Below are 144179 nucleotides of genomic sequence, written 5' to 3' on the forward strand. Positions count from 1 at the left end.
CACAGACACAAATAATTAACATCATCACAAAGGACAAAGAAAACATCATAGGGAGAAGGCAGAAACCAGACCAGTCAACACACAAGACTGTAAAGTTGCAGACATCTTCTCTCTATAAATCCCATTCCCGTTTCCCCTGTTGGGCAGTCTCAATCCCAAGTGCTGGTAAAGCTTTGGGATGGAAACAGTCTCCTGGAGGAGTTGGGAGACAACTGCGGTGAATCTACCTCGCTTCTACAGGTGTGCAAGCCCTAATATGTCAGTGCTGAGCTCTGACAGTAAGGCGGTGAATGTCTTGGGAAGAAAGGTCCTCACATGAGAGAAGCACAAAAAGTATTGGGTGTGGATGCCCAAGTCATCCCCTAAAAGTGTGTCATAAACAACTAGGATTTGACCAGCTTGGAAGTGTCCAGTAGCGATTCAGGCAGGGGCACACACCAGACCCTGGCCCGAATTTAAGAAAAGTGGCACTGCATCCAACGTAGCTCCATGTTTCTTGTGCCCCTTAGCGCACCCCCATACCACCACCATGTGTGTGCCATATTCAATAAATGATGCACCGTGGCGTAGGGAAGGGGCAATAGCATCAAAATGTTTGACGCTTATGATGTACTGTGCAGGATGAGCACCAAAATTGTGGTGCTAATCCTGCTGAGTACTTAAGGGTCCATTGAAAACAATAGTATGCCCCCTTTTAACTCCTGCTCTGTGCAGGTGTTAAAATATCAGCTAAAAATGGCACAGTGGAATATCTTAACGTGGCGCACAGGGTTACAAATTGGCACAATTCATGCATTGCGCCACTTTGGAAATATGGCATGGCAAAGTTGGCCTTGTTGGGCCACAATACCGTCATAAAAAATGACGCTTATGTGACGCAAGGAGGCGCTAGGCTCTCTTAAATCTGGGCCCTTGTGTTAACACTAGGAACATCGAGGAGCTTCATTCACAACACAAAAGTTCATCCAAGCCAAAATGAAGGCTAAACAGAAAGGTGCAAAACGGCATGAAGCCCCAAAGTATATTGAGGCAGAGGCTGGAATCACTAATGGGCAAGCTGGAAAGGACTGTGAACTGAGCTACTTTAGTTGAAGCACAGAGGTGAGCATCAGCAAGTAACATGATATCCTTAAGATGTCTCATACTAGAAGTATGGTGGACAGAAGTCCCAAGAATTACTCAGTGACATAAATGTGGGCCCACTCAACATTGGCAAAGAAGGAAAAGAGGTTGGGGTAACAGGCTCAGGTGGCCCTCAAAAGCAAGTCTGCCAAACTCTTCTAGCATTATGCAAGGCTACCTGGCTAGGTATCTGAATGGAATTTGCTCAGAGGTTTGCTTGATTAGCCCTGAAGACATGACTTCATACACCTAATGGTAAACATTCTGAGCAACAGGAAAATGTGATGATCTGGAGTGAGCTGTAGATTATATGTCAGAGGGACAAACCCAACTAATGGCCGGATTGAAAGACCTGGAATGCTAAAACATAGAGCTACAAAGCAAGAGGTTTTGAGAACTGTTTCAATCAGAAAAAAATAAGTTCAGGAAATTTCCAAAGAGAGCTGAATCAGACATCATCCAGGAATTTGTAAAGGCTGACTCTGCTTCATTTGAGATTTCCCAGAAACTTCCTAGTGTAAGGTGGACCAGACCCATAGCGTACATGCACAGAAGGCCCACAAATACACACCCCCATGTATTATAACAAGGGTGCCTTTCTTTGAAGATAAAGACCTCAACATGAAGCATGGGAGAGCAAATGATATGGTGGTTGTAGAGTCAGGCTCGCTAGGACCCTAGCCCTGCCTTCAGCCAGCTGTCATCACAGCCTAAACCAGAGGCAGGATGAGGGAAATAATTAAAGGAGGATGAAGCAGAAATAGACACAAAGAGGGACTGGACGACGTATAGCGTGTGGATACCTTGATCTGGGTAATAAAAGTGAATCAACCTTCACTCATTGTGTCGTGCCTCATTACTGCCAAGACACAATATTCCCACTGGCGATGTAGGAGGTGAGCTCACGCAGCTCTTCAGACAAACATGGTTCTTCAGGTGAGCTGACACCGTGCATCTTGTGCACATGGGGCCCTCTGGCATTGGCCAGCCCAGGGTGGCATTATAAAGTGGGTGGCCCACCCTCTGCACGGTGGCCCATCTCCCAGCTTACAGTCAGTGTGCTACACTCCAATTCTGCTGCCATGCCCGCTGCCTCCTTCAAGCCCATGCCTCACTACACCTTCAGCCTCCCTCTTCCCGGTGACCAGGAGACATGCCACTACAGACCTCTTTTCCAAGCCCCGGATGGTGTCTGCAACACTATCAAAGTACGTGGCTGTTTGAGAGAGCGTCTCAATACCTACAGAGTGGGCTGCAGCACTCATGTGTCATTGAGCATCAGCTACAAGATTTTCACCCTATTCCTAGTGCCCTGGCCCTCCAAACTGATCTTATGGCCATTTTCAATTGGGACTGCTGCCTGACTGTATTGCTTTCTGCCTGGAGGCGGCCTTCTTGGATTGAGTTGGCCCACCTCATCCTTCATTCACCCTGAACCTACCTACTGCTTGCAACCATATTAGATTGTGGCAAATCATCACCCCTCAGCCAGTACCCACCTGCTACCTGGCAACCATTTTGGATTGGGAGACTCTTCCCTCTATTACAGAGACCCCCGTCAACTGGCTACTACTCAGTGCCTGCCATCCCTGGTACTGCACTGCCCCTGGCTACTGTACCGCCTGATTGTCGGCTGCTACTCTTTCATCCTCGAGGCCCAACCTACCACTCTTGCTGCCTTACCACTACTGCTGCATCATCTTTAATCCGTCACCCACCAGCCCAGTGGCTACTATATCAGGTGAAAAACAAACATTGTCTCCTTGTTTTGGCACTGTGAATACCCAGTCCACCACACACCATCATGTCAATGAAAAGGCAACCTACATATGACGCTGCCACCTGTTTGAAGCACCGTCCTTGGACGACACGTCCAAGAAGTAAAACATAGGTGCGCAATGGGCCAACTGGATACAAAAGTTTGAAAACTTCTTTGAGGCTCTTGGTCAGTCTGATGAAACCAAAATCATTCGCTATTTTAAAATCATGATGGGGATGGTGTCAAGATAGAAGAAGCCAACACCTAACACAAACTCAAAGATGAACTAGCCAAGAAGTTTGACCCAGCCACCAATGCAGATCATGAGTGATATATGTTTGGCAAAGCTCAATAACAGCCTGGAGAGTCCATGTATGCCTTTGTGGAGCACCTGGTAACCCTCATCAAATACTGTCACTTCACAGAACATTTCAATAAAGAAGCCATGCACATCGGGCTCATTGATCGCTGTCAATCAGAAGCCTACCAGAGGAGAATGCTTCTGGAAACTCGCTCTATAGCCAAGATGTTTGCAACTTGTCATGCCGAAGAACATGCCAGAAAGCAGGCTGCAGATTTAGAATCTGGAGTGAGTAATGTGAAGTTGGTACTGGCTAACAGCAGCAACCAATGAGTGCACAAAGACAAACTCAAGACACAACAGTTGGACGCCCAGAAATCCTGCTATAGGTGCAGTCTGGCTTTTCCTGATGATGGTAAATACCCTGCTGTTGGACCAGTGTGCAAATCCCTGGCAAAGAAAATCATTTCAAATCTGTCTGCTATGCAAAGTCAAAACTCTACTCCTTTGATTGCAGCCTGTGATGTGGCAAACGGAGCAATGAGCAGTGTAGCGTCCCAAATCAGGCGACAAACCACACCATCACTTGGAAACTGTTCTCACCTCGACCAAAGGCCAGTCACCCACATTACCATCCTCCCACTCCACCATGTCAGTGACCAATGACAGCGAGAATGATGGGTATCTCACAATGATGTCAACGCAAAGATCTCCAGCCCCAGGGCCCACTGTCACCCTCTCCCTGAATGAGTGCCTCTTGAACTTCATTCTCAACAGTGGAGCCTAAATTAGCATAATCAGCAGACAGGATCTAGTCACCCTTCAAGGCTATGTTCAAGTGGATGACACTTGAAGGAGGATACATATCTGCGGAGAAGATACAACTATCCGCTGCCTGGGGAAATTCACATCCACCCTCATGATCCTTTGTAAAGTAGCGATGGCACCTTCCATGTCCCGGACTATCGAGTACCTGTCCAGAGGGCCCTCTGTCTAGGAAATCATCCACCAGGTTCACCTTCCAAACTCCTTGAGCACCTTCCCAGTGATTCACCTTCTCCTCAAGACCAAATCATATCTTTCATCACTGATAGTTGAGCATCAATCAATGTCTTGTCCTTTGATCAATTCACCACACTCGACATGGTACCACACCTCAGACACTCACCCCTTTAAAATCTACACCTGAGCCACATCCAAACCACTACACAGCTGTGGCTCCTTCATGGTAACCTTGTCCCACCGCTAGCAATACCCTATGGCCAGCATTCATGTGCTACAAGAAAAGCCATCCAGAGCTTGTCTTATCAGCTTCACCACATCAGCAGCAATGGGACTAATTTTAATCAATTTCTACCTTGAAATGGGCCCCCACATCACGTGCCAATTCCCATCCCGTTCCCCTGGTTTTGGCAAGCCCAAAAATACCTGTGTCCACTTCCAGATATTCAAGAGCGTCCACTCAGTGGTGCAGCAACACCGAAGAGTTACATTCAGCTACAGAATGCAGTGTAAAGAGAAATCAACAACCTCCTCAGCCACAAAATCACAAAAACATTGGAGGGCCCCACTCCGTGGGTGTCCCCCATAGTGGTTGTCCTGAAGAAGGACAACCCAAGGGCCGTCCACATATGTATAGATGTGCACCAACCAAATAAACCCACACAATGAGAAAGTCGTCCAGGGCCGCAAATTGCAGACATAGGCCCTCGCCCGCCAAAGTCCCGCCGTCAGGTTACCGTTCCGCGGTCGAAAGACCGCGGCGGTAATTCTGACTTTCCCGCTGGGCTGGCGGGCGGTCGCCTTCAGGCCGCCCACCAGCCCAGCGGGAAAGAGGCTTCCACGATGAAGCCGGCTCGGAATCGAGCCGGCGGAGTGGAAGCTGTGCGACGGGTGCAGTTGCACCCGTCGCGTATTTCACTGTCTGCGCAGCAGACAGTGAAATACATTTAGGGGCCCTCTTACGGGGGCCCCTGCAATGCCCATGCCAGTGGCATGGGCACTGCAGGGGCCCCCAGGGGCCCCGCGACCCCCCCTACCGCCATCCGGATCCCGGCGGTCGGACCGCCGGGATCTGGATGGCGGTAGGGGGGGTCGGAATCCCCTCGGCGGCGCAGCAAGCTGCGCCGCCTTGGAGGATTCAATGGGGCGGCGGTACACTGGCGGGAGCCCGCCAGTGGTGCCGGTCCGACCGCGGCTTTACCGCCGCGGTCGGAATCCCCATTGGAGCACCGCCGGCCTGTCGGCGGTGCTCCCGCGGTCCTCCGCCCTGGCGGTCTTTGACCGCCAGGGTCAGAATGACCGCCATAGTCTTTCTGTATGGCAAGAGGATCACCATCATCACCGACCATCAAGTTGTTCTAACTATCTTTGAGAATCCCAAAGCCAAAATGTCCCCCAGTATCAAATGTTTGGGAACACACCTCCAAGAATACGACTACACAATCACTTACAGGCCTAACAAGGAGCATAATGCAGCAGAGTACTTCTCCAGGCAAACTCAAGAATTGCCAAAAAGGCACTCATTAATGGCTGAGGTATATGTCCAATTAATTGTCTGTACATGCATTCCTGACACCCTCTCCATTCCTAAAATAGAATAAGCCACCAGGAACAATAGCACGCTAACAATTGTAATGCAACTGATCGAGCAAAACTAGTGAAAACACAGCAAGGAGTAGAGCTCTGACTCAGAGAACATCAGTGCATTCTATACTATCAGAGATGAACTGGCAGTCACTAATAATCCCCAACATACTCCGCTAACACTCCACCGATGTGGCCCACAAGGGGCACAGCAGGATAGTCGCCACCAAGCAAGCACTCCAGGACAGATTGTGGTTTCCAGGACTAGGCACCATAGTGGAGACAGAACTTTGGAAATGCCACCTTTGGATCTTCCTCACATCAGCCACATGCCCCTTGCCTCTGGAAATGTCAGATATGCCGTAGGGTGCATGGGAAAGAATAGCAATCCATTTGAATTTTTGGGGTCTTTAGAATCTGGCAAATACCTTTCAGTACATATCAACGAATACTCCAGGTTCCCATTGGTCAATACAGTCTCCTCCACCAGCAGTGTAAGGGCCAGATGTAGCAAACTTTTGCGAGTCGCAAATGGCCCGAATTGCAATTTGCGACCCCGCAAAACCGGAAACGGGATGCAAAAATCCCATTTCCGACTCGCAAAATGCGACGCGAGCCATTAACGACTCGCAAAAATAGCGACCCCATTTTGCGACCTGCAAATAGGAAGTCGCAATTTGCGAGTCGCAAACCAAATGCAATAGCGACTCGCAAATTGCGACTAGTCGCAAAAAGCCCATTTTGCACTTCCAATTTACCACTAACTCAGAGCAGGTGGTAACCAGAACCAAAGTATAAAAGGAGACCCAGAAGGCACCTGGGTTACTCAAGATGGCGGAGATATATGTGATAGCAATGAGGAGGAGAGCCCACGCCGCACAGCAGATGAGGAGGAGGAGCCAGAGACAGGAGAAGATATACAGAACCAGGCAGACACTTTTCCAACAAACTGAGGAGGAGATTTATGATAAATACAGACTTAGCAGTGCAGCAATACTAGATTTAATAGATCTACTCAATCCGCAGCTTCAACGCCAGACTGTGCGCGGCTGCGCCATCCCTACACATGTGCAAGTGCTATGCTCACTGCACCTCTTGGCCTCGGGTAGCTATCAGGGGGGTCATTGCCGTGGCAGGTGGGGTATCCTAAAGTGCCCTCTCACGGTTCTTCAGAGCATTCCTAGATGCCTTACTCACACACATGTCCAGATACATATACCTACCCAGGAATGAGGCAGAAATCAACAGCACCAAGTTGGAATTCTTCAGGATTGCCAACTTCCCCATGTCATAGGGTGTGTAGACGGGACACATATACAAAGATGCCCTCCTGCCAATCTGGAATATCTGTTCCGCAACCGAAAGAGTACCCACTCACTGAACATCCAGGTGCTATGTGACGCACATTATGTTATCACTGACATGGTTGCCAAATTTCCAGGGAGCACACATGACTCCTACATTTTCAGGCACAGTGGGATACACCAACGCCTAGAATGTGGGGAGTTTGGAGACGGATACCTCCTAGGTGTAGCTGAATACAGCTTGAAGACATACACACGGGTCAATGTGGAACCCATCAATGCTCAGCTAACATTGTACATTTTGTGCCAAACAGATGACAGTGCATATGCACTATGACCATGGATACTTACCCCGTACTTAACACCCAGCAATGAGATAGAGAGGCGATACAACAGTGCACATAGTAGGACCCGAAATATCATAGAGAGGACCTTTAGACTGCTGAAGGCAAGATTCAGATGCCTCCACAGAAGTGGAGGTGCCCTCCAGTATACCCTAATAACAGCTTTCAAGATAGTTGGCGCATGCGCTATACTGCACAACATTGCCACCAGACGTGGGCTACCTCTCACCCCAGAAGACCCAGATTCGGAGGGTGACGAGCAAGAGCTACCACATCGCCATCATGGGGATAGAAGCATTGCAAATCAAGGCAGACTGAGACGGGACCACATTGCAAACCAATACTTTGGAAGGTAAGTGCTAACTATCACCACACTCACTAATGTCACACACAAAGAGTCCAGGTGTGAAGTGGAACAAACAAGGAATTTAATAATGTGCACCAAAAAAACTATATACATAAACTAGAGTTCAGGGGCTGTAAAAGTCCACCTGGCATGAGGACACATTAACCTCATGTGCCTCTACTCCAGGACAGTGCGGAGCTCGCACTCTACGCCGGCTTTGCCCAGCATGGCTGGTTCCTGGTGTGTCAGCAGTGCCCTGCCTTGCGCTACCACTGCACAACACCCTGGTGTCACTGGCTGAGACACTGCTAATGGTGGAGCCCTTCTCGCTGTCCTGCGCCGTGTCTGCTGCGCCCCTAGCCACCTGTCGTCCCTCCATGAGAGCTACGGCGTGGCTGAGACGTCCCAGTCCACATGCCACATCACTGGCAAAGTGGCCCATGTCCACCTGGAGGCTGACGTGCGCCATGACAGGCCAGTGGTGTTCACTGCCAGCCTGGAGGCAGACATGCGGTCCAGCCGGTGCATTAGCTGCCTGTCATGGCGCCTTGCACCCTCTCTTTCAGTGATGAGTTCTGCCACCAGTTGTCTCATTGAGAGTGCAAGGTCGACAACATGGGTATTGAGTTGTTGCAGCTCTGTGTGTACCAGTTGCAGCCCACTGTTCTGGATCTGTTCCATGTGCCGCATTGCCCCTGATATGTTCCTTATCTCCTGAGTCTGTAGACGCTGACCACGTAGGAGTGCAGCCTCGGCGGCCGACATGGAGGCGTCCCCTGACTCAGCCTGCGGCACTGGTGGGACATTTAGATGCCGCCTGCGACACAGTGGAGGTTCCGTGTCCTGTACACCGGCACAGTGGCTGGGACCGGGTGCTGGCTCACTCACCAGTATGGCAACTGGTGCATCAGGAGGGGACTGTGTTTGGGTGGTGCAGGACACTGTGGTGGCTAGTCCTGAGTCCTGTGCAGGCTGGTGGCTGACCTGTGGCCCCTGGATGCTTTGGCTGGAGGTGGTGTCGTGTGGGAGACCTGTGGGACATAGGGAACACACTGTCAGTATCTACCATCTGTTATCAACTTCCTAATAAACTGTTGCCTATCAACTGCCTACTTGACTACATTGCCCATAATGCACCATGCAGGTGGTTGCTACTCTGAAATGGAGCTATTTTGGTTGTGCATGCTGCTGTGTACAAGGTGGGTGGGGGTATGGCATATATGGGTGTACATGCATGTCTTATGGTACTCACTGGTTGATGGTCCTGGCTCTGACGTGTCCAGCTCTCCCATCCCGCACACTGCCTCTGGCTCCAAGTTCTCCTCCACTCTTTCCTCCAGGGGTGTGGGTGGTGGTATAGTGGATGGTCCCCCTCCAGTGCCCCTCATCTCCCGGAGCCGCTCTGCCACCCTCTCCTTGGTCTGAGAGCGCAGGTCATACCACCGTTTCTTCAATTCTTCTATACTCCGGTGGCTCACACCCATGGAGTTGACCTTGTCCTGTATTTCGGTCCGGATCCTTTTCTTTTCCACCTCTGGCACACTGAGGGCTGCCCTCCCAAAAAGTTGTTCATGGTGCTGGCAGCATTCCTCAGTCAGCACCTCCAGTTCTTTTTCTGCAAATTTCAATTTGCGCTTTCTAGGTGTGTCTGCCATGGTAGCTGCTGTTCCTCCTGTTTGCAGTTCAGCAGTTGAAAATGAGTGTGGTCCTCCCTCCTCCCAGGTGTATTAGTAAACTTCCTGGCTGTGATGTCATCATCATGAGCCAGGAAGTGTTTTCCAGAGTGTTCTGCTGCACCTGCATTCAATTTGCAGCACAGTCGCAATTTGCGACACCCAATCGCAATTTGCGTGTTCGTTTTTAACGCGGTCGCAAACAGCGACCCCGCAAACAGCGGACTCACAATCTGCAGTGTGACTTCATTTGCGAGTCGCAAATTGAAGTCGCTTTTTCTTCTTGGATACCATTTAGCGAGTCGGAAATTGCGAGTCGCAACAACTCGCAATTTCCTACTCCCTAATTTTTTCCTACCTACATCTGGCCCCAAGCTCCTCAAAGTCTTCAATGACATCCTTGCAACCTGGGGATCACCCTTGGTTTTGAAATCAGACAATGGACCATCGTTCACCAGCAGAGAATTAAAAAACATTCTGAAGTGCCTAGATATTAGACATCAATGAACAATTCCACTTTGGCCACAAACCAATGGAATAGTGAAGTAATTCATGGGAACACTCAAACAAATGGTGTAAAGAGAAGCAGAAGACAGACTTGTGTTAGAAGATGCCCTCTGCCAGGTTCTGAGTGGATTCAGGACCACCCTGCACTAAATGATGGGAAAACATCCAGCCACGCTCAGGTTTGGGTGATAGGTGCACACCAAGTTACCACAGTGGATGCAGCCAAGATCCTAGTGACTCCTAAACCACAATCACATTGGATATGCCAGCTCTAGTTCCACTTGAAGACATCAGACTTTATAATAATGATGGGAAATGTTAAACAGGGTGTAAGGAAATGCCTTCTTGGCATGGTTACCCCCTGACTTTTTGCCTTTGCTGATGCTAAGTTTTGATTTGAAAGTGTGCTGAGGCCTGCTAACCAGGCCCCAGCACCAGTGTTCTTTCCCTAACCTGTACTTTTGTTTTTACAACTGGCACACCCTGGCATCCAGGTAAGTCCCTTGTAACTGGTACCCCTGGTACCAAGGGCCCTGATGCCAGGGAAGGTCTCTAAGGGCTGCAACATATCTTATGCCACCCTGGGGACCCCTCACTCAGCACAGACACACTGCTTGCCAGCTTGTGTGTGCTAGTGGGGATAAAACAACTAAGTCGACATGGCACTCCCCTCAGGGTGCCATGCCAACCTCACACTGCCTACAAGTATAGATAAGTCACCCCTCTAGCAGGCCTTACAGCCCTAAGGAAGGGTGCACTATACCATAGGTGAGGGCATAGGTGCATGAGCACTATGCCCCTACAGTGTCTTAGCAAAACCTTAGACATTGGAAGTGCAGGGTAGCCATAAGAGTATATGGTCTGGGAGTCTGTCATGCACGAACTCCACAGCACCATAATGGCTGCACTGAAAACTGGGAAGTTTGGTATCAAACTTCTCAGCACAATAAATGCAAACTGATGCCAGTGTACATTTCATTGTAACATACACCCCAGAGGGCACCTTAGAGGTGCCCCCTGAAACCTTAACCGACTATCCGTGTAGGCTGACTAGTTTTAGCAGCCTGCCACACACCAGACATGTTGATGGCCACATGGGGAGAGTTCCTTTGTCACTCTGTGGCTAGTAACAAAGCCTGTACTGGGTGGAAGTGCTTCACACCTCCCCCTGCAGGAACTGTAACACCTGGCGGTGAGCCTCAAAGGCTCACCCCCTTTCTTACAGCACCCCAGGGCACTCCAGCTAGTAGAGTTGCCCGCCCCCTCCGGCCACTGCCCCACTTTTGGCGGCAAGGCCGGAGGAGATAATGAGAAAAACAAGGAGGAGTCACTGGCCAGTCAGGACCGCCCCTAAGGTGTCCTGAGCTGAGGTGACTCTGACTTTTAGAAATCCTCCATCTTGCAGATGGAGGATTCCCCCAATAGGATTAGGGATGTGCCCCCCTCCCCTCAGGTAGGAGGCACAAAGAGGGTGTAGCCACCCTCAGGGCTAGTAGCCACTGGCTACTAACCCCCAGACCTAAACACCCCCCTAAATTCAGTATTTAGGGGCTCCCCAGAACCTAGGAACACAGATTCCTGCAACCTAAGAAGAAGAGGACTGCTAAGCTGAAAAACCCTGCAGAGAAGACGGAGACACCATCTGCTTTGGCCCCAGCTCTACCGGCCTGTCTCCCCACTTCTAAAGACACTGCTCCAGCGACGCTTTCCACAGGGACCAGCGACCTCTGAATCCTCAGAGGACTGCCCTGCATCTAGACGGACCAAGAACTCCCAAGGACAGCGGCTCTGTTCACCAAAGACTGCAACTTTGAAACAAAGAAGCAACTTTGAAACAACTTGCGTTTCCCGCCGGAAGCGTGAGACTTGACACTCTGCACCCGACGCCCCCGGCTCGACTTGTGGAGAACAATCACTTCAGGGAGGACTCCCCGGCGACTGCGAGACCGTGAGTAGCCAGAGTTAACCCCCCTGAGCCCCCACAGCGACGCCTGCAGAGGGAATCCCGAGGCTCCCCCTGACCGCGACTGCCTGCTTCTAAGATCCGACGCCTGGTAAAGACTCTGCACCCGCAGCCCCCAGGGCCTGAAGGATCCGACCTCCAGTACAGGAGCGACCCCCAGGTGGCCCTCTCCCTTGCCCAGGTGGTGGCTACCCCGAGGAGCCCCCCCCCTTGCCTGCCTGCATCGCTGAAGAGACCCCTTGGTCTCCCATTGCTTTCTATTACAAACCCGACGCTTGTTTGCACACTGCACCCGCCCGCCCCCGTGCCGCTGAGGGTGTACTTTCTGTGTGGACTTGTGTCCCCCCCTGTGCCCTACAAAACCCCCCGGTCTGCCCTCCGAAGACGCGGGTACTTACCTGCTGGCAGACTGGAACCGGGGCACCCCCTTCTCCATTGAAGCCTATGCGTTTTGGGCACCACTTTGACCTCTGCACCTGACCGGCACTGAGCTGTTGGTGTGGTAACTTTGGGGTTGCTCTGAACCCCCAACGGTGGGCTACCTTGGACCCAAACTTGAACCCTGAAGGTAGTTTACTTACCTGCAAAAATTAACAAACTCTTACTCCCCCCAGGAACTGTTGAAAATTGCAGTGTCTAGTTTTAAAATAGCTATATGTGATTTATGTGAAAACCGTGTATGCTATTTTGCTAATTCAAAGTTCCTAAAGTACCTACCTGCAATACCTTTCATTTGAAGTATTACATGTAAATCCTGAACCTGTGGTTCTTAAAATAAACTAAGAAAATATATTTTTCTATACAAAAACCTATTGGCCTGGAATTGTCTCTGAGTGTGTGTTCCTCATTTATTGCTTGTGTGTGTACAACAAATGCTTAACACTACTCCTTTGATAAGCCTACTGCTTGACCACACTACCACAAAATAGAGCATTAGAATTATCTCTTTTTGCCACCATCTTACCTCTAAGGGGAACCCTTGGACTCTGTGCATACTATTCCTCACTTTGAAATAGTGCATACAGAGCCAACTTCCTACATTGGTGGATCAGCGGTGGGGTACAAGACTTTGCATTTGCTGGACTACTCAGCCAATACTGATCACACAACTAAATTCCAGAAAATTGTCATTAGAAACGGATTTTTTAAATTTGAGCTATTTTTCTAAATTTTTAAAAGTCCTGCTAGGGCCTTGTGTTAGTCCCTGTTAGCATTTCTTTTAGAGTTTAAAAGTTTTGTGAAAGTTTGGATTAAGTTCTAGAGACAGTTTTAGATTCTTAAAAAGTATTCTAACTTTTAGAAACATAGGGGGTCATTCTGACCTCGGCGGTAAAAGGCTCTTACCGCCGGTCAGAAGACCGCCATTCTACCGCCGCGGCCGCGGTAAACCGCCACGGTCATTCTGACCCACAACTGCCAAGCTGCCAAAAACTCGACATCCACAGAAGGCCGCCTCATCAGCGGTCAGCGATAAACTGGAGATGACCAAACCTCCACCGTCACGCCAACACAAACACGCCCATGCCATTACGACCCACGAATCCACGCGGCGGTCTTTCAACCGCGGTATTCCATTGGCGGTACACACCGCCGCGGTCAAAATACACACCCAGCTCCAAAACACAGCCACATTGGACAATTTGAAATACACACACCTGATACACATACAAACACCACTCCCACACATCCAATCAACTATAAAACACACACCCACATCACCCACAAACCCCCACAACTAGAAATTCGGAGAGAAGGCGAGAGAGAGAGAGAGCACAGCTATCGAAAACCCCAACACACACAGGAACACAACATCATCACCCACACTACATCCACGCACAAAACACCACACACCACCACACACACCACACTCATCACCACAAACACCACCCCACACCACCCCATGGCACCCCAAAGACACCCCAGGTTCTCGGACCAAGAACTCAGGGTCATGGTGGAGGAAATAATTAGGGTAGAGCCCCAGCTATTCGGCACACAGGTGCAGCACACCACAATAGCCAGGAAGGCGGAGCTATGGCAAAGGATCGTCGACAGGGTCAACCCTGTGGGACAGCATCCCAGAAACCGGGAAGACATCCGAAAGCGCTGGAACGACCTACGGGGGAAGGTGCGGTCGATGGTGTCAAGACACAACATCGCTGTGCAGAAGACTGGCGGCGGACCCCCACCCACTCCACCCGAATTCACAGCATGGGAGCAAGAGGTCTTGAACATCCTGCATCCTGCGGGCCTCGCTGGAGTAGGCGGAGGAATGGACTCTGGTAAGTCTAATCTCAACTACCTTACCCCCCCCCAACCACCAGCATGCCAACCCACACCCCCACCCTCACCCCCAACCCCCCAGCACACATCCTCCCTGCCAATGTCTCACCAGCACAACCCACCCAACCCAACACCAATCCCTGAATGCCAACACAAACCATGGACACCCATCACCTAAGCATGACCACTGCACATACCCATCCCCCCCCACAAACCACCCTCACAACTCCTCCCACAAGGGAATGCCAGCACTGGGGGACAAGGGCACCCACAAATCGCACGCCATGGCACACACAGAAGCAATAACCATACTCTTTTACCCCTGCAGGGCCAGAACGCCAACACACCTGCCAGGAGGGTCCAGATTTGTCCATCCCGCCCCCAGAACAGGCCCCCAGTGATGACAGCAGTTCTGTCGACCTAGAACCTGATGACCAGCCCAGACCATCGGGGACCTCTGGACAGTCGGTTCCCCACACACAGACACAGGCCACAGCAGACCCAACCCCCTCTGGGAATACCAGCACAGCTCCCACCCAGCGGGCCCATGCCTCTGTCTCCAGGACACGTCAATCAGCGGTGTGTCCGCCACTACAGGGCACCCAGGCTGGCCCACCACCCCAACAACAACAGGGACCTGGGGGCAGTGGTAGTGGGCACACCGTCCAGGGGACAGAGGCCCGGGGAAACAGGGGAACTGGGAGGGCTGCAGTGCGAGAGGGGGTGGACCGGCCCAGGGAACCCACTCTCCAAGAGGCCCTCACCACCATCATGGGAGCATACCACCACTCCCAGGAGACGATGGCGACGGTACTGGCCAGGTTCCAGGAGATCCAGGCACAGCAGGAGGAACGGTACATGGGGTTCAGAGACAAACTCAGGAACATAGGTACCGCAATGGGGACCATCGCCCTGGCCCTCAACCAGATAGTCTCCACATTGCGGGACCATGTGGCACCCCAAAGGGCCCCTGTCACTAGCCCGGACCACGAACAGCCTACCACCTCCGCCGGCGCTAGTGGACAGGAGGCCCCCACACAACGACAGGCCACCAGAACCCCACCTCCTGCTGAAGATCAACCACCCCGCAAACGGAACCTGAGATCACACAAGAAGACAGAGTAGGATGCCAAGACCCCCGCCAGCAAACAATACCCCCTGATGTCATCCCACTGTCCCACATTGTCACCCTGTCCAACCTTGAACTGCCCCTGCTCCATCCTTCCACAGGCATATGGACAATGCACCTGTGCCACTGAGAACTGGACTCTGCCATGGACATTACTCCACCCCCACCCATCACCGTTTTACTATCATGGACCCATATGCAGCACTTAAAATAAATCACCAATTGCACTTCAAAAATCAGGAGTCTGTTTGTATTCTTTACAAATGTATTACACATAACGGTGCAATAATGTTCTGTCACAATGTGATTACAACATACCAATGTCTATAAGCATTAGTCCATGGGCAAACAAAGCAGCAGTCACGCTGTGGGTCATACAGCTCTGAAAAGGCAAGGGAAAGTCAAAAATCAGTTAAAAGGAACTGGGGGGAAAAACAGAAAGTAGAGATGCAGGAGGCCAGAAGTAAATGTAAAAAGGCGTGGGTGATTCTTACCTGTGTGCTACTGAAAATACTGTTGTATAACTGTGTCCCTGTTGTCCGTGTCGTCCCCGTCGTCTTCCTCCTCTTCACTCTCCACAAGCTCCACAGCTGCTACAACACCACCATCTGGACCATCCTCCTGCAGGAAAGGCACCTGGCGTCGCAATGCAAGATTGTGAAGCATACAGCAGGCCACGATGATATGACACACCTTCTTTGGTGAGTACATTAGGGATCCACCTGTCATATGCAGGCACCTAAACCTGGCCTTCAGGACCCCGAAGGTCCGTTCTATAATCCTCCTAGTTCCCCCATGTGCCTCATTGTAGCGTTCCTCTGCCCTGGTCCGGGGATTCCTCACTGGGGTCAATAGCCAAGGCAGGTTGGGGTAACCAGAGTCACCTATTAGCCACACACTGTGTCTCTGTAGCTGTTCCATCACATAAGGGATGCTGCTATTTCGCATGACATATGCGTCATGCACTGATCCAGGGAACTTGGCATTTACATGGGAGATGTACTGGTCAGCCAAACAGACCACCTGGACATTCATCGAATGGTAACTTTTTCGATTTCTGTACACCTGCTCATCGTCTTTTGGGGGTACTAAAGCCACATGGGTCCCATCAATGGCACCAATAATGTTGGGGATATGTCCAAGGGCAAAGAAATCACCCTTCACAGTGGCCAAATCACCCTCCTCAGGGAAAATAATGTATCTCCGCATGTATTTCATCAGGGCAGACAACACTCTGGACAAAACCTTAGAAAACATAGGCTGAGACATCCCTGATGACATGGCCACTGTTGTCTGAAAAGACCCACTTGCCAAAAAATGGAGTACTGACAAAACCTGCACCAGAGGGGGAATCCCTGTGGGTTGGCGGATGGGGGACATCAGGTCAGGCTCCAGCTGGGCACACAGTTCATGTATAGTGGCTCGGTCAAGTCGGTATCGAAGTATAATATGTCGTTCTTCCATTGTCGACAGGTCCACCAGCGGTCGGTACACGGGAGGATTCATCCTTCTCCTCGCAAGTCCCAGCGGACGGTGCCTAGGAAGGACAACATGGAGCACAGGGTCAAGCAACCCACAGGTACGTTCACCCAGCTTGCACAGTACACGAATCGCAATGCATCGAAAGGCTTGTATGAGTGGCAATGCAAGGCCTAGACCTGTGTGACGCAGTAGAAATTAAGCCATGTGGGCCCTTGTAATGGCGGCTGCCTGACCTGAGAAGTGTGACAGTGGGATATGAGGTCAACGCGCTGGCGTGGCACACCGTGGCGGTAGGCGGTCGAAGACCGCAGTGCGAAGGCGCATTGGTTAACATTGAACCCTATGGATCTCAGGAGCCAATAACGATGTGCGCCGCTGGTCGCGGTACGCACCGCGGCGGTACGCACCGCCGCGGGCGTGACCGCCATTTTCTATCTGCTTAACCACTCGAGACCTGACCATCCACAGGAGAGGACCTATACTGCAAGTGCTGCTGTGACCTCTGTCTGGAAGAGACAATGGCTGCTGCGACTGGGGAAAGGGCCCCTGCCTTCACTTCAGAAGAGTTGGAGAAACTTGTGGATGGGGTCCTGCCCCAGTATGCGCTACTCTACGGTCCTCCAGACCAACAGGTAAGTACACTGGGTGCACGTTGAATGGGCTATGCCTGGGTTGTGTATGGTGGCTGTAAGATGGTGGGGTGGGGAGCGAATGAGGAGTGCAAGGCATGACAGATGAGAGCATGTGCCACATGGCAGGGTTGGGGAGGGGGGGGCAATCACATCTAACATGCAGAAAAATTATGAAAATTCCTTTCCCACCCTGTACATGTCAAATAGGTCAGCGCCCATCAGAAAGTCGACATTTGGCGTGCCATCGCCAAGGAAGTCCGGGCCCTGGGGGTCCACAACAGACGGGGCACCCACTGCCAAAAGAGGTGGGAGGACATCCGCCGCGGGACCAGGAAGACCGCCGAGTCACTGCTGGGGATGGCCTCCCAATGTAGGAGGGGTGCCAGTCGTACCTTGACCCCCCTGATGTCCCGGATCCTGGCGGTGGCCTACCCCGATTTGGATGGGCGTGTGAGGACATCACAGCAGACACAAGGGGGTGAGTACCAGCACATTCTGCTATTTTTACACGCAGTGGAGGCGTCTGGGTGGGGGAGGAGGGCTGTGGGTGAGATTAGGCCAGGGCGCTTTCTGTAGTGTAGTCCCCTCCTTTAAGCATGGCCTTGTGCCCCCGCCCCCCACCTCTGTAGGGTGCCAAGTACAGCAATAGATGGTCCAGCATCACCCATGTGCGCATTTGTTGTCCATAGACCTGTTGGCCTAGTCACAAGTACTGAGTAGTGTACCCCGATTGCGCGGCGTAGTGCATGAGGCTCCTGTGTCTGTCCTCTCCGCCAACGGTGTTGACAATGCATGCACTCAACCTGTTTTTATTTCTCCCCCCACCCTTTTTCTTTATCTTCTTGTGCATGTGTGCATTAGCATCATCAGGCGGAGGAGAATTGGCATCGGAGCACGAGGGAGCTGCAACTCACAAGGCCCCGGTGGGCAATGGTACAGACACCGAGGTCACCAGTGATACGGCGAGGGCGAGGGGAGCACCACAACGGGGACCCGTGGTGACACCAGCGACACCGACACGTCCTCGGAAGGGAGCTCCCTAGCGGTGGCGGCAACATCCGGGCCCCCCGCCTTTACAGGTACAGCCGCCACCCAGCGCACCAGCTCCGCCCTCCCAGCAGCCCCTCAGCCTTCGCTCCGTGCCCGCTCGCCCAAGAAGGCGGGCATCTCCTTCGCCCCAGGCACCTCAGGCCCTGCCCCTGTTACCCCTGCTGCCCTCAGTGAGGAGGTCATTGACCTCCTACAGACCATCATTGTTGGGCAGTCTACCCTTTTGAATGCCATCCAGGGGGTAGAGAGGGAGGTGCATCGGAGCAATGCATACCTGGAGGGCATTCATTCGTGTCAGGCTGCCCATCAACGATCGTTCAATGCTCTGGCCTCAGCACTGACGGCAGCCATTGTCCCTGTTTCCAGCCTCCCTCTTCTAACTGCCTCCACCCTGTCTCTGTCTCCTGTTCCTCAGCCTATCCCATCCACACCATCAGACCAGCCTGCACACACCTCAACACCCAAGGGCAGCTCATCCAGACATAAGCACCACAGATCACACAAGCATTCACCCAAGCAACACCCAGATGCAGACATGCCAACAGTCACTACCACCTCTGTGTCCCCCTCCTCCTCGTCTCCCTCCTCCCTCCCTGTGACGTCTCCACTCACACCTGCATGCACACCACCATCAGCCAGTACTTCCATCACCACCACACCCTCCAGTACAGTCCGCACACTTGCAGTCACCACCCCCACTGCCATCTACACGTCCCCTGTGTCCTCTCCCACTGTGTCTGTCACCCCCTCTTCCAAGACACACAAACGCAGGCAGCCACCCACCCAACAGCCAACCACCTCACCACAGCCTACATCACAAGCACCTGCACCCAAAGACAGCACACCTGACTCTCCTACAACCACATCCTCTTCCTCCACTCCCATACCCACTAAACCTACCCTTTACATTGGTCCTAAAAAACTTTACCTCTCCAAACTTAACCTCTTTGACCCACCTGACCCACCCTCTCCATCTGCTAAGAGTCCCAAGAGCACCTCAGCCACCACCAGCCCTGCTTCAAGTGTCACCATTGTGCACGGGTTTTGGAGTCCACCCTTTCCCAGCACTGATACATCGGCCAGCAGCAAGGGGACAGCCAGCCCCCCCCCCTGGAAAGAGGACCCGTAAAAACAAGGGCCGCCGCGAGAGGACTGACACGGCTGCCCCCAAGGAGCAAAGTCCTGGGCCGTCACCTGCCACAACATCCAGGGGATGCAAGGGCCAGAGAGCCTCATCGAAGGAGAGCAAGGGCAGCAGGGCGGAGAAGTCAGCCAGCAGGGGCGCGGACCAGGAGGGCCCTACAAGCCCCATCCCGGGTGTGAGGGAGGACACCCACGGGCCCAGGACTCCGTCACAGAAGGGTCCAGCAACTGCACGGTCGGAGGGCGACTAAGCAGGGAGTCCTGGCCAGGTCTGGCTCCCTTGAATGACTGGACAGGCACTGCTGAAGAGGGCCCCGCCGTGCAGAAAGGCACCGCTGAAGAGGGCCCCGCCGTGCAGAAAGGCACCGCTGAAGAGGGCCCGCCGTGCAGAAAGGCACCGCTGAAGTGGGCCCCGCCGTGCAGAAAGGCACCGCTGAAGAGGGCCCCGCCGTGCAGAAAGGCACCGCTGAAGAGGGCCTCGCCGTGCAGAAAGGCACCGCTGAAGAGGGCCCCGCCGTGCAGAAAGGTACCGCTGAAGTGGGCCCCGCCGTGCAGAAAGGCACCGCTGAAGAGGGCCCCGCCGTGCAGAAAGGCACTGCTGAAGTGGGCCCCGCTGTGCAGAAAGGCACCGCTGAAGAGGGCCCCGCCGTGCAGAAAGGCACCGCTGAAGAGGGCCCCGCCGTGCAGAAAGGCACCGCTGAAGAGGGCTCCGCCGTGCAGAAAGGCACCGCTGAAGAGGGCCCTGCCGTGCAGAAAGGCACCGCTGAAGTGGGCCCTGCCGTGCAGAAAGGCACCGCTGAAGAGGGCCCCGCCGTGCAGAAAGGCACCGCTGAAGAGGGCCCCGCCGTCTCAAGCACCGCTCCGCTGGGCCCTTCATGTCAAGCACCGCTCCGCTGGGCCCTTCATGTCAAGCACCGCTCCGCTGGGCCCCGCCTTCTCAAGCACCGCTCCGCTGGGCCATTCCTGTCAAGCACCGCTCCGCTGGGCCCCACCGTCTCAAGCACCGCTCCGCTGGGCCCTTCCTGTCAAGCACCGCTCCACTGGGCCCTTCCTGTCAAGCACCGCTCCGCTGGGCCCTTCATGTCAAGCACCGCTCCGCTGGGCCCCGCCTTCTCAAGCACCGCTCCGCTGGGCCCTTCCTGTCAAGCACCGCTCCGCTGGGCCCTACCCGTCTCAAGCACCGCTCCGCTGGGCCCTTCCTGTCAAGCACCGCTCCGCTGGGCCCTTCCTGTCAAGCACCGCTCCGCTGGGCCCTTCCTGTCAAGCACCGCTTCGCTGGGCCCTTCATGTCAAGCACCGCTCTGCTGGGCCCTTCATGTCAAGCACCGCTCCGCTGGGCCCCGCCTTCTCAAGCACCGCTCCGCTGGGCCCTTCCTGTCAAGCACCGCTCCGCTGGGCCCCGCCGTCTCAAGCACCGCTCCGCTGGGCCCCGCCGTCTCAAGCACCGCTCCGCTGGGCCCTTCATGTCAAGCACCGCTCCGCTGGGCCCCGCCTTCTCAAGCACCGCTCCGCTGGGCCCTTCCTGTCAAGCACCGCTCCGCTGGGCCCCACCGTCTCAAGCACCGCTCCGCTGGGCCCTTCCTGTCAAGCACCGCTCCGCTGGGCCCTTCCTGTCAAGCACCGCTCCGCTGGGCCCTTCATGTCAAGCACCGCTGGCCCATTGACAGTGCCGGTTCTGTGTCGAGCTAGTGTTCACGCTGCACTCGGGGCACCCTGCCTCCTCCATTACCTGTGGAGTCTGTAATCCACCTGATGGCCTGTGTCTCTGCACTCCCCAGGATGGCACAGTGGGCAGACCACCCACTGTAGAGACTTGTGAGACTGTGGCTTTGCACTCCCCAGGATGGCACAGTGGGCAGACCACCCACTGTAGAGACTTGTGAGACTGTGACTTTGCACTCCCCAGGATGGCACAGTGGGCATGGTGGACCCTTCGTGGATCTGGCGTCGTGGACTCATGTGGCTGAGGTGCCCCCCCTTCCCTTCCCCCTGAGGTGCCTGTAGTTTTGTCATCTGATGCCCCAGCAGTGTTCTCTCCAACGGACTCAGGTCTTCTGTGTGGGCTTTGCCCATGTGTTGATACACTTTGGCCCACGGACAGTGGAAATTTAAGTGACTGTGCAGGACTTATTGCCTATGTTTATCGGTTTCGCAATGTTCTTACTTGATTTTTTACAATTCATATTGCTATTTTACCATGACTTCAAAGAACCTCTTTTATACATAAATTTTGTTTCTCACTTTAATTATGTCTTTGCATAATTCCGGGGGGTTTGGGTGGTGTCACTGTGACTTGGTGCTCTGCATTGGTGTGTAAATAGTTGGGGGGGGGGTCGCATATGTGTGTGCCCATAAGCTTTCCTCCTCCCCCCTCCCCTGTGTCGTAGGTGCAGTACTCACCGTTGTCGTCTGCGCCGGCGTTCGTACTCGTGGTAGATGAGCAGGTAGACAATAGCTGGTAGGATGTTTAATTCGGGTTCCATGCTGTTCTCCGTCCTCGTGGAGTGTGTATAGGTGAGCGTTTTCCCGTTCGTAGTCTGTTTCCGCCGTGTTTTTATCGGCGGGGCTCCCGCCCCGGAAAAGGTGGCGGATTGGTGAGTTGTGATAGTGTGGGCGGTACATTGTCTGCCGCCTGCCTGTTGGCGGTGACCGCCGCGCTGTTTGTGTGTCCCGCAGTGGCGGTCGGAGTGTAAAGGTGGCGGGCTGTGTTGGCGGTTCCCACCAGGGTCAGAATTCAATTTTTTGGACCGCCTGCCTGTTGGCGGGTTGGCCGCCGCTTCAACACCGACCGCCAGGGTCAGAATGACCCCCATAATGTCTAATGCATAAGACAGAGTGATGGAACTTGACCTCACACCTTACCCCCATCTTAGAAGAAGGGAGTTAAGGTCTCTCTGCAAATTAAAAAATATTAAAGCTGGCATAAACCCTACCAAACTACAGCTCCAGGAGCTGTTGGCAGAGTTTGCCAAAGCCAACCCCTCTGAGGATGACCTCCCAGAGGAGGAAGCTAGTGATTTGGAGGAGAATTCCCCCCCTCCAGTCCTAATTAGGGAGATCAGGGCCCCTCGAGCCCTGTCTCCAACTGTGATAGTCAGAGATGCTGCTTCCCTCACAGGAGGGTCCAGCACCCCTGGAGTCATTGAGGATAGCCTCAGTGAAGATGACCTCCTGCTAGCCAGGATGGCCAAAAGATTGGCTTTAGAGAGACAGCTCCTAGCCATAGAAAGGGAAAGACAAGAGATGGGTTTTGGTCCCATCCATGGTGGCAACAACATAAATAGGGCCAGAGATTCTCCTGACATGTTGAAAATCCCAAAAGGGATTGTAACTAAATATGAAGATGGTGATGACATCACCAAATGGTTCACAGCTTTTGAGAGGGCTTGTGCAACCAGAAAAGTAAACATATCTCACTGGGGTGTTCTTCTTTGGGAAATGTTCACTGGAAAGTATAGGGATAGACTCCTCACACTCTCTGGAAAAGATGCAGAATCCTATGACCTCATGAAGGCTACCCTGATTGAGGGCTTTGGATTCTCCACTGAGGAGTATAGAATTAGGTTCAGGGGGGCTCAAAAATCCTCGAGCCAGACCTGGGTTGATTTTGTTGACTACTCAGTGAAAAGACTGGATGGTTGGATTCAAGGCAGTGGTGTAAATGATTATGATGGGCTGTACAATTTATTTGTGAAAGAACACCTATTAAGTAATTGTTCAAATGATAAACTGCATCAGCATCTGGTAGACCTAGGACCAATTTCTCCCCAAGAATTGGGAAAGAAGGCGGACCATTGGGTCAAGACTAGGGTGACCAAGACTTTCACAGGGGGTGACCAAAAGAAAGGGGTCACAAAGCCTCCCCAGGGGAAGAGTATTGAGCCATCCAAAGGGAAAAATAGTAAAGAGTCTTCTGCAGTCCCCAAAAAACCTGCACAGGAGGGTGGGCCTAGAGCCTCTTCACAATCCAATTTTGGGTACAAGGGTAAAAACTTTGATCCCAAAAAGGCCTGGTGTCGTAGCTGTAATCAGCCTGGACACCAAACTGGAGACAAGGCCTGTCCCAAGAAAGGTTCCACTTCAAACTCTACTCCAGCTAACACTGGAATGGCCAGTCTCCAAGTGGGATCAACAGTGTGCCCAGAGCAAATGAGGTGTCACACTGAAGCTACATTAGTCTCTGAGGGTGGGGTGGATTTAGCCACACTGGCTGCCTGGCCCCCTAACATGCAAAAATACAGGCAGCAGCTGTTAATTAATGGGACAAGCGTAGAAGGCCTGAGGGATACAGGTGCCAGTGTCACCATGGTGACACAGAAACTGGTTTCCCCTGGTCAATACCTGGCTGGACAAACTTATCCAGTCACCAACGCTGACAATCAGACTAAAGTACATCCCATGGCTATGGTAACTTTAGAGTGGGGAGGGGTCAATGGCCTGAAACAGGTGGTGGTCTCCTCAAATATCCCTGTAGACTGTTTGCTTGGAAATAACCTGGAGTCCTCAGCATGGGCTGAGGTAGAATTGAAAACCCATGCAGCCATGCTGGGTATCCCTGAACTGGTGTGTGTCAAGACAAGGGCACAGTGCAAGGCTCAGGGTGAAAAAGTGGTGTTGGAGCCTGGAAAAAGGGCCCAACCTACCAAGAGAAAAGGAAAGACAACAGGGGAACCAGTTGCAACACAACAAGAAAAAGAGAACCTCTCTTCTCAGGAAGAAGTTCTGCCCTCTGAGGGAACTGAGCCTATGGAGTTAGGACCTTATCAGGTTGAGCTCCTAGGCCTAGGGGGACCCTCAAGGGAGCAGTTGTGTGAGGGGCAAGAAACCTGTCCCTCTCTTGAAGGCCTTAGGCAGCAAGCTGCTGAAGAGTCCAATGGAAAGAAAACAGGAACACATAGGGTCTATTGGGAAGTTGGACTCCTTTACACTGAGGCAAGAGATCCCAAACCTGGTGCCACTGGGAGAGTGGTAGTGCCTCAGGAGTTTAGGGAGTTCATACTGACCTTAGCCCATGATATTCCTCTTGCTGGGCATTTGGAACAGACCAAGACGTGGGAGAGACTAGTCAACCACTTCTATTGGACCAACATGTCCCAGAAAGTCAAGGAGTTTTGTGTCTCCTGTGCCACCTGTCAAGCCAGTGGTAAGACAGGTGGATACCCAAAGGCCCCCCTCATTCCACTTCCAGTGGTGGGGGTCCCCTTTGAAAGAATGGGTGTGGACATAGTGGGTCCACTTGAACCTCCCACAGCCTGAGGGAACCTATACATACTAGTAGTAGTGGATCATGCTACTAGATACCCTGAAGCAATTCCCCTTAGGTCGACTACTGCCCCTGCAGTAGCCAAAGCACTCATTGGTATTTTTACCAGAGTGGGTTTTCCTAAGGAGGTGGTGTCTGACAGAGGTACCAACTTTATGTCAGCATATCTGAAACACATGTGGAATGAGTGTGGGGTGACTTACAAATTCACCACACCGTACCATCCACAAACCAATGGCGTTGTTGAGAGATTCAACAAGACATTGAAAGGCATGATCATGGGGCTCCCTGAAAAACTCAAAAGGAGATGAGATGTCCTCTTGTCATGTCTGCTTTTCGCTTACAGAGAGGTGCCTCAAAAGGGAGTAGGGTTTTCACCCTTTAAACTTCTGTTTGGCCACCTTGTAAGGGGACCACTAGCTCTTGTGAAAGAAGGCTGGGAGAGACCTCTTCATGAGCCTAAGCAAGATATAGTGGACTATGTACTTGGCCTACGTTCAAGGATGGCAGAGTACATGGAAAAGGCAAGCAAAAACCTTGAGGCCAGCCAACAGCTCCAGAAGTTTTGGTATGACCAAAAGGCTGCAATGGTTGAATTTCAACCAGGGCAGAACGTCTGGGTTTTGGAGCCTGTGGCTCCCAGGGCACTTCAGGACAGATGGAGTGGCCCTTACCCAGTGCTAGAAAGAAGAGTCAGGTCACCTACTTGGTGGACCTAGGCACTAGCAGGACCCCCAAGAGGGTGATCCATGTGAACCGCCTTAAGCTCTTCCATGACAAGGTTGATGTGAATCTGTTGATGGTAACAGATGAGGACCAGGAAGCTGAGAGTGAACCTCTCCCTGATCTCCTCTCCACAGACCGTAAAGATGGCTCAGTAGATGGAGTGATGTATTCAGACACCCTCTCTGGCCAACAGCAATCTGACTGTAGGAAGGTCCTGCAACAGTTTGCTGAGCTCTTTTCCCTAACCCCTGGTCAGACACACCTGTGTAACCATGATGTGGACACAGGAGACAGCATGCCTGTCAAAAACAAAATATTCAGACAGTCTGATCAAGTTAAGGAAAGCATCAAAGTGGAAGTCCACAAGATGCTGGAATTGGGAGTCATTGAGCACTCTGACAGCCCCTGGGCTACAGAGGACTTTATTCTGTCACCAAGACAGATGCCCACCCCATTCCAAGGGCAGATGAACTCATAGACAAACTAGGTGCTGCCAAATACTTAAGTACCTTTGACTTGACAGCAGGGTACTGGCAAATCAAAATGGCACCAGGGGCAAAAGAAAATACAGCATTCTCCACACCTGATGGGCATTATCAGTTTACTGTTATGCCTTTTGGTTTAAAGAATGCCCCTGCCACCTTCCAAAGGTTGGTGAATCAAGTCCTTGCTGGCTTGGAGTCCTTTAGTGCAGCTTATCTTGACGATATTGCTGTCTTTAGCTCCAGCTGACAGGATCACCTGGTCCACCCGAAGAAGGTTTTGAAGGCTCTGCAATCAGCAGGCCTCTCTATCAAGGCATCCAAATGCCTGATAGGGAAGGGAACTGTGGTTTACTTGGGTCACCTTGTAGGTGGAGGCCAGGTTCAGCCACTCCAGCCTAAGATCCAGACTATTCTGGACTGGCAGCTCCAAAAACCCAGACTCAAGTCAGGGCATTCCTTGGTTTGACTGGGTACTACAGGAGGTTTGTGAAGGGATATGGATCCATAGTGACAGCCCTCACAGAACTTACCTCCAAGAAAATGCCCAAGAAAGTAAACTGGACTGTAGAATGCCAACAGGCCTTTGACACCCTGAAACAAGCAATGTGCACAGCACCAGTTCTAAAAGCTCCAGATTACCCCAAGCAGTTCATTGTGCAGACAGAGGCCTCTGAACATGGGATAGGGGCAGTTTTGTCCCAAACAAATGATGATGGCCTTGACCAGCCTGTTGCTTTCATTAGCAGGAGGTTACTCCCCAGGGAGCAGCGTTGGAGTGCCATTGAGAGGGAGGCCTTTGCTGTGGTTTGGTCCCTGAAGAAGCTGAGACCATACCTCTTTGGTACTCACTTTGTAGTTCAAACTGACCACAGACCTCTCAGATGGCTGATGCTAATGAAAGGTGAAAATCCAAAACTGTTGAGGTGGTCCATCTTCCTACAGGGAATGGACTTTATAGTGGAACACAGACCTGGGACTGCCCATGCCAATGCAGATGGCCTTTCCAGGTTCTTCTACTTAGAAAATGAAGACTCTCTTGGGAAAGGTTAGTCTCATCCTCTTTCGTTTGGGGGGGGGGGGTTGTGTAAGGAAATGCCTCCTTGGCATGGTTACCCCCTGACGTTTTGCCTTTGCTGATGCTAAGTTATGATTTGAAAGTGTGCCGAGGCCTGCTAACCAGGCCTCAGCACCAGTGTTCTTTCCCTAACTTGTACTTTTGTTTTTACAATTGGCACACCCTGGCATCCAGGTAAGTCCCTTATAACTGGTACCCCTGGTATCAAGGGCCCGGATGCCAGGTAAGGTCTCTAAGGGCTGCAGCATATCTTATGTCACCTGGGGACCTCTCACTCAGCACAGACACACTACTTGCCAGCATGTGTGTGCTAGTGGGGATAAAACAACTAAGTCGACATGGCACTCCCCTCAGGGTGCCATGCCAACCTCACACTGCCTACAGGTATAGATAAGTCACCCTTCTAGCAGGCCTTACAGCCCCAAGGCAGGGTGCACTATACCATAGGTGAGGGCATCGGTGCATGAGCACTATGCCACTACAATGTCTAAGCAAAACCTTAGACACTGTAAGTGCAGGGTAGCCATAAGAGTATATGGTCTGGGAGTCTGTCATGCACGAACTCCACAGCACCATAATGGCTACACTGAAAACTGTGAAGTTTGGTATCAAACTTCTCAGCACAATAAATGCACACTGATGCCAGTGTACATTTTATTGTAACATACACCCCAGAGGGCACCTTAGAGGTGCCCCCTGAAACCTTAACCGACTATCCGTGTAGGCTGACTAGTTTTAGCAGCCTGCCACACACCAGACATGTTGCTGGCCACATGGGGAGAGTGCCTTTGTCACTATGTGGCTAGTAACAAAGCCTGTACTGGGTGGAGGTGCTTCACACCTCCCCCTGCAGGAATTGTAACACCTGGCGGTGAGCCTCAAAGGCTCACCCCCTTTCTTACAGCACCCCAGGACACTACAGCTAGTGGAGTTGCCCGCCCCCCTCCGGCCATGGCCCCACTTTTGGCGGCAAGGCAGGAGGAGATAATGAGAAAAACAAGGAGGACTCACTGGCCAGTCAGGACAGCCCCTAAGGTGTCCTGAGCTGAGGTGACTCTGACTTTTAGAAATCCTCCATCTTGCAGATGAAGTATTCCCCCAATAGGATTAGGGATGTGCCCCCCTCCCCTCAGGGAGGAGGCACAAAGAGGGTGTAGCCACCCTCAGGGCTAGTAGCCATTAGCTACTAACCCCCCAGACCTAAACACACCCCTAAATTCAGTATTTAGGGGCTCCCCAGAACGTAGGAACTCAGATTCCTGCAACCTAAGAAGAAGAGGACTGCTAAGCTGAAAAACCCTGCAGAGAAGACGGAGACACCAACTGCTTTGGCCCCAGCTCTACCGGCCTGTCTCCCCACTTCTAAAGACACTGCTCCAGCGACGCTTTCCACAGGGACCAGCGACCTCTGAATCCTCAGAGGACTGCCCTGCATCTAGAAGGGCCAAGAACTCCAGAGGACAGCGGCTCTGTTCACCAAAGACTGCAACTTTGAAACAAAGAAGCAACTTTGAAACAACTTGCGTTTCCCGCCAGAAGCGTGAGACTTGACACTCTGCACCCAACGCCCCCGGCTCGACTTGTGGAGAACAATCTCTTCAGGGAGGACTCCCTGGCGACTGCGAGACCGTGAGTAGCCAGAGTTGACCCCCCCTGAGCCCCCACAGCGACGCCTGCAGAGGGAATCCCGAGGCTCCCCCTGACCGCGACTGCCTGCTTCTAAGATCTGACGCCTGGTAAAGACTCTGCACCCGCAGCCCCCAGGGCCTGAAGGATCCGACCTCCAGTGCAGGAGCGACCCCCAGGTGGCCCTCTCCCTTGCCCAGGTGGTGGCTACCCCGAGCAGCCCCCCCCCTTACCTGCCTGCATCGCTGAAGAGACCCCTTGGTCTCCCATTGCTTTCTATTACAAACCCAACGCTTGTTTGCACACTGCACCCGACCACCCCCGTGCCGCTGAGGGTGTACTTTCTATGTGGACTTGTGTCCCCCCCAGTGCCCTACAAAACCCCCCTGGTCTGCCCTCCGAAGACGCAGGTACTTACCTGCTGGCAGACTGGAACCGGGGCACCCACTTCTCAATTGAAGCCTATGCATTTTGGGCACCACTTTGACCTCTGCACCTGACCGGCCATGAGCTGCTGGTGTGGTAACTTTGGGGTTGCTCTGAACCCCCAACGGTGGGCTACCTTGGACCCAAACTTGAACCCCGTAGGTGGTTTACTTACCTGCAAAAACTAACAAACTCTTACTCCCCCCAGGTACTGTTGAAAATTGCAGTGTCTAGTTTTAAAATAGCTATATGTGATTTATGTGAAAACTGTATATGCTATTTTGCTAATTCAAAGTTCCTAAAGTACCTACCTGCAATACCTTTCATTTGAAGTATTACATGTAAATCTTGAACCTGTGGTTCTTAAAATAAACTAAGAAAATATATTGTTCTATACAAAAACCTATTGGCCTGGAATTGTCTCTGAGTGTGTGTTCCTCATTTATTGCTTGTGTGTGTACAACAAATGCTTAACACTACTCCTTTGATAAGCCTACTGCTCGACCACACTACCACAAAATAGAGCATTAGAATTATCTCTTTTTGACACTATCTTACCTCTAAGGGGAACCCTTGGACTCTGTGCATACTATTCCTCACTTTGAAATAGTGCATACAGAGCCAACTTCCTACACAGGGGGTGGTGTAAAGTTCTGCTCACTAGGACTCTGACTTTTCCTCCAACCAGATATGTTATCACAGCCTCACCCGGAAGTGGGGTGAGGAAAATAATTTAAAAAAGGGAGGTAGAGAAGAGCTGGATGAGGTATAGCATGTGCCTACCTCACTCAGGGAAATAAAAGTGTTTCAACCATCACTCCTTGTGTCGTGTCTCCTTGTGTCGTGTCTCAATACGAGACATGACAGTGGTCTTCAGAGCATCACAAAATCCAGCTTTCAAGGACCTCTTTGCCACTACTTTAGCCTCTTCGCTGCCAGGCCTTTTCCCCTTCCTGTGCCAAGCCTTTTTTTGGCTATTTGGGGCAGTTCGAGCTTAGGCCCTCATAACTTTTTGTTCACATAAGCTACCCACGCCAAATTTGTGTCCTTTTTTTCCAACATCCTAGGGATTCTAGAGGTACCCAGATTTTGTGGGTTCCCCAGAAGGAGGCCAAGAAATTAGCCAAAATACAATGAAAATTTCGTTTTTTTCAAAAAAATGGGAATGAAGAAGGCTTGTGGTTTTTTCCCTGAAAATGGCATCAACAAAGGGTTTGCGGTGCTACAATCACCAGCTTCCCAGCTTGCAGGAACAGGCAGACTTGAATCAGAAAACCCAATTTTTCAACACAATATTGGCATTTTACTGGGACATACCCCATTTTTACGATTTTTTTGTGCTGTCAGCCTCCTTCCAGTCAGTGACAGAAATGGGCATGAAACCAATGCTGGATCCTAGAAACCGAAACATCTCTGAAAAGTAGACAAAATTCTGAATTCAGTAAGGGGTAGTTTGTGTAGATCCTACAAGGGTTTCCTACAGAAAATAACAACTGAAAAAAAGAAATATTGAAATTGAGGTGAAAAATTCTGCAATTTTTCTCTAAGTTTTACTCTGTAACTTTTTGCTGCAATGTCAGATTTTTGAAAGCAATATACCGCTACGTCTGCTGGACTCTTCTGGTTGCGGGGATATATAGGGCTTGTAGGTTCATCAAGAACTCTAGGTTCCCAGAGCCAATAAATGACCTGCACCCGGCAGTGGGTTTTCATTCTATACTGGGTATACAGCAATTCATTTGCTGAAATATAAAGAGTAAAAAATAGCTATCCAGAAAACCTTTGTATTTCCAAAATGGGCACAAGATAAGGTGTTGAATGTAGAGAAAGACAAGGGGCAATCACACTTGTTTTGCTATTCTATGTTCCCCCAAGTCTCCCGATAAAAATGATACCTCACTTGTGTGGGTAGGCCTAGCGCCCGCAACAGGAAATGCCCCAAAACACAACGTGGACACATCCCATTTTTTGACAGAAAACAGAGGTGTTTTTTGCAAAGTGCTACCTGTAGATTTTGGCCCCTAGCTCAGCCGGCACCTAGGGAAACCTACCAAACCTGTGCATTTTTTAAAACTAGAGACCTAGGGGAATCCAAGATGGGTGACTTGTGGGGCTCTGACCAGGTTCTGTTACCCAGAATCCTTTGCAAACCTCAAAATTTGGCTAAAAAAACACATTTTCCTCACATTTCGGTGACAGAAAGTTCTGGAATCTGTGAGGATCCAAAAAATGTCCTTCCACCCAGCGTTCCCCCAAGTCTCCCGATAAAACTGGTACCTCACTTGTGTGGGTAGGCCTAGTGCCCACGAAAGGAAATGGCCCAAAACACAACGTGGACACATCACATTTTTTCACAGAAAACAGAGATGTTTTTTCCAAAGTGCCTACCTGTGAATTTTGGCCTCTAGCTCAGTCGGCCCCAGGGGGGGCAGAAAAGGCCTAAAATAAATTTCCCCCCCGGGGAGTGACCCTTGCCTACGGGGTCGCTCCCCTTGTGTGACGGCGCAAAAAAAAAAAGATCCCTGGTGCCTAGTGGTTTCTGACCCCCTTGGGGGAAGATTGACCTAGAATTGGCCGATCTGCCCCCAAAGCGGGTAGAAATGGCCTAAATACAATTTGCCCCTCCAGGAGAGCGACCCTTGCCTAAGGGGTCGCTCCCCATCTCTAAAAAAATAAAAATAATTAAAAAAATTAAAAAATTGCCAGGGGGGGCAGATCGGCCTAATAACAAAAGGCCGCTCTGCCCCCAGGGTGGCAGAAATCGCCTTAAATAATGTTACCCCCCCACACCCCCCCCGGGGAGCGACCCTTGCCTACAAGGTCGCTCCACTTGCGTGACGGCGCAAACAAAAAGATCCCTGGTGCCTAGTGGTTTCTGCCCCCCTTGGGGGCAGATTGACCTAAAATCTGCCAATATACCCCCAAAGCAGGCAGAAATGGCGTAAATACAACTTGCCCCTCCAGGGGAGCGACCCTTGCCTAAGGGGACGCTCCCCATCTGTAAAACAACAACAACAACAAAAATCCCCGGTGCCTAGTGGTTTCTGCCCCCCTTGGGGGCAGATCGGCCTAATTAAAATAGGCTGATCTGCCCCCCTGGGGGCAGAAATGGGCTAAAATAAATTTGCCTCCCAGGGGAACGACCCTTGCCTAAGGGGTTGCTCCCCTTACGTGAAATTCACAAAAAAAAAAAAGCTCCCTGGTGTCTAGTGGTTTCTGTCCCCCTTGGGGGCAGATTGGCCTCATAAAAATAGGCCAATATGCCCCCAAGGGGGGTGGCAGAAATGGCCTAAATATAATTTCCCCCCTATGGGAGCGACCCTTGCCTAAGGGGTCGCTCCCCACCTCTAAAACAAAAACAAAACAAAAAAAAAAATAATTATCCCTGGTCCCTGGAGGTTTCTGCCCCCGGGGGGGCAGAAAAGGCCTTAAAAAAAAATGCCCCCCCCCTGGGAGCGACTCTTGCCCAAGGGGTCGCTCCCTCATATCAGTTTCATTTTCTAAATACATCCCTGGTGTCTAGTGGGAGTTTTGACAGCCGGATTGCTTTCAATCCAGCTGCCAAAACGCAGAGAGAGACTTCAAAGGGAAGGAAATAACTTTCCTTCCCTTTGAAGCCTCTCTCAACCTCCCCCACGTGATCGGAAGAGAAATGCAAAGCATTTCTCTTCCGATCGCGCTGGAAGGAGGAGGCTCTGTGACAATCAGTGCACGCTCACGCGCTGACGTCATGGGGGGGTGGGGTGGTCGGGGTTGGAAGGGGAAGGGCTTCCCCTTCCATCCCTGCCTTGGGGGGGTGGGGAGGAACCCCACAGAGGGAGCGCTAGCCTCTGGGCTGTGTTCCCAGGACGTAATGGTTACGTCCTGGGCACAGCAGCACTGTGCCACAGGACGTAACCATTACGTCCGCGGCACAGAAGGGGTTATGGAAATGAAAAGACTTTTCCCCTGGAACAGACTTTTTTAGGGAGCAGCAAGTTCTCTACCAGCATGGCAACACATTTTGAATCTGGTTTTCATGAAAGGAAAACAAAGGGTTTTGCATTTGCTGCAAGAGACTAATGATCTAATTGTGCTAAATTAATGCAAAGAAAAGTAAATTGGTACCAACAGCCCTACTCAAGAGAAAGACATCACCCCAGTACTGCAAACTATTTGAACAAAGAAGAGGTTCTGACCCACCCCACGCCCACAATGGCTCCAGGAAAGGGAGGGGTTGCACAGCCATTACAGAAGATCAGCACTGTCAGAGACAGACCCAAGGACCTGAGAAGCCCATAGAGAATTGTAAACAAAAATGGTATAGTATCAGGACTGATGAGTCTCATAGCTGCTTCTGTGGAAATACATGGCTGGAAGGAGCAGAGAGAAGGGCAGGTAAGAATAAGAACTGACAAGGCACAGAAACCGTTAACCCTCCAAAATTAGATTCAAGCATAGTAACCAGAGGCCTTCAGTTCTAATACCTGTGTGGTTTAATATCTCAATACTGGGATTAATATCTCCCATCCAGTCAGGCTTATAGTTAAGGTGCCAGAATATTGAGTTTTACTCAGACGTAGAAGGGGTGGGTGTGGAGGGAGACTTCATCACAACCAAGTACACAGAAACACTTATCCAGTTACCATTTAAGTTTTCACCTCTTAACAGAAAAAACCTAAACTCCTCAGGTAAAAGGCAGCAAATGTGAAGTTTCATTCAGAAGCATGACTCAGATGTTATCTTTCATCTGGTGACCCATCTGATACTGCAAGATCAATTTTGTAAGTGCCAAACGCTGTACCCTAATCAAATTTAGGCAAAAAATCTGGACTTCTACCAATTTGAAAAAAGAAGGTGTACCAATCACCTGTAAACAGCATGTGGACGTGGGAATGCCCTGGGGCTAGAGAGACAGAATCTTTCTTCTTGCTGAGCTGAAGAACCTCATGGTTCGCGGACATTATGGCACAGGACAAACAGCTTTAAGCACTTTTTAAGTCCCTTTACACTAAGTGAACACAGGGTGGTGAGATCTATTTGGAGACGTGCAAGCCAACAACCATTTAAGGGGGATACTGGTACTCCCTCAAGGTACCTATAAGCACAACTCAAATTTGAGAAGCCTTAACGTAGATTCTGGCAAAACATCAGAGATGAATGGCCTAAAAGTATCTTGTTACAAAATATGTTATCACTTATTTATTTCTCAGGCTTAATTCCCACAATTTGTGAGACAGATACACCTCTAATTCCTAATACAGGCAATAACCCAGTATACTTTGCTTCATATAAAGCTATAGCACTCTTGAAAGTTGATGCAAAATATTCCAAAACAGTTCGACTTCAAAAACCTCATGCCAAGCCTTATAGACCCAGAACAGGTTGGCTTCATTAAGCATAGACAGGGATGCAGCAACATTAGTTGACTCTCAACTCTTGCTACTGTCCTTAGATGCAGAGAAAACAATAGTTCATTTAAAGCTGGACCATTCTAGAAGCTGTCCTTGGTAGGGGTAGGAGTGAGAACAAAAGGACTAGATCCTGGCAGGGTATACGTCCCAAACAGCAACCATTGGAGTGAATGGACTGAGATTCTCCAGTTTTACCCTACAGACAGGCACATAGTTGCCCGCTATCCCCCTTGCACAGTGCTGGTTGTGCCACTTCTGGTCAAAAGAATTAGGGCGCAAGCAGACATCAAAGTAATCTCCTTGACTAGAATTTGTTTTTTGGCATTAGAACTCTGTGCGCTTTACCACTGCTAACCAGTTCTAAAGTGCTTGTGCTCTCTCCTTCAAAGATGATGAAAATGGACTACACCTAATTGGCACATTTAATTTACCTTTAAGTCCCTAGTAAATGGCACTACCTATTCCCAGGGCCTCTAAATTAAATGCTAGGCATGGGCCAGCAGCATTAATTGTACCACCCACTCAGGCCTGTTACTGTAACCTGTAGTGCAGTTGTAAACAGTCATTTCAACCTGGCAAAACAAACCTTTTGCCCAGCCTAAACTTTCCTTTTTAATACTTAAGTCAACACTGAGGTGGGCCCTAAAGGCTCATAAAGCAGGGTGCATGTATTTAAAAAGTAGGACACGTGTGCTTAAGTTTTATATGTCATGGCAGTGAAAAACTCCTAAAGTCACTTTTCACTGTTGTAAGGCCTATCTCTCCCATTGACTAACACGGGATATATTATTACATTTAATAGGAGATAACTGTAGATTGGGAGCATGTAAAGTCAAATGAATTATGATTTGAAATCATCTTGAATGGTATAGCCAGATTTTAAGTCACAGGTCTGAAAATGCCACTTTTAGAACATAGACATTTTCTTGTCTGAACCATTTGTGCCTTCTGCCAGGGTCACATGAGTGAATGACTCTGCTGTTAGGATTTGTTAGGGGGCTTAGGTGTGGACAGAATGGGCCATCCTGGCAGGATGACTTATAGGGGCTGTACTCAACCCCGCATACATTTCAAAGGGCTAGGCCTCCTGCACACACAAGGGAATCTGCGACAATGCCTGTTCTGTCTTCCATCACATCTAGACAGTTTGGACCCTTGACTGGAGAAGTGGAACAACTTTAAAAAACAGATATGGAGATTGGAGAGGGAACCACACCCCCACCCCTTATGCAAAGGCTGGCAACGGGTACAAATATTGGACCTTAGAAACACTCTTCAGAACACTACCAGACCTGCAGAAGTTAGAGAAGAAGGGCTGCCCTGCCCAGCTGCTTAAAGGGCTGCCTTACTTTCTGAGAAGAAAGATTGCACCTGGTTGCCTTCATCCCAGGCAACCCAGAGTGACTCCAAGGATCACTTGGTCAGCCTGATCTTGTGACTTTCTCCCGGTCCAGGATGACCAGCTATCTTCAGTTAGCGCTTTGTGCTCTCAGACACTAGTTTCTCTAAAAACCTTTAAACTTGATTTTCTGGTTCAACTGATCAGATTTTTTGTTGTTCTGGTATAATTTTATTTATATGTACTCTATGCTAACTGGGTTTGTGTTTTTTGTGTTGTGTTTTCACTTGATTACTGTTTGTTTACTCTATGTCTTTAGACAGCCTCTAAGTTGAGTCAGACGGATTTGTGGCAAGTTACTAAAGTGTTAGGCACAGGTTAATTTATTGACTGTGATTCACCCTGACAAGATTTGCAGTTGTTCCCTGAATGGGAATTCCACCTCCCTCAACCAATAACCCAATTGTGTACATTGGTGTTCAGTGGTGTGATCTAGAATTTGTGTTTGTGCTGTACCACTCAGTGATAATGCGCAAAACTGAAAATCCCATATAAATAACTTGACATCAGATTCAGCTTCTTCTCATATTCTCCTTAGCTTGTAATTTGCCCATTTATATTTAAGACTTGCCTCACATCCTTCTTGAAACAATGGAGTTGGAGCTGAGAAATATTGACAACCTAAAAACAAACAGAGATGCATATCCTCTGCAAGGAGAGAGTGCTGAATGTGGGAAGTAGGGTTACCAAGTGGACTTCAGAATTGCCCTAAGCGCCTTTGCGGTGGACAGGAGGAGGCAGGTTTCCACAGAAGAGCAGAAGGATACCCCTGAGGATGAGGAGATAATCTTGGAGGATAAGGATGAGGACGGAAATGGCCTGGCCACAGGCCCTAATCTACAGCACCCTGCGGAGGAGGAGGACAGCTTTCCCACAGAAGTGAGGTCCTCTGCCAGGGCAGGAAACAGTGTGTCATCTCACAACTTGTTCCCTGAGAACCTGGAGGACAGTATGAGAGAAAGGGAGCTCAAGCTGCAGCTGGCCAAACTCAAAATGGAGGAGGAAGTTTCCCAGGGGGCTTTGGCGGGAAACAGACTTGCTTTGAAGGAGCAGAAAATTCTGCTGGCTCATAGGATGGGTCAGAAAGCCAAACAACACAAAAGGTCCAGCAGTATTGGTGGCAGTGATAATTCATTGTCCAGTAGAGACAAGAGCATCCACATCACCAAGGATCTGTTGTTGAACTTTGTTGAAGTGGATAACATCGATTTGGTTTGAGGCATATGAACTAACTCTACAGATGCACAGGGTCCCTGAGGAGTCCTGGGGAGCTAACCTCTGAAGGCATTTTCCTAATGAGGGGTTCACTGCAATCCATAGGGAAGGGTGGGACAATGAAGTACCTACTCATAGATCAAACACGTCTCAGCAAATATGGCATCATCCCTTAAATGTACACGTTGAAGTTTATTCACAGCCAGAAGCTTTCAGTTCAATACGAGTGGATTTCTTTGATTACTCCAAGAAGGCATTGTATTGTTGGTTGAAAGGCAGTAATGTGCATGATTATAATGACCTTATTCTTCGAGAGCTCCTCTTCAGTCATTGTTTTGCAGAGCTGCACCAACAACTTGATGATTCCAAACTGAGGAGCAGATTTAAGAAAAGTGGCGCTGCACCCAGTGCAGCGCCACTTTTCTTGTGCCCCTTAGTGCACTCCTAACGCCACCATGTGTGCGCCGTATTTAAAATACGGCGCACCATGTCACAGGGTAGAGGGCAGTAGAGTCAACATTTTTGACGCTATTGATGTACTGTTCAGGGTTAGCCCCACAATTTTGGCGCTAACCCTGATCAGTACGTAGGGACCATTTGTAACCAATGGTTAGCCCCCTTTTAACACCTGCTCTGAGCAGGCGTTTAAAATAACAGTAAAAAATGATGCAGTGGAATCTCTGAGATTCTACTGTGACATTTTTGGAGTCCCCCTAGTGGGGGATTGCCCCCTTTGCATACATTATGCATGGCGCATGTATAATGTGGCGCAAAGGATTACAAAGTGGTGCAGCGATTTTTGAAGCCTAACGCCACATTAGCATAAAAAAATGATGAATATGTGGTGCTAGTTCTTCTTAAATCTGGGCTTCAGTGTCGATGTGAGCTTCCTAAGAAAGTGGACCTGTGGATCAGTACCAGGATGCCCAAGAAGGTATTTGACTGAGATCGCCAAAAGGCCCTCAAAACAGTTCTCAGATAAAAGATTCTCAGGCCCAACCTGACTAAAAGAAAGGTAGTTATCCTGAAAATAAATCCTCTGGACAGTTTTCTCCTAAATGCTATGAGTGCTACAGGTACAGCAACTTCAAGGAGGAATCCCGACTGTCCTAAGAGAAAGAAGCTCCCCACTGGTGGGCAGACACCGGGAATGGTCAATGTAGAGCATTGGGAAGAGGTTTTCCCAGTTAACATGGGGGAAAGTGCAGAAGACACTCTAGTGTCCATGCTTGACTTAGAAATGGTGTCAAAGGCTTATAAGGCTAATAATACTAAAAGGCCAATGGGCCACCATCAATGAGCAGTGGTTGGAGCTTCTAAGAGACACCAGAGCCAGAATGAGTACTGTCAGGTGTCATCTGACACCCTCAGAGCAGGTAATCCCTAACATATGCCACCAGGCTGTAGTAGCTGACAACCACAAGAAGTACTCCTTCTGCACTTGACTCTCATGTCCAGGTTATGAAACACAGGCATGACCAGAAGGCCACTCTGATTTAGATTCAGCTTGGTCCTAAAATGTAGGTAAAGCCCTAGGCCCTGCAGGACCAGTGGTATGGGCCCTATCAGGTGAAGGAGAGCAAGAGGGCGGTCACCTACCTAGTAGACCTCAAGATCCCCAGGAACCCCTTAAGGATTCTGCAAGTCAATCGCCTCAAGCCCCACTTTGAGAGGTCAGAGAAACCATGCTACTGGTGTTGGTTGATGGGGTGGAGGAAGCAGGTGAACCTCTCCCCAACCTTCTATCTTCCAAAGGAAAGGATGGGTCATTGGAAGGTGTCATTCTCTCCCCTGACCCCTGAGAAACAGACAGACAGTTGCCACTTGCTGAGTCAGTTCCCCTGTCTCTTCTGACTAACCTTGAGGCTCACCACTTGGTGCGTCTATGTTATTAAAACTGAGGGCAGCATGCCTGTAAACAATAAAACTTACAAGCTGTGTGACAAGGTGAGGGCAAACATGATGGAAGACATGTCAGAGTTGCTGGAGTTAGGGGTGAAGGAGCACTCTGATATACCTTGTTTCAGTCCAGTGTTCTGGTACCCAATGCCACCCTACCAGGTGCCACACTCGACCTCTGGATCTATGTGGACTATAGATGCAGTCACTAAGACTGATGCTCATTCTATCCCTGTGCTGCTAATGAGCTTATTGACCAGTTAGGGCCTGCAAGCTGCTCAGCACATTGACTTAATGTCTAGGTACTGGCAGATAGAACTGCCCCTGCCACCTCCCAGAGGTTGGTCAACCGAGTCCAGGATAGGATGCAGGTTTTCACCAATCTAGAAAAAGTGTGGTTTTCTGTTCAGCTGCGAGGACCACCTGTTCCACTTCCAGGGGGTACTTCAGGCCCTGTAGAAGGCAGGCCTGACTATCAGGGGCAGTAACTTTCAGATAAGTCAGGGATTGGTGGGCTACTTGGGACAGCAAGTTGGTGGGAGAAGGTGCTGCCCCTCAAGGCTACAATTTAGGCCATCCTGGTATGGGAACCACCGGGACCCAAACTAGCGTGAGAACCTTCCAGGGCCTCACCAGCTACTACAGGAGATTCATCAAAGGGCATGGCACCATTGTTTATCCCATGACAGAACTGACTTCTGAAAAGCAGCCCAAAAATTTGACCTGGACAGAGGCATGCCAGAACCCTTTTAATACCTTGAAGGAAGAAATGTGTACAGCACCAGTACTCAAGGCCCCTAATTCCTCCAAGAAGTCATTGTCCAGAAGGACACCTCAGAGCATAACACAGGAGCTGTGCTCTCTCTGCTGAATCAAGAGGGCCTAGGCCAAACTGTAGCCCTCATTAGCAGGAGACTACTTCTTAGGGAACATTGGTCAACTGCTATACAGTGCTAAAGTTATTGTAATCTCTACTTCAAACATGCAGAATTGAACCACACCTAATTAGGACATTTTGTTTACTTTTAACTCCCTAGTAAATGGTACAACCTGTACCCAGGACCTCTAAATTAAAGGCTAATAGTGGGCCTGCAGCACTCATTGTATCATCCACTAAAGCAGCTGTCAAAACCCATTCCAGAGGGCCATGGGGCATGCATGGTCTACTGGGCCCAACTGTGGTGGTTGAGGCCATTTATTCCTAATGTCCTGGGGCTCGACTTGGTATGGATCCTGAGCAACTGGGGCAGGTACTCCTTCTGCACTTGACTTATGTTGATGAGCAGTCTAAGGCCCTCATTATGACATTGACGAAAAATTCTGAATACCGTTGTGGCGATGGCTGCCAACATACCGCCGCAGAGGCGAACATCTGTCCGCCAAATAATGACGTACACACATAAACTGACAGAAACCAGCAGCAACCACAAATCCGCCAGACCCAACGAACTTGATCAACTGTCGGAATTAGCACTCATGCCGTTATGCCAGCAAAACAACACCCTCCAAACAATGGCCCACAAATCCCCACAGCGGACATTCAACGGCAGTAAACCATTGGTGGTACACACTGCTGCTGTAGATATGGCCACCCAAAAACAAAACAAGACAGCATTGGCTAGTCTAAAAAGCCCACACCTGACACAAATACACACACTCCCACCCACCCACCAATAGCACTATAAAAAACACACCCACATCACCCCTAATCCTTTGCAAACACAAGAAGACCTCTACACCTTCCCAGGCCAAATCCCAGAGAGAACTGCACACACACACCACAACTACCCATTCATCTGTCATGCACCACACACCCCACCACATCACTCATCACCCTCTGCACAACACACACCACACAACACCCATGTCCCCACAAAGGCACCCCGTTTCAGTGATGAGGAGTGATGTGGTGATAGTGGAGGAAATAGTCAGGGTAGATCCACAGTTTTTTGGAGCACAGGTACAGCAGATCTTCATTGCCAGGAAGATTGAGCAATGGCGAAGGATCATGGAAAGGGTGAACGCTGTGTGAACAAACCCATGCACAGAGGCCGACATAAGGAAGAGGTAGAATGACCTACGGGGGAAGGTGTGTTCCATTGCAGCAAGGCACCAGCTCGCCATCAGGTGGACTAGTGGTTGACCCTTACCTCCTCCCCTACAGTGGACAGCATGGGAGGAGAAAGTATTGACAATACTGCATCCTGAGGGCCTCACTGCAGGACCCGGAGGACTGGACACTGGTGAGTCACCATTATCAACCTACCACTACTCATACCTTCAAGCCATGTCACCCCCTCACCCTGACTCCCTTCACCCCACTCAGTCCCACACAGTGCACCACCCCAATTACCACACCTAAATGCCATACCCACTGCAAGCACATCCCTCCCAGCTCTGCATGCACACCCACAAGCAATGCATGGACAGCATGTAGAACTAGCAATCCCACAATCCATCACCATATACTACCAAAGGTGGGAGGACAACACCAATATCATTGGGAAAGGTAGAAATGCGGAATATGTCACAATCACCCTAGCAAATCACTTACATCTCCACAGGTGCACCAGCCAATATCAGCGGCGAGGAGGTGCCAAATAAATCTAGTCCTCCCGCTAATTAGGACCCCAGTAGTTATGCTCTCTCCCTTAAATTATGGTAATCCAGTATTCCACCCACAATTGGCATACTGGTGCCCCTTATAAGTCCCTAGTATATGGTACTCAGGGATGCAGGGCATTGGGGTTCCCGGGGATCTCTATGGGCTGCAGCATTTCTTTTGTCACCCATAGGGAGCCCATGCAAAGGCTTCTGCAGGACTTCCATTGCAGCCTGTGTGAAATGGTGCATGCACCCTTTCACTGCCATTTACACTGCACCAGGTCACTTATAAGTCACCCATATTGCAGTCATTCCAGCCCTGAAGGCTGGGTGTAGAGTACCTGTGTGTGAGGGCACCCTTGCACCAGCAGAGGTGCCCCCACGACCTCCAGGACAATTTTTCCAGACTTCGTGAGTGTGGGGACACCATTTTACATGTACACTGGACATAGGTCACTACCTATGTACAGCTTTACAATGGTAACTCTGAATACGGCCATGTTTGGTATAAAACATGTTGGAATCATACCCAAAAGCTTTTGCAAGCATTGGTTGCATGATTACATGCACAGTACTGCCATTCCAGCCTTCTGAGGTTTTCCAGGCAGCCCCACTGCTGCCACCTCACAGACAGGTTTCTGCCCTCCTCTTGCTCAACCAGCTCAAGCCCAGGAAGGCAGAACAAAGCATTTCCTTTTGGAGAGGGGTGTTACACCCTCTCCCTTTGGAAATAGGTGTTACAGGCATGGGAGAGGTAGCCTCCCAGAGCCTCTGGAAATGCTTTGAAGGGCACAGATGGTGCCCTCCTTGCATAATCTAGTCTACACCAATTCAGGTAACCCCAGTTCCTCATGTGATAGGTGCTTACCTGTGTAGCTGACCAATCTCCCTTTCAGGGCTATTTAGGGTCTCTCTCTTGGGTAGTTCTTCAGATTCGGATTGCAAGACTCCAGCAAGAATCATCTGCATTCTTTACTTCACCTTCTTACTGAAGAAACTGCTTCTGGACCCTCCAGGAATGCTACAAACTGCAACAAAGAAGCAAATACGACTTCTGCAACATTGTATCTTGAGCTCCTGCCAGCAGCTGTTTCCAAGTCGTGCATCCTCTGAGGACTGCCTGTCCTCAGCCTGCACCAGAAGAATGAAGGAATCTCCCTTGAAGTGAAGGAGTCACTTCCCTGCTTCTGCAGGCACCCCTCTGCAGCAATGTCTGGTGGCTTGGGTCCCCTCTCCTGAAGAAGTGCGTGGATCCAGCAACATTGGTGGTAGACTGAAGTAGTTCCAACGGTCCAGATGTGCAACTGTCCAACTTTGGTGGAGGTAAGAGCTTGCCTCCCCACGCAAGACAGTACTCCTGTACACTGTGTGTTTTGCAGTTGCCAAGGCTTGTTAGCATCTTTCCACAAAGTTCTTCATGCACCGTGCAGCTCCAGACCCCAACACTCCTTCCTGCACAGCCTCCTGCGTGATTCTCCGGTGGGGTGGGATCCCTTTGTGTAGTTCTGCGTGGGCCTCCTTTTGCACCTTTTTTGTCCCCTTGCTGTGGGACTCCTGTGCATGTTGCCTGGTGCTCTCTGAGTTGCTGAGAGCCCACTCTGTCTCCCCCTTCTGGGTAGTGTCCACCAGGTCCCTCCTGGTCCCTGGCAGCGCCAATTTCTGCTAACCAAGTGCTTTGCTTGTGCCAAGGCTTGTTGGGGGAATCCAGTGACGCAAACCAGACTGTAATCATCCATCTGGTGTGGGACATCATCCGCACCAACCAGGAATCCGCATCCACCTTCTTGGGTGCAGTACTGACTGTTGTTCTTCACCAGTGGTTCTTTTGCACCTTTATCCAGGTTAGCAGGGGCTCCTGTCCCCCTAAACTCTTCAGTGCTTCTTGGACTTGGTCCCCTTCTTCCACAGGTCTTCAGGTCCAGGAATCCATTGTTGGTGTGTTGCAGCCTCTTCTGGTTCTTGTAATATCTTCTTTTTCGGTTCTTGTGTGTTCTAGGAAAGTTACTGTGATTTACTCCTGCTTTCCTGGGCTCTCGGGTAGGTTCTATTACTTACCTTTGGTGTTTTCTTATAGTCCCAGAGCCCATCTACACACTACACTTGCCTAGGTTGAAAACCGACTTTCGCTTTCCACTTTCTCAGTATATGGTTTGTGTTCCCCTACGCCCATTTCTAACTATTGTGATTTTTACTATTTGCACTGTCTTCTAACTGGTTTTATAGCTATTTCTGTATACTAGTGTATATAATTTGAGTATTACTTACCTCCTAAGGGAGTATAGTCTCTATGGTATTTTTGGCATGTGTGGCACCAAAATAAAGTATCTTTATTTTTGTAACATTGAGTATTTTCTTTCATGTGTGTGAGTACTGTGTGACTACAGTGGTATTGCATGAGCTTTGCATGTCTCCTAGTTAGGCCTTGGCTGCTTATCCACACTACCCCTAGAGATCCTGTCTTCTAGACACTGTCTACATTTCACTAATAAGGGATAACTGGACCTGGTGTAAGGTGTAAGTACCTTAGGTACCCACTACACTCCCTGGCCCATCTGGGATCCCAGGTCAGTCAGCTACAACATTCCACAGCCACTCCACCACGGGTCTCCCCTCAGACTCAAACACCATAGCAGCCAACCAATGTCGCCAAACCTCTGTCACCAGGACACGTCAATCAGTAGTGTGCCCACCTGTACAGGGACCCAAGTCTACACCACACAGGCAAGAGGATGAAGGTCCTGGTGTAAGTGGAAGTGGGCACACCGTTCGGGGGACATAGGCACAGGGGGCCAGGGAAAGTCGGAGGACAGCGGTGCGCCAGGGGGAGGCCAGGCCCAGGGAACTGACTGCCCAGGAGGCATTCACAAATGTCCTGGGGCATACCAACAATCCCAGGACAGGATGGGTCAGGTGATCACCATAATGTAGGAGAACCAGTGGCTGCAGGGGGAACATCACCAGGAGGTCATGCAACAATTGCAGGCCTTGAATACTACCTTGGCCTCCATTGCAGGGGTGCTGAATGATATGGAGAACATCATGCGTGAGTACACAACACACCAGCAGGCCACTTCCACCAGCCAGTGTACTGACCAGCCCTCCACATCTGCTACAACTAGTGGACAGGAAGCCCTGCCACAGGACTCACAGACCTCCGCACCACTCCCCCTGCAGAAGGTGAACCACCACGCAAACGTTCCCTGCAACCCAGACAGACACCACAGACAGTTGCCAAGACCAAGACCACCTCCAGGAAATGAGCCACTCCAGAATGCCCCCCTTGTGTTCCAATTATTCACCTTGTTCACTTTGGACTGCCATTGCTCCTCTACCTATGGCCCCATGGACACTGGACCTGTGCTACAAACAGACTGGTCAACTACACTGGACTTTTCCAACCTATCACCCCACTCTATTGCACTATCCATTGTTTTTCTGTAAGACAAATAAACATCCATGAACAAAACTAGAGTAATAGTGCTTTAGCAGTAAGAAATGTGCACTGGATTGAACTGTATTGATCTGCATTATCCTGTGCTAATGTCCTGTAATGTGTTAATCCATCCAACAAATGTGTTCCAGCAGTCTGTAGACATCACATCAGTACACTGTTGTGACCATATCCTCCATAAGGGAAGGCGTAGGTGACAGTCAATTGGGATGCAAAGGTAGTGACTGGCACAACACAACAGCCACTCTGCACTTCACTAAAATGGGGACATGTATAGATCAACAGTCCTACCTGAGTGTCATTGGAAGTACTGCTGAATGATATGTGTCCTGTTGCCCACATCCTCCTCTTCTTCCTCCTCACTGTCCTCAGAGTCCACTGCTGCCACAGGTGCATTGTCACACCCTCCTCCTGCAGATAGAGCACATGGCGTCTGACGTCCAAATTGTGCAGCATGCAGCAGACCACCCAATCTGGCAGACCTTCTCAGGGGAGTAGTATAGGGATCCAACTATCAAATGGAGGCACCTGAACCTGGCTTTCAGGAGACCGAAAGTGCGTTCCACAATCCTCCTGGTATGCCCAGGGCATCATTGTACCTATTTTCAGCCTCTGTTCTCAAATTCCTAACAGAGGTCAACATCCAGGACAGGTTTGGGTAGCCAAAGTCACCTGGAAGAAGTGAGGGACACACATTAGCCACGCACAATGGCATGGGGTATGACTCCAGTAGGCATACACTGACATACATTGGGTCGGAGCTCAACCTCACCTATAAACCACACTCCATGCCTCTGCAGTCGTGCCATCACCTGTGGGATGCTGCTATTCCTCAAGACATAGGCATCGTACACAGATTGAGGATACTTGGCAGTGACGTGGGAGATGTGCTGGTCAGCAAGGCACACCATCTGGACATTGAGAGAGTGGAAACTCTTCCTATTCTTGTACACCTGTTTATTTGCCCTGGGAGGGATTAAGGCAATATGGGTCCCATCAATGGCCCAATCACATCTGGTATGCATCACATTGTGTAGAATCAAGCCTTCACAGTTTGCAAATCATCAGCCTGGGGGAATGCGATGTAGCTGCTCATGTGTTTGAGCAAGGCAGCCAAAACCCTTTGAAGCACATTCAAGAACATTGGCTGTCACATTCCTGCAGCCAAGCCCATAGTCACCTGGAAAGAACCAGTTGCCAGGAAATGGAGCACTGACAGTACCTGCACAATAGGAGGTATTGCTGTGGTGCTACGGATAGCAGGTATCAGATTAGGCTCCAATTGTGCACACAGCTCTGTGATTGTGGCCCTGTCCAGACAATAGGTGAGTATGATGTGCCATTCCTCCAGTGTAGCCAAGTCCACAAGGGGTCTGTACACAGGTGCTTGCCTCCTCCTCCTATTCCTCCACAGTGGTTGGTATCTAAGTGAGCCAAACGTTAAAAGGGTTTGACAACAGGACCTATGGACACACAACATCATAGTACCCAGAACATGTTTGTATGTAGGACATCAGGTTTGTCTAGGTGTGTACAGTCGACTCCAATGACGTACATATACATTCAAATCATGAGTACCAGCAGTAGGAAATGGCAACTGCCTGTCCTGTATGCATGAACAGGTGGAAGTGACCTCACTCTGCCGGCGTTAGGCATCAGGGCGGTAGGCCGTCTACACTGCTGTGCTATTCCTCATAGGCTAACATGGGTCTCTATGGAGTAAAGGAACCAATGATGATCAACGCCGGCTGTGACGGTGTTCACCACCGTTGACGTGACCGCCATTTTCTATCTACAACTTCACTTAATTCCTGACTTTCCACAGTGATACATATCCACTGCGAGTCCTACTGTGACCTGTGTCTGGAACCTGCCACAGCCCATGCTACAGGGTAAAGGGCCCCAGCCTTCACGTCAGAGGATTTAGAAAAGCTTGTGGATGGGGTCCAACCCCTGTATGGGCAGTTGTATGGGCCTCCAGACCAACAGGTGAGGACATCATGGGTACATTGCATGCAACATGGCTGCATGTAGATGTCTGTGTGTGCTAGCAGTGGGTCATTTGGGGGTACAGCTGCAGACATTGTAAATGGAGAGGTACGGATCATGTGTGTGCTTGATGAGAGGCAAATGCAGTATGTAAACCATTTGTGTACAGGCTGGATTATTTGGCTCATGGTGTCCTTCTGTCTGTGTTTCCTCTGCAGGTTAGCACCCATCAGAAGAAGGGGTTGTGGCATGCCATCGCCAAGGACGTGCAGACCCTGGGGGTCCATAGCCAGAAGAGCACCCACTGCAGGAAACAGTGGGAGGACCTGAGACTCTGGGCCAGGAAGACCACGGAGGCCCAGCTGGGGACAGCCTTCCAACAAGAGAGAGTTGCCCGTCGGACCTTGACCCCCCCCAAAGGCCTGCGTACTGGCAGTGGCCAATCCTGAGGGGGATGGGTGCTTGAAGGCAGCAGAGCAGCCACAAGGGGGTGAGTACAGACTGTGCATGGTTCCTTTTTTGTTGCCTGGCATGGGATTTGGGTGCAAGGTTCTAGTCAGTGGATGCCCCAATATGCCAGTTTAGCCATTCCTGTGTGGTCCTGCATAGCTATGTAGAGTGGCATGCATTTTTTGTATTGCTAGGTAGCTAGCATGCCATGACAGACAGGGCTTAGTTGGTCCCAGTAGGTGTGCAGATGGTAGTGTTTGGGTTCCTTCCTGCTGTAGTACCTAGGCAATGGTTTGTAACTGTGGTCCATACTGCGCAATGTAAGTCCCAGTGAGTGATTGTGATGTGTATGCCATCTGTGCTGTTGTTGCTGTGATTGACCCTTTGCTCCCATTCTTTCTCCCCCACCCCTCTCCTTTTGTCATCCTGTCCATGTGTGCATTAGCATCATCTGGCGAAGGAGCAGGGGCACCGGCGAGAGATGGACCTGCAGCCCATGGGACCCAGGAGGCAGAGTCCACCGACGCCGAGGGGACCAGTGGGTTGGAGGGCAAGTGGAGCACCACGGGGAGACTGGAACTAATACTACTGACTCTGATTCCTCCTCTGATGGGAGCTCCCTGGTAGTGGCGGACCCCTCTGGGACCACCCCAACTACAACATCTTCCGCCACCCCCCATACCAGCACCGCCCTCCCAGTAGCCCCCCAACCAGTTGCCCGTGCCTGCTCACCCAGCAGGGTGGGCGTCTCCTTCGCCCCAGGCACCACAGGCCCTGCCCCAGTCAGCCCTCCTGCCCTCAGTGATGAGGCTATTGACCTCCTGAGATCCATCTCTGTAGGGCAGTCAACCATAGTGAATGCCATCAAGGGGCTGGCATCCCAGATGCAGCAATGCAAAGCCTTCCTGGAGGGCATTCATAGTGGCTTGGCAGTCCTACAGAGATTGTTTCATGCTCTGGCCTCCTCTCTGACGGCAGCCAGTGTCCCTGTTTCTTCCGTCCCCATCCAACTAACTCTTTCCAGTCCCTGTCTCCTCTCCCCCAACCAATCCCCCACACACATTTTGACGAGTCTGCCCCCAAAGCAACTGACAGGTCTCACACAGACAAACACAGGCACCACACTTCAGTCTACAAGCACACACAGACCCAACAACCAGATGCACACAACAATAACAGCCATTGCCTCCACTGTCTCCCCTTCCCCTCTTCCCTCAGAGTCCAATCAGCGCTCACACCTGCATACACTGCATCAACAGTCCCAGATCCTGCCACCTGTACAGCCTTGCCCAGAGTCACCACGACAGCAGACCCGCAGACATGCCCCACACGCTACATGCGCAATCACCACCACCATCACCATCACCACCTCATGTAGCACACCCACCTCACTTGCAGACACCACCACAGCATATATCCACACGTCCTATTTGTCCTCCCCCACCCTGTCTGCCCCCTCCAAAGACACATAAACGCTCCCACTGAGACACCCAAAAGCCATCCACCTCACACACGTACACTGTCCATGCACCCGCACCCATGTCCGGCACACCTTTTCCTCAACAGCTACTTTTTCTACCTCCACTCCCATTTCTCCTCGCACACCCTGCCCCACTGGTACTAAGAAGCTTTTCCTTTCCTGCCTCGACCTCTTCCCTACCCGACCCACCATCCTGCTCTTAAGAGGAAAGTTCCCTCCCGCCCAGTCCCTCCAACCTCTCATTCCACTCCTGTTCATCTCCCTAAGAGTTCCCCGCTACTAATGGGAACAAGAATGGCCCTCTGGCCCTCTGTCCCAAGGTCACTCCTCTTCCCCCTACCCAGAAGGGCAAGGACTCGCCCCTCCCAAACCCAAGCCCAAGGACCCTCCACCCAAGAAACCTCCCCCACCCACCCAGTGCCACCTGAGGTGCCTGCCTGCCGTCTTCATGATGTCCCTGCCCAGTGAAGTGCCTACGTTGTCAAGAGTTAAGTTGGGCCTTGGATGTTGCCCTGTGCCATTTGCAAAGTTTGGACTGGCCAATGGCCCTTCCTGTAAATATTTATATAACTATTTATCTGATTTTACTCTTGTTATCCATCATGATTACAGTGCTTGGATCAGAGGTACAGAGGTGTGTGTCCTAGCTTTCTTTTCTCCTGGGTTCTGTTGCTGTCGATTTACTCTGCAGATTATTCTGGGTGTATGGTGTGTGTGTTATGCGTGTGTTATGCGTGTGTGTGTGTCACTCTCCCCTCCCTCCCTTGTGTGCTAGGCGGCCGTCATCTTCGTCTGCGTTGGTGCTCCTGGAGGGCCATCGTGTGGTACAGCATCGGGAAGTTCTGTCTCCATGGCGGCCGTGGAATCCTCTGTGTCCCTGGAGGTAAGTGTATCCTTTTATATGATATGCTTCTGCAAGGCTTTTGGTGGTGGTGCTAACGCCCCGGAAACCCTGGCGGCCTGCAATGTCATAATATAGTGGGAAGATCCTTGTCTTCCGCCTGCATGTAGGTGGCTACCCCGTGGTCAGGGGTCATACCGCACTAGCGGTTGGGGTGGCACATTGGTTATCTATGGGAAGGATCACCGCCATGGTCATAATTTGGCTGTCATTACCACTAGCCTGGTGAGGATACTACTGCCATCGCCGGCGTGGTGATCACATGACCGCCAATGTCATAATGAGGGCCTAAGGCTCCATTGGTGTGAACTATAGATACAGGTAAGTGAATATGACTCATATCTCAAAATGCACACAGGAGGAACAATAAAACTATTGACAGTCAAATACTTGCTTTTATATGAAAAAGGCATATTTTATTTCTAACTAGTCAGATGCAGTAACTTACTTCCTTTGAGACCGGGGGCCCGGTTAGTTGTTAGGCAAATCCCTGTCCCACCCTCTACCTCGTAACGTGTTTGGGGTTATTCCCCATTCACTGGTGCCCACATCCAGAGAATGCATGCTAGTAGGCTGTACTCAAAATTTCCCCTTTGTCTATAGTGCAGCTGCACAGGCCCAGTTCCAGTATTGCCCGCCCTGTGGTATGGAAGTGTTCAGCGGTGCAGGCAGTTCCCTTGGGCACTCCTGAGTGCAGATCCTTCTCAGCGAAAATGGGCCATGTGCAGTTCACACAGCAGCACTCATCCAGGGCAGGCTCTTTCCTTCAAGCTCTGTTGCCAGCTCATCCAGCAGTCTGAGAATCTGAGTTACGCCCGCTCAGCCAACATGAAGTAAGCCACCCTTTATCTAAGTGGGGGGCATTCTCTGGCTCCCAGCTGAAGCCCGGGCGAGGTGAGGATGTGATGTCTTTGGTGGCATCCTAAGATCTTTTTGGGATGAAGTCAGGTGCCCTTGGTGGTTTAGACCTACTAATCACGGAAGTAATCTCCTTGTCTAGACCACGACCCGAACACTTGGCCACAGGAGTACCGGGAGCAACTTGTGACGTACAGGGTTCGCACGTGTTAAAAACTGGGTTTCTGGTTGATAGAGGTATGTACCCTGTCCAAGTAGGAACAACACTCCTAGTTAGAGTAAGTCAGATAGACATCATAAATTGACCTGTGCTCACCCTCTCGCAGCTTGGCACAGAGCAGGCAGTCTTAACTTAAAAGGCAATATTTATAGTATTTGTACAACACAACACATAGTAACACAATCAAAACACCACAGAAATACTCCCATCAGGTTAGAAAAATAGATTATGATATTATAAATGAATCAAGACCATAACAACAAAAATCCAATAAGTAGAAGTCAAGTGAAGCAATAAGCCCCAGTGAGGATAATCTGGTCACATTGGACCGGGTAAAGTCAATAGTTCAGGCTGACCGTGATGAAACACAGACCAGATACAGGAGCCATAGAGGCTCGCTAAATACAGTACCTTGATCCTTGTTGCAAAACAAGATGCAGGGTGCAGCCAAGGTGATGCATTGATTTTCTTCATTCAGTGGTGGCGATGTGTTTGTTCTGAAGACGATGTGCTGAGCTGAAATGCGTTCGTTCTGTAGGCGATGCACAGGGTTCCTTCCACACAGTCAAGGGGATGCAACAATTCTCCCACACTGCAGAGGCGGCAATGCGGTGGTTGTAATGTGTCGGTTCTTCAAGCGAAGTACTGGTTCTGAGTGCAATGCGTCGGTCCTGCAACAGCGATGATGGATCAGTTCTGCTTCCAGCAGAAAGCGATGCATCGGTTCAACTAGCCCAAGCACCTGGGTCCACTTACAATGGACTAGGCACAGGAGCAGGTGGTGAAACTTTGATATGCCTGAGCCTCAAGCAATAGGAGACAAGCCAACTAGCCCTTGGAGAACACACGAGTCCAGGTAGAGTCCAGATCTCCTTCAGCAGGGTCAGAGAGCAGCAGGCAGCAGGGCAGCACAGCAGAAAAACAGTTCTTTCAGTTCAGCAGTCCAGCAGTGTGACAGCCCTTGTTGCAGCACAGCAGTCCTTCTGACAGTGGTTCCTTACAGGTCCAAAAGTGTCTAATTTGGTGGGGTCAGAGACCTAGGCCCTCATTTGAAGTTGAATCTACCATGGTGGCCATTTGGAGAAACCTAATTTCCGCCCACTGGCGCAGTAGGGATCTCGGCCGCAACACGGGAGCCGGCTCCAAATGGAGCCTGCAGTGCTGCGGTGGTACGACGGGTGCAGTTGCACCTGTCGCACTTTTCACTGTCTGCTATGCAGACAGTGAAAAGCTCCATGGGGCTGTGGCAGGGGGCCCTGGGGCCCGCAATGCCCCTTTCCGCCAGCCTTTTCATGACGGTTCCCACCGTGGGAAGCGACCCCTTAGGCAAGGGTAGCTCCCCCAGGGGGTAAATTGTATTTAGACCATTTCTGCTGACCGATTTGTGTTAGATCAATCTGCCCCCAAGGGGGTCAGAAACCACTAGGCACCAGGGATCTTTTTTGTGCCAATTTCACGCAAGGGGAGCGACCCCTTAGGCAAGAGTCGCTCCCGGGGGGACATTTCTTTCAAGGCCTTTTCTGCCCCCCCTTAAACCTCTAGGCACCAGGGATAAAAAAATGTTTTTGTTGGTTTTTTTAGAGATGGGGAGCGACTCCTTAGGCAAGGGGCGCTCCCCTGGGGGGCAAATTGTATTTAGACCATTTCTCAGGCAGATCGGCAGATTTTTGTTAGGCCAATCTTCCCCCAAGGGTGGCAGAAACCACTTAGGCACCAGGGCTTGGTGTGTGTATGTGTGTGTTTTCTTTAGGGGTCGCTCCCATTGGGGCACATTATTGCTGGACATATCGGCCCCCCTTGGGGGCAGATGTGCCTATTTTTGGAAGGCCCATCTGCCCCCAAGGGGGGCAGAAAGCCCACCTGAGACCAGGGAAGTTTTTTTTCCAAAATAAGAGGGTGTGGGAATGACCATACCCCCACCCCAAATACATGGGGCCAAAGTTGTTCTTCCCACCAGTGGGCAGATGGGGCAATTACTCCTGATCCACACCCCGGGGGGGCAGAAAGTCTACTAGATGCCAGGAAGTATAAAAAAACAAAAAATATTGGGGTGGTGGGGGGAAACAACCTGAACAACAACGTTGGAAGAACGACTTGCCTGAACAACGAATCCTAAACACATACTAAGGGCCTGATTACAACTTTGGAGGAGGTGTTAATCCGTCCCAAAAGTGACGGTAAAGTGACAGATTTACCACCAGCCGTATTACGAGTCCATTATATCCTATGGAACTCGTAATACGGCTGGTGGTATATCCGTCACATTTGGGACGGATTAACACCTCCTCCAAAGTTGTAATCAGGCCCTAAGTGTTTTCCACGATGTACAGAACAACTACTGCCTTAACAACGATTTTGCCTTAACAACGAATGCCTGAACAAGGAATTTTAAGGGAAGTTTTTTTTTTATTGTTTTTTAGTTGTTTAGATTTTATTTTTAGGTAAGTTTTTATTTTAATTATTATGTGTTTCCATTTTCTTTATATATATATATATATATACATATATATATTTATACACATATATTTTAAATATTTATATTATTGTATATATTAATGTATAATTATTGTATATATTAATGTATACATGTATGTATACATATTTTTATATATATATATTTTAAACATATAGGATGCAGGGGTTATGTGTGGGGATGTGTATTAATACTCAAGTATTTATTTTAAGCTGCGTCGTTTTTGTGTAGGGTTTAGAAAGATGTAGCACAATTATGTGCGGTTTCTATGGGATGTTGTTTTTATGGGTGAGGAAGTGTGTTAATACTGTGGTAGTAATTTTAATGGTTGAGTATTATTTTTTTTAAGTTATGGATTTTCATTTGTGATTAAATGTTTTGGGTTTTTTGGGGGGTGTTAACATTTTTTTTTTGTTGGTTTTGAAATCTACAAGATTTTTGTAATATGTACTGAGGGGTGAGATATATGGGATGGTGACGTTATTGGTGGGGGAATGTGTTAATACTCAGGTATTATTATTTTAAATGCTTGAGTAATTTTTTTGTTAATTTTATAAATAAATGCAGCGGAATTAGGGGCAGGATGTATGGGATGCAGGGGTTATGGGTGGGGAGCTGTATTAATACTCAGGTATTAAATTATGACCGTAAGTATTTTTTTCCATTTTTTTTAAAGACATGCTTTGGATTAACGGGCGGGATATATGGAATGTAGGGGGTATGGTGGGAAAGTGTATTAATACTCGGGTATTAAATTATGACCTTGAGTATTATTATTTTATTTTTTAAAGACATGCTGTGGATTAAGGGGCGGGATATATGGGATGTAGGGGTCATGGTTGCAGAAGTGTATTAATACACTGGTACTAATTTATACACTTGGGTTCTTTTTTTTATTTTTTTTAAAAATATGCTGTGGAACTAGGGGCGGGATATATGGGATGGAGGGGTTATGGGTGGGGAAGTTTATTAATACATAGGTATTAATTTATACACTTGGGTAATTTATTTTTATTTTTTAAACATGCTGTGGAATTAGGGGTGGGAGATATGGGATGTAGGGGTTATGGGTGGGGAAGTGTATTAAGACTGAGGTATTAATTTATACACTTGGGTAATTTTTTATTCCTTTTTTTAAAACATGCTGCGGGATAAGGGGCAGAATTTATGGGATGCAGGGGTTATGGGTGGGGAAGTGTATTAATACTTAGGTATTAATTTATACACTTGGGTCATTTTTTTTCCTTTTTTAAAAACAAGCTGTGGGATAAGGGGCAGGATATATGGGATGCAGGGGTTATGGGTGAGGAAGTGTATTAATACTCAGGTATTAATTTATGAACTTTACTATATATTTTGTTCATTTTTTTGAAAGCATGCTGTGGATTAAGGAGCGGGATATATGGGATGTAGGGGTTATGGGTGGGGAAGTGTATTAATACGCAGGTACTAATTTATACACTTGGAGAATTTTTTTACTTTTTTGGAAAACATGTTGTGGAATTATGGGCGGGATATATGGGATGCAGGGGTTATGGGTGGGGACGTGTATTAATACTGAGGTATTAAATTATGACCGTAAGTATTTTTTTCCATTTTTTTTAAAGACATGCTTTGGATTAACGGGCGGGATATATGGAATGTAGGGGGTATGGTGGGAAAGTGTATTAATACTCGGGTATTAAATTATGACCTTGAGTATTATTATTTTATTTTTTAAAGACATGCTGTGGATTAAGGGGCGGGATATATGGGATGTAGGGGTCATGGTTGCAGAAGTGTATTAATACACTGGTACTAATTTATACACTTGGGTTCTTTTTTTTATTTTTTTTTTAAATATGCTGTGGAACTAGGGGCGGGATATATGGGATGGAGGGGTTATGGGTGGGGAAGTTTATTAATACATAGGTATTAATTTATACACTTGGGTAATTTATTTTTATTTTTTAAACATGCTGTGGAATTAGGGGTGGGAGATATGGGATGTAGGGGTTATGGGTGGGGAAGTGTATTAAGACTGAGGTATTAATTTATACACTTGGGTAATTTTTTATTCCTTTTTTTAAAACATGCTGCGGGATAAGGGGCAGAATTTATGGGATGCAGGGGTTATGGGTGGGGAAGTGTATTAATACTTAGGTATTAATTTATACACTTGGGTCATTTTTTTTCCTTTTTTAAAAACAAGCTGTGGGATAAGGGGCAGGATATATGGGATGCAGGGGTTATGGGTGAGGAAGTGTATTAATACTCAGGTATTAATTTATGAACTTTACTATATATTTTGTTCATTTTTTTGAAAGCATGCTGTGGATTAAGGAGCGGGATATATGGGATGTAGGGGTTATGGGTGGGGAAGTGTATTAATATGCAGGTACTAATTTATACACTTGGAGAATTTTTTTACTTTTTTGGAAAACATGTTGTGGAATTATGGGCGGGATATATGGGATGCAGGGGTTATGGGTGGGGACGTGTATTAATACTGAGGTATTAATTTATACACTTGGGTAATTTTGTATTCCTTTTTTTAAAATATGCAGCGGAATAAGGGGCGGGTTATATATGATGCAGGGGTTATGGGTGGGCAAGTATATTAATACTCAGGTATAAATTTATGACTTTGAGTATGTTTTTATTTCTTTTTACAGGCATGCTGTGGATTAAGAGGCGGGATATTTGGAATGTAGGGGTTATGGGTGGGGAAGTGTATTAATACGCAGGTATTAATTTATACACTTGGGTATTTTTTTTAAACTTTTTTTTAAAACATGCTGTGGAATTAGGGGCGGGATATATGGGATGCAGGGTTTATGGGTGGGGAAGTGTAGTAATAATTAGGTATTAATTTACAAACTGGGGTATTTTTTTATTTTTTGAAAACATGCTGTGGAATTAGGGGCGGGATACATGGGATGCAGGGGTTATGGGTGGGGAAGTATATTAATACTCAGGTATTAATGTATACACTTGGGTAATTTTGTATTCCTTTTTTAAAAACATGCAGCGGAATAAGGGGCGGGATATATAGGATGCAGCGGTTATGATATAATACAGAACTTTTATTTTTAATAGCAGTGAACTCATTTTTTTCTTTTTATTTGTTTTGCTTTTCAGTGTTAAAAATGTTTCTTTTTTCAAATTTAAAATAGTTATGTATTAATTTAATATTTACATATTTGTTATAATTGAATTTTGTGGAGTAAAATATTGATTGTTAATATGTAAAATGTTTATTATTTTCAATTAATTTTTCCATAAATGTTTGTTTAAATTCTACATTGTTTTCTTTATTTTTAAAAATGTTTAATATTGTTTTTTATTTTATTTGGGAAATGTTAGAATTTTTCTGGTAATATAAAATTAATATGAATATTTTATTTCTTTAAAATTATATTTTTAGAAGCATAATTACAATTATATATTTTATTGAAATATTATTTTTTTTTAAATTTTATTATTTAATTTAAAAATCCCAGAAAATATATATATATATATTGTTTATTCTTTTAGAGGTCAGAAATTTTTTTCACCATCAAAAACAAATTTTCATATGCGAATATCATTTTCAAAAAATATAAACACATTTTTTGTTTTTTTTAAAAATATTTATTTTTTACCTAATATAGTTTTAAAAATGCAAAAAATAATTTTTATTTATTATTTAATATTTACATATTTTTATAATTTTTTTACAAATGTATTTACATTTATTTAACCATTTTCAGTGGTATTTTCTTTTCTTTCCTATTATATCCTATGAGAGAAATAGTCTGTTTTCTATTTTCAGTGCTCTTCTCTGATTACTTTGTTTGACGTCTTCTTTTTTCAGTCGGTGCAGCGTTGCGGTCAAGACTGGATGGAAGCAGAGACCTCATTCAGGTAAGTCGAATTACAATTCTTTTTAGAGTATGTTTGAGGGTATTTTTATTGCAGATGTAGATATCGGAGGTACTTGTAAGGTAGGGAGTAGCTTTTGGATGTTTGTAATGTTTATTATGTTAAAAAAATTCTGCCCTTACAGGTTTCCATTGGATACTGGTATTGGTTAAAAAAAAATGTGTAGCAGTGTTTTAGTTTTTAAACAATCGTACTGCTTTTTTAATAAATATGAAAAAAAAAATGTTTGCCTGTAATTATTTTCTGTTAGTGGTCGACGAACTAGGCAATTGTTCGGTTTTTTAAAAAGAATATTTAGTGTATTGTAACAGCCTTCATATTTATTTATTTTTTGTATTCATAGTGTCTTTTGTTTCGTTTTCATTTCTTTTTGATGCTTATTAATTCTTTATTTAATGCTGTAGCTTTGGCCAGTATGTGATTCACATTTTTTCTTTTCTTAGGTTTGGTAAAATGTTATACTTTTTTTTTCAAGTTTTTATCGTATATAGAGATGTTTTTTCCATCATCCATTTTGTATGACCAATTAGAATTGTTTTCAGGATGATTAATTTTTTTTTTTTTTTTTTGAAGAGCAAAAAATGCTTCTTCTATATTAATGAAGAAGAAGATTTCTACAGCAACATGTTTTTGCGTAAAGACATGAAAACTTGAAAGGTAGGAACTGTTTTTGTTGGATTAATTTAGTTTAAAAATAATTTTAAAAATGTCAATTTAATTCATGTTTTTTTTTTAAACTGGCAAGTAATGGTGAGTAGGTTAGTGGTGGTTAGAAATGTACTATATATGCTAGACTGTCAAGGTAGTCTGAAGCCACCATTGAAGGAAATTCTGTATTTTTGCCAAAATTCATTCTGTCATTTCTTTGCTTTTTTGGCTTGTGCGTGGGTTCAGGCTACCTGAGAGTGACTGAGCAAGCCTCATTTCTTGGAAACTTTGCTCCTTCTTCAAAAGTTCCCTTAAATTATATAGGTTTGGATGGGGTTTTCCTATTGCTTTGTTGAAGGAGTTGTGCCATCCCTCAATGGCATTATTAGTCTTTGTACCACCTTCTAAACAGGTCTGGTAGCAGTTCCACCACTCTATTGGAAATCTTGGCTTTCTTCTGCGACCTGATCTGCTTAGGTGTCCAATCCATGTTTCTTCGAAGTAATTTAGTAATGGTGCCAATTTGTCTTCATTTACTGTATAATAGTTAGAATCTGTGATACTTGTGTAATATTTGTCTACTTTTTCAGGTGGTACATAGCATAATGCTGTTAGTTTCCTTAATTCAAATTGCAGTATGCAGTCTGAGAAATATTCTCTACTTAAGGATAATTTTTGAATTCTACGCCAATATGGCTGTGAAAAGTGGAAAAAGCATCCTTGTATTTGGGTTTCTGGATATATTTTTATTATTGTGTTTATCATTGACAATTTGAAATCAAGTATTACTTTTCTAGGTCTTTTATTCAGTGTTTGTTTTGTTTCTGATTGCTGATAAAAATTCAGTGTAAGTAGAGGAAACTTTGTCAGGCAATAATGCATACACTAGGGGGACTGTAGTGTTATTTTTTTTGCGTGTATAGTGTAAATTTGAGTGAATGGATGGGGTGTAGATTTAAATGTTCCATCCATCACCCAAATTTCACTATTCTCTAGGATTAGTAAGTTGCGGGTTGTGCTAAATATTAAAATTCTCTTTTGAGGGTTTTCACTGTCATGCATGAGAAAAGTTTCATTTGAGAAGGTAATTTTTAGTTCTGGGGGGATGTTAATGTCTTCATAGGATTGTGGTGTTACATGTTGGGGGTTACTTGCCAGTTTTTCTCGTTGAAGCATAAGGTTAGGTTTTGAAGGCATGCTGCCTGCAATCTGTACGGGAATACTTTGTACTACTTCCCTTAGAACCTGTCCGCAGGAATCATTGGAGGTGTGGCAAAATGTTTTATTTTTTATACATTTTCTCTTATCTCTATTTCCATTGCAGAGGCAGAGTGGTTGTGCTCTGTTAGTTTTTAATTGTAATTTTGTGGTGGAATTACTTGCTAAATTACTAAACTAGTTAATGTGTAGCACATGCTCTTTGTGAGTGTTCGGTGTATTTGGAATACTAAATTTGGCATTTATTGACTGTGTATCACCTGCCCTTAGGTAAGTACTTCGTGGATTTGGAATAGTAAATGTGGCCCTAGTCATTGACCAGCATGTGCTCCGAGGTAAGTATTTATTGAAGTTGTGATGGTAAATTTCATCTATGTTCACTGTCCAGCACCTGAGCTCACGTAAGTATCCAGTGGAGTTGGAATAGTAAATTTGGCATTTATTCTCTGTCTGTTACCTGCCCTGAGGTAAGTGCTTGGTGGTGTTGCATTAGTAAATGTGGCTGTATTTAGTGTTGAGCACCTACTCTATTGTAAGTAGTTGGGTTGGCTGTAATACTAAATTTCCCCTATAGTCACTGTCTGGCACCTGCTCTCACGTAAGTATGTGGTGGAGTTGGAATAGTAAATTTGGCAGCTATTCACTGTCTATCACATGCGCTGAGGTAAGTACTTGGTGGAGTTTGAATAGTAAGTTTGGCTCCATTTCGTGCTTATCATCTGCTCTATTGTAAGTACTTGGTGGAGTTGTAATAGTAGATTTTCCCTATAGTAACTGTTCAGCACCTGCCCTCACGCGAGTGTCCAGTGGAGTTGGTACAGTACATTTTGCATTTATTGACTGTATATCACCTGCCCTGAGGTAAGTACTTAGAGTACTTGCATTAGTAAATTTGCTTTATTTAGTATCCAGCACCTGCTCTTAGGTAAGTACTTGGTGGAGGTTTAATATTACATTTTACCTTATATGTAGAGTCCACACTTAGGCTGTGTTAAATTGTTGATCTATGTATAGATTACATTTATTGTATAATTTCTTTTTATTTAATATTATACTTACTTAATTTTTTTTGCTCATCTTCTTTGTTTTCAAGTTTTTTTTCAGATTTTTCACATCCTCCAGTGGTTATTTTGTTGGTTGGAGTAAAAAAAATAAATTTACGAGTGTAGTATTTAGGTTTTTTTTTTGTATTATTAATGTTCGTACTTTCAATACTTGTGATCGGGTGAGTACTCAGTGCAGTTATACTATTAATGTTTGGCCTTTAGTCACTGTTTTCCACCTGCTCTCAAGTGAGTATTAGGTGGTGTTTAAATACTTAAATTGGCATTTCGTGATTGTTTATAACCTGTCCTGGGGTAAGTACTTGGTGGAGTTGGAATTGCTAATTTGCCCCTACTCAGTGTCTAGCACTTGTACTATGGTAAGCCGTTGGTGGAGTTTTAATAGTAAATGTACTCTTTTCTCACTATCCAGCACCTGCTCTCACATAAGTATTTATGGAGTTGGAATCGTAAAATTGGCTGTTTTTGACTGTGTATCACCTGCCCTCAGGTAAGTACTTGGTGGAGTTGTAATAGTAAATTTGGCTCTATTTAGTGTCCAGAACTTGTTGTAAAGCAAGTAGTTGTTGGAGTTGTAATCGTAAATTTCCTCTGTTTTCACTGTTCTGCACCTGCCCTCACGTAAGTGTGTGGTGGAGTTGGAATAGTAACTTTGGCTTTTACTGAATGTCTATCATCTGCCCTGAGGTAAGTACTTGGTGGAGTTGGAATAGTACATTTAGTCCTATTCAGTGTCCAGCACCTGCCCTGAGGTAAGTACTTGGTGGAGTTGTAATACTACATTTCTCTTATACTCACTGTCCAGCACCTGCCCTCACGTAAGTATGCGGGGAAGTTGGAATGGTAAATTTGGCATCTACTGAATGTCTATCATCTGCCCTGAGGTAAGTACTTGGTGGACTTGGAATAGTAATTTTGGTCATATTCAGTGTCCAGCACCTGCCCTGAGGTAAGTACTTGGTGGAGTTGTAATAGTCCATTTCTCTCATACTCACTGTCCAGCACCTGCCCTCATGTAAGTATATGGGGAAGTTGGAATGGTAAATTTGGAATTTACTGAATGTCTATCATCTCCCCTGAGGTAAGTACTTGGTGGAGTTGGAATAGTAAATTTGGTCATATTCAGTGTCCAGCACCTGCCCTGAGGTAAGTACTTGGTGGAGTTGTAATAGTACATTTCTCTTATAGTCACTGTCCAGCACCTGCCCTCATGTAAGTATGCAGTGGAGTTGGAATAGTACATTTAGCATTTATTTACTGTCTTTCACCTGCTCTGAGATAAGTACTTGGTGGAGCTGGAATAGTAAATTTGGTTCTATTTAGAGTGCAGCACCTGCCCTGAGGTAAGTAGTTGGTGGAGTTGTAATAGTAAATGTTCTCTATACTCACTGTCCAGCACCTGCCCTTACGTAAGTATCCGCTGAAGTTGCAATTGTAAATTAGGCTTTTATTGAGTGTCTGTCACCTGCCCTGAGGTAAGTACTTGGTGGAGTTGCATTAGTAAATTTGTCTCTATTTAGTGTCCAGCACTTTTTCTATTGTAAGTACTTGATGGAGTTGTAATAGTAAATTTAAGTGTATTTATTGTCCAGCACCTGCTTTAAGGTAAGTACTTGGTGGCGGTTTAATAGTAAATTTTATCTTGTATGTACAATCCACACCTGGCCTGTGGTAAATTATTTATCCATGTATAGATTACAGTTATTGTAGAATTTCTTTTTCTTTAATATTATACTTACTTTATTTTTTATTTTGCTCACCTTCTTTTTTTTTCAAGTTCCTTTTTTTCAGATTTTTCACGTCCTCCAGTGGTTATTTTGTTGCTTGGAGTCTAAAAAACAAATTGTGAAGAGTGTAGCATTTAGTTTTTTTATTTTGTATTAATAATGTTCTTACTTTCAATACTTGTGATCGTGTAAGTACTAAATGCAGTTATACTATTAATTTTTGCCTTTTAGTCACTGTTTTCCATCTGCTCTCAAGTAAGTATTAGCTGGTGTTTGAATAGTTACATTTGTATTTAGTGATTGTTTATAACCTGCCCTGAGGTAAGTATCTGGTGGAGTTGAAATAGTTAATTTGCCCCTATTCAGTGTCCACCACTTGTTCTAAGGTCAGTAGTTGGTGGAGTTCGAATAGTAAATTTACTCTCTTCTCACTGTCCAGGACCTGCTCTCACATAAGTATTCTGCTGAGTTGGAATCGTAAATTTGGCTGTTTTTGCCTGTTTATCACCTGCCCTGAGGTAAGTACTTGATGGAGTTGGAATAGTAAATTTGGTCTTACTTAGTGTCTTGCACCTGCCCTGAGGTAAGTATTTGGTGGAGTTGTAATAGTAAACTTTCTCCATACTCACTGTCCAGCATCTGTCCGTACGTAAGTGTCTGGTGGAATTGGAATGGTAAACTGACTGTTTTTGACTGTGTATCACCTGCCCTGAGGTAAGTATTTGGTAGAGTTGGAATAGTAAATTTGACATTTATTTACTGTTTATCACCTGCCCTGAGGTAAGTACTTGGTGGATTTGGAATAGTAAATTTGGTTCTACTTAGTGTCCAGCACCTGTCCTAAGGTAACTGCTTGGTGGAGTTGTAATAGTAAATTTCCCTCTATGCTCATTGACCAGCACCTGCCCTCACGTAAGTATGCTTTGGATCTGGAATGGTAAATTTGGCTTTTACTGGTTGTCTATCACGTGCCGTGAGGTAAGTACTTGGTGGAGTTGGAATAGTAAATTTGGTTCTATTTAGTGTTCAGCATCTGTCCTGAGGTAAGTACCTTGTGGAGTTGTAATAGTACTTTTTTTCTATACTGCCTGTCCAGCACCAGCCTTCATGTAAGTATGCGGTGGAGTTGGAATGGTAAATTTGGCATTTACTGGCTGTGCATCACCTGCGCTGAGGTAAGTACTTAGTGGAGTTGGAATAGTAAATTTGGTTTTATTCAGTGTCAAGCACCTGCCCTGAGGTAGGTACTTGGTGGAGTTGTAATAGTACATTTTCTCTATACTCACAGTGCAGTACCTCCCTCATGTAAGTATGCAGTGGAGTTGGAATGGTAAATTTGGCATTTACTGGTTGTCTATCACCAGCCCTGAGGTAAGTACTTGGTGGAGTTGGAATAGTAACTTTGGCATTTATTTACTGTTGATCACCTGCCCTGAGGTAAGTACTTGGTGGAGTTGGAATAGTAAAGTTGGTTCTATTTAGTGTCCAGCAACTGCCCTGAGGTAAGTACTTGGTGGAGTTGTGATAGTAAATTTGGCCCTATTCTGTGTCCAGCTCCTGCTCTGCGGTAAGTACTTTGTGGAGTTGGAATAGTAAATGTTCTCTAGAGTCACTGTCTACCACCTGCTCTCACGTAAGTATCCAGTGGAGTTGGAATAGTACATTTAGCATTTACTGACTGTGTATCAGCTGTCCAGAGGTAAGTCCTTTGTGGACTTGGAATAGTACATTTCATGTTTACTCACTGGCCAGCACCTGCCCTCATGTAAGTATTCACCTTGTATGAGGTAAATTCTTAACTTCCTTTAAAGATTTATGCTACCTTCAGTTGCTATTTTGCACTTGCAGGAAGGTAAGTACTCAGTAGATTTGTATTACTAATTTCCTCCCACTTGTTCTTATTTATCATATCCTGTGAGGTAAGTACTTTTTGAAATGACACTAGTAATATTCCACAAGTTCATTTCTTCTACTTGATTCAGGTATGTACGCAGCTTAATTTAGAAACTATTTTCTTTTTTTGTATGTTTTTTCTCTAGCCTTCAATTTTGAGGTAAGTAGTATGTTGCCTATGAATTTCATTTAGTAGGTGAAATCATTTTTTTAAATTTATTCGCAGATGAATTTCATTGCATTTTAATTTTTTTACTAATGTAATCATAATCATTTTTTAACACATTTTTTAACGCTTTATTCAAACTTCTTCTAAAAATAGAAATCGTTTGCCTTTTATTGTAAAGATGTTCTATTATTTTTTGTTCACTTTCTTGAAATATATCTCTGTAATTAAAAGAGTTAAATTTAATGTATTTCTTAGTTTTTTTAGCTGCCCTATAGCTATGTATATATATTTGTATTTATTTTAAGTATATTTTACCTTCGAATGTCAATAGATGGCGCTGTTGTATGAAATATTGATGAGTCTCTTTCCGAACTGCCTCACACGTCCTTTCTATAAGCTGTTCGGTATAATACTAAACACAAAATGGAGGTCAACTCTAGATATATATCTTTTTCAGAGTAATGTTATAATTCAAAATAAAATGTGTTTTAGGCATGTATTTTTATTCTAAACATGTTTCTGACTGAATTTATATTCATTTTTAAAGTATATTAATTGCGTGCTTTGCATTTGTTTACTCTGCTAGTTGTCATTTCATGAGGAGCGGAAATACTTCCTGGGTGATGTAGAAACTGTTGTAGGACTAAGATTTTATGGAGTGTTATTTTCGTTACTGTTCTACCCTTTTTCTTATTGTTTAAAAACGATTTATATTATATTAAAATTGTGTTCACATGCTTTCGATTTCTACAGATTTTTTAAATGTTTTCTGTAAGCAAAATATTGTCGTTATCATTTTCACTGTTTTTTTAACGTACTATTGTAGTGGTTTCCGTATTCGTTTTATATGATGTCGTTGTTTAGGCATTAAGTTTGCAAAGGATTCTGGGTAACAGAACCTGATCAGAGCCCCACAAGTCACCCCATCTTAGATTCCCCTAGGTGTCTAGTTTTCAGAACTGCACTGGTTTGCTAGGTTTCCAGAGGTGCCGGCTGAGCTAGAGGCCAAAATCCACAGGTAGGCACTTTGTAAACAACAGCTCTGTTTTCGTTGTGAAAATGTGATGTGTCCACATTGTGTTTTGGGGCATTTCCTTTCGCGGGCGCCAGGCCTACCCCCACAAGTGAGGTACAATTTTTATCGGGAGACATAGGGGAACAGAGAAACAAGTGTTATTGCCCCTTGTCTTTCTCCACATTTTTTTCTTCCAAATGTAAGACAGTGTGTAAAAAAGACGTCTATTTGAGGAATGCCCTGTAATTCACATGCTAGTATGGGCACCCTGAAATTCAGAGATGTGCAAATAACCACTGCTTCTCAATACCTTATCTTGTGGCCATTTTGGAAATACAAAGGTTTTCTTGATACCTATTTTTCACTTTTTATATTTCAGAAAATGAATTGCTATATACCCGGTATAGAATGAAAACCCATTACCCATTATAAGGTGCAGCTCATTTATTGGCTCTGGGTACCTAGGGTTCTTGATGAACCTACAAGCCCTATATATCCCCACAACCAGAAGAGTCCAGCAGACGTAATAGTATATTGCTTTCAAAATTCTGACATTGAGGAATAAATTACAGAGTAAAACGTGGAGAAAAATGGCTGTTTTTTTCACCTCTATCTCAATTCTTTTTTTTCCAGCTGTTATTTTCTGTAGGAAACACTTGTAGGATCTACACAAATGACCCCTTGCTGAATTCAAAATTTTGTCTACTTTTCAGAAATGTTTAGCTTTCTGGGACCCAGCATTGGTTTCTCACCAATTTCGGCCACTAACTGGAAGGAGGCTGAAAGCACAAAAAAGAGTAAAAGTGGGGATTGTCCCAGTAAAATGTCAAAATTGTGTTGAAAATTGGGTTTTCTAAATCAAGTCTACCTGTTCCTGAAAGCTGGGAAGATGGTGATCTTACCACTGTAAACCCTTTGTTGATGCCATTTGCAGGGAAAAAACCATGGGCCACCTTCTGCAGCCCTTTTTTCCGATTTATTTTTTAAAATGAAATTTTCGCTGTATTTTGGCTAATTTCTTGGTCTCCTTCAGGGGAAATCACAAAGTCTGGGTACCTCTAGTATCCCTAGAATGTTGGAAAAAAAGGACGCAAATTTGGCTTGGATAACTTCTGTGAACAAAAAGCTATGAGGGTCTAATCGAGAACTGCCCCAAATAGCCAAAAAAAGGCTTGGCACAAGAGGGGAAAAGGCCTGGCAGCCAAAGGGTTAAAAGGGGGCATACAATTGTTTACAATGAGCCCCTTTGTACTGTTTAGGGTTAGCGCCAAAATTTTGGTGACAACCCTGGACAGTACATCAATAGCGTCAAATATGTTGACGCTATTGCCCCTTACCCTGCACCATGGCGCCATATCTTAGCTACGGCGCACACATGGAGGCAGTAGGAGGTGCTGAGGGGCACAAGGAATGTGGCGCTGCAATGGGTGCAGCACCAGTTTCCTTAAATCTGCCCCCTAAGGATTCTCCAACCCGGCAGTGTTACACAGCTGGGTTGGAGAAACTGCACAGGCACCCATGCAGTGTCTGAATGGCAGATCAAGCCACTCAGACCAATCCTGACATTGCTCTCATGCTACGTATAGCATGAGAGCAGCACCAGGATTACAGTGGGAGCTTCTGCTGGTGTCCCAGGGTCTGCTGGGACACCAGAAGAGCAGAGGAGCAAGGCGGCACACATCAGAATGGGACAGGTAAGTTTTTTTTTCTTTTTTTACCCGGCCCGCCCCCGGCCTCCCCCACCCGCTTCTCCACTTGAGCTTTTCGGAAGCTGCAGCTGTCCCAGTGTTAACCTATGAGACGAGTGGGCCTCACAGTAGTGAAAAACAAAGGAAGGTGTTTTACACTACCAGGATATGCAAAACTTAAAAGTACATATCACCAATCTTGGCGGACACAAATCAAACGCTCCTGACCCAAATCCGTTCAACGATGGACCCTTCTGGCATTGGGGCAGGTCACCTTGACGTGGCAGTGCAGGACAGGTGCTTCCCGCATTGTGCTCTTCACACATCTGAGATCACAGCAGTCCTCTCCTGACCTTCTGGGATTGCAGAACTACACCTCCACGAGGACAGTGACCCGATCCATAAACAGCCTTCTCCTCACACCTCACTCAGGAAATCCTCTCCGTAAGGCTCCTCACTGGATCTGACTTCCTCTATCTTCTCTCTCTCAGGGCCTTGGCAAGCAGGCTGGCACTTGTGCTCCAGGCTCCAGGGCAGGTGATCATGATTTTCCCTGGGTGATGTTCCCTCACACAGCAAGGAGACTAGCAGGTCTTGACCACTAGTCCTGGTCACAGACAGACGTCTTGAGGAGCTCGCCTTCTCATACAGCCACTTTGGATGCTTGGAAGGTCTCAACTTCCCCTTTTTATAGTCCTTTTCCAAGCACCACATGTGATTTGGGGTCTGATTCTTTGAAGTTTTATGTTGCAGCTCTGCCTCTCTTGAGGTGTCCAATTCTCCTTTCTCCTCTCTTCTTGAAAGCATGATTGTCACACCAGGCAGTACTCCAAAGCTGATTGGCCCACAACCCAATACATGGCAGTGACCAGAGTTCACACCTGGATGTCAACCACAGTGATATATATATATATATATATATATATATATATATATATATATATATATTAAAAGGTTAATCCAGGGGTCCCAGCCCTACTCTTAATGAGTTCTTTATCAGCCCTATCTCCCTCCCTAAGATGTATTGAGGCCCCTTACTTGTGATCTATCACTGAAGTCTTTTGCAGTGTAAAGGGATTCTCTTTTCCACAATGAGTGTCCCACATAGCTGACAGGAATGTAGCAATACACAGATCTGTAGGGAGGATTCTTCTCCTCCTCATGGCTTCACCAGGCTGCCCTGGGCTTCCCAAAATGGCATCCAGGACCCTCCATGTAATATACCATTGCAAGCACACTTACTCAGTGTACATTCACAGCACATGTACTGTCTAACTGCTACCTCCATGCATTATACTGTTACAAGTACACATGCATTCAGCACACACATTCAGTCTATGTGCACACTGCCAGCATGCATACTCACCATGTGCACATTGCACAACACTTCACCCTTCATGTAAGCATAAATACATCCAGTACATGCCTTTATTTTTTTATTTTATTTATGTTTTTGTCCTCATACACCTCTTGCTCCTAATCAACTCCATAACCTTTTACCAAAACTTCTCACACTTGGAGATGATCAATGCCAGGGAGCTTGAGACTCTCTTACTTAACCCTTGACACACAAGATTTGCATCTGAGGCAGGAGAGTAAACAAGCTCTTAATCATAGGGCACAAACACCCATCCTGAATTACTCTCCCATAACTATTCCTTCTAACAACCGTGACCATGTGTTTACTTTCTTCTCCTTATGGGATTTATCCACCTTCATATCCAATTTTGATACAGTAATCAGGGCATCCAACCAGTCTGCATACGAAGGGGGGGGGGACACAGATACCCATTTCCGACAGATTGCCCTCCTAGCCAAGAGTATTGCGTAAAACAACACTGTCTTTACTACTCTAGTGGTCACTTCCCCTTGCTCCACATCACCAAAAATAACTAAGGTAAGAGACGGTATAATGTGTTGCAATAAAAGACTCGAGATCCTTTCACATATTTTCTTCTAGTGGACATAGCCTCTCTCAGTTAGCGCTTCGATGCCCTTGGGCCGGAACGCGCTTTATAAATACTCAATACATACATACATACATACATATTTTCCCCCAGAAACAATAAACTACTGGGCATTCTAAAAACATCTGAATATCAGATGCCCTCGGTAAACCACATTTAGCACAACTAACTTTCTCTTCCCCTCTTATCTTAGTTTCCCCGGGGTAATAAAAGCCCTATGCAGCATAAAAAGATGATTTCGCCCTAGAGATGACGGTTTAATGGCCTTAAATACCATTTGCATAGATGACCCCCCACCCTGCTTGTAGTTGGTCCAAAGACATCTCTCCACCCCAAAGGGAGACAGGCAGCTTAAAGTCCCCATCCACAATATCCAGAATACTCCAATACCAACTTGAAACCTTCTTTAGCCCCCAATGAATCTTAATTAAATCACCCTCTAACTGGTTAACAGACCCTAACTAACCTACGACTCCTTCTGTCCAATTACTTAATTGAATATACTTTAATCTTGAGAGATTCCCTCCTGTCCACTATATGAGTTCTTCCCAGGACAACAAAAGACCGTCCCTAACTAAATCTCCCCAAAATTCAATCCCAGCCTTTTTAAGGGGTAAGGCCAATACATCTGTTAAACACTCGGGGGTTCCCAGGGATTCCCAAACCAGAGCCCAATGACTGTAATAGTCTATTTTTGCCACTTGCAGCAACTGAAACCAAGCCTTAGCTGCATCTTGTAGTATTTTCAATCTTACTTTCTTAAAGAATTTCAGGTCACTGAACTTATTTAAGAAATATTTTGCAGCGCCCTTTTCTGTAGCTACCATAGAGCTAAACATCTCTCCAATAGCTGAACGATCCGGGGAAGAAAATAAAATTCTAACATTCTTAAGGTGGAATGCCCATGCATAATAATGAATATCAGGAAGAGTAAGGCCCTCCTTTCTCCTACGCAATTTCTTCCATGCAATTCTGGGACCCTTTTGTGCCCAAATAAAGGAGTTTATTTTCTGTTGAAGAACAGCCAAAAGTTTCTTATCTGTTTGTAGTGGGATAGAATTATAAAGAAAGTTCAATTTAGGCAAAATTATCATCTTGACCAAATTAACCCTCCCTATTATTGTGAGGGGAAGGTGTAGCCAGCCTAACATTAACCTACTATAATCTGTTACAACAGTCCTCATATTAACCACTGGTATTCGTTCCAAATCCTGCACAATTTCTATCCCTAAATACCTCATCGAATTAGTAGTACACCAATTGTTGGGGTTCAAATTCCATACCATTGTCTCTGTTTTTTTCAGGATTAATGTGGTAGCCGGAAATCTTTCCAAATTCCTCTGTGATATCTAATAGAGTGGGTAAAGCAGTGGATAAGTTTGAAGTATAGACTAAAAGATCATCGGCAAACAGAGCAACTTTCTTCACTCACCCCTTACTACTAAAGGGGGAGATTCTAAGATCCTGCCTAATCCTCCTAGCCAAAGGCTCTATATACAAATCAAACAACAGGGGAGAATGGGGACAACCATGTCTGGTAACCCCAGTGACCCTAAAAGTGTTAGTTAACTTCCCATTTACCAGGACCCGTGCCAATGGCGCCTGATAAATTAATTGAATTGCTTTGCAAAATTTAGTACCCAAATTGTTACGTTCAAGAACCATATTAAAATAATTCCAATTGACTCTGTCAAAAGCTTTCCTTGCATCAATCGCAATGACGGCCAAAGGTTCTCAATATGCAGTGGCTAAGTCGATAGCACCTATTAAATTAAATGTTTGTTTGTGCAAGAATCTATTACGAATAAAACCTTTCTGGTCAGGGTGAATCAAATCCCTCATCACCCCACTTAACCTATTTGCCAATATCTTAGCATACAGCTAGTAGTCGCAATTTAACAATGATATTGGACGGTATGACTCACATCTAAATGGAGATTTTCCTGGTTTTAAAATCAGAGAGATAGTTGCCTCATACCAAGAAGCAGGCAGGGGGGCTCCTTCCTCAAAAATCTCTGAAAATAATTGAAGAATTGACTGAACTATAGAGTCGCCCAATGCCTTACAGAACTCTACAGGAATACCATCCGGTCCTGGCGCTTACCCCCTCTTGCACTCTTTTAAAACTGTTCTTATTTCTCCCTCGGTAATTGGTTTAGTCAGGTAAGTCTGTTTACTCTCAATGAGCCGAGGGACCGTATCTATATCTAACCATTCACTAACTTCCTCATCTCGCACCGCCCTCTCTTCAGTACAAAGCACAGAAAAAAGCCTATGAAAGGCCTCTTCTATAGCCCCCGAGGCAGTAAGCCTAACCCCCAAATGGCTATCCATTAGCTCCTTAATACAATTTCTTGCCTGATCTTTCTTAGTCTTCCAAGCTAGTAATTTTCCCATATTTTCCCTGTATTCAAATTAGGCTAGTTTATGTGCCTCCCAACGTTTTGTGATTCTTACTTGCAATAGGGATTCCATCTGCGACTTCAACTGTCTTCTCCTATTATCCAAGTCCTCTTTGTCGTCTCCCTCTACACATTTGGTGTTGCATAAGAAAATGTTCTGTTCTATCCCCTCCAACTCCTCCCTGTAGAGCTTTCTTCTATAACTACCTAAACTTATAATCCTTCCCCTCATCACCACCTTAAAGGTGTCCCATGCTATTATTTTAGAAGCAGACCCCTGATTAGTATTGAAGAAGGCCTCCGTGTCCTTGCGAAGATAACTAATGACCTCCTCCTCTAGGAACAGAGCCCGATCCAAAGTCCATCTCATCCCACCTCCCTCTTGGGGACATCTCATTTTTAAGATCACCGCAGCGTGGTCTGATAAGTGGGCCGGTGAATACACAATGTCATCAACTAGATCACACACCAAATAATCAACTAAGAAATAGTAAATCCGAGAGGTATGCCCATACTTCCTATTATGAAAGGAGAATTCCTGCTTAGCACATGCCTTTATTGTGCATGCACAGCATTACATCTTCCATGTCACGCATTCCTCACATAGATACATCCACTCAGCACATGAACAAATCCTACATGTACTACACAGTACTGCCCTATCCCTGTATTGTACTCTTCCCAGGCACACATACATCCAGTGCAGAGTCAGTACTCCAGCGCTGCGTAGCACTCAACAGCTACTTGATGTAGGGCAAGAGTAAGTTAAGCACACAGCAGCAGAACTTTCAAAAAGGTGATTGAGCCTGTGGGCCTCACTTCAGTGACACAGGGTAAAAATGTCCTACACAGTACTCTGATCACTACATGCTATGCTGCCACCACCGTGCCTGTGCTGCTTATCGCTTGGTGAAGGCAGTAGCCTTTCACCACTATGTGGGAAGCACTTTGGGCACCCCTCCTGGACTGCAATCTGTGAGACAGACAAATGTCATGGCATGCAAACATGATTTGTGTTTGTCTAAGGCAAAAAATCAGTATTAGGTATCCATACAATAGTATAGCTGGACACTCAGGCCAGGGGTACACATCTCTTCCATGCAAATAACTTTTCTGTCCCAACAGATGTCCCCTCTGAATCAGAACACCAAACCCAACTCCTAACCTGGAGAGGTTGAGTGGTAAGATTGATAAAAACAGCAGGAAAGTCCAATATTATTCCCGTGGCTCAATCCGATTCTGTGCTCCACCACAAAGTCTAACCATTCCTAAGAAATAGACCATCTCAACAACTTGTATTTTCTCCCTTAATAGCCATCAACCATTTTGATGGCTTGTGATCTGATTGCACCACAAACTTAGTGTCGAACAAATATGGGAGGAACATATGTAAAGCTCACACTATGGCAAAGCAGTCCTGCTTAATTGCTGCCAGGTTGTACTCCCTGAGTAGTAATCTCTCACTGATAAAAGCTACTTGACACTCCCGTCCTTTGTCATCCAGTTGAGCTAATGCTGTTCCAACTCTTTTGTTAGAGGAATGCGTCTGTGCAATAAAAGGCTGACTGTAGCCAGGAACTTTCCATATGCAGTGCATAGTGCTTTCTTCAATTCCTCAAATGCATTTTGCCACTCTGCAGTCCATATCACCTTCCTGGTCTACTTCCTAGAGGTCAAAACAGTCAATGTGACAACTTTACTTTCATAGTTCCCCCCAGAGTTCCACACAGTGAGTCCTAAAAAGGCCCTCTTTTCAGTCTGGGTAGCAGGAACCTCACACTACCTCACAGAATGAAGCTCAGAATCCAAAGGATGAATCTTCCAATACCACACCTCATATCCACGGTAGACTACAGAGGGCTGCCCCACCTGATACCTAGTTGCATTGATGGTAAGTTTTGCCTCCTGTATTCTTGTAACCTGTTCCAGCTGCCTTAAGTGGTCCTTCCATGTATTGCTGATAACTGCAATATCATACCAGTAGGCCACACAGAACTCCCACAGCCCTGCAAGAACATGGTTCACAAGGATGAAAAGTGGCAGGAGTATTCTTCAACCCAAAGGGCATCACCTTAAACTGATGCAGCCCCTCTTTGCCTTAGCATTTGATGCTGAAGTGATCTGCCAACATCCATTGTTCAGACCTAAGGTGCCAATTGCTATGCAGCACCTAACCTACCCATAAGTTCATCCGCTCTGGGGATTAAATGGGCATTGGTTTTGATTACCTCATTGAGGGCTCGGTCGTCCGCACAGAACCGCAAGTCAGTAGACACTTGCTCTGATACTACAACCACAGGACTAGAACAAGGACTACTAGATCTCTCAATGACTCCAAGGTACAATATATTGGACATTATGGGGGTCATTCTGACCTCAGCGGTAAAAGGCGCTTACCGCCGGTCAGAAGACCGCCATAACACCGCCGCGGCTGCGGTAAACCGCCACGGTCATTCTGACCCGCAACTGGCAAACCGCCAAAAACCCGACATCCACAAAAGTCCGCCACACCAAAGGGCAGCGAAAAACTGGCGATGACCAAACCTCCACCGTCACGCCAACAGAAAAACGCCCATGCCATTACGACCCACGAATCCACGCGGCGTTCTTTCAACCGCGGTATTCCATTGGCGGTACACACCGCCGCGGTCAAAATACACACACCCTTACAAAACACTACCACATTGGACAATTTGAAACACACACACCTGATACAAACAACACTCCCACACACCCAATACAATATAAAACACACACCCACATCACCCACAAACCCCTTCGAAAAAAGAAATCGACAGAAAGCCAGAGATAGACAGCACTGCTTAGACAACACCATCACACAGAGGCAAACCACACCATCACCCACCCAATATCCACGCACAAAACACCACACTTCACCACACTCACCACACTCATCAAGACATACACCACCCCACACCTCATCCACATCACCCTATGGCACCCCAAAGACACCCCCGGTTCTCAGACGCCGAACTCCGGGTCATGGTGGAGGAAATAGTTCGGGTAGAGCCCCAGCTCTTCGGGACACAGGTGCAGCACACCACCATTGCCAGGAAGATGGAGCTATGGCAAAGGATAGTCGACAGGGTCAACGCTGTGGGACAGCATCCACGAAATCGGGATGACATCAGGAAGCGCTGGAACGACCTACGGGGGAAGGTGCGTTCCATGGTATCAAGGCACAACATCGCGGTGCAGAAGACTGCCGGTGGACCCCCACCTACTCCCCCAGAATTTACAGCATGGGAGGAGGAAGTCTTGCACATCCTGCATCCTGAGGGCCTCGCAGGAGTATCTGGAGGAATGGACTCTGGTAAGTCAAATCTTAACTACTTCTTCCCACCCCCACCCCACCTGCATCCCAAATCATACCCCCACCCTCACCCCCACCCCATCACACCTACTCCCTGCAAATAGCTCACGATCACATCCCACCCATCCCAACACCAAGACCTGCATGCGTCCACAAAGCATGGACACCCATCACCAAAGCATGCCCACTGCACATACACATCTCCCCCACAAGCCACCCTCACAAACGCCCACACACAGGAATGCCAGCCCTGGGGTACACGGGCACCCACCCATTGACCGATATGGCACACACTGAAGCAATAACCATACCTCTATACCCCTGCAGGACCCGAACGCCACCACACCGCCCAGGAGGGTCCAGAAATGTCCACCCCACCCCCAGAAGAGGCCACCAGTGATGACAGCAGCTCTGTCTCCCTGGACCCAGATGACCAGCCCGGACCATCGGGGACCTCTGGACAGTCGGTTCCCCTCATACAGCCACAGGCCACAGCAGACCCAACCCCCTCTGGGAACACCAGCACAGCTCCCACCCAGCGGGCCCATGCCTCTGTCTTCAGGACACATCAATCAGCGGTGTGTCCACCACTACAGGGCACCCAGGTTAACCCACCACCCCAACAACAACAGGGACCTGGGGGCAGTGGTAGTGGGCACACGGTCCAGGGGACAGAGGCCCAGGGAAACAGGGGAACTGGGAGGGCTGCTGTGCGACAGGGGGGGGACAGGCCTAGGGAACCCACTCTCCACGAGGCCCTCTCCTCCATCATGGGAGCATACCACCACTCCCAGGAGACGATGGCGACGGTACTGGCCAGGTTCCAGGAGATCCAGGTCATGCAGGAGCAACAGTACATGGGGTTCAGGGAAGAACTTAGAACCATCAGTTCCACAATGGGCACCATCGTAGGGGCACTCAACCAGATTGTCACCACATTGCGGGACCATGTGGCACCACAAAGGGCCCCTGTCACTAGCATGGACCAAGAACAGGCAACCACCTCCGCCGGCGCTAGTGGACAGGAGGCCCCCACACAACAACAGGCCACCAGAACCCCACCTCCTGCAGAAGAAGAACCATCCCGCAAGCGGGGCCTGAGATCTCGTAAGAAGACAGAGTAGGATGTCAAGACCCCCGCCAGCAAAGGATACCCCCTGATGTCATCCCACTGTCCCACATTGTCACCCTGTCCAACCTTTAACTGCCCCTGCTCCACCTTCCACAGGCATATGGACAATGCACCTGTGAGACTGAAGAGCTGGACATTGCCATGGACATTCCTCCACCATCACCCATCACCGATTTCCCACCATGTCCCTAAATTCTGCATTTTAATAAAAACACTTATTGCACAAAAACAATCTGGAGTCTGCCTGTATTGTGAACAAATGTATTAAACATAATGCTGCCAAAATGTCCAGTTACACAGTGATGAAAACATACCACTGTCATACAGCTGTAGTCCATGGGGAAACAAAGCAGAGGTCACGCAGTGGGGGCCACATCTCTGAAACTGGAAGGGAAAGTCACAACTCAGTTAACATACACTGGGGGAATAGGTCAGACAGTAGAGAGGCAAGAAACTGTAAGTAACTGTAAAATGCCGGTGTTGATTCTTACCAGTGTGTCATTGAAAATACTGTAGTATCACTGTGTCCCTGTTGTCTGTGTCGTCTCCGTCGTCTTCCTCCTCTTCACTCTCCACAGGTTCCACCGCTGCCACAACACCACCATCTGGACCATCCTCCTGCAGGAAAGGCACCTGGCGTCGCAAAGCCAGGTTGTGAAGCATACAGCAGGCCACGATTATATGACACACCTTCTTTGGTGAGTACATTAGGGATCCACCTGTCATATGCAGGGACCTAAACCTGGCCTTCAGGAGGCCGAAGGTCCGCTCAATCACCCTCCTAGTACGCCCATGGGTCTCATTGTACCGTTCCTCTGCCCTGGTCGTGGGATTCCTCACTGGGGTCAGTAGCCACGACTGGTTGGGGTAACCAGAGTCACCTATTCGCCACACACGGTGTCTCTGTAGCTGTCCCATCACATAAGGGATGCTGCTATTTCGCATGATATACACGTCATGCACTGACCCAGGGAACTTGGCATTTACATGGGAGATGTACTGGTCAGCCAAACAGACCACCTGGACATTCATCGAATGATAACTTTTTCTGTTCCTGTACACCTGTTCACTTCCTCTGGGGTGTACCAAAGCAACATGGGTCCCATCAATGGCACCAATGTCGTTGGGAAAATGTCCAAGGGTATAGAAATCACCCTTCACTGTAGCCAAATCCTCCACCTCAGGGAAAACAATGTAGCTCCGCATGTATTTCATCAGGGCAGACAACACTCTGGATAAAACCTTAGAAAACATAGGCTGAGACATCCCAGATGAAATGGCCACTGTTGTTTGGAATGATCCACTAGCCAAAAAATGGAGTACTGACAGAACCTGCACTAGAGGGGGAATCCCTGTGGGTTGGCGGATGGGTGACATCAGGTCTGGCTCCAGCTGGGCACACAGTTCCTGTATAGTGGCACGGTCAAGTCTGTAGGTGAGTATGACATGTTGTTCTTCCATTGTCGACAGGTCCACCAGCGGTCTGTACACGGGAACAGCCCTCCATCTCCTCACAAGTCCCTGTGGATGGTGCCTAGGAAGGACAACATGGAGCACAGAGTCAATCAACCCACAGGTACGTTCACACAGCTTGCACTGTACACGATTCTCTATGCATTGAACGGCATGTATGAGTGGCAATGCAAGGCCTAGGCCTGTGTGACGCAGTAGAAATTAAGCCATGTGGGCCTTTGAAATAGCGGCTGCCTGACCTGTGAAGTGTGACAATGTGATGTGAGCTCATTGCGCTGGCGTGGCACACCGTGGCGGTAGGCGGATTGGTTAACATTGAACCCAATGGGTTTCAGGAGCCAATGAGGATGTGCGCCGGCGGTCGCAGTACGCACCGCCGCAGTACGCACCGCCGCGGGGGTAACCGCCATTTTCTATCTGCTTAATCACTGCTTAATCACTCGAGACCTGATCATCCACAGGAGAGGACCTATACTGCAAGTGCTGCTGTGACCTCGGTCTGGAAGTGACAATGGCTGCTGCGACTGGGGAAAGGGCCCCTGCCTTCACTTCAGAAGAGTTGGAGACACTCGTGGATGGGGTCCTCCCCCAGTATGCGCTACTCTACGGTCCTCCAGACCAACAGGTAAGTACACTGGGACCATGCTTAGTGGGCAATGCCTGGGTTGAGTGGAGTGAATGAACGATGGTGGTGAGGGGAGCGAATGAGGAACGCATCGCACGACAGATGAGAGCATGTGCCACATGGCAAGGTTGGGGAGGGGGGCCACTCACATCGACCATGCAGAAAAGTGATGATGTTTCTTTTCCCACCCTGTACATGTCACATAGGTCAGCGCCCATCAGAAGATCGACATTTGGCGTGCCATCGCCAAGGACGTCCGGGCCCTGGGGGTCCACAACAGACGGGGCACCCACTGCCGCAAGAGGTGGGAGGACATCCGCCGCGGGAGCAGAAAGACTGCCGAGGCTCTGCTGGGGATGGCCTCCCAACCTAGGAGGGGTGCCACACGGCATTTGACCCCCCTGATGTCCCGGATCCTGGCGGTGGCCTACCCCGATTTGGATGGGCGCGTGAGGACATCACAGCAGACACAAGGGGGTGAGTACCAGCACATTCTGCTATCTTTGCGCGCAGTGGAGGTGCCTGGGTGGGGGAGGAGGGCTGTGGGTATCCCTAGGCCAGGGCGATTTCTGCAGGCTAGGCCCCTCCGTGAGGCATGGCCCTGTGCCCCAGCCCCCCACCTCTGTAGGGTGCCTAGTACAGCTATTCATGGCCCTGTGTCATCTATGTGTGCAGTTGTCGTCCATAGGCTTGTAGGCCATGTCCCAGGGATTGAGTAGTGTACCCCAAGTGCGTGGCGTAGTGCAGTGGGCTTCTGTGTCTGTCCTCTCCGCCAACGGTGTCGCCAATGCATGCACTCAACATGTCTTTATTTCTTCTCCCCCCCTTTTTTTTGGTCTTCCTGTTCATGTGTGCATTAGCATCATCAGGCAGAGGAGAAGTGGCATCGGCGCACGAGGGAGCTGCATCTCACATGGCCCCGGAGGGCCATGCAACTGACTCCGAGTACACCAGTGAGACGGAGGGCGAGGGGAGCTCCACAACGGGGACCCGTGGAGACGTCAGCGACACCGACACGTCCTTGGAAGTGAGCTGCCTTGTGGTGGCGGCAACATCCGTGCCCACCACTACAACAGGTACAGCCGCCACCCAGCGCACCAGCTCCGCCCTCCCAGCAGCCCCTCAGCGTTCGCCCTGTGCCCGCTCGGCCAGGAAGCCGGCCATCTCCTTCGCCCCAGGCACCTCAGGCCCTGCCCCAGTTACCCCTGCTGCCCTCAGTGCGGAGATCATTGACCTCCTTCAGACGCTCATTGTTGGGCAGTCTACCCTTTTGAATGCCATCCAGGGGGTAGAAAGGGAGGTGCATCGGAGCAATGCATACCTGGAGGGCATTCATTCGGGTCAGGCTGCCCATCAGCGATCGTTCAATGCTCTGGCCTCAGCCCTGACGGCAGCCATTGTCCCTGTCTCCAGCCTCCCTCCTCCAACTCCCTCCACCCAGTCCCACTCCCCTGTTCCCCTGCCTATCCCAGCCACACCTACAGACCAGCCTGCACACACCTCAACACCCAAGGGCAGCTCATCCAGACATAAGCACCACAGATCACACAAGCATTCACCCAAGCAACATCCACATGCAGACATGCCAACAGCCACTGCCTCCTCTGTGTCCCCCTCCTCCTCGTCTCCCTCCTCCCTCCCTGTGACGTCTCCACTCACACCTGCATGCACACCACCATCAGCCAGTACGTCCATCACCAGCACACCCTCCAGAACACTCCGCACACGTGCAGTCACCACCCCCACTGCCATTTACACGTCCCCTGTGTCCTCTACCACTGTGTCTGTCACCCCCTCTTCCAAACCACACAAACGCAGGCAGCCACCCACCCAACAGCCATCCACCTCACGACAGCCTCCGTCACAAGCACCTGCACCCAAAGACAGCACACTTGACTCTCTTACAACCACATCCTCTTCCTCCACTCCCATACCCACTACAACTACCCGTCCCTGTCTTTCAAAACTGATTTTCCTTTCCAACCTTGACCTCTTTCCAACAACTGACCCACCCCCTCCATCTCATAAGACTCCAATCAGCACCTCAGCCACCACAAGCCCTGCATCTACTAGGACCATAGTTCAGGGCTATTGGAGTCCACCAGCTCCTAGGGCAGGAACATCGGCCAGCAGCAAGGGGACAGCCAGCCCACCCCCTGGTAAGAGAACCAAAAAAGTGAAGGGCCGGCGCGACAGGCCTGAGACGGCTGCCCCAAGGACACTAGCCTTGCCCGTCACCTGGCACATCCACAAAGGGAGGCAAGGGCCCCAGAGATTCTGCGAAGGAGGGCAAGGGCAGCAGGGCGGACAAGTCCGGCAGCAGGCGAGCTGCCCAGGAGGGCCCCACCAGCCCCATTTGGGGTGTGACGGAGGACACCCACGGGCCCAGGACTCCAGCACAGGAGGGCCCCTCAAGCGAAAGGTCGGATGGCGACTGAGCGGGAAATATTGGCCAGATCTGGTTCCCTAGGAACACAAGACAAGCACCGCTGAACAGGGCCCGCCGTGAGTCGCACCGCTGAACAGGGCCCGCCGTGAGAAGCACCGCTGAACAGGGCCCCGCCAAGACAAGCACCGCTGAACAGGGCCCCGCCGTGAGAAGCACCGCTGAACAGGGCCCCGCCAAGACAAGCACCGCTGAACATGGCCCGCCGTGAGTCGCACCGCTGAACAGGGCCCCGCCGTGAGTCGCACCGCTGAACAGGGCCCGCCGTGAGTAGCACCGCTGAACAGGGCCCGCAGTGAGTCGCACCGCTGAACAGGGCCCACCGTGAGTAGCACCGCTGAACAGGGCCCCGCCAAGACAAGCACCGCTGAACAGGGCCCCGCCGTGAGAAGCACCGCTGAACAGGGCCTCGCCAAGACAAGCACCGCTGAACAGGGCCCGCCGTGAGTCGCACCGCTGAACAGGGCCCCGCCGTGAGTCGCACCGCTGAACAGGGCCCACCGTGAGTAGCACCGTTGAACAGGGCCCCCCGTGAGTCGCACCGCTGAACAGGGCCCGCCGTGAGTAGCACCGCTGAACAGGGCCCAGCCAAGACAAGCACCGCTGAACAGGGCCCGCCGTGAGTAGCACCGCTGAACAGGGCCCGCCGTGAGTCGCACCGCTGAACAGGGCCCCGCCGTGAGTCGCACCGCTGAACAGGGCCCGACGTGAGAAGCACCGCTGAACAGGGCCCCGCCAAGACAAGCACCGCTGAACAGGGCCCGCCGTGAGTCGCACCACTGAACAGGGCCCCGCCGTGAGTCGCACCGCTGAACAGGGCCCGCCGTGAGTAGCACCGTTGAACAGGGCCCGCCGTGAGTCGCACCGCTGAACAGGGCCCGCCGTGATTAGCACCGCTGAACAGGGCCCCACTAAGACAAGCACCGCTGAACAGGGCCCCGCCATGAGAAGCACCGCTGAACAGGGCCCGCCAAGACAAGCATCGCTGAACAGGGCCCGCCGTGAGTCGCACAGCTGAACAGGGTCCACCGTGAGTAGCACCACTGAACAGGGCCCTGCCGTGAGTCGCACCGCTGAACAGGGCCCGCCGTGAATAGCACCGCTGAACAGGGCCCGCCGTGAGTAGCACTGCTGAACAGGGCCCCGCCAAGACAAGCACCGCTGAACAGGGCCCGCCGTGAGAAGCACCGCTGAACAGGGCCCCGCCAAGACAAGCACCGCTGAACAGGGCCCGCCGTGAGTCGCACCGCTGAACAGGGCCCCGCCGTGAGTCGCACCGCTGAACAGGGCCCGCCGTGAGTAGCACCGCTGAACAGGGCCCGCCGTGAGTAGCACCGCTGAACAGGGCCCCGCCAAGATAATCACCGCTGAACAGGGCCCCGCCGTGAGAAGCACCGCTGAACAGGGCCCGCCGTGAAAAGCACCGCTGAACAGGCCCCGGCGTGAGTCGCACCGCTGCACAGGGCCCCGCCGTGAGCCGCACCGCTGAACAGGGCCTGCCGTGAGTCGCACCGCTGAACAGGGCCCGCCGTGAGTAGCACCGCTGAACAGGGCCCCGCCAAGACAAGCACCGCTGAACAGGGCCCCGCCGTGAGAAGCACCGCTGAACAGGGCCCGCCGTGAGTCGCACCGCTGAACAGGGCCCGCCGTGAGTCGCACCGCTGAACAGGGCCCTGCCAAGACAAGCACCGCTGAACAGGGCCCGCCGTGAGTCGCACCTCTGAACAGGGCCCCGCCGTGAGAAGCACTGCTGAACAGGGCCCCGCCAAGACAAGCACCGCTCCGCTGGGCCCTTCATCTCAAGCACCGCTCCGCTGGGCCCTTCCTCTCAAGCACCGCTCCGCTGGGCCCTTCATCTCAAGCACCGCTCCGCTGGGCCCTTCATCTCAAGCACCGCTCCGCTGGGCACCGCCGTCTCTGAACTGCTCTGCTGGGCCCTTCCTGTCAAGCACCGCTCCGCTGGGCCCTTCCTGTCAAGCACCGCTCCGCTGGGCCCTTCCTCTCAAGCACCACTCCGCTGGGCCCTTCATCTCAAGCACCGCTCCGCTGGGCACCGCCGTCTCTGAACTGCTCTGCTGGGCCCTTCCTGTCAAGCACCGCTCCGCTGGGCCCTTCATCTCAAGCACCGCTCCGCTGGGCACCGCCGTCTCTGAACTTCTCTGCTGGGCCCTTCCTGTCAAGCACCGCTCCGCTGGGCCCTTCCTGTCAAGCACCGCTCCGCTGGGCCCTTCCTCTCAAGCACCGCTCCGCTGGGCCCTTCATCTCAAGCACTGCTCCGCTGGGCCCTTTATCTCAAGCACCGCTCCGCTGGGCACCGCCGTCTCTGAACTGCTCCGCTGGGCCCTTCATCTCAAGCACCGCTGGCCCATTGGCAGGGCCGGATCTGTGTTGGGCAGGGCTTCACGAAGCACTCTGGCCACCATGCCTCCTCCATAACCAGTGGAATCTGTAATCCACCTGATGGACTGTGGCTTTGCACTTCCCAGGATGTAACGGTGGTCAACCCACCCACTGTTTAGACTTGAGAGACTGTGGCTTTGCACTCCCCAGGATGCAGCAGTGGGCAATCCACCCACTGTTTAGACTTGAGAGACTGTGGCTTTGCACTCCCCAGGATGGAACAGTGGGCAACCCACCCACTGTAGAGACTTGAGAGACTGTGGCTTTGCACTCCCCAGGATGGTACAGTGGGCATGGAGGCCCCTCGTGGATCCGGCGTCGTGGACTCATGTGGCTGAGGTGCCCCCCCTTCCCTTCCCCCTGAGGTGCCTGTAGTTTTACTATCTGATGCCCCAGCAGTGTTCTCTCCAATGGAATCGGGTCTCGTGTGTGGGCTTTGCCCATGTGTTTATGCACATTGGCCCACGAACAATGGAAGGTTGCCAAGATGTGCCGGACTTTTGGCCTATGTATATATTGTTCATGATGTTATTTATTTTATTTATATATTTCATATTTCACATTACTTCAAATGTGCTATAATATACTTCAATTTTAATGATCATTTTATTTTGTCTTTGCATTATTCCGTGGGGTTTGGAGGGTGTCTCTCTGACTTGTTGCTCTGCATTGGTGTGTAGGTATTTGGGGGGGGGAGGGGTGTATCGCGTATGTGTGTGCCCGTAACCTTTTCTCCTCCCCACTCCCCTGTGTCGTAGGTGCAGTACTCACTGTTGTCGTCTGCGCCGGCGTTCGTGCTCCTGATAGAGGAGCAGGTAGACAATAGCTGGTAGGATGTTTAATTCGGGTTCCATGCTGTCCTGATTCCTCGTGGAGTGTATAGAGGTGAGCGTTTTCCCGTTCGTAGTCTGTTTCCGGCGTGTTTTTATCGGCGGGGCTCCCGCCCCGGAAAAGGTGGCAGATTGGTGAGTTGTGATAGGGTGGGCGGTACATTGTCTGCCGCCTGTCTGTTGGCGGTGACCGCCGCGCTGTTTGTTTGTCCCGCCGTGGCGGTCGGAATGTTAAAGTGGCGGGCTGTGTTGGCGGTTCCCGCCAGGGTCAGAATTCCATTTTTTTTACTGCCTGCCTGTTGGCGGGTTGGCCGCCGCTTTATCACCGACCGCCAGGGTTGGAATGACCCCCTATGTCCTTCACTAGCAGACTGTCACCTTCGTCTGTGAAGTGCACAGAGACAGGTGTCAGTCCGGGAGTTAGCAAGAAGAGGTTGGCAAACTGTTCCCACACCTCTCTAAACCCTCTCTGCTTCTCAGATGTTATCTCGGGGGCTAACAGAACCCCTTCCATAGTGCCATCCTTCATGTCACTATGTAGCAAGTAAGGAAGAGGCTTGCTATCCTCTTCAACTTTCTCTGTCATAACTATGACATTCATTATGTAGTCTCTCCAGACGTAAAGCTTCAGACTTTTCATCAGGAACACACTTTTGGGTTCTCTTGTGGTTCCTGAATCCACTAAGTGGTTTATCTCAGACACTTTCTGAACCCACACTGACCCACACTATTTATGTTCCAAAGCCCTGAGATAAATAGGCTTAAGCATCAACACCTCTTGACCTTCCTGATACCCAATCAGCATAGCTTTTTCCTTCATCAGCGCTTGGCTACCCTGACGATTTTCCTTTGCCTGACTCATGTATCGCACCATCAACTTCCTGAGGCCAATCACAGAGTCCACCACATCCTTCTCTGGGGACTGATATTCCTTCTCACCCTTCTCTTACTAAGGTGAGTGGACCCTGCAGCGGGTGCCCATACAGAAGTTCAAAAAGAATGAATACTACTCCCTTTGCAGAATCTCTCAGTAGGCAAACAACAGACATGGGAGGAGAAGCTCCTACTACTCCTAAGATTCTCTGGCAGAGTTCCCATCATGCTCTTCAGTGTTTTGTTAAACCGCTCCTCCAAACCGTTGGTATGTGGGTGGTATGCCGTTGAGAAGTGGTATGTCACACCAGCTTAATCCTGTGTCTCTCTGATTTAAGAAGAGATGAAGTTGGTTTCCCAGTTGGAAATTACCATCCTTGGAAATCTGACACTGGAAAAAATCCATAGAAAAGGTCTCACTACCATGTTTGCAGTCATGCTCCTCAGAGGTACAGCTTCAGGGTACATAGTGGCATGATCCACCGCAACCAAGATGTACTTGTTGCGTGACTGAGGTGGGGTTGAAGGGACCACCTATGTCTATTCCCAAATGCACAAACAGAATACCTACAACTCGTAGAGGCACTAACAGGGCCTTTCTTTCCCTTCTGTTTTATCACTCAGCTAGCAAGATGGATTTGTTCTATAGAACCTCTTGTGTTTCTGCACATCCCTGGCTAACATATTAGATGGTCCTACCTATTCTGGGTTTTACTAATCCCTAATGTCAAGATTTAAGATTTAAGAAGTTAGTGGCGCATAGGCGTCATCTTTTTTAAGCAAAACCTAACGGCATATTTAGATTTTGACACTAGAGCGGTCTAGCATCAAAACTTTAGTCTTAGCGTCATTTTTGGGAGCGCTACCTCGCCTTGCTTTGTTTAACAACATTGAAATGCAAGGTAGGTATTGCCTCCTAAAAAAGGATGCTAGGCCACTAGTGCCAAATTTACAACCCAACGGAAAAAACTATGCATGCCAAGGACCAGCTCAAAAAATGCTGCTAAGTCCAATTAGCGTAGCAATGTAAAAAGCCTGGTCAGAACAGGCATTAAAATGAGACCCACACACCACTACATAAGGGAAACACACAGAAGGAGGTTTGGAAAGTAACAGGACACCATGGAAGTGTTAATCCTACAGCTTGGCACCCAGAGAAGACAACAGCGATGACGCCAAGTGCTACCAGCACCACTACAGCAACCGCAAACACCACCACAGCAGCCACAAAAACAACGTAGAAGACGAGAGATGATCTTTCTCCATTGTGAAAGCATCCTGGCCCTCAGGGAAGAAGAGGTGATAAGACTCTACTGTCCGAAGCAGGAGTCCATTGTGCACCTGCTCCACCGCATAGGGCCAGACATCACAGCAAGAGTGCAGAGTCACACAGCAATTTTACCCACGACCAAACTTCCGGCTGTCCGCCACTTGCTGGCACCAGGTTCATTCCAGACAACTGCCACACAAGTGCGTGGGATCTCACAACCATCACTCCATGCATTTTTGAAAAGTTTCTGGATGCCATCATCAGACTCACACCCCACCACATTTGCTTCTCCAACACTCAGGAACTGCAGCAGGAGACCAAGCAAGGTTTCTACCAGATTACTGGCTTCCCGCATTTAAGGGGTGCTATGGGCTGCACCCATGTCTAACTTGTCCCTTTTGCACCAACCAAACACCTTTACAGGAAACATGCCCTCTCCATCTATGTGTAGGCCATCGCGGACCACCGTGGACTTATCACAAACAGCCTTGATAAATATCCCGGAATCGTCCATGATGCTTACATCTTCAGGCACAACACTATAAACCAACAATTCCAGGATGGACAATATGGCAATGGCCTACTTGTAGGTAATATACCATACAAATCATAACACACAACACAACACACTTGTGGTTCAAACAATACAAACACAACATCAAACATACATGGACAAGGAAATGCAGATGTATAGACCATAACACATAGGTCACATGCCACACTACAGTACATGCAATGCACATCACCCTCACTTACCCACATTTCTACAAGTCCCTGGCACCACTAGACTGACACATCATGGGACAGACAGGTGGAGCAATGTCCCCTATGAGTACAAAAGCTGGACTCCAACAAATACAGGTGTCCATAGGTACACAACAAAACATAGATCCTACACACATAAAACACTTACCAAAGAATCACCCCGGTGTGTGATTTGCATTGGGCATTCAAACGTCAAACAACTCACATATTAGCACTGTCCCACATTTACTATGCTGTAGATGTCTCAGGCAGCACTGATATCTATTGCCACCCGAGTGGTCCCATCATCATCTACATATCACCTAAATATGATAGGTATACTCATTTTGTACAACTTTCCCTTGTGTGGTGCATAGTGCAGCACACATTGAAACACAACATCATCATTAATGAAAGATCGTGTGTAGGAATGGACACCTCACAGCACACCAACAAACATACTGGTAAATCCTACATTTCCATACCATGATACAAGGGTACCAACAGTGGACGTTCAAGATATACTACTGACAATGTACAGGGAGAGGCCAGAAATGAACAAGAATGAGGATCCATGGAACGCTGCAAGGCTGGACTCCTGATGCAGGGCACTGCTGGAAAGCACAGCATGTCCTGTCCTGTCCCACATCTGTCTGAAAACTAATGCATACATCACAATACATCCCATATAACTGTCCCACACTGGGTATATGAACCTCATGCACATATGTATGCAAGGAAGCAATTGCCAACAAAAACACTTTGTGCAAGGTTGGTATTCCCAGGGCAAAGGGGTGGTATTCACATGCAACACACAGAACCCTACATGTTACATGGCACACAACACACAAATTAGAAACACATGTCTACTATGTCATTCTTCTGCAGGTCTAAAGTGAAGGCACTCAGGGTCACATGTCAGAAATGTTGGACAGTATCCAAAGCAGTGCTGCCTCACTTGGACCCCTTAGCGCCCCCCCACACCCAACATGTGTGTGCCGTAGTCACAATATGGCGCACCACAGCATATAGTGTCAACATGATGGACGCCATTGATGGACTTTATAGGATAAAAGCCAAATGTATGATGCAAATCCTGCACAGTACATAGGCCCACACTTAAAGCAATGGTGTGCCACATTTTTAGGCTTGCTCTGCGCAGCCGTCAAAAGTACCAGATAAAATATATTCATCAATCAATCAATGCTTGTAAAGGGCAACTACTCACGTGTTAGGGTCTCAAGGTGCTGGGGGGGAAGAGTAGCGTATACCGGTGAGGTGGTTATTGAAAAAGCCATTTTTTCAGTTCCTTCGTGAAGCTAAGGAAGTGGTTTGTCTGATGTAGAGATGAAGGGAGTTCCAGGCGGTGGCTGCAAGGTACGAAAAGGAACGTCCTCCTGTTCTGGATTTCCTGAAGTGGGGTACTTCTAAGAGAGAGAGGTGGGCTGAGCGTAGGGACCTGTGGGGTACGTGTAGGTTGAGTCGCAGGTTCAGGTAGGCTGGTCTGGTGTTGTGGAGGGCTTTGTGTGCATGGGTGAGGATCTTGAAGGTGATTATTTTTTCTATGGGAAGCCAGTGCAGTGTACGCAGGTGTTGCGTGATTTGGCAGTGTCGATGTAAGTCGAGAACTAGTCTGGCGGCGTTCTTGATGTTTTGTAGCTTGCGGGTGAGTTTTTTGTTGATTCTGGCATAGAGTGCATTGCCGTAGTCCAGTCAGCTAGGGATCAGGCATGTTTGACTGTCTTTCTATGTTCGAGGGGGGATTCAGTTCAAGGACTTGCATAGGAGATGGAGGGTGCAGAAGCAGATGAAGATGACAGAGTGGATTTGCTGGTTCATGCTGAGGTTGGAGTCCAGGATGATTCCAAAGTTGCAGGCTTGGCTGGTGGGGGTGGGTAGGTTTCCGAGGGTGGGTGGCCACCAGGAGTCATTCCACGCGTTTTGTTGAAGGCCCATGATGATTACTTATGTCTTGTTTGCATGGGGTTAAAGGCAGCTGTATCTCATTCAGTTGCAGACTGCTTCCATGTCTTCGTGGAAGCTGTGTCTTGCTTTGTCGTGTTCATTGGAGAGGGAGAGGATGAGTTGGGTGTCACTGGCATAGGAAATGATGTTGATTCCGTAGCTTCTGACGAGGGTGGCTAGCTGGGCCATGTTGACGTTAACAATGTGGGACTGAGGGAAGATCCCTGGGGCACTTTACAGGTGTTGGGTGTGGGGTCTGTGAGGAAGGGGGTGAATCTCACTCTTTGAGTTCTGCCGGAGAGGAAGGATTGGATCCAGTTGAGGGCCTTGTCTCTGATGCTGGCTTCATGGAGCCTTCTTATTAGGGTGTGATGGGAGACTGTGCCGAAGGCCGCCAAGAGATCTAGTAGGATGATTACCGCCATCTCTCCCTTGTCCAGCAGGGTTCTGATGTCATCTGTTGCAGCAAGGAGGGTAATTTTGGTGCTATGGGTTTTCCTGAATCTGGATTGGAAGAAGTTGAGGTTGTTGTGGTCTTCTATAATTGTGGGGAGTTGGCTGTTGATTGCTTTTTCGATGACTTTTACAGGAAATGGGAGTAGGGAGATGGGTCTGAAATTTTTGAGGTTGGTGGGGTCTGCTGAAGGTTTCTGGAGGAGGGGGCAGCAGCTAGTGAGCGGTTGATGGTAAGGCGAAGCTTGGGGCAATGGTGTCTGCGGCTCTGTTTAAAGGTTGTGAGGGGGGTCCAGGTGGTGATTGTTGGCTTGTTGGTGTTGGGTTTTGGTAGAGGAGCTTCTGTGTGTAGGTTGTCTTTGCTGAAACTGTCGTAGATGGTCTTGATTTTGTGGTGGAAGCAGATGTTGAGTCTCTCGCAGAGGTCCTGTGAGGGTGAGATGTCCGTTGTTTCACTGTTGGGTTGGGCAAACTCCTTGATGATGCTTCCTTGCTGTTGTGTGCGTGTGAGGAGATTCTGTCTTGAATATCTTTCTTTCTGGTGTTTCTGATGAGTTGGTGGTGTGCGGTGGTGGCGGCTCTGAAGTTGCTCTGGGCTTCTGTGGATTTGGTGTTTCTCCAGATTTTTTCGAGGCAGCGGCAAGTGCGTCTAGATTCTCAGAGTTCAGGGGTGAACCAGCTGGCTTTCTTTGCGTGGGTGCTGTTGTTCTTTTTGAGGAGGGCTCTGGTGTTGGCGCAGTTGGCGATCCATTTGTGGAAGGTACGTGCTGCTGTGTTTGGGTTATCGTCGTGTGCGATGGTTGGGGCGGCGATGGCGAGGGCAGCTCTGAGCTGATCATCGGTTATTCTTGTCCAGTTTCTATGTGATGGTTGGTGTTGGGGTCTGGTGACGATGGGAGTGTTGAAGGTTAAATAGATACATCAGTGGTCTGTCCATGGGAGCTCTGTGGTGTGACTGAAAATAGTGGCGGTTCCTGTGGGAAAGATGGGATCGAGGATGTGTCCTGCTGAGTGGGTTGGCTCCGTCACGATCTGTCGGAGTCCTATGTTGATATTCATTCAAACCTCTTCTATACCTCTGCACCATTTTAGCTTTAGCCCAATGGGGGAAGACAACCTGTGCATACATGATGCTTTTCACAACCATAATGTGTTGCTAAAGTACACTAAGGGCCTCATTATGACCCTGGCGGGCGGCGGAGGCCGCCCGCCAGGATCCCGCCCTCCAAATTACCACGCCGCGGTCAAAAGACCGCGGCGGGTATTACGAGTTTTCCCCTGGGCTGGCGGGCGGTTCCAGTTAAACCGCCCGCCAGCCCAGGGGAAAACGACCTTCCCACGAGGATGCCGGCTCGTAATCGAGCCGGCGGAGTGGGAAGGTGCGACGGGTGCTACTGCACCCGTCGCGTATTTCACTGTCTGCAAGGCAGACAGTGAAATACATTTTGGGGCCCTCTTACGGGGGCCCCTGCCGTGCCCATGCCATTGGCATGGGCACGGCAGGGGCCCCCAGGGGCCCCGCGACCCCCCCTACCGCCATCCTGTTCATGGCGGCTTTCCCGCCATGAACTGGATGGCGGTAGGGGGGGTCAGAATCCTCATGGCTGCGGAGCGCGCTCCGCAGCCATGGAGGATTCCAATGAGCAGCGGAAAGTCAGCGGGAGACCGCTGACTTTCCGCTTCTGACCGCGGCTGAACCGCCGCGGTCAGAATGCTCATTGGAGCACCGCCAGCCTGTCGGCCAAGGTCAGAATGAGGGCCTAAGTGTTGCACAGCATGGGTAGTGGCACTTTCGAAACATGGCACTGTGATTATTTGTCTAGTCAGCCCACAATACTGTGAACAACAAATGAGGCTAATGTGATGCAAGGAAGGGCCTTGTAAACTTTGGTCCTCTGGCTCAAGTAGAAAGAACACCGCACACATTTGGCATGGGTGAACTGTCAGAAAAAAGTTCAAATCACAAATACCATGTACCTAAGCCACAACCCAAGATCGGAAAGTGCACCACCACAGATCAATGCAACCATACATCCAAACAGGAACACACACAATACAATATGTTAATCTGATACTCCACTCATAATAAATATGGGCCATGGAACCTAGCAATTGACTAACGTGCATGACTGACACATGTTCTCACATTCCTTTACAGCTGACCAAGTTTGCGGCATCCAGCCATGGTTCATGACACCTTTTGGAAATCCTACAACGGATGCAGAGAGTGCATACAATGAAGCCAACATAAGGACCAGAAATGTCGTGGAGCGGACATTTGGCCTCCTCAAATCAAGGTTCAGGTGCCTATATCTTACAGGAGGAGGACAGTTCATTCTTGTGTGTGCCATTCTGCACAACATTTGTCTACACACGCACATGACCCCTGGCATGGCTAATGTCATGTCCTCAAAGAGGAGGATGACAACTATGGTGTACAACTGGAGGAAGGCGAACAACAAAATATTGCTGCTGGAGTACACCGAAGAGAACTAATAGTACAAAATCTTTTCACATAGAACTGTACTCCAAGAATCACCATTGAAATAATCAAATAGTCATGTAAACTCCAAATGTACATGGTGTACTCTTTTACACCATCACAATACAATTGTAACTTGCACATATCTCAGAGAGCATGACTGCACCACAACAGTTGTAAACAACTTTGGGACATAGGCTCTGATTGAAGAGGGCCTTGTACATCCTTGTGTAACATTAGTGTCAAACATCTTATGCTAATGTGGTCCAACGATATACATATCTAAGCAGGAGAAACTCATAGTGTTGCAAGTCCGGCATTGTGCCACTTTGTAACACCTTGTGTCACAAAATGCCTGCGACAGGCATTAAGTACACAAGGAGGATGTACACCTGGTAGGGGGGAGTGAAAAGGGTGCAGTGGAATCTAACAAAAATACAGTGCCAAATATTGCTGCTACTTTTGACACCTGCTCTGAGCAGCTGTTTCAAGGGGGCACACCATTGGTACCAATGGGACCCTGAGCACTGTTCATGGTAAGGAGCTTAAACTTAGCTCAGAGCCTCAATATAACATCAATTGAGTCAAATACCACATACGCTATTGCCCCCTACCCTGTCTCATGTTGTGGAGTTTGTAAAATACGACAAACAGGTTGTGGTAAGGGGATGCTAAGGGTGGAACGAAAAGTATTCCTGCACTGGCTTTTGCACAACTGTACTGCCCCATAGCCAGGAACAATAAACATCTCATAAGTAATTCACTACCACATGAATGTTTTGGTGGAATGTAGGCATTGTAGCTAGCTAATACAATTTACATTATCACACACATATCACACAAGGGTGTTGCCTTACCACATGCCTGTAACAATCTAGAAAATATACATGAAGACTGCTGTACAGATGTATGGGCTAGGTAGGAAAAGGCTAGCAAGTACCTACAATAGCAGGTGTGTGTCTGCTAGGTAACCTAGCTAAGTCTGAATGGCAACATCACGTGTGAGAACTGAGAGCAAACTTGTCAGTGCCCCTCACAAGTATTAGCAAGAGAGTGACATACAGAGACCAATGCACACAAATGTCTAGGTGTATCACACCCAAACAACTTGGAATGTGCATGTAAGCAATATACTAACAAGTCACATACCCTCGCCAAATTGTATGTGTCCCTCTACTCATAGCTGACATGAGTAATCACAGTACCAAAATACACTCATTGGGAATGTTACATAGGTTGTGGAAAGTAAATGTGAGCATGTGGCCATGTATGAAAAATGACGGGAATCCACAGTAGAACAGTTGTGAGAGAAGTTGGAAGACTTGGAGGGCTGGTCCTGCTGAAATTATCTATTGATACTAGTTGTACCTCAAAATACCAAGGGTCCAGCCATGGGCCTGTTTGTGGATGATCTCATCCTGAAACAAATGGAAACACATGGGCTCCCAAAATTAGTTAAGGTAGAGGGAACCTACTGTACCCCAGGTGCACCATGAAAGCCTGGAGCACACCAGTGACCCATCATAGCAAGACTCATAAGCAACTAGTACCCAGACGTGAGTCACCAAGCAACTCACTGTGCCCCTCCATGCATATCCAGAGGCACTGTTGCAATATCCTCTAAGTGAAGAAGGCTCTGAGAGAATTGGATCACAAGTAAACAATGACTTTTCCGGCGAAGCTTTGATTAGTCGCAGCATGCAAAACTCACATTTTAGCAAGGCCAGAAGCTGGTCATGATTGGCTTGATTGAATGTCAGCTGGCAGGAGGATCAAGACACTGCAACCGCACTAAGAGGCGCCAGGGTGACGGCATGGTAAAGGAGCATAGTGAAACACTTGAAGCAGAGGTGTGAGTTCAAACATATAATTCCTAGTCTGGGCCATCATCCAGATTACCCAAGCAGATCTTGGGACCCATTTGGAGATGAGAGGGGCATGTGAGATCGTAAATGTGGCACTGGATATTCACCCAAAGCGTCTTGTGGGTGGGCTAGGAGCAGGCTGCGATGCTCCTAAATCAGTAATTGGGAGCAAGATTGAGATAGACATTCCAGTAAGGGACTGGGTGGGAGCCAGAAGGTGGTAGTGACACATACTAGTTAGCAGTATGTTTGGTTGGGGCAACAGGCGCTATCCGCAGTTGGGGAAGTGGGCAGTTGGAAATTTGCAGTGCAGTGGAGCAGGGGGAATGATGATTGCAGAAGGTTAATTGGATAGTTGATGTAGTTAATGGTAAAGCAAGATACATACAGCCAATCAACATAGCTGAGGCACAAAGGATATTCACTCTCACCGTCTGAACTCCATACAGCCTAGGGCGAGCACCCCTGTGTGTGGTCCTTTAACCATACTGTGGGATGTCCAAAGTTAGTACGTCAACCCTAAGGATAGTATCCTGGAATGTCAATGGAAACCCCGACAAAGGCAAGAGACTCACCTCCTAGGCCATAGGTGTAATTCCCTTCACCATTGGGGAAATGATAAGGCTGCTAATTTGGGCCGTGCCACCTCCTTAGAGGAGTAGTAATGTTTGTGAGGAGAATCCTACCCCTGGTCGCTTGGCAAATATTGGCCGATCTGCAGGGTACCAATGTGGTGCTCTCTGGGACATGGGAGGGGGGCATCTTAAACATACCTTCAGTAGATATCAATATATAACTTCACAAATCCGTACTACAGCCCTGACAACCCTGCTACACAGTCTTCCAGATGGGGAAGTGATCATGTGAGGGGACCTCAACGCCGCGTAATAGCATACACCGACATCCCTTCAGGCCCCTGGACTCACTCAGAAGACCGTTAGCAGACTTCCTCACTGCAGAGAGACTAGCATATGCATGGTGTACCCTCAACCCAGCAAGCCAGCACTTCATCCTTTTACTTGGGGTTGCATGATAGTCTTTCCTGAATTGATCACTTTCTCTTGCTGACTCACCAGCTGTTAAAAGTCAGTGAGGCCACTTACTTAACCAGGGGTATTTCTGACTATTCTCCCCTGTGGTTGGTGTAGGGTGGGGCCAAGAGGACAAACACTACCCACATCATATTCAGGCCTTGGTACCTTAAAGAGCCAAAAAGTAGAGAATGGATGTTAGCCGCAAAAGACCATCCTTTTTTTTAGGGAAACAGTAAATCAGTTGAGTCTCCAATCATGTTGTGGGTGGCCTGTGAGACAGTAGTCAAGGAGGTGGGTCTCAACATGATGTGGCAAGGGAAACAACTGAAAAGGGACAAATTGAAGGGTCCTGAATGGGAGTTTGTGTCCCTTGAGGCCAGCATATCTGATGAGGAGGGATCAGAGGGATCCCACATCCTAGCCCTGAAGCAAAATCAATACTGAGACTTGGTGCAGGAAGCTGCAAATGTGCACCATAGGGCAAAACAGCATAACATCAATGTATGGGGGACACAACTTGAAAATTACTGGCCTGGCTAAACAGATATGAGGCAGCAGATAGATTGGTACCTGGGATCCAGGGAGTCAGGGGAACTTGCTAGTAGTGGACAAACCATAACCCAAATGTCTGGCCACTACTGTGGGAAAATCAATTATGCAAGGTAGTTCGCCACAAAAACAAAGCAGGCGAGCTCCTGAGTGACATGCCCCACCCAAGCCTCACTACAGGGTGTGGGAAGGCCTTAGAAGATTCATTTTCCCTGGAGGAAATTGTAAGAGCCACCAAGGATGTAAAGCTCATCAAAGCATCAGGGCCCAACGGGGTAACAATGGAACCATATAAGTTGACAGCCACTTAGCTTGCCTCACATCTGAAGCAGATGCATGAGAAGAGCCAGAAGGGGTCAGTACTCCCATTAGACCAGTGCCAGGCTTCCATAGTGGTCATCCACAAAGAAGGGAAGCCCAGGGAGGACAGTATCTGTTCCCTGGGTCTACATACAAGACACAGTTAAAAAAAATATCAATGACCTGACCAAGCATCCAATGAATAACCACACCGATTCTTAGCAAATCATGTGAATCAATAGGAACTGATGAGACATATTCTACACAAACAAGATGCCGTTCCCCAGTGTATGACAGGGCAAGCCTGACATCAAGTCCCTCAAAGGCAACTATACATACTTGGCCATGGGAGCACAAATGTGCAGGTGTATTTCTGCAGGGGACTGTGCATTGCAGTGCAGATGATCCATGAGTAGGATGTGAGATCACCAAACAGCACCCCATCAAATACCTGAGTAGGCTACATTGATCCTTGACACAGTCAGGGGCCTGCTGATTGGCACAGTGAACTACGCTGGGGTGACTACAGTCAAATGGTTTTCATAGATGCAGCAATGGCCTTGTATGGCCATTCAAATTCCTAATTGATGACTACGGTGCCATCACTGAATGACAGCACCCCTGCCATACAGATTGTGTTCAATTTCATCAATCTGCCAATAACATATGTTTGAGTAATTGAACTTAGAAAATGTATGTTATTAACACAACATACCTAAATGTATCCACACTTGCCAGCTAGGTTGACCAGGCTTGTTGCTGTCAAGTTGTGGATGGACAAATGAGTACAATTAACATCATAAAATGTGTATGTATCACATGATTATCTACAACTTACTATGACCACTACAAATGCCTCCCCAATGTGAAACATGTGCTACACAGATATGAGTACACAGCTTTGGAACAAAGGCATACATATAAGATAGCTGAATTCAAGATGTGGTATGTGTCCAATCTCTAAATACACCACCGTATCATGCAGCACTTATAAGACATGATATATGTATTATAACACAAAATACATCTCACATATACACATACAATGATAATTGTCAGCACACCATCTCCAACATTTTGCATGCATTGGAAACCATATGTTACAAGTGTTGCTCTGCATCATTAACTCTGCTCCTTACAACACACCAGAGTGTGCACATACTTGCACTCACGTTTAAATGGCTGATAGGATCTCATGCCGGCCTTAGTTAACAACATCCTTTGCTAATGATTTGTTAAGGGTATGATATGCCAGAACATGTATTGCACATGGGCCTTCCCATCTTATGTTGTATATAGTAACGTACAGTCAGAATTCTAACATGACAATGTGGTAGATCCACAAAATGAGTACCATCCCATATGTCCACTCAGTACACATGTGTAAACATGTATGTGGCTAAGAGTCTTCATACACAAGCACATTTGAAAATTGTATCAGTCCTCACATGCATCACACACACATACACACATATGGTAACACATTCATATGTTACCAGTACACAATAAAATGCACCTGCCCCCACAAGTAGCCATAACATGCAAACTACATAGATGCATAACCCCTATAACAAGGAATGTGAATGTGGGTGCTCTGTCAGCCTTTCCACCTAAATCCACACATAGACGTTATGTGTCAAAAATGTTGACGCATATGGTAAATCTCCATATAGTGCAAATCACTAAATTGACGCCGGGAATGGGTAAGACATTTTGAAGCATACAATTTTCCTACAAACACCGCAAATTCTAAAAATTACGCCTGGCTTCTGCGTGTCAATTGCAAGTCGACAGCTCTTGCCAGCCTTCATGGAAAAAATCACGCATGGCAGTCATGCATCAAATAAAATGACGGATATCAGGAAACATTTCGCCTGTGCCCAGGAAGTGATGTAACAGGACTTCCTTGCTACACACATGGTAAAGTGAATTTACTTTCACTTTTACTTTACAGTCTAGTCTGTCTGTGGTTGCGAGAGGTTGCGTGGAGCTGGTGCTGGTTGAGGAGTGGTGGTTGGTGAGAAGTTTGTGCTGTGTCCTGTTGCTGTTCGGTCCTTTTTGTTGTATTTGTAAGTTTTGTGTAGTGTAATTGTCCTGTCATTGTATTAAAATTGTCGGGTGTTCGTCTTGGGGTAGTGTAGTTTGTTGGGGCATTTGGGGTTAGGTGGGCTTGTTTCATATTTTTCTTTGGGTCTTTGGTTGCTGTGGATGGAGACAACAGGATGTCTGGCAAGGGGAGGTCCCAGCGCATGAGTCCAGATGAACTGGGGGGTTCATTTGGTTAGTGTGCCACTACCTCCCCAACATGTTGACAAGGTGTGGCCGTGTGATCATGGACTACCCTACAGATGTCAGGAAGCTGCGCTGGAGAAGGGTCCTGTTCCAGCTGCACAGGATCTTCAAGGTGGACCACACAGACCACCAGATCAAGCACCGGTGGGCAGACCTCATTGCCAGGCAAGTTCAGGTCGGTGGACCTGTTGGTAAGTAAACCTGTAACATTGCTACATCCTCCTTTGCATGTGCATGACAGTAGGGCATAAGGAAAATAATAGCATTTCATGAGAAAAGCGAGGACATCAAGGGGCAGATGTAAGGAAAGTGTTGCAGCATCCAATGCAGTGCCACTTTCTTTGCACCACTTAGCACCCCCCTACTGCCACGATGTGTGCACTGTATCTAAGATACGGCGCACCACAGCACAGGTTAGGGGGCGTTTGCGTAATTATTTTTGATGCTATTGATGTACTCTTCAGGGTCAATCCCATTTATTTGCCTAAAACCCTGACCAGTATGTAGTGGGCCATCAATATTTAATGGTGTGCCCCCTTTTTAACACATGCTCTGAGCAGGCGTTCAAATGTGCAAAACAAATGAAGCTAAATGCACCTTTAAGTTTCAATGTGCGATTTCTTCAGCCCCCCTAACAGGCAAAAGCCCACTTTGCATACATAATGGCTGGTGCAGGCATAATGTTGCGGACAGTGTGATAAAGTTGCACAGTGCATGCATTGTGCCACTTTGTGAGCCTATGGGCAACATGATGCCTACGCCACAAATGATGCAAGGGGGTCATTACCCCATTGTGGGGGCAAATAATGAATGCCATAGAGAAAACAAAGAAAAATCGTTGTGTTAATCAATCTGGTATTTTCTATGCCTGCTCAGACCAGGCACCAAAAGGGGGCACACCATAAATTATGATCGGGCCCTATGTACTGTTCTGGGTTGGACCAAATTCTTTCCATTAACCCTGCACTGTACGTCAATACTGTTAGAAATTGGGTTTCTGGTTGGCTAGGGTGTGCACCTAAGCCAGGCAGAACCCCACTCACTCTAGTCAGGACAAGAGAGTTACACGTCCAAGATAACCCATGCTTACCCTCTTGGTAGCTCGGCTGAGGCGGCCAGAGGCGATGTGGAAAGCATTTGCACAACACACCAGTAAGCAGCATTTCTCACCACTATTACAACCATACAAAACATGCCTACACCACCCCTCATAAATCAGACAATACCCCCTAGACATAAGGCAGGGCATTTCCAATGCAATCCTATGAGAAGGCATTACTCAGCAGTGAGAAACCAAATAGGCTGTCACTACCAGGACAGGCCACGCAACCAGGCACGTGTCCTGCCTTCCACATACATAGCACCCTGCCGATAGGGTTAGCTAGGGCCTACCTTAGGGGTGACTTCATGTTGTAAAAGGGGAGTTCTGAACCTGGCAAGTACATTTAGATGCCAGGTCCATGTAGCAGCAAACTGCGCACGCAGGCCCTGCGCTAGCAGGCCTGAGACACGTTCGAAAGGCTACTTCAGTAAGTGGTGCAAGCAGCGCTGCAGGCCCACTAGTAGCATTTAATTTACAGACCCTGGGTATTGAGATACCACTGTACAAGGGACTTACAGGTAAATTAAATATGGCAATTAGATATAAGCCAATCATACCAACTTTAGAAGGTAGAGCACCTGCACTTTAGCACTGATCAGCAGTGATATAGTGCTCAGAGTCCAAGAGCCAACAGCGAGAGTTCCAAAAAAATAGGAGGAAGGAGGCAAAAAGTCAGGGGATGAAGATGCCAAAAGGGACAAATACCGTCAACAATTATGACGCCATTGCCTCCTACCCTGCATCACGGTGCACCTAATATTAGATACGGCACACACATGGTGGCAGTAGGTGGATGCTAAGGGGTGCAAGGAAAGTGGTGCTGCACTGGATGCAGCGACACTTCCCTATTATCTACCCCTTAGCTTTGCACAATTACCAGTGTCCTGTCCCCCAGTAAGTGTGACGTGTTAATCAGAGACAGTATGTGTGGGTGAGTCACATTGTTATATATGTTTTTGGGTGCTACCTATGCCTATGTGACTGACATGTTATAGCTGACAGTGGGTCATTCTGAACACTAAGCTGACTAGATCACTCAGCTAAACAAGTGCAATGTGTCACAGTTGTCCATGCTAATCTTTGTTCACAAATCATAAAGCTATGTTTGTCTGTTATATCTACACCATAGGAGAGGTTTGCACTTTTGAACACCCTGATGCAACCAGTAAGTGTCACCATGTATGTCACATATGTATATAGTGTGTTGTGTCTGAGAGGAGTTGATGTGTATTAAGCCATGTACAAATAGCATGTGTGTCAATTTCAACACCATCATCTATCCTTGGGTATCGACATCATGTCTGAGGGTATGCTACGGATTTATAGAATGTTGCACATGTGTCAATGTGTGCTGCCACGGATTAGTGGGTCTCAGAAAATGTTTTGTCTGGCTACACACACTGATGTTGGTCACAATATGTGTCAGAGGGGCTGCATCTCTGCAATGCATGGATGTAGCAAACATATATTTTCACAGCACCCATCCAGCACTCTGTGCCACAAGTTGCACAAATTTAGTAAGGACATGGTACAATATATGTACCTGAGTATAGCTCTCCAAGGGCCTTTTGCAAGGAGACACTTGCACCCCTGGTGCTTCACTGCTCTTCAATAATGAAGTGAGGCACTGGACGTACAAAGAACTCTGTTGAGAAGGACAACAGTCAGTTGAGTACACATTAAGTTTTGCCCTCTTCTCCAGATGGGCGTGGGACAAGTCCATGGATTTTAGCAGATAATAATTGTGCAGATGAAACAACAGGTTTTAGCCATCATGATAGTTGTGAGTAAGCACGATCGCATCACCTATGTTTGAAATGTGCATGGTGAGTGTGTAGCTGGTAGTTAGGAGGTGTATCAAGTTTGTGCACAGACAGGGACAGATACAGGTATCCAGACTCTACACCCAGTGCTACACCACTTCTATTGCGGTCCTTAGCTCCCTCCTATCCACCACCATATGTGTGCCATATATGAGATATAACATCTTAGTGGACATGATGTACTATTCATTGTTAGTGCAAGAGAATCTAATGCTAACCCTGGACTGTACTTAGGGGTCCATTGTGACCAATAGTGTGCCCCCTTTTAGTTCCAGCTCTGAACTGGCATTAAAACTAGGGGAAAAATGAGACAGCTGATTCTCTTAGATTGCAGTACACAATTGTGGCAGTCACCCTACTTGGCTAATGCAAACCTTGCAGACTTCATGTCCTGCACAGGCCAAATGTGAAGCAAGGGGTGACAAATAGGCACAATACAGGTACTGCACCACTTTGTTGACATTCTGCTGACCACTTGGCCTTGTTGTGCCTTATTTGCCTCATATTGCTTATGATGTTAATGTGCTGGAAGGAGGCCCTTGACCCTCTCACATCTTGGCCCTAGTGTGCAACTTGGATAGCCATTATCCCTGTGACATGTACTAAATACTGTAGATGCTTGCTAGGCAGATTTGTATGGACTTGGGTCTTGCCCTTGTTGTTGACTTACTGCTTGACAACGTTACCATCACAAAATGTTGTTTACAATGCAGTCTTGTTCTTCCTCTAACCAATGCAATTACTGATGACGTGTTCTCCTCATGTTTTAGCTGCCACAATGACCGCAGCGCAGAAACAGAAATTCACTAAAAGTGTCAAAAGGTTCCAGCACATTTGCAAAGTCCAGGCTGGTTATATATAGGAAGATGGCAAGGAGATACCACAAGGAAACATCATCTGGGGGGTGGAGGGCCTTCCCTAATTGTGGACCAGCCAAACATTCTAAAACCACCTCATCTACAGGAGTGTCCTCAGCACCCAGAGTCTGTGGTGCACCTTCAGGTCCGGCACCCTCAACATCTGCAGCACATCAGACAGCACCAGTACCACAACAGCCACTGGGTCAAACTTTGAGGCAGAAATGTAAAAAGCTGAAGGTTAGGTTGGCCAGACTTGAGGCAGACAATGCCTGAAATTATAAATTACTGAAATTCATAAACAGAAAGCTCAAGAAGCGTTAGGTGTGGCCGCTCACCACTTCTATGGTACTTCAATTCCACGGTGTGCATCGTTCAAGGTTTTGGTGGGTTTTAGGGGGTTAGACATAGGTTAGGTAGGATAGTGTAGGTCAATTTTAGGATATAGTTAGTGTCGTTTGGGGGTGGGATTTAGGCATTGTTATTGTTTTGGGTGTTGTTGGGTGGGGGCTTATGTTTCAGGGTATATGTATAAGAAAAGAAATACAAATAGATATATATTTGTTTAGAACATAGGATTAGCTAGTATGTGTGTGTAGTTTAGTTCATGTTGTCCTACACGTATGTTGTCTTATAAGGGGGGTGGGGGGACAATGTTTATTGAGTGGCAGTATGTGTATAAGGTAAGTTTAGAATAGGCTAGATAGCTGTAGGGTTAAGTTAAGACAAATTAGTATAGATTAGATTAGTGTAGGTTAGTAAGTAGCTTAGGTTTTTAATAGGTTGTGTTTTTAGGTACCAATAAATCCTGTTATATTTTGGACAACTAGGTGTCCATGATGATTGACTGTCTGGGTGTTCTCATGTCTGCACTGGCCAAGTTGGGGAAATGCCTTAGGTATTTACATGTATGACTATGTGTATCCCCAATGACCAAGGACTTGTCTGATAGGCAGCGCTATGACATCAGGTACTGAGGACAATTTTCTGTGCAGTTCCTGACATCCTGATTGTGTATGGATACAATATATTTGACATGTAATGATGCTATATCAATTGCCATTCCTAAGATCTGTCACAATCTTTTTAGGAAAAGATTTGCACATTATACTCCACCTTTTTTGGGCATGGATACTGGCAAACTGACATCTGCCTGTCAGAGTTTTGAATATGCTCCTAAGTTCCTCACATATTTGTTGTATTGGTACATTCGTCAGGGAAATTTCCTGAACCATTCATGCCATCTGCCAACTTTCCTGGACATATGTTCAATACATGCTTGTGACGCTCACTGAGGTGTTTGTAGTCCACAATACTATTGGTCACCTTCATCATGTTTGAGTCCTAGTGTGTGTCTTTGTGTCTGACAGTAAGGCACACGACATTTGGTTCTGTTCTCATTGACATTGCACCACACAATGCAGATATTTATATGAGTTGATTACACACTGAAAAACGTGCATTATAAATGTGATTATGGTGATTTAGTTACATTTGCAAGTTTATTTTCCAATACAGTACAATGTCCAGCTCACTGACCCCATTGGAGATCCTGAGCCATTTGATGTACACCCAGAGTCCAATGGTGAGGGACAGTCATGAGACATGGGTAGGATAAGTATGCAATAGTGAAAAGGTGTCCAAATTGACAATAGGTTGGAATTGACACAATGACAGTCCATAGCAGATGTCAACAGTGGTTAAATGAAGAGGGCACATTGCCAGCTGTCACAACACTGGCATGATCTTAAGCACATAGCTAAGGAGATATTGTCCATGTGTCATAGACTGATGCTAATGGGTGATTTTACATGTTAATGTTGTTCCTTCCACATCTGCATCTTCAGATGTGTGTGGTGCCTCCTGTACCATGGAGCTAATATTGAAGTTGAGGGGGCCACACATACATCAGGGGATAGAGATGTGGAATCAAAGGTCCAGGCAGTTGCCATTTGTAGGAACACATAAGGCATCACTGCAGCAAGGAGGATCTGCTGATTTCTCAACACCACAGCTACATCACGGTGGTAGGCAGCCATATTTTCCCTGAAGGAGGCCACTTCTAGCTGTATGTACTCCAGGGCATTTTGTATCGCCCCCAGCCTGTTATCTATCATACTGCTGCCACTTTGGGAGGGCAATTGCTGAAGCCTCTGACTCATGACACCAGCTAGGCTGCCTGCCATGGCCTCCATCCCCACCTGCACCTACTTGGCCAGCTCCTGCTAGACTACTACCACTGTCCTCTGAAAGGTGATGTCTGAAACCTCAAAGTCAGGGCTGTAGCAGGACTGGTTGGTGCTGTGTGTTAGTAGTTAGGTGGTTCATGTGGAGACCCCGCAATGTCCTTCCCGCAACTGTGGGTGGTATCTGAAAGAAACCTAGGACATCCTGGAGAGTCTCTTCATTGATGATCAGCAGCTGGTCATCCATGTCATCAGTAAGATCCAAGACAGGCAGGTCAGCAGGAGGTAAGACATCATCCTCTGCAATGGGACGGTGAAATGTCAATCTTTGACTGAACTGGCTGTTGACATGGATCATCATTTACTTGCTACTAGTAGCTTACTGGTAGCTTAGTGACATGTTACAGACCTCAGGTTGTAACTGTTTATTATGTGTTGCATTATGCATCACACATGGGGTACTCTTTCAAAGTATTTTGTGCATCGATCCCACACTACCATATTCTTTGCAGGCCCCTTGTCCCAGCCGCTGACACCACAGTAGCACGTCATTTACATTCCTATTCACCATGGTGGACATTCTCACAGTAGTCTAATGAGTGTTGTCACTATTTTGGTGTTTTACTGCATTGACATCATGAATGATGGCACTAGTGCAGCAAAGCACAGGAAGGTCAATTGCTCACAATGCATGTGTCACTTTGTTATGTGTCTTTAGAAGGCTCCACACATGTGCTAATTAGATGGCACAGTGCAAACTTTATGGATTGTCAGACCCATTAGTTTGTCCCTCCCTACATAAGGAATATTTCCCTGCATACAGCATATCTGCTAAAGGTATATGTTGGTGTAAGGATGTACAATGTGGTTCAATATGTGTATTTTGAGACTTTGTTAATGTGGAACAAGGGAAATGGGCAGCTTGGGTCCACATTGACAACTATTTGTATGATGGTACTGTTGCATTACTGGCTTGTGACATTGGGCCCACAGTGCAACATTAATGCCACTTGTGCCTGCTCTTACGCATGAAGGTTTCCCTTTATGCACAACGCCAACCACTACCACAGTGCAGGCAACCTTGATACATGGTGAAATTTAAGCTACTTGTACAGCAGCACAAATGTTCACTTTTGTGCCCATTCCTGAATGGTGCATGGAGGTGTGCACCAACGCAGGCATCCTTGCACCATAATGCAAGGGTGCTTGCGTTAAGGGGATAGATTGTTTATATGCAGGGAGGTGTCCCTTCCTGCACATAAAAAATCTATTATGATGACTTGGCATTTCTATGTGTGCTGTAGGATGCCACACTCATAATAAGGGCAGTGACATGAGGAGAAAGTAAAGCAGTTTGCGTTGTTGCATCATCCTAACACCACGCCTGGGGTGGAGCTGGATTTTGTCACTGCCTCAAGTTGACATGTAGTCTTGGATCTGGGGCAGCAACAATATGCAGTGGGTGTTAATTGCACCCCCACTTCCAAGCAAAGTGCTGCATTTGTATGGGCCATGTTTACAAGGTGATGTTAAGCCACAGTAAGTGGCTTAACACCACGTAGTGTATCTGTCAGAGTGCATAGCACCACCAGAGCTTCACTAAAAGAGAGGCTTCGGTGGCATTGGAGCCTTTTGATTCTGGCCCTATATGCCCCAATGCAACCTTTTTGAATGCATTCTGTGTGTCCTATGTGCCTTCCCGTTCTGCGATTTGTAAAATTCCAGATAGTCCCTCTGCAACTTACCATGCATTTGTGGTTGTTCTTGGTAGTTTACGCTGTTCTGTCCTGAAATTCCAGTGACCAGCTCCTATGGGATTACCTTTGCCACCATCTCCTTCAGCTCATCCAAGTCCTCCTGGGGTGCAGGACTGCCACCTCCAGTCTGCAATGCTGACTTTTGGTTCCTGGCCAGATTCTCTTTAGTTCTACACTTGACATTGTGCCAGCGCTTCTTACAATCAGTGACAGTCCTCTTCACCTCTGCCACGCTATTGACTTTACTTTTGCCTGCCATATAGCCTCTCTCCTACATATTGGCAATTTGGAGGTGACAAAGAGCTGTTGTTGGTGCTCTGCCACCTTTTCAACCAATATATAATTCTCCTCCTCACTAAAGGGACACTTCTACTTCCTTTTGTCATGCTCCTTGGACTTTACTGGTCCCTCCTGGCTGCTACTAGGCTCATTGGGATCTCTCTGGGGTCTCTCCTGGCCTACATTTTCCATCTTGTTTCCCTATTTTTTTCTTGCTTGTGCTTTTTTTATGCTAATGCTGTTAAATATGGTGCTAACACGTTTAGTGTAAAAAAAAACGTGCTGCAATACATTCTAAGGCTACTTTTAGAGTTAGAGTTTCATTTTTCTTTCCGGCATGTTACAATGGTTAGCGTCATGTTTTTTTCACTAACCTAACCTTTTTTTTAAATATGGTGCATGGATAGTGCTAAGGAATGGCCTTAGCCTGTGGTAAGTTTTTTTGATGCATAACTGCATCATTTTTCTTAAATCAAGGCCTAAGGGTCCTGCTAAGAGCATTTCATGGACCAGTGAAAAAAGGAAGTTTCTGTGCACAAATCGAGCCATCTGCCTCCTGCTAGTTCCTGACTCAGGATTCACTGGTTCAATATAAAGTAGATCATCCTCCCAGCCAACATAGGGGCTTATTTACAAGCCCCTTGCACCACTATGTGTCACTTTTGATAGGGGAAAAGTGAAGCACCTGCAGCACCAAGGCCTTGTAAATAAGCCTCTTATTGCTTTCTGAACACTCTTTTGCTGACCTGATCCTGTACTTCCTTCTGAAGTCTCACAACCATAGGGTACTCCTCTTCTGCCTTGCGGTAATCTCCTCAGGTAGGCCACACAGCAGCTGACAAAATTGGCAATTATCTAGCTGACCTGCAGCAAGTGGGCCTGCCTTGCCCTGCAACTGGACCAGCCTAAACGGGCTGCTGACTTCTGCTGGAGTTAGTCCCTGATCCCCAAGATGTTTCTCTACAGGTTTTTGATCCATGGCTAGCATCAGAGAGAACTCCTCCTTACTTACCGAAAGGTTCCATCAAATCAGGCATGAAGCAATTCAAAGCCCTCCAAAGCATCCTCACACAGCTGAGACCATCATCTGAACAATGCTGAGTCCCGCAAAGGTCTGCAAAGCTTTGCCGCACAGCTGAAAGCTTTATTTGAACTGACACTGAGCAGTGCAAAGCTCTTCAAAGCTTTGTTGCACAGCTGAAAGCCTGATCGGAACTGAGGCGTAGGAACGTAAACCAGACAAAACAATGCCTCTTAGATATTGCTTCAAGGACATAAGGTGGAGCAACCAATGGGCCAATCTTAACCCTGTAACCCACCTGCATTCAATTTCAGTCAGCCTGAACTTGTGACTTTTTTCTGGGCCAGTGGTACAAGATACCCTCAGGTGGTGCTTTGTGCTTTTAGGTTCTATTTTAACAAAAACGTTAACTCTGAATTTCTGCGGAACTTCATGATTGCATTTTTATTGTTCTGATATAATCTTATTAATTCAAATTTAGGGGCATATTTATACTCCGTTTGCGCCGAATGTGTGACAAAATTTTTGACACACATTCGGGGCAAACCGTGCACCATATTTATACTATGAGACCCGACTGCGGATATCCTGCGTGTGCGTCATTTTTTGGATGCGGGAAACCGCCTTGGGTTAATGACATGCAAGGTAGGCGCTCCCACCCAAAAAATTACTTTAAGGCCTGTGCTCCTTATTTATACTCCAGTGTCATTTTGACACACAGGAGGGGCGGGCATAAAAAAACAGCGCACAGCCTGAAATGCGCTGTTTTTTAACGCTTGGGTGAGGGCGTTAAGGGACCTGTGGGCTCATTTCCATGGTCTCTAACCATGGAAGCAGTCCAGAGGTGCCCTTCCCTGCCCCCAGCGACACCCCCTCCCACCCTCGCCCACCCCTGGAGGACACCCATGGATGGGGGGACCCATCCCAGGTAAGTACAGGTAAGTCGAGGTAAGTATTATTTTTTATTTTTTTTAAGTGGCATAGGGGGGACTAATTTGGGCCCCCATACATGCCACTGTGCCCAATGGCCATGCCCAGGGGACAGAAGTCCCCTGGTGTTGGAAATGGGTTATTGGTAAGGGCAGGTAGGTACCTACACCTAGCAACAAGCCACTAACCTCCACCTAGGTACAGTTAGGTCTCAGTAAATTAATCCCAGCTCAACCCTTGGTAGCTTGGCAACGAGCGTCAAGGCTTAACTTAGGAGACAAAGTGTAAAGCATTCAAATATCACAAAACAGTAATCAAATAAAACACAGGAAACAGTTTAAAAATCCAAAACCAATTTATAAAAATAGTTTATATTTTTATCTTTAAAATGACACAAAAACGATTAAAATCGGTTCAGGGGAACCGGAGATATGAATTTTTAAAGAATTACTATTTTTCTAGCGCTTATAAACAAAAAGCGCCAATCGGGTCATCTGGTTGCACCAGGACCAGGGCAAAGTCAAAGTTTCAGGCCGACCGCGATGGAGCCCTGCTCGGCTACAGGTCGCGGGAGGCCTCGGTTAAAAAGTTACCTTCTGACTTAGTCTTTATTTTGAAGTTTTTCTTCACCGGGACGAACCTGCCAGTTGTATCCGACCTCCTGGAGCTCTTGTCCGGATACGCGATGTGGGTTTCCTCGGTGGAGACTTTTACCTTCGGACTTAGTCGTTTTTTCGAGATGAAAATCCTTCGACCGGGGTAAACCTGGATCTTGATCCGACGTCCATGGAGCCCTTCTCGGATACGATGGCTGGGAGGTCCCGGTCAACTTTTTACCTTCGGACTTAGGCCCTCATTCTGACCCTGGCGGTCGGTGATAAAGCGGCGGCCAAGCCGCCAACAGGCCGGCGGTCTAAAATATGCAATTCTGACCCTGGCGGGAACCGCCAACACAGCCCGCCAACTTAACACTCCGCCCGCCACAGCGGTACAAACAAACAGCGCGGCGGTTCCCGCAAACAGCCCGGCGGCAGACAAAGTACCGCCCACCCTATTACGACCCACCAATCTGCCACCTTTTCCGGGGCGGGAGCACCGCCGATAAGAACACGGCGGAAACAGACTACGAACGGGAAAACGCTCACCTCTACGCACTCCACGCGAGATTCCGGCAGTATGGAGCCAGAGTTGCAGGTCATCCCCGCACTCCTATTCCTCCTCATATACCAGGAGCACGCCCGGCGGCGCGGAAGACATCGGTGAGTACGGCACCTACGACACAGGGGAGGGAAAAGATTACCGGCACACACCCACCCACCCACACCCACTACAACACACACATCAATGCATTCCCACAGATCACTGTCACAACCCACAAACCACCCCCCTCCGAAATAATGCAAAGACCAAAAGAAGAGATCATAAACGGGCAGATATATTGAAATATGTACACCATTAATCCCAATAAATAAATAAACTATGTACAAAATATATACAGCTACTAAATGTAGTCCAACCACTGTCCGTGGATCACAGGGGTCCTGTGCAAAGGGGCAAGGCCCAGTCCCACGACAAGAACTCCACGGAGAGAACACTGCAGGGGCATCAGAAAGAAAATAGGACAGGCACCTCAGGGGGAAGGGAAGGGGGGGCACCTCAGCCACTTGAGTACACGACGCCAGATCCACGAGGGGACTCCATGACCACTGGCCCATCCTGGGGAGAGCAAAGCCACAGTCCAAACAGTCCATACAGTGGGTGGCCTGCCCACTGGGCCATCCTGGGGAGAGCAAAGCCACAGTCCATACAGTCCATACAGTGGGTGGCCTGCCCACTGGGCCATCCTGGGGAGAGCAAAGCCACAGTCCATACAGTCCATACAGTGGGTGGCCTGCCCACTGGGCCATCCTGGGGAGAGCAAAGCCACAGTCCATACAGTCCATACAGTGGGTGGCCTGCCCACTGGGCCATCCTGGGGAGAGCAAAGCCACAGTCCATACAGTCCATACAGTGGGTGGCCTGCCCACTGGGCCATCCTGGGGAGAGCAAAGCCACAGTCCATACAGTCCATACAGTGGGTGGCCTGCCCACTGGGCCATCCTGGGGAGAGCAAAGCCACAGTCCAAACAGTCCATACAGTGGGTGGCCTGCCCACTGGGCCATCCTGGGGAGAGCAAAGCCACAGTCCATACAGTCCATAACAGACCCCACTGCCACTGGAGGAGGCAAGTTGGCCAGAGGACATCCTGCAGCCCTGCCCGAGATAGATCCTACCCTGCCACGTCTGCCAAAGGGCCAGCGGTTCTTGCCCTGAAGGGCCCAGTTCAGCGGCTCTTGAGACGGCGGGGCCCAGTTCAGCGGTTCTTGAGACGGCGGGGCCCAGTTCAGCGGTTCTTGAGACGGCGGGGCCCAGTTCAGCGGTTCTTGAGACGGCGGGGCCCAGTTCAGCGGTTCTTGAGACGGCGGGGCCCAGTTCAGCGGTTCTTGAGACGGCGGGGCCCAGTTCAGCGGTTCTTGAGACGGCGGGGCCCAGTTCAGCGGTTCTTGCCTTGAAGGGCCCAGTTCAGCGGTTCTTGAGACGGCGGGGCCCAGTTCAGCGGTTCTTGCCTTGAAGGGCCCAGTTCAGCGGTTCTTGAGACGGCGGGGCCCAGTTCAGCGGTTCTTGAGACGGCGGGGCCCAGTTCAGCGGTTCTTGAGACGGCGGGGCCCAGTTCAGCGGTTCTTGAGACGGCGGGGCCCAGTTCAGCGGTTCTTGCCTTGAAGGGCCCAGTTCAGCGGTTCTTGAGACGGCGGGGCCCAGTTCAGCGGTTCTTGCCTTGAAGGGCCCAGTTCAGCGGTTATTGAGACGGCGGGGCCCAGTTCAGCGGTTCTTGAGACAGCGGGGCCCAGTTCAGCGGTTCTTGAGACGGCGGGGCCCAGTTCAGCGGTTCTTGCCTTGAAGGGCCCAGTTCAGCGGTTCTTGAGACGGCGGGGCCCAGTTCAGCGGTTCTTGCCTTGAAGGGCCCAGTTCAGCGGTTCTTGAGACGGCGGGGCCCAGTTCAGCGGTTCTTGAGACGGCGGGGCCCAGTTCAGCGGTTCTTGAGACGGCGGGGCCCAGTTCAGCGGTTCTTGAGACGGCGGGGCCCAGTTCAGCGGTTCTTGAGACGGCGGGGCCCAGTTCAGCGGTTCTTGAGACGGCGGGGCCCAGTTCAGCGGTTCTTGCCTTGAAGGGCCCAGTTCAGCGGTTCTTGAGATGGCGGGGCCCAGTTCAGCGGTTCTTGCCTTGAAGGGCCCAGTTCAGCGGTTCTTGAGACGGCGGGGCCCAGTTCAGCGGTTCTTGAGACGGCGGACGGTCTATGGCCAACTGCTAATTGCCTGGTGGTGCCCTCCTGGGCAGCGGGGATGGTGCTCCTTCACTGCCCACCTGGGCTGTGGGTGGTGGGGCCCTCCTGGCCAGCTGGGCTGGGTCCTCCCTGGGCAGCGGCTATGGGGGTGGTGGGCTCTCCCGGGGCAGCTGTGCCGGTTCCTCCCGGGGCAGCGGCTATGGGGGTTGTGGGCTCCTCCTGGGCAGCAGGCCTGCTGCCTGACCTCTCCAACTTGCTGCCCTTGCCCTCCTTAGTCGTCGGCCTGTGGCCCTTTCCTCCCTTTGGAGCTGTGGCTGGTGACTGTCTCTGGGTGGTGTCCGGGGGGGATGTAGAAGGCGGGCTCCTGCGGCGCCCCTTCCGCCTTCTGCTCCTCTTCCCAGGGGGTGGGCTGGCTGTCCCCTTGCTGCTGGGCGAAGATCCAGACATGCGGGCTGGCGGGCTCCAATACCCCTGCACCCTTGTCAAGGGGGCTGCAGGGCTGGTGGTGGCTGAGGTGCTCTTCTTACCCCGACGAGAAGGAGGGGGGGCTCAGGGTCAGGAAAGAAGTTAGTAGTGGCGAGGAAGAGCTTCTTGGGACAATGGAGAGTGGTAGGTACAGTGGGAATGGGAGTGGAGGGAGAGGATGTGGTTGTAGGTGAGTCACGTTTGCTGTCTTTGGGTGCAGGTGCAGGATGGATAGGCTGTCGTGAGGTGGATGGCTGTTGGGTGGGTGGGTGGCTGCGTTTGTGTGGTGTGGAAGAGGGGGTGACAGACACAGTGGGAGAGGACACAGGGGACGTGTAAATGGCAGTGGGGGTGGTGACTGCACGTGTGCGGACTGGAGTGGAGGGTGTGCTGGTGATGGAAACACTGGCTGATGGTGAGGTGAATGGAGGTGTGAGTGTAGACGTCACAGGGAGGGAGGAGGGAGACGAGGAGGTGGGGGTCACAGAGGTGGTAGTGACTGTTGGCATGTCTGCATCGGAATGTTGCGTGTGTGAATGTCTGCATGATCTGTGGTGCTTATGTTTGGATGAGCTTCTCTTGGGTGTTGAGGTGTGTGCAGGCTGGTCTGATGGTGTGGGTGGGACAGGCAGAGGAACAGGAGACTGGGAGGAGGGAGTTAGTAGAGGCAGGCAGGAGACAGGGACAATGGCTGCCGTCAGTGCTGAGGCCAGAGCCTGGAACGATCGCTGATGGGCAGCCTGACCCGAATGAATGCCCTCCAGGTACGCATTGCTGCGATGAACCTCCCTCTCCACCCCCTGGATGGCATTCAAAAGGGTAGTCTGCCCAACAATGAGCGTTCGGAGGAGGTCAATGACCTCCTCACTGAGGGCAGCGGGGGTAACAGGGGCAGGGCCTGAGGTGCCTGGGGCGAAGGAGATGCCCGGCTTCCTGGCAGAGCGGGCACGGGGCGAACACTGAGGGGCTGCTGGGAGGGCGGAGATGGTGCGCTGGGTGGCGGCTGTACCTGTAATGGCGGGGGGCACGGATGGTGCCACCCCCGCAAGGGAGCCCCCTTCCGAGGACGTGTCCGTGTCGCTGCAGGGTCCAGTCGTCCCCGTCGTGGAGCTCCCCTCGCCCTCCGTCTCACTGGTCCAGTCTGACTCTGTGGCATGGCCCTCCTGGGCCATGTGAGATGCAGCTCCCTCCTGCCCCGATGCCACTTCTCCTCCGCCTGATGATGCTGATGCACACAAGCACAGAAAGACAAACAAAAAGGGGGGGGGAGAGAGAAATAAAGGGATATTGAGTACATGGATCTCCGGTACAGTTAGCGGACATGACAGACACAGATGCCCCCTGCACTAAGTTGCGCACTTGGGGTCCGCTACGCATTCCGTGGAACATGCCCTACACGCCTAGAGTTGACAACTGCACCCATGGATGACACGGCCCAGGGATGGCTGTACTGACAAACTACTGAGGGTGGTGGCTGGGGACACAGGGGCTTACGGGGGTGCCCAGCCTACAGATATCGCCCTGGCCTAGGGGGACCCCCAGCCCTCCTCCCCCACCCAGACACCTCCACTGCGCGACAACAGAGTAGATAATGCTTGTACTCACCCCCTTGTGTCTGCTGTGCTGCCCTCACGCGCCCATCCAATTCAGGGTAGGCCACCGCCAGGATCCGGAACATCAGGGGGCTCAGTTGACGGCAGGCACCCCGCCTACGTTGGGAGGCCATCCCCAGCAGAGACTCGGCGGTCTTCTTGGTCCCGCGGCGGATGTCCTCCCACCTCTTGCGGCAGTGGGTGCCCCGTCGATGGTGGACCCCCAGGGCCCGGACTTCCTTGGCGATGGCACGCCAAATCCCGATCTTCTCATGGGCGCGGACCTATGTGACACGTACAGGGAGGGAGAAATACCACGTTCAAGTTTCTCAGCATTTTCCTTTCCAGTGGCCCAACGCCCCCCATCCCCGCCAGGCCCCCCACCATGCCCAACATGCCCCCCATCCCCGCCATGCCCCCGCCATGCCCAACATGCCCCCCATCCCCGCCAGGCCCCCCGCCATGCCCAACATGCCCCCCATCCCCGCCATGCCCCACGCCATGCCCAACATGCCCCCCATCCCCGCCAGGCCCCCCGCCATGCCCCCGCCATGCCCAACATGCCCCCCATCCCCGCCATGCCCCCCGCCATGCCCAACATGCCCCCCATCCCCGCCAGGCCCCCCGCCATGCCCACCGCCATGCCCAACATGCCCCCCATCCCCGCCAGGCCCCCCGCCATGCCCAACATGCCACCCATCCCCGCCAGGCCCCCCGCCATGCCCAACATGCCCCCCATCCCCGCCAGGCCCCCCGCCAGGCCCCCCGCCAGCCCCAACATGCCCCCCATCCCCGCCAGGCCCCCAAGCCAGCCAGTGGCCCCAAATCCATATTGAATTAAACTCACTTGTTGGTCTGGAGGACCGTAGAGTAGCGCATACTGGGGGAGGACCCCATCCACAAGTTTCTCCAACTCCTCTCCAGTGAAGGCAGGGGCCCTTTCCCCAGTCGCAGCAGCCATTGTCCCTTCCAGACCGAGGTCACAGCAACACTTGCAGTATAGGTCCTCTCCTGTGAAAGTCCAAGTCGCAAGTGGATAAGTAGATAGAAAATGGCGGTCACGTCCTAGGCGGTGCGTACCGCGGCGGTGCGTCCCGCCACCTCCGGCGCCCTTCGCCATTGGCTCCTGAAACCCATAGGCTTCAATGTTAACCAATGCGGCTTCGCGCCGCGGTCTTCGCCCGCCGCCCGCCGCGGTGTGCCACGCCAGCGCATTGACCTCACATCCCATTGTCACACTTCACAGGTCAGGCAGCCGCCATTTCCAGGGCCCACATGGCTCAATTTCAACTGCGTCACACAGGCCTAGGCCTTGCATAGCCACTCAGACACGCCATTCACTGCATAGAGAATCGTATACTGTGCTAGCTGTGAGTACGTACCTGTGGGTTGCCTGACTGTGTGCTCCATGTTGTCCTTCCTAGGCACCGTCCACTGGGTTGGGCGAGGAGACGGATGAATCCTCCCGTGTACCGACCGCTGGTGGACCTGTCGACAATGGAAGAACGCCACATTATCCTGACCTACCGTCTTAACCGTGCCACTATCCATGAACTGTGTGCCCAGCTGGAGCCCGACCTGATGTCCCCCATCCGCCAACTCACAGGGATTCCCCCTCTGGTGCAGGTCATGTCAGTACTACATTTCTTGGCAAGTGGGTCATTTCAGACAACCGTGGGAATTGCTTCCGGGATGTCTCAGCCCATGTTTTCGAAGGTGTTATCCAGAGTGTTGTCTGCCCTGATGAAATCCGTGAGGAACTACATCATTTTCCCTGAGGTGGGCGAATTGGCTACACCCATATTCCCAACGTAATTGGTGCCATTGATGGGACCCATGTGGCTTTGGTTCCCCCAAGAGACAGGGAGCAGGTGTACAGGAACAGAAAAAGTTACCATTCAATGAACATCCAGGTGGTGTGTTTGGCTGACCAGTACATCTCGCATGTAAATGCCAAATTCCCAGGGTCAGTGCATGACGCCTACATCCTCAGGAATAGCAGCATCCCTTACGTGATGGAACAGCTACAGAGACACCGTGTATGGCTAGTGGGGGACTCTGGGTACCCCAACCTGTCGTGGCTACTGACCCCAGTAAGGAATCCCCGGACCAGGGCAGAGGAACGGTACAATGAGGCCCATGGGCGTACTAGGAGGGTGATCGAACGCACCTTTGGCCTCCTAAAGGCCAGGTTTAGGTGCCTGCATATGACCGGTGGATCCCTAATGTACTCACCTAAGAAGGTGTGTCACATCATCGTGGCCTGCTGCATGCTTCACAACCTGGCTTTGCGCCGCCAGGTGCCTTTCCTGCAGGAGGATGGTCGAGACGGTGGTGTTGTGGCAGCGGTGGAACCTGAGGAGAGTGACGAGGAGGAAGACGACGGGGCTGAAACAGACAACAGGGACAGAATCATTGAACAGTACTTCCAATAGGACACAGGTAACATTTCAAAGATAATTTAGTAAATGTTAACTACTCTGCAGCATCTCTGCTGCCTGTCTATTTGCCCCAGTGTATGATGACTGAGTTTTGGCTTTTCCCTCCCTATTTCAGATCTGGGGTCCCCACTACGAGTCCTGTGCTTCGTTTCCCCATGGACTACAGCTTTGTGGCAGCTGTTTGTTGACTTCACCATGTACAAGGACATATTTGCACTGTCATGTCAATTACAATCTATTGAAATCACAGCCAGACTCCTGATATTTTGGTGCAAAATAGGTGTTTATTGAAGTGCTCAAAATGGGATGGGTGGTATCAAGTGGGTGGGGGCTATGGTGAAGGAATGTCCATGGCAGAGTCCAGAGTAACAGTCACACAGGTGCATTGTCCAGAGGCCTGTGGAGAGATGGAGCATGGGCAGTTCAAGGATGGACAGGGTGACAATGTGGGACAGTGGGATGACATCAGGTGGTATCCTTTGCTGGCGGGGGTCTTGACATCCTACTCTGTCTTCTTGCGAGATCTCAGGGCCCTCTTGCGGGGTGGTTCTTCTCCTGCAGGAGGTGGGGGTCTGGTGGGCTGCTGCTGTGCGGGGGCCTCCTGTCCACTAGCGCCGGCGGAGGTGGATGGCTGTTTTTGGTCCAGGCTAGTGGCAGGGGCCCTTGGGTGTTGTTCAGTGTCCGCCCTGCTGTTTACGAGGTCCTGCAGCAGCCCTACCATGGTAACCAGGGTGGTGTTGATGGCTCTGATGTCCTCCCTGTACCCCCGATAGTGTTCCTCCTGCAGCACCTGGATCTCCTGGAACCGGGCCAGTACCGTCGCCATCGTCTCCTGGGAGCGGTTGTATGCTCCCATGATGGTGGTGAGGACCTCGTGGAGAGTGGGTTCCCTGGGCCTCTCCTCCCCCCCCTGTCGCACAGCTGCCCGCCGAGTTGCCCTGTTTCCCTGGGCCTCTGCCCCCTGGCCGGTGTGCCCACTACCACTGCCCCCAGGTCCCTGTTGTTGTTGGGGTGGTGGGTTATCCTGGGTGCCCTGTAGTGGTAGACACACCGCAGATTGACGCGCCCTGGAGACAGAGGCATGGGCCCGCTGGGTGGGAGCTGTGCTGGTGTTCCCAGAGGGGTTAGGGTCTGTAGTGGCCTGTGCCTGTGTGAGGGGAACCGACTGTCCAGAGGTCCCCGATGGTCCGGGCTGGTCATCGGTGTCCAGATCGACAGAGCTGCTGTCATCGCTGACGGCCTCTTGGGTGGGGGGTGTGGATAATTCTGGCCCCTCCGCCGCGGTGTGTTGACGGTCGGGTCCTGCAGGGGTATAGAGGTATGGTTATAGTTTCAATGTGTGGCATATGGGTGTATCTGTGGGTTCCCGTGTCCCCAAGTGCTGGCATTCGTGTGTGGGGGCTTTGGTGAGGGTGGCTTGTGGGGGGGATGTGTATATGCATTGGGCATGCTTTGGTGATGGGTGTCCATGCTTAGTGGACGCATGCAGGCCTAGGTTTTGGGATGTGTGGGTTGTGATGGTGAGACATTGGCGGGGAATAGGTGTGCTGGGGGTGGGGGTGAGGATGGTGGTGGGGGTGAGGATGGTGGTGGGGGTGAGGGTGGGGGTGAGGATGGGGGTGGGGGTGAGGGTGGGGTTCGAGGATGGGGGTGAGGGTTGGGGTCTGATTTGGCATGCAGGTGGGGGGGAAGCAGTATTGAAGCTTCAACTTACCAGTATCCATTCCTCCGCCGACTCCTGCGAGGCCGTCAGGATGCAGGATGTTCAAGACTTCCTCCTCCCATGATGTGAATTGTGGGGGTTGAGGTGGGGGTCCTCCGCCAGTCTTCTGCACGGCGATGTTGTGCCTGGATACCATGGAACGCACCTTCCCCCGTAGGTCGTTCCATCGCTTCCTGATGTCTTCCCGATTTCTGGGGTGCTGTCCCACTGCGTTCACCCTGTCGACAATCCTCTGCCATAGCTCCGTCCTCCGGGCAATGCTGGTGTATTGTATCTGTGTGCCGAACAGCTGGGGCTCTACCCGAACGATTTCCTCCACCATGACCCTGAGTTCTTCGTCTGTGAAGCGGGGTTGTCTTTGGGGTGCCATGGGGTGGTGTGTATGATGTGTGGGGTGGAGTATGTGTATTTAAGTGAGTTGAGTGTTGTGGTGTGTGTTGTTTTGTGTGTGGATAGTGTGTGGGTGATGGTGTTGAGTGGCTGTGGCTGTTATGTTTTGGATGCTGGTGTCTCGCTCTTGTCTTCTTTACGAATTTTTAAGCGTAGGGGTTTGTGGGTGATGTGGGTGTGTGTTTTATATTGTATTGTGTGTGTGGGAGTGGTGTGTGTATGTGTATCAGGTGTGTGGGATTCAAATCGTCCAATGTGGCTGAGTTTTGTTCATTTGTGTGTATTCTGACCGCGCCGGTGTGTCCCGCCAATGGAATACCGCGTTTGAATGACCGCCGCGTGGATTCGTTGGTCGTAATGGCATGGGCGTATTTCTGTTGGCGTGACGGTGGAGGTTTGGTCACCTCCACCTTTCCGCCGACCGCTGGTCTGGCGGTCTGTTGTGGCGGTCGGATTTTCGGAGGTTTGCCTTCTGCGGGTCAGAATGACCGTGGCGGGTTTCCGCGACCGCGGCGGGATTATGGAGGATTTCTGACCGGCGGTAGGCGCCTTTTACCGCCGAGGTCAGAATGACCACCTTAGTCTCTTTTTTGGATGTTTTTCTTTACCGGGACGAACCACGAAGTCAGGCCGGGTCGCGGTTGAGGCAAGCCGGCTAGAATTTCCGCTGCGGGTCGGTCCCTCTCTGGAGCTTTTTTCCCAAAATTCTCAAATCTTTTCCAAACTTCTGGGGCTTCACCCAGATGTTCTTTTAAGGTTCTTTTGGGGTCCACAGCTCACCCCAAGGGTCCAGAAGTTCTGTGATGGTCCTTGGGGGGTGCGGACTTCAACTCCCAGAATGCACCTTGCGCAAACTCCTTTTTGGCCACTGGACAGTGGTCAGCTGGTCGCTTTCTTCAGGAGTTGGTGCAGGGGACTCTGGTTAGCAATTTTTCACCTGTAGCAAACAGGGAGTCCCTCCTTGAACCAGTTGAAGCCAGGCAAAGTCCTTCTTGTGGTGAAGCCCAAGTGTGCAGCTGGTGCAGTCCTTCTGAGTGCAGGTTCCAGGTGCAGGCCAGGGGTCCAGCAGGGCAGTCCTTCTTCTCCTTAAGTTCTTTCTTCTTTAAATTTGGTGGGGATCTGAGGTGTGGGGGCAGGTCTGCCAGTTTTATCCTTGCTCCTGGGTGAAAAGCAGGGGGGTCCTGATCCTCCAATCAGGTACAGGGTCGTCCCCCTGTGATGACCACTTCCTGGGAAGTGTGGCAAAAATCCATCCCAAAAGGCAACAGTCTCTAAAAATCCAACATGGCTGAATCTGATTTTTGGAGGTTACATCTGGCTGAGCCCACCCACTGGTGTGGCTAAAAATCATAAACACACCCCTCTCCTGCCCTCTCCTAATCTAATCAAGGGGGCACCTAATTGTCTGGGATTGCAGGATGTGGGGGTGTTGCTGGGTGCTGCAAATGTCCTTCTCTGCCTTTGAAGACCAGTTTGGCAGCCCTCCCCCTTCCTGCCTCACCATCTGCTGAGGGGAGATTCTCTCCCCCAAGCACATTCCTTTGTGTGAAGCCTGGCCACTTCACACCTCATCAAGGCAGCCTGGCAGAAGCTGCTGCAGGCTGGCCAATCAGAGCACAGCAGCAAAAACAATGCAGAGCTGAAATTGGCAACTTTTTAGGTAAAGTCTAAACTTTTTACCTGAACTAGTTATATTAAATCCCACAACTGGAAGTTGTGGGATTTATTACAACAATCAATTTGATACCAAATTCTTGGTATGTAACATTTAAGGAGACTTTAAAATGTAAAATAAAGTCTGCCCATTCTAGCCTATGAAGGCCATTTACTTCAATGAGGGAAAAACGAATTTGGCTGTTTTTACCTCACCAGGGCTTATAAATCTATTTTTATAAAGTCCCTGCTTATAGTTACATGGCACCCAGCCCTAGGGGCACATAGGGCACACCTTAGGGGTGAGTTATATGTAAAAATAAGGTAGTTTAAGACTTTGGAAGTACCTTTAATTCCAAAGTCGAATTTGCATATAACTTTAATTTAAAAGCAGCCAGCAAGGCAGGCTTGCTTTTAAAATGACACTGGGCACCTCAGCAGTGCACCTAGGTGTGCACCACCTATGCTGTGGTCCCTAAACCTACATGCCCTACCATATACTAGGGACTTATAGGTAGGTTAACTTAGTCAATTATAATTAGCCTAATTTGCATATCCATTTTACACAGAGCACAGGCCCTGGGACTGGTTAGCAGTGCCCAGGGTACCATCAAAGTCAGGAAAACACCAGCAAAAAGAGGAAAATGGGGGCAAAAAGTTATGGGGCCTCTGCAATCAGCCCTGTTTTCTCACACCTGGGCATGGCCATTGGGCAAGGGGGCATGACTCCTGTCTTTGCTAAGACAGGAGTCATTTCAATGGGGGTTGTGCGTCAAAAAATGGCGCAAGTCCGGTTTGAGTCATGATTTTTTACTCTAACCTGACTTGCACCATTTTTTGACGCACAACCCCCATTTTCCCCTACGCCTGGCGCTGCCTGGTTTGAGTCTTTTTTTTTTACTCTGACCAGCCCACAGCGCCAGCTAACGTCAATCCTTAAATAAGGCGCCTGCATGGTGCGTGGGAATGGTGTTAGCTGGCGGAAAATTTCTTTGACGCAAACCAGCGCAGGCGCTGGTTTGCGTCAAAAAGTATAAATATTGGCCTTAGTTTACTTTTATTAATTGGTTTAGGATTTTTGTGTTGTGTTTTCACTTATGTACTGTTTGTGTATTGCATTAATACTTTACAGATTGTCTCTAACTTAAGTCTGACTGCTTTTTGCCAAGCTACCCGATTGTTAGGAACAGATTGATTTAATGACATTTGTGGTTCACCTGACAAGGATTGTGGTTACTTTCTGGGTAGGGCTTTCCCCCCTTAAACCCAATTTCTTACACACTTCACTGAAGATGTCTTGTTGGCCCTGACTGACTCAGAGTGAAACCTTCCAGCAGCTCACGAAGAACTGGAACATTTTGAGAGAGTTTCTGGTGTCTAGGATAAAAGAAACCATCAGTGATCCTGAACCTGTCAATATTACCTTAAACTGTAGCCAGGTTGCAGTCTTACACACCTTACTTTGCAAAATATGATTGACCCAATATTTAGGCTTCTAAAGGCTGCATGGCTGTAGAGACGCTTACTGGGTAGCCCTCTAAATTTAGATAGATCTATGTGGATTTGAGAAGGTGTGGGCCTTTCTGTATATAATGGTTGAGGAGTCTAACTTTGATCAAAATTAACATATTGCCCATGATCTTTTAGGTATTCCATTGCTCTCTTGAGTATCCCATTTTGAGACATTCCCTCCATGCGGAAAGGTCTGATGGATTTTGTTTGGGGTAGAAGAAGATTGCAGGTTCCAAAAAAGATCCTGTTCACCCCTACTGAAAGGGGATGTCTGGCTTGCCCAGATCCTTCTCAAATCTACAGGGTGGCATACCACTGAGTTATCTTGGAATGCATGGTCAGGGAGAGTGAAAAGTGTCTTTTAAAGGAACGAGAAGTCAAAGGGCGCTGGGTGGAGGGACTCAGTTTGATGGGGAGGACAAAAAAAAACATGAAATGCTTTCTTGGCTACTCTGATGATGTTTGTAGTGGAAGTATGGGAAGAACCAGCTGAGCGGCTAAATCTAAGCATCTTACCCTTCAAATACATATCTATGCCGCAATGCCCTTCCCAGCAATGGGAGGATAACACTTCAAGCACTAAGAGAAAGAAAAGTGTAGATTCCTTGAAGACCTATTCTACAAGGGTCATATGAAATTATTCAAGCAGTCAAAACAGACTACAGCATTCCATAAACAGACATATACCAAATCTGCCAACTTTGACCCTGGGCCCTACATCTTTGTGAAGCAGAAGTGACCACTAAACCACTGCAGAAAAACACACTCAAACCTACTCAGTTTCTAGAGGCCTCATTTCCAACATATACTGGGCATTTAAACTGAGAAAAACATTTTAAAAAATGGTCCAATAGGTAGAGATAGGAAAGAGACCCGGAAGGGATGGTCAATGATGAGGCATGGTTGGACCTCTGAGCAAACATCCCAAAGACTTAGAGACACATTCTGCACATATAATCATCAGACAAAGAAATGTATCATTGGTATATAATGACAGCGCACAACCATTTCATATTTCCACACACACTAGACTTGGCATCAAAATCAGTTTGGGATGGATTGTTCCCATAGGAGCAGGGTAAAGCCTGATTGGCCTATGGCCTGAGGTGGCATGGTGTGCAAAATAACAATGGATTGGGATGCAGCCCAACTAACTACTAGTGGCTGAAAATAATTCAAGAATTCTATCCATTAATTTTTTTAATACTTGAATCTGACACCCTAAGTCAGATGGGTATGCCCAGATATGGGTCCAATGCACACTGTGCCACTGGAACCAAAGTATTAGTTCCATGGCACTGTGCCATTTATGTCTGGAACAAGCTAGAGAGCAGGAATGACTCCTGTGTGAGCCTTAAGCAATAGCATAAAGGTTCCTGGTACCAATTGCACCCTCTTTGGACTTTTTCAAACCCAGAGACAGAATTCTAGTAGAGCAAAAGCAGACCCTAAGTTAGATGGGTATCCCCAAACCAAGAGATAGAATTCTAGAAGAACAAAAGAAGACCCTAAGTCGGATGGGTATGCCCAGACATGGGTCCAGTCCACACTGTGCCACTGGAACCAAAGTATTTTCAGGTGATGTCCCTGATAAGGGCAAAACTGGTCCTGGATTGCTATTATTCTTATTCAGAGAGGACCGAGTCTGGCATATTGAGTTGGTCTGTTCCGATTAGAACAGGGTCAAACTGTTTTGCATATGGGTGAGTCTAAACCGTGGTGTACAAAATAACAATGGACTGTGATGCAGCCTGAGTAATCACCTGTGGCTGAAATTAATACAAGCATTCAAACTATCACTTTTTTGTATACTTCAGTGTGCCACTTATGTCTGGCATGACCTAGTAAGCAGAAATGACTCCTGTATAAGCCTTAACCAAAAGGATAAAACCTCCTGGGACACATTGTACACTCTCTGAGTATTTTCTAAATGGCAAAAGTCTTCAGTCACACTTAACTTGTGCTCTGGGGGCTGGGTGTGTCTGTGTGAGAAGTGCGCTAAAGTAATCCTAGCACCCTCCCACATCTCACACTAACATCCAGTTCGGGGCAGCCTCTGTACCCACAATAAATCAGAGACAGAATTCTATCAGAACAAAAGCAGAGTTTTCCAGCAATCAGAGAGTTCATACACAAGATTTGTATTGGCAGCCATTTGTCTACCTTTCAAGTACACCCTCAGTGTTATATGCACACCCAGCAGACCTTACAAGCAGGATCGGATGCCCCACCATGATTTGACACTGTAATGTCAAGAGGAATGCTCTCCGGCCCCAACTTTATGCTGAGCTCATATGCATCATCCATGTCTATTCAGGTCAACCTGTCAATCACAGGAACCCATTGTGTAGCTCCTGGAAAAATGTCACACCTCATTCATACCTATTCAAATGCTAATTTTGGGCTGGGAAAAGTTGGAGAGAAAATGTAGATTAGCCTCCAAGAACTTCAGGAAGGGAAATGGTAACATTCATAAAAGTTGCCTTTTCTTAGTATTTATTAAAAATCTGACTTCACCATTGAATTTAATTTTTAATATCTATTATAAATAGTTCATCATTTTTGTAGCTAGTCCCTGGGTTACAATATTAGTGTATTAATATGTACACCTATTTCTACATAGGAGTACTAAGCCTGCTACAGCGACAAATAATTTTTGGGTGCTAGTCACTGTAAGGACATATTAACATTACATTTCTGCATGTTCTACTTTTAAATATGATGCAACTTGCCTTGTGAGCATTTTGTATTGTATACTAGGGACCTATAGACAAGTTAAATATGGCAATTAGGAACATGCGAGTTCAGCCATATTAAAAGGGAGAGCACAGGGACTTTACTACTGGTTAGCAGGGTAAGTTCTAAAACTACCAAATATATATATATATATATTTATATATATATATGTGTGTGTGTTTGTATGTATATATATATATATATATATATATATATATATTCAAATCAATCAATCCTGAGCAGCGGCGCACTCTGAATATGAGAACACCAAAGAAGCACTGCTCTCCCGAAAGCTTCATAATCCAACTTCATTTATTTCCTGCAGCTAGAATTCCATCAGACCCCACAACGCATTTCAACATACTGTCTTTTTCAAGTGGTTTTGTCTGCTGTTTGCCCACCATTTTCACATCTCAGGCTTTTATACTGGATTCTGGGAATGGTAGTTAATCATTTATTCACACCTGAGTCTGCTTATGACTTAATTAAAAGTGTTTCAGCACGAATCTTTTGCTCTAATACTCAGTAATTCTTGATGTTGGGATAGAAGAGGTGGTGCCGGGGACTCCTCGGCACAAGTGCATGTTGTTTCCACAGATTGCGGTAGTATCCAGGGAGTGCTCCTCTCAGACAGCGGCTGTGTGAGATCCCTTGGCGCAGTCAACAGGAAAGCAGTTGGGAACACAGGGGAACTGTGAAGCAAAGGCCAGTGACACCCGTGGGGAAGCCATTATGGGCCTTGGGGAGTAAGTGGACAGCAAAGCGCACAAAGCTGCTCAAGACCACTGAGGACAATGGACGGATGAGTTCAGCAAAGCCACTCAGGGTGTTTGAAGGAAGCTGGCAGCAAGGGTTAGCAGAGCCACTCCGAGGGATTGGAGAAAGTGAGCAGCAAAGCCCAGTAAAGCCACTTGTGATTATTGATAAAAGCGGGCAGCGAAGGATAGCAGAGCTGCCCCGGGTGATTGAAGAAAGTGAGCAGGAAGGCCCAGCAAAGCCGCTCAGAGTGTTTGGAGAAAGCGAGCAGCAAAGTAAAGCAAATTCACTCTGAGTCACTCTGGGTTTGGTGGGTGAGTCCTGGGCTACCGGGCAGAGATCAGCACACAGCAGGGCGCAACAGCAACGCAGGACAGCAATTCCTGGGAACAGTCAATTCTGGCAGAGTGGCAATCCTGGCACACAGCAGTCTGTACTCAAGCAGTGTTTATTTGAGTCCAGAAGTGTACTGATTTGAGTGGGTCAGGGACCCGGTACTTATACCAGAAAGTGCCTTTGATGTGGGGGATTACTACAAACAGTTCTTGTGAAGTGCACAAGTCCCCATTTCAGGTCAGCCTCAGTTCCAGACCATCAGTGGGATGTAACAGCACCTTTGTGTGGAATCTAGTCACTACTCTTGGATGTGTAAGTGTGAGCCCTTCCCACCTCCTCCCCAGGAAGGCCCCTCTGTATGCAGATGCAGTTGAGTATCCTGTGTTGTGGGTGTCTTGAGGGAATGCACAAGTGTAGCTGTCACCCAGCCCAAGATTGACGTGTACTGGAGATAGCCTGAGGGCTACAGGGCAGTTCTTTCTAAAAATGGCATTTCTAAATTATTAACAATAAATCCACCTTTACCACTAAAAATGGTTTATATTACCATTCCAATGGTACTAAACTTGATGCAGCTACTTCTCTCAGATCAGTAATTACAGCTTAAAGGTCTTAGAAGGAATTCTCAATGCTGACCTATGAGAGGGGCAGGCCTCACAGTAATGAAAAATGACTTTGAGAGTTTTTCAATACTAAGACGTGAAAAACTTAAAAGCACATGTCCTACCTTTTTTTTACATGCTACTCTGTCATATGGGCTACCTTGGGCCTACTTTAGGGGTGACATATGTGTGAAAAGGGGAGTTCTGGGCTTCACAAGAGGTTTTAGGTGCCATGTCAGGGTGGCAGGCCTGAGACATGTTCACAGAGCTACTGAAGAATGTGAACAATCAGTGCTGCAGGCCCACTAGTAGCATTTAATTTACAGGCCCTGGGAATATGGCATACCCCTTCACATGGGAATTACAGATAAATTAAATATGTCAATTGTGGATACACCTTTGTTACTGTGTTTATGGCAGAAGCAAATGCACTTTAGCACTGGTTAGCAGTGGTAAAGTGCTCAGAGTCCTAAGGCCAACAAAACTAGGTCAGAAAAATAGGAGGAAGGCAAAACGTTTGAGGTCAACCCTGCAGAAAAGCCCATTTCTAACAGTCGAACAAGTGACAAAACTCTGAATTGACCACACAGGAAAGGCAGATTTACTACACTGTTTTGACAGCATATTTGTCCACGTTCTGTTTGATGTGGGCCTTTGACACCTTGTGTTGTGAAGATCAAAATCAATATAGATAATGTAAGAAAAAAACAACTGTACATAGAAACAGGCTAATCTCGATATAGATGCAATTAGAGAGGCCCAAGCATAACATGTGACAACACGTTTTTATATGCTGTATGCAGAGCACGTGAAAGGCCCTCAGTCATTCAAGAGGGTGAGGTGTAGATATGCACATCTTCACTTCGCAGAGTCCTCCTCCTGGTATTATTATCATTTCGATTTAAATACAATGTTGAATTATTATCTTTAAATCCCACTTGTTAGGAGACAAATGACGGAGACATTTATAAATGCTCAAACAAAGCAAATCTATCAATCCCTAATACAGTGTGCTACGGAGTCACAAGAAATAGTGACACTTTCCAAACCTTGCAATATTTTTCCTGACCTTAAGGCATCATTACTCTTTAAATATTCTGTTGGCGGTACATTGCTATGTATATTATTATGATTTTGAATAGTCCATATTTTAGTTGAAATTATTTGTCTTCATGACCCATTAACAAATATGTGCCAATAAAAGTGATGCTAATACGCCTCTTAAAGATGGGGAAAAACAGGAACTGTTCAATGCAGTTTTTTTATTTTTATTTATGGGCAGTACCCGCACTTTCGATGAAACAGCCTCTCCGACCTCTGAGAAGAACGAATTAATGTAATTCAGACGTCAATAAGAATCGACCGACCTGTCTTCCTTCTGGACCTCGGGAAGCACTGTTGGATTACTTTTAAATTGAGGGCAATTGTGCATAATTTATTTGTGTTTAAAGGCTGTATCTTTTTTCTCGCCCTTCAGGTCACGCCAGAGAGTTTCAGGGAGAGAGCAGGAAGCAGGTGAGAGGCAAAATGGAGTCGCAATCATGCTCTCCTTTGGAGTAAAGCTAAAAGGGTACGGAAGCAGAGACGGTGGACATACATGCCAACATTTCAGAAGTGGAAAGTGTCAATTAAAAAAAAATACTCGGGAGAATATATTTCCTCCATTGGCGTCTATTGAGGGTAATGCAATTTCATGCAAGAGACAACAAAAATAAAACCATTTTTGGCTTCAGAAATTGGGAGTCTCCCTACTGAATCGGGTCTATTGCCATGTATAACTGGTTCCCACATGGTTCCTTTATTACGCCCTCCTCTGCCTCCTCTTTCGTCCAGCTTCCTTACCAGTAGGTGCTTATATCAAAGATAAAGGGAAGACAGATGGACTGATCCAGGCTGCCAGCCTCTAGACACTAATGAAAATAGTGATTGATTAATTAGCACAAATACAGATCATGGGGACATCTTTGGATGACATCCTAATTACAAATACTGCCCCAACAGCTGGGGAGCTGCCCTTAAAGACGGTGTTGTAATCTCGCTAACAGAAACCCAGTTCTTCACAACCTGCGGAGAAAGCATAGCCTCCTCTGTTGTGGTGTACAGTGTCTCTTGTGCAGGATATGGGTCATAGCTTAAGTGGAATCTATATCCAATTGTGACTCTGGAAGTTACTTTTAGTAGTGTGCAACTAGATACGAACTTGGGGGGTGGTGGGAATTAACAGGTCAGCCAGTGTTATATGGGCTAACACTTCAAACATTAGGACATAGGTATCCCCAGAGTTAATACAAGAAAATAGTGGTACATTGTGCATTTTAAACATATTGGACAAACCTGATGTAATTACAACAAACATGCTTTAGGGGATTTGACAATGCCTGATTTAGATTTCGGTGGGCAGGTTACTCCGCCACAACAGTGACTCATATCCCGTCCGCCAAAATATAAATCTCACAGGAAATAATGGGATTGATATTTCAGCGGATGGGATATCCATCATCATTGTGACAGAGTAACCGTTCAGCTGAAATCTAAATATGGCCCTGTGTCTATTAGCTACTGACAGAGAAATAATTTCAAGAGGACAACAATTTTTGACAACTCTCTCTTCTGTGAGAGTAGAGTGAGCTCATGAAATAATTTCAATTCCATCTTCGGAAAGATGCTCCTGCCTGACTGTTGACCAAAGCTACATTTTCAATCTGCTCATCGATAAGTTAAAAGCATATGCTTGTTTGACACAGTGCACATCTAAACAAATTGAGCTTAGTTGGTCAACACACTCAACTTCGTAATGTGTGACTAGTGGTTCAGGTAGGGGTGTGCTGCCAACACTGTTACATCACGGAAGACATAGGGATTGTGAAAATTACAAGCGTCACACATAGAAAAAGTATAGCAAATTAGTCATGCCCATTCAGCAGGAGATTAGTAAGGGTGTGGTGTGTATCCAGTGATGCATTGTGGATGACTCTGTCGAGAATAGATTACTAAAGCATAGAGTGATAGCACACATTCATTTACAGTCCGCCCACCCCTAGTTCTAGCATGCAAAGAATGCAAGTATTATTCAAACTCCGGAATACATAGAATGTGTGGCTGATGGACAAGGAGATCACTTCAACAGAAATTGTGCCTCTTTGTAGCATATATTATGATAATAAGAAATATGCTATCAGTTCTGAAACCCCAAGTACATAAAATGTCAAATCCATTAAAATGTCAATGTTGTTTGTTAATCCTGCAAGGACGATATGCATTACAAATTGAAACATTTGTTAACAATTTCTCCAAAAATTATTTGAGAAAAAATACCATATTCTCTATAATAATAATTGTTCATAAATGTCTTTGCTAATTATAGCAATTAGCCTGGCCAGGGTAAGCGAAGGAACAACTTTGAATAAAACGCAGGGAGATGATAGGCAGACAACACAGTCATCAGTTTGTCTTGTAATACTGAAACAAGCCCTGCACAAACTAGTGTTTTCATTTGCAGTGTTTTTGCAATGGCAACCTATTATACACAATAGCATGGCTATGCTGCTTTTCACAGCTCCAGGCTTAGAGTGACTGCAGAATAAGGTTTCATGAGCACTTTGCTGCCAAGCATCACTAGTTTGAAGTGGCAGGATACAGCGTTGCAATGCACAGAGAAGGAGAGCGCTGGCGTTCTTCCTCTACATAGAACCATCCTGGAGAAAAACACACAAGGCATACATTAAAGCAAATTCTGCATCTGTCTTACAGTGTGCTTCGAGAAGAGCTCTTTGCTTTAGGCTGATGATGTATGCCTCTAGTTAGACATAAACTGTATGTTCAGGTGTGAGGCAGCTTGAAACCAGAGGCTGAACAAGACATTCATGAATGTTCGTCATCTCATAGAAAAAGGGCAAAGTTGTCAATACCAACTTTGGATGGGAAACAGTCATTTTGAGACAGGGCAGAATGATGAAATTAGAGACTGCCTAGAAAAGAGCTTTTGAGAAACTGGAGGCCTAAGAAGTAGAATTTGAAATGTAAGATATCTTAGGAGCAGTAAGATGCAATGTGTGTGTTTGTGTATACCGACAGCTTTGTGTTTTGCTAAATGCAAAATTATACATTTTCCATACAAAGGTTGAGGGGTTGCATCCCTGTTTCTCTTGCCCTGACCTCAAGTAGATATGCCTAAAATACCTCTGCGATGTCCAATCTTCTACAAGACATAGCTTGCTATCTATTAGGTCATTTTGGGCGTTTTCTTTAGCATTATATACCATATGCTGTCAAATCCAAGGCACCAGGAGCACAAAGCAAGGTGAAAACTAAAGGAATAATGTTGAGTTTGTTTGGTGGAGCAAGAGCAGCATAATAACTCTCTGTTATTTTCCACCTTGTCTATCTTGCCTTTCTCCCACTCTGTTTAGAGCTGGTGAAAGGGCCATGTATTATACCAGTGGAGCTTCTGCTGGCTCTGTGGGTGTAAACCTCTGAACTGGCAGCCCATCCTCCACCGGACTGCCAAGGCACAATGATAGTCATCCCACCCTATCAAGGGCATTACTACAATCACTCATTTAGAAGGAAAATGTGGACTAGCCCCCACACTCAGCCCAAATCTCTCTGAGCATCAGGTAACTTTGTTTTGATTCAGGAAACTCCATCTTGGAGAGATTATTTTCTCAATCAGAATAAGTGTGTGGATTAGGTGTTTTATAAATGATGCCAGCTCAGCACGTTTGCAGTGCTTTGAAGAGGATACTGCTGCTGCTGTCCTGACAGCAGAGAAATCCCAGCCAGGAAGCTTGAGGTCACTTATAGTGTGGAGGATGCTCTGCCTGAGAATCTGATGCCATGGGATTATCCTACCAGACAAATCTGCTGGCTGTCCATCAGGCACTACATGTTGACCAATATTGTGTGGTCTACAAAGTAGCAGGCAAGGCATATGACACATCGAGTGCGTCTGGTGGTGCTTGTGGTTCATCAATATCTATGCATTAACTTGATTATCTACTCAGGTATCTTTTATGTGCATAGAGCTCATAGTGCAAGAGCAAACAGAATTAGTGACTGAAGGAAATTGATCAGAATAGATTAGCCTTGTCATTCTCCCCCCACACACACACTCATCCACACTCCACACCCCGAATCTCCCTTCTTTATTTATATGATGTTATTGCCACAGCAAAGACAGATGTGGAGATCTATTAGAGGCTATGAGGTTAGAGTGAATAGAAAACATGGGCAAACTAGGTGGGCTCGGGGGCCCCACACTGAGACTAATATGCTGTAAACTATGTACCTGTACGCATATCAGCATGATGGAGTTCTAAAGGCAGAATTGAAGATTAATGCCAAGGATCCAAGTTATGCAAAATTGGGATGATAACCAGTGCACAATGTAGTTACTTCTACCCTGGTGTGGAATAGTTAATGAGCAATATTGTTAATATTGAAAAACGTGATGTCGATGTGCACCATGATACGGTCTCATATAATAATGAAATCACATCACTATTATCAAATTCACCTGTCATGAACCCCGACTCAGAAATATGTGGTCAGGCAGGTTCTGAGACCTAGGCCTGAGGATACTGATTGACAGGTGACAGGTGGGTCAGCAAGTAGCCGGCAGACAAATGTGCGACCAAGAAATGCAGATCAATCTCACAGATAGGCACATCGGCACCACAATGGTCCCAGGAGATTGGCCCCAATAAAGCACACATTACCGGAGGGCTGCGGGCATTCAAAAAACACCATGAAGTCATATGCCACATGAAGTTAGGAACACTCAGCCACTCAGAATACAGCACACACAATAACACGCCACAATCACGTGCCCCTCATGCCAGACATCTGGACACGTAACCACTGGCCCTATTTGTGTCCATGCAAGGTCGAGACCCACCTGCATTTGTGATGAGGGTCTTTATTTATGTCTCAAAGACAACTGCTCACATTCTTCACCTAAAAAAAGAATACCAAAATTGTTTTATGATGTCCAGAGAACTGTATAAAACAACGCTCAGGTCAATTGTACTTTGAGACGTTCGTCAGACCTTGTTTCTTTAACTGTTATTCCGGCCGTTGTGTTTAATTAAACCAACTGTTCCCTGCTAAAACACGTCGTCTTTTGTTTTTTCAAGTTAAATTCATATTCAAGCAACATTTTGGCAAGGCAGCCAGGAGCTGATTGGTACCTCGGTCCCGATTGCAGCCAAAGGAACCCGACCAGACGGATTCACATTTGAACAACAAGGAAGGTGAGCAGACACTGCAATTGATTGGAAATTGTTCTCAATCAGTGGGGCTTAGGTCCATCCTGAAGCTGCCGTCAGAGGGTAAGAGACTACATCAGAGCCTTAATCCCAGCATTTGGCGTATGGCAAACTAGGAAGAAGGATAAAAACCTTAACCTGAGCACCCTGCCACTGAAAAAATCCGGCATGTTACCTATTTTATCTGTTTGAACTGAATAGTCGCAGGGCAGCCTCGGAGGTGCTCCTGCGGAGGTCACCTTTTTTTGATAGTCAGCACGCTAGGAAAGGCGAATGTTGTTTGTCGCTTGGACCTCTGGGAGTGACACATATGGTACACTTGGGCCCTGGGTGTTATATAGGGCTAGCACCTTAACCCCTTCTGTGCCGTGGCCGTAATGGTTACGTCCTGCGGCACAGTGCTCCTGTGCCGAGGACGTAACCATCACGTCCTCGACATGGAGCCCGGAGCAAGCGCTAGCGCTCCCTCCATGGGGTTCCCCCGCACCCCCCCAAGGCGGGGATGGAAGGGGAATCGCGCGCTGACATCATTGCCGGTCGCACTGGAAGCCATTTGCTTCCAGTGCGACAAAAGGAGAAACAGGTGAGTTTCTCCTCCGGCGGGTGGGTGGTTTGGGCCAAAGAGGCACCTGGAGAAAGGAAAGGCTTTTCCTTTCCCCCGGTGTCTCTTTGAGCATTCCTGCTGCCCGATCGCATTGCGATCGGGCAGCAGGAATGCCCACTAGACGCCAGGGATTTTTTTGTTGCTGTTTTTTTCTGTGCATTTTGTGTTTCGGAAGCGGCCCTTTGGGCAAGGGTCGCTCCCATTTGGGGGGCATGTTTGAATGGCCATTTCTGCCCCCCTGGGGGCAGATCGGCCAGATATTTTTAGGGCGTTCTGCCCCCAATGGGGGCAGACGCCACTAGACGCCAGGGATTTTATTTTGTTATTTACTCTACAGTGATGTGTGTGTCGGGAGTGGCCCCTTGGGCAAGGGTCGCTCCCATTTGGGGGCATGTTTCAATGGCCATTTCTGCCCCCCTTGGGGACAGATCGGCCTATTATTTTTAGGCTCATCTGCCCCCAAGGGGGGCAGAAACCACTAGAACTCCAGGATTTTTTTGATATATGTTTATTTATGTGGGGGGGCGTCCCCTTGGGTAAGAGGCACCCCCTCCAAGGGGGGCATTGAACTGTTGGCCATTTGTGCCCCCCTTGTGGGCAGATGGGCCTATTTATTTTTAGGCCCATCTGCCCCCAAGGGGTTCAGAAGCCACTTAGACACCAGGGATAGTGTGTGTGTGTGTGTTAGTGGAGGGGGGGCACATTTACCAAGGCCATTTCTGGCCCTCTTGGGGACAGATCAGCCTATTATTTTTAAGCTGATCTGCCCCCAAGGGGGGCAGAAACCACTAGAACGCCAGGGATTTTTTAAAATATGTTTATTTATGTGGGGGGCGTCCCCCCAAGGGGGGCATTGAACTGTTGGCCATTTCTGACCCCCTTGGGGGCAGATGGGCCTATTTGTTTTAGGCCCATCTGCCCCCAAAGGGGGCAGAAGCTACGTAGGCACCAGGGATAGTGTGTATGTGTGGTTTGTTTTTTGTTTGGGGGTTGGCCCTTGGGCAAGGGTAGCTCCCCCTGGGGACACACTATTAAAGGTATTTTCTGCCCTCCTTGGGGCAGATAGGCCTATTGTTTAGTAGGCCCATCTGCCCCTATGGCAGAATCCACTTAGGCACCAATTTCTAAATGCTTGATGGTGGGATGTTTGTCAACTGACGAAGTATTTGCATTTGTGATAATTTGTTTCCTCCTTTTTGTTCTAGTTCAAAGCTTTTGCTTTCTTTGCTGTGGCTCCTTGCGGATTTGGTGGTGGTTGACCTGCGGTTTGCATAGTTGCATGTTTTAGGTAAGTAAAAACAATTTACTCCAAAGAAGTATTGTTGCCATTCATGAATGACATGTTTGTAGGTGGTGTACTAAATGCAGGTTTGTGTGAAATTGTGTCCTTAGATTTGTGCACAATGAGATTTGTGTTGTCTTATTTCTAATTTGCTTTTCTTTCTTTCTTTTTAGTGGGATATCATTGGTGATTGCTGTGTCTGTGCAGAGTAGTTGGTGATGATTCAAGCTTTTTCAGGCAAGTGAGCGGTATAGTTTTTAAGTTTATAACTCTTACTAATAAAGTTACACTTTATTACTTATCTTACACCATGCTGGTTGTTGGTGGTGCATTTGTCCAGTTAATTTTCGTAGGAAAGATCATGGCTAGCCGCAGGATGACTGCTCAGCAGGTGGTTGGTATGCTTTTTGAGTCATTGTCTGATCATGATTATGAGACAGACTCTGCATCTGAGGCAGAGGAGGAAGTGAGGGATTCTGGCAGTGAAGTTTCTGCTGGAGAGGAATCTTCTGATGAGGAAGCCACACTCAGTGCAGATGAAGGGCCTGTTTCAGAGGAGGACACTGATGTGTCATTAGTGCAGCAACCTGGGGCTGAAAGGTTTCCCGTTAGAAGACCTGAACTCTGGGTTGCCCCAAACATGGAGCAGCCAGAGTTGCCTGCCTTTACTGGTCTCCCGGGGTGTAGTCAATACTGAGAACTTTTTGCCTATCAATTTCTTTGAGTTATTTGTGGATGATGTGTTTTTTGAAGAGATTGTTGAGCAGACTAATTTGTATGCGGAGCAGTATTTGAGGGACAACGCTGCTAGACTTAGGCTGCACTCTAGAGCTGCCCAATGGGTTCCCACAAATTTGGAGGAGATGAAAAGGTTTTTAGGTTTGACTCCTTTGATGGGGTTGATAAGGAAGCCGTCACTGGCTTCTTATTGGTCTACTAGTCCCTTGATGGCAACAGCTATATTTCCTGCAACAATGAGTCGTAATCAGTATTTGCTTCTTCTTAGGATGCTGCATTTCATTGACAATGCATTAGCCTTGCCACGAGATCACCCTGATTCTGACCGTCTTTTTAAGATTAGGCCTGTCCTTGATCATTTTGTAGATCGGTTTTCATAGGTCTATGTTCCAGGCAAAGAAATAGCTGTGGACGAGTCTTTGGTCCTCTTCAAAGGTCGTTTGGTTTTTAGGCAGTACATTCCTAATGGCACGATGTGGAATTAAATTGTATATGCTGTCTGAAAGTAGTACAGGATATGTGTATAATTTCCGTGTCTACACTGGTAGGGATTCCAGTATTGACCCCCCTGGTTGTCCTCCCACTTTTGGAGTTACTGAGAAAATTGTGTGGGAACATGGTAGACGACTGTTCAACAAAGGTCACAATTTGTATGTAGATAACTTTTACAATGGAGTGCAGTTGTTCAAGGAATTGTTTAGAGTGGACACTGTTGTGTGTGGCACAATTCGTTGTAACTGGAAAGGCTATCCAAGGGAGCTAGTCTGTGAAAAACGTGAGAGGGGACAGTGCAGTGCCTTGCGGAATGATGAGCTGCTAGCTTTGAAGTTTTCAGACAGGAGGGATGTCTACATGCTAAGTACCATCCATGATGAGAGTACTTCCCCCGTGACTGTTTGGGGCCAGGTTGCTGAAGTGCGCAAACCTGTGTGCATTTTAGATTATAATAAGCACATGGGAGGTGTAGATAGAGTTGATCAGAGGTTGGAACCTTATACTGCTATTCGTAAGTCTTACGTTTGGTATGAGAAGTTAGCAATTCACCTCTTCCACTTAGCAACTTTTACTGCTTTTATTGTGTTTAAGGATAGGTCTCCAGAGTCAAAGATGACATTTGTGAAATTTCAGGAGTCAGTGATAGAGAGCCTTATTGTGGTGGAAAAGGCCAGAGTTCCTAGAGAAGCAGTGGTGGAGGATGTGGCTAGATTGAAAGATCGCCACTTTGCTGAGCACATTCCTCCCACACCCAAAAAAGACTTTCCAGCTACGAAATGTAGAGTGTGTTTTCAAAGAGTTATCCGGAGGGAGACTCGAATGTACTGCCCAGATTGTCCTTCAAAGCCTGGGCTTTGTGTGGGTGGTTGTTTTAAGAATTACCACACCCAGAAGAACTACTGGGAACAACCATGAGTGTAAACTCATGTCTGTTTTTTTATTTTCATGTGTTCAGTTTCATGGTTAGCATTTCTGTCATGTACTTAGTTACAGCTTTTGTCTTTGTAGTTTTGCAATTTTTTCTAATTAGTTAGAGGTTTCTTTGTTTAAAAAAAAAAAGTGATGCCATTGTGTGTAGAGTGGGGCTTGGCTGAGGGTGCACATAGTGTACATATTGACTTGCTGTTGGCTACTGCAACACACTGCCAGCCAAACACCAGTCCACACACTCCCATCGGCTGGTGAGATTGTTGTACCAGGCATGTGGGCGTATGTAAGTGATGGGCCCTTGAGTGGCTCTGTCTGTCGATGCGAGTGTAGTAATGTGCTGGGCCCGTGGCTGGTGGCGTGAATGGTCTTGTGCGTGTCATGTATGAAAGGTGTGTGAATGGACTGTAAAGAGGTTGGTGCCTTGCAGTGGCTTTACAGCTCACGAGCTGTGAGTCATTGGTTCAGTTTATTGGCCTTTCAGTTATTAACAGTGCATTTCATTTTTGTGAAATCTCTTGTTAATAAAATTTGATCCACTGAACCATCACTCACCCTCGTGCCAAATCCAACCAGTATGTGTGGTACAAATGACAAAACCTGCTCCGCTGTAATCAGGCGTCGCAGCACACTTGAGACACGCTAGGTGTCTCGGGTGGGACCCCGATGAAGAAGCATGCCACCAACTTGGTTGGTGGGTGAGGGGTCTTTTTCACATAACCTAAGTGCGTTTCTTTTCACAATTTTAGTGTTTGGCACATCACAGAAGTATGTGGACACATCAAAATGATATATTACAAAACTACCTGTGTTTGGGGGGAGGGGGCACCTATGTTTTTGGTCCTGGGTGCGGCCTTCTTCTAGGGAAACCTACCAAACCCAGAATTTTTTTTAAACTAGACACCCCAAGGAGTCCAGGGAGGTGTGGCTTGCGTGGATCCCCCAACATTTTCTTACCGAGACTTCTCTGCAAACCTCACAATTTGCTTAAAAAAGCATATTTTCCTGACTTTCATTGTACAATCACGCTCCAGCTCAAAATTCCTACTCCCCAGCATTCCCCTCAGTCTCCTAGGTAAAATAACACCTCACTTGTGTGGGTCCCCAAAGCAGAGTCAGCCTAAATATGTATAAAAGAAGAATATGTCCTTATCAACTCGCTGTGTTATCCCCTCTATCTCTACAAGTTTTTGGCCTTATTCTGTTGCAGGCACCTGCCCCACCCACACAAGTGAGGTATCATTTTTATCGGGAGACTTGGGGGAACGCTGGGTGGAAGGAAATTTGTGGCTCCTCTCAGATTCCAGAACTTTCTGTCACCGAAATGTGAGGAAAATGTGTTTTTCTAGCCACATTTTGAGGTTTGCAAAGGATTCTGGGTAACAGAACCTGGTCAGAGCCCCACAAGTCACCCCATCTTGGCTTCCCCTAGGTCTCTAGTTTTAAAAAATGCACAGGTTTGGTCGGTTTCCCTAGGTGCCGGCTGAGCTAGAGGCCAAAATCTACAGGTAGGCACTTTGCAAAAAACACCTCTGTTTTCTGTCAAAAAATTGGATGCGTCCACGATGTGTTTTGGGGCATTTCCTGTCACGGGCACTAGGCCTAACCACACAAGTGAGGTATCATTTTTATTGGGAGACATGGGTGAATGCTGGGTGGAAGGAAATTTGTGGCTCCTCTCAGATTCCAGAACTTTCTGTCACCGAAAGGTGAGGAAAATTTGTATTTTTAGCCAAATTTTGAGGTTCGCAAAGGATTCTGGGTAACAGAACCTGGTCAGAACCCCACAAGTCACCCCATCTTGGATTACCCTAGGTCTCTAGTTTTCAAAAATGCACAGGTTTGGTAGGTTTCCCTAGGTGCCAGCTGAGCTAGAGGCCAAAATCTACAGGTAGGCACTTTGCAAAAAACACCTCTGTTTTTTGTCAAAAAATGGGATGTGTCCATGTTGTGTTTTGGGGCATTTCCTGTTGGGGGCGCTAGGCCTACCACACAAGTTAGGTATCACTTTTATCTGGAGACTTGGGGGACCGCTGGGTGGAAGGAAATTTGTGGCACCTCTCAGATTCCAGAACTTTCTGTCCCCGAAATGTGAGGAAAATGTGTTTTTTTATCCAAATTTTGAGGTTTGCAAAGGATTCTGGGTAACAGAACCTAGTCAGAGCCCCACAAGTCACCCCATCTTGGATTACCCTAGGTCTCTAGTTTTCAAAAATGCACAGGTGTGGTAGGTTTCCCTAGGTGCCGGCTGAGCTAGAGGCCAAAATCTACAGGTAGGCACTTTGCAAAAAACACCTCTGTTTTTTGTCAAAAAATTGGATGTGTCCATGTTGTGTTTTGGGGCATTTCCTGTTGCGGGCGCTAGGCCTACCACACAAGTTAGGTATCACTTTTATCTGGAGACTTGGGGGACCGCTGGGTGGAAGGAAATTTGTGGCTCCTCTCAGATTCCAGAACTTTCTGTCCCCGAAATGTGAGGAAAATGTGTTTTTTTAGCCAAATTTTGAGGTTTGCAAAGGATTCTGGGAAACAGAACCTGGTCAGAGCCCCACAAGTCACCCCATCTTGGATTACTCTAGGTCTCTAGTTATCAAAAATGCACAGGTTTGGTAGGTTTCCCTAGGTGCCGGCTGAGCTAGAGGCCAAAATCTACAGGTAGGCACTTTGCAAAAAACACCTCTGTTTTCTGTCAAAAAATGGGATGTGTCCACATTGTGTTTTGGGGCCTTTCCTGTCGCGGGCGCTAGGCCTACCCACACAAGTGAGGTATCATTTTTATCGGGAGACTTGGGGGAACGCTGGGTAGAAGGAAATTTGTGGCTCCTCTCAAATTCCAGAACTTTCTGTCACCGAAATGTGAGGAAAATGAGTTTTTTTTGCCAAATTTTGATGTTTGCAAAGGATTCTGGGTAACAGAATCTGGTCAGAGCCCCATAAGTCACCCCATCTTGGATTCCCCTAGGTCTCTAGTTTTCAAAAATGCACAGGTTTGGTAGGTTTCCCTAGGTGTCGGCTGAGCTAGAGGCCAAAATCCACAGGTAGGCACTTTGCAAAAAACACCTCTGTTTTCTGTCCAAAAATTGGATGTGTCCACGTTGTGTTTTGGGGCATTTCCTGTCACAGGCTCTAGGCCTACTCACACAAGTGAGGTATCATTTTTATTGGGAGACTTGGGGGAATGCTGGGTGGAAGGAAATTTGTGGCTCCTCTCAGATTCCAGAACTTTCTGTCACCGAAAGGTGAGGAAAATGTGTTTTTTTAGCCAAATTTTGAGGTTCGCAAAGGATTCTGGGTAACAGAACCTGGTCAGAGCCCCACAAGTCATCCCATCTTGGATTCCCCTAGGTCTCTAGTTTTAAAAAATGCGCAGGTTTGGTAGGTTTCCCTAGGTGCCGGCTGAGCTAGAGGCCAAAATTTACAGGTAGGCACTTTGCAAAAAACACCTCTGTTTTCTGTCAAAAAATGGGATGTGTCCACATTGTGTTTTGGGGCATTACCTGTCGTGGGCGCTAGGCCTACCCACACAAGTAAGGTACCATTTTTATCGGGAGACTTGCGGAAAATAAAATAGCAAAACAAGTGTTATTGCCCCTTGTCTTTCTCTACATTTCTTCCTTCCAAATATATGAGAGTGTGTAAAAAAAGACATCTATTTGAGAAATGCCCTGTAATTCACATGCTAGTATGGGCACCCCGGAATTCAGAGATGTGCAAATAACCACTGCTCCTCAACACCTTATCCTGTGCCCATTTTGGAAATACAAAGGTTTTCTTGATAGCTATTTTTTACTCTTTATATTTCAGCAAATGAATTGCTGTATACCCGGTACAGAATGAAAACCCACTGCAGGGTGCAGCTCATTTATTGGCTCTGGGTACCTAGAGTTCTTGATGAACCTACAATTCCTATATATCCCCGCAACCAGAAGAGTAACGGTATATTGCTTTCAAAAATCTGACATTGCAGGAAAATGTTACAGAGTAAAACGTAGAGAAAAATTGCATTTTTTTTCAACTCAATTTCAATTTTTTTTTTCTGTTGTTATTTTCTGCAGGAAATCCTTGTAGGATCTACACAAATTACCCCTTGCTGAATTCAGAATTTAGTCTACTTTTCAGAAATGTTTCGGTTTCTGGGATCCAGCATTGGTTTCATGCCCATTTCTGTCACTGACTGGAAGGAGGCTGAAAGCACAACAAATCGTAAAAATGGGGTATGTCCCAGTAAAAGGCCACAATTGTGTAGAAAAATTGGGTTTTCTGATTCAAGTCTGCATGTTCCTGAATGCTGAGAATCTGGTGATTTTAGCACCGCAACCCCTTTGTTGATGCCATTTTCAGGGGAAAAACCACAAGCCTTCTTCTGCAGACCCTTTTTCCAATTTTTTTGAAAAAAAACGAACTTTTCACTGTATTTTGTCTAATTTCTTGGCCTCCTTCTGGGGAACTCACAAAGTCTGGGTACCTCTAGAATCCCTAGGATGTTGGAAAAAAAGGACGCAAATTTGGCGTGGGTAGCTTATGTGAACAAAAAGTTATGAGGGCCTAAGCACAAACTGCCCCAAATAGCCAAAAAAAGGCTCAGCACAGGAGGGGGGAAGGCCTGGCAGCGAAGGGGTTAATAAGTGAGAGGTGTCTGTCACTTGGACTGCTGAGCATGACACAGATGGTACGCTTGGGCCCTGGGTGTGATACAGGGTTGAAGCCTCACCACTTAGGCCTCTGGGCGTGACACAAATTGTACGCATCGGCACTGGGTGTGATAGAGGGCCAACACCTCAATAAGTTAGAGGTGTCATTCACTTGGACCACTGGGCATGATTCAGATGGCATGCTTGTCCCCTGTGTGTGATACAGGGTTGAGGCCTCACTACTTAAGCTTCTGGGCGTGACACAGATGGTACTCCTGGGCCCTGGGTGTGATATAGAGCCGTCACCTCAGTCTTGGTTTCTTTAGGTTTAAAAGTATTTTCTTAGTGCTTCAGATTTTTTAACACTGTTGGTATCTGAAAGAAGCGATAGGTATTGTTTGCTTGAACCCCTGGGTGTTACACTCATACTACGTCTGACCCCTGGGTGTGATTTCGGGTGTGGTTCGGAAGGTAGGGAAAATTATTTGGATCTGGGAGATTAGGTGTCGCTTCTTTGGCGTATAGTTGTCTAGTTATCCCCTTTCTCCACATAAATTGTTATTATTTTTGTCCCGGAGCTAATATTGACACACTACCAGGCTCACTTAGTCCTGTGTATCGAGCAGAGCTTCCCCTGGTCATAGTAAAGCATGCACTAGAACCAGACTAAGATATTTTTGACAAAGTCCTCATTTTTTCTGTTAGTTTTTCTTTATTCTTGTTGAAAATTGATGTATAGTTGATGTTGTGGTGCTGGTAAATAATGGAACTGTATTTTGTCTTGATTATTATGTTTTATCAATGACTGAACATGCTATATGATGGTGTTGCTATTTCTCACAATCACTATGAAATACCAAAGTACAATTTGCTATTTGATGTCAAATTTCATGATGTTTGAGTTAACAATTGCACTTTCTTCTAGGTTATGACCATTCATATGCTTTGGTATTTGTGTTTGTGAAATGTTCATGTTGATGCATCTGTAAATAATGCTGAACTCGTAGAGAGGTAGTTGAAGCTAGCAATCCCTGTGTTTAAATTAAGGGTCCTTAAAACCATAAAAGCTGGAGGTGTATCTGTCCATTAAAAAGTCGCTGCTAAAACACATGCAAACCAGGTTCCTCTTTCTTCATATACAGGCTAAAAAACTTAACAAGTTTTGCCTTGAATGGCACCCACACACTTAGGCACATGTTTCTCCCTGGCCAAAGGAAGAAACCTTTGACACATAATCGAACCCATGAGGACACACATATGGACCAAGTACATAAGGTGAAGGAAGGACAGAAGCACTATTAGAACTATGGTCCCTCTTTGAGGTTGTCCAGAACTATAAAGCTAACCCACAGTCCGCAAGCAAGGCGTCTGCAACTCCCCCACCATATACAGGAAAGTCCCAGCATTAGGTTATATCAATCTGTCAGTTGAGAGAGCCAGAGGGTCCCCTACCGAACACTGAACTGTAAAGTCCAGGCTTGACCGTCTAACAGGCCAGACGGCCCAGGCAATCCCAGCACCACCCCAGTCCAGTGCTTGACCCCGTCATGTTCACCCATCAGACCTCACTGTCATGAAGAACATGCACTCCCACAGGTTCCAGTGAACACACTTGAGTGACAAGGAGATTCATAGCAGTTCTGGATAGTGACAAAACTAACAGGGGTGAGGAAAAGGGCCCCAGTCCTCCGGGATCCGATGATGAGGGGGGAGCCACAGGATTTGCTAGGTAGCTGAAGAAACAACAGGAAACAAGTTTGAGGGCAATTCCCAACCAACAAGAACAGAGCATAGCACAGAGTGAAGGAGGAAACCTATTTGGGATTTAGTGGAAAAGCGTGAACTAATCAGAGAGAGAGAGAGCACCCTGGAAAGACAACAAGAAAGTAGAGCACCATCCCCCTGAGGAGAGTGGAAGTAGGTACAGAGCATAGTTCAGGAAAGAGTCTGAGGCAGAACTAGAGGAGAGGCTTTTGGCAAAGATCCGAGTATCACCAGATTGTCAAGGTAGGAAAGGGGCTGTCCAGGATATAGGAGACCAAGGTAGCCTGATGCAAGCTCACCTTAGGAGCAGGAGAACCTTAATGGCACCTTTGCAGGCGCACAAGGGAAGCAGCAATGAAGAAGTCTGCTGCTCCTCCCAAATGCGCAGGACAGAAAAACTGACCTCATGGGAGACAGTGACCAGAGAGGAAGGCAAGGTCTTTGCACAACCATTTTGTCACATGCTAGCCCACTAGACCAAAGGAAGCGACCAGTACGATAGATCCTGGCCAGAGGACGGATCCTTTGAACTAGAGGACATGGGCATTGCGGAAGACTGCATCCAGCATGTAGGGGGAGATCCCAAATGGAACTTCCTGTATATGCAGAGTTGTCTAAGAAGATGGGAACACTATGTTAGGGGGAAACCAGTGGAGGTACCCAAAGCCAAAATGTACCCGCTACTGCAGAAGGGCTCTTCAGGGACCATCTATGTGCCATGGGCTCAGATGGCTAAAGAAGGGCTAAGAACCAAATTGCCACCATTGTTGGGTGGGGCAGGGAAATAGATCTCATGTTTTGAGAAGAATACTGTGGGAATGAACCTAGTGATAGGTGATGTCAAAAGTCTGCTAAGTAGTCTTATTTGAGAGCAGACTAACACAGTGTTTGCCTTAAGCTCGCACCCCAGCAACCACAAACTGACAAACAGCAAGCAGGACGGGCCATATTCATTTTGTAAAGGCACCAAATATGGACAGCCCTGAGGGAAATGTTCCCTGACTGCCCAGATGTAGGAGGGTTAATGCCCAAAACTATGAAACCTGGGAGACCATAACCCATTTTCTGGATAAGGGAACAATAGGGACAAGAGACAGGACAGCCATAGACCGATACAGGCCCCCAGGTCATATTTTTATTTTTAATGTCCTCAAAAAGGGTCTGCCCACCGGAATACAGTTCGGATTGGTAGTGCAGTGGGGCTAGACACCAAGGCCCATATTTATACTTTTTGACGCTAAACTGCGCTAACGCAGTTTAGCGTCAAAAAATTTAGCGCCGTCTAACGCCATTCTGAAGCGCCATGCGGGCGCCGTATTTATGGAATGGCGTTAGCCGGCGCAAGCAGACCGGCGCTGCCTGGTTTGCGTGGAAAAAAACCACGTACACCAGACAGCGCCGGCGTAGGGGGAAAATGGCGTATGGGCGTCTTAAAATGGGGCAAGTCAGGTTACGTCGAAAAAATCGTCGTAACCCGACTTGCGCCATTTTTTTTCGACGCCCATCCCCCATCAACATGACTCCTATCATTGTAAAGATAGGAGTCATGCCCCCTTGCCCAATGGCCATGCCCAGGGGACTTATGTCCCATGGGCATGGTCATTGGGCATAGTGGCATGTAGGGGGGCACAAATCAGGCCCCCCTATGCCACAAAAAAAAAAAAAAAAAAACTTACCTGAACTTACCTTAATGTCCATGGGATGGGTCCCTCCGTCCTTGGGTGTCCTCCTGGGGTGGGCAAGGGTGGCAGGGGGGGTCCCTGGGGGCAGGGGAGGGCACTCTGGGCTCATTTTGAGCCCACTTGTCCCTTAACGCCATCCCTGACCCAGGCGTTAAAAAGCGGCGCAAATGCGCCGTTTTTGGCCACGCCCACTCCCGGGCGTCTCTTTTGCCCGGGAGTATAAATACCACGTAAAGGCCTGGGAGTCATTTTTTAAGACGGGAACGCCTCCCTTGCATATCATTAACGCAAGGAAGGGGTTCACGCTAAAAAATGACGCACACTCCGGGCACTTTGGCGCCCGAAGCGTCTAACGCCATAGTATAAATATGGCGTTAGTTGGCGTTAGTTTAGCGTCGAATTTGCGTCGAAAAAAACGACGCAAATTCGGCGCAACCAGAGTATAAATACGTCCCCAAACCTGGTGGGAGATACAAGCTCACATATTACACCATCACAAAAAGAAGCAAGAAAAGAACAGGGAAAGACAGGAGCAAGCCCAGAGAGATGCCGTTAAGATGGTCCAACACACATCGAAAAAGACCGCCCTCAAGGGGGCTGCATTGGCTGTGAGCATGCAAATGACACCAGTTCTGAAGGGAGCGCCACCATAAAACTCCAAAGGGTTTTGATCTAGCTACAATGGCAGAAACGAGGGAGGTTGGCAGCAGCCAGACCTTAGAGAATGTCACTATTGGCACAGAATGGACGACTTGTCTGACAGATGCCAGCTAAAGGCATATCACAAACAGAGGTTGATGAGCCTGGCCCAGTACCCACAAAATCTCTATCCACAAAACGAAGTCCAGGGAAACTCAAATGCACCTTACACTCACCCTCAGAGAAGTCAGTCTACTGCTGCACCACTGCAACAGGGGTCAGGTGGTTGGACAAACATGTGGCAAAAGCAACCACAGACAGAGAACCCAACCCAACAAGGACAGGGAACACA

The sequence above is a fragment of the Pleurodeles waltl genome, chromosome 6 (assembly GCF_031143425.1).
Source record: "Pleurodeles waltl isolate 20211129_DDA chromosome 6, aPleWal1.hap1.20221129, whole genome shotgun sequence".
NCBI classification, from domain to species: domain Eukaryota; kingdom Metazoa; phylum Chordata; class Amphibia; order Caudata; family Salamandridae; genus Pleurodeles; species Pleurodeles waltl.